General features: G+C 39.9%; 2 protein-coding genes and 1 long non-coding RNA gene across 3 annotated transcripts; all 3 read right to left on the minus strand.

The window, feature by feature from the left end:
* Positions 1 to 13,634: 13,634 nt before the first annotated feature.
* Positions 13,635 to 43,026, minus strand: LOC134300210 (uncharacterized). Its single transcript, XR_010007333.1, has 3 exons — positions 42,958 to 43,026; positions 17,139 to 17,229; positions 13,635 to 14,508 (listed from the first exon to the last, which is right to left on the minus strand). It is a non-coding gene; the product is annotated as an uncharacterized LOC134300210 (long non-coding RNA).
* An 11,315-nt stretch (positions 43,027 to 54,341) lies between these two features.
* On the minus strand, positions 54,342 to 58,512 carry tmem150b (transmembrane protein 150B). The gene is made up of 6 exons (XM_062985047.1): positions 58,448 to 58,512; positions 58,298 to 58,357; positions 56,550 to 56,617; positions 56,348 to 56,475; positions 56,093 to 56,270; positions 54,342 to 54,601 (listed from the first exon to the last, which is right to left on the minus strand). The coding sequence occupies exons 1-6, from the start codon at positions 58,510 to 58,512 to the stop codon at positions 54,342 to 54,344; spliced, it is 759 nt and encodes a 252-aa protein (XP_062841117.1).
* A 19,359-nt stretch (positions 58,513 to 77,871) lies between these two features.
* Positions 77,872 to 98,438, minus strand: adsl (adenylosuccinate lyase). Its single transcript, XM_063018560.1, has 13 exons — positions 98,222 to 98,438; positions 92,165 to 92,368; positions 91,571 to 91,615; positions 91,381 to 91,460; positions 91,124 to 91,295; positions 89,853 to 89,899; positions 89,626 to 89,716; positions 85,853 to 85,922; positions 83,535 to 83,682; positions 82,023 to 82,113; positions 80,530 to 80,619; positions 78,418 to 78,594; positions 77,872 to 78,191 (listed from the first exon to the last, which is right to left on the minus strand). The coding sequence occupies exons 1-13, from the start codon at positions 98,366 to 98,368 to the stop codon at positions 78,105 to 78,107; spliced, it is 1,449 nt and encodes a 482-aa protein (XP_062874630.1). The 5' UTR covers positions 98,369 to 98,438; the 3' UTR covers positions 77,872 to 78,104.
* Between the last annotated feature and the right edge of the window lie 22,157 nt (positions 98,439 to 120,595).

The raw sequence follows: 120,595 nt of genomic DNA on the forward strand, positions 1-120,595 counted from the left end.
ACGGAGTTACATGCACAAATGCCACGTAAAACTTTACTGTGCAAAAAAGAAGCCTTATGTTAACCATGTCCAGAAGCGGCGTCGACTTCTCTGGGCTCGTAGGCATCTAGGATGGACCATCACAAAGTGGAAACGTGTAATGTGGTCAGATGAATCAGCATTCCAGGTCTTTTTTGGAAAAAATGGATGCAGTGTGCTCCCGACCAAAGACGAAAAGAACCATCCATACTGTTATAAGCAACAAGCCCAAAAGCCAGGGGCTGTCATGGTATGGGGCTGTGTCAGTGCCCTTGGCAAAGGTCATTTACACTTCTGTGATGGCAGCCTGCAGTCCTGATCTGTCCCCAATAGATAATGTGTGGAGAATTTTGAAACAAAAATTGCGACAACGGTGACCCCGTACTGTTGCACATCTTAAGACATGTTTGCAGGAAGAATTGGACTAAATAAAACCTGAAACACTAAATCGCTTGGTATCCTCTGTGCCAAAACGTCTTTTAAGTGTGGTGAAAAGGAATGGCAACATTACAAAGTGGTAAATGCTTTACTGTCCCAACTTTTTGTGTTGCAGGGTGTTGCAGGCCTGAAATGCAGGAATGGATGTTTATTATTAAATGAAATGAAGTTGAGCAGATAAAACATGATATCTCAGGTTCATTCTGTCTGCAATCAAATAAAAATCAAAGTAAATGTAAGAAACTCTGTGTTTTTTATTATTTGCATTTTCCATGCTGTCCCAACTTTTTTGGATTTGGGATTTAGATTTTTTTATTTGTACTTACTAAATTGGCTTTACAATTGTCTTTACCTAAAAGGAACACTTTCATTCACTACACTTGGCACTAACTCAGTACAGAAAAGTTCTTTAAGACAGATTCCAAAGGACAAAACTGGGTGAAATCATAACTAGCCCAAATCGTGAGTTGAATTTTTATTACAATTATTATTATCATTATTGTACAAACTCCATTTCCAGAATAGTTGTGAAAATTTGTTATCTTTTTTTAACCAATAAAAGTAGAAATACAAGATTTTCAATGTTTTGACTGATCAGCTTTATTATATTTTGTAAATATAAACACACAAAAATTGAATGCCAGCAACACAGCATTTTTAGCACTGTGTTCCATCAGTCTCCCTATTAATGAGACTTTTTTTTATAGTTTGGGAACAGAGGACACTAATTGTTGCAGTTTTGCAAGAGGATTTCTCTTCTCTTGATTCTCTTTTTAACGCACCATACATTTTTAAAAGGGGACAGATCTGGACTTCAGACAGGCCTGTCAAGCACATGCACTTTGTGTCTGATAAGCCATGCTGTTGTAGCATGTACAAAATGAGGCCTGGCATTGTCTTGCTGAAATAACCATGGACTTCCTAGGAAAAGAAGCCGCTTGAAAGCAGCACGTCTGTCTAAAATCAAAAAACCTTCACACAAAATGTTACAATTAGGGTCCTTTTCATCTTTGTCACAAATTGCTTAATGTCAAGTGTAACTCAATATTTATAATGATAAAAATATTAGTGTAGTGAGTGCATTTGTTCTCTGAATAATACAGATCAATAATATTTTTATTTAAACCCGATGAAGAGCTAAGTCCACAACTACTGTAGTGTGTATCTTATATAGTCCCCATTTTTATGTTAGGTGGATATCAGTAGGTGTGGGTATAGGTAGCTGTGTGCATGTGTACAGAAGTAATGTTAACCTATAAGTGACCTCTTAACTAAATAAATAACTGTCCAAACAAATAATTCATTTATACATCCTTATGTTCAAACACTGAGGACAGTAATATCTCATGGCATCACGCATTCATTAACCCATTCACTTACTCACTTATACCTAGGGGCAATTCAGACCTGCATGATTTTGGAATTTGGGAAGAAAGCGGTTTCCTGCGGATTAACCGGAGGAAACCCACACACATGTGAATAAAACATGCAAGCCCCCACCCCCCACTTTCTGCTGTGTCACTCTGCTGACCTAAATAAATGAATGAATAATTAGGAGAAGTATGGTGGCACTGCTGGTAAAGTGGATGCCATGCAGTAGATAGTTCCTGTGATCTGTGAGGGCGCACGACCGACCATACCAGGATAACATGGCTATTGAAAATGAATAAAGGAGTTCATGAATAGGCTTTATTATTAGAATATGGTGGCAAATAGTGTCCCACATGTGTATTGGGTTAACAAAAATAAATATAGTTGTTGAATGGGATGTCCAACAAGCTTAAAGCTAGATGCCCACGTACTTTGGCTTTGCAGTGTATGTTTTTTTACACATTTGTGGGTTTTTTTTTTTTCCAGAAAAAACACTTATTAGCAATATTATAGTTTTTGAGACTGGTCATTAGCTTAGAAAGTCCACTGTGACCTGATCGTGGTATTGCTTTTAGAACATTTAATTCAGTATAACTATACAACAGTTCCTTTAATAATGTTGCTCTCAAAGAGAATTTGAATTCGGTAGTGAGTGCAGCAATAAAGGACATGTGATTTATATGCTATACGGTTATACTACATGAGCCTTCTTTGGTGTTTTTGTTAAAGCTTGTATAGGTTAATGATTTGCATCTAGGCTGTTTCGTTCCTGGAGGTTTCCTGTTCATAATAAAAGCCCCCTGGACAGCACTATAACTGGACAGCACTAGTTCTTGTTGTTTTTTCTTATTTTCTTAAAACAATTCCATTAAAAACATTAGATAAAATAAGCCTTGTTTTTTATAGTTTCATATTTCCAGAAAATAAAAAGCATAAGAAATTCTAACAATTTTAACAAACCTTGAAATGAAATAAATCCATGTTCAGTGGTCAGTTACCTGTTAAAGGTCAGTAAAACATTTTCAGGATGTAAGTAGTTTATCTGACAACCAAGCCTTTTTGGTGGTATTTGTGGTGGTATTTTCTTTAAGACTTAAAATAGCCTGACCTAAACAACTATGCCACTAGCCCTCTATCATCCAAAAATAACTACAAATGAGGGCAGGTTATTATTTTGCATTTTCATAGATGTATATTTAATATAAAAATTATCTGGCAAAAGTACAAATAAATGACTTTGAATGATTTTAATGTTGTTGGCCTTAGTAATCTCAGGACAGCAAAGAAAACCCACCATGTAACTGCAAATGACTTACAGGATGACCTGAATATGAAGACCGGGACAAATGTATCAGTGGCAACCATAAGCAGATCACTTAACAAGCAAAGACTTTATGGCTGAGCTTCATGAATCATGTCACTCTTAACCAAGAACCAAAGGAAAGGTAAGCTGGAATAAGTCACTGGAAAACTGAAAATGTTTGGCCACTTGAATCATCTGTTTGTCAGGCACAGGAAAGGTGAGGCTTATGAGTAGGGCCCTACTAAATTCATGGGAAAATGTGCTTCAATTCATGGACCTTGTTTTAAAAAAAAAACACAGTGCCAAATTTCACTACATTCATTAAATAACAGTTATAAATTGAATAGGCAATTGAATAGAATCAATGAAAGCTATAAAACAAAGCACAGCCTACCTTAACGGATACATAAATACTTGCCCATGTCCACAGAATTGTTTGGGAGTTTTTCAAACTCAGTTTTGTCTAACCGATTGCTATTGTAACCAAGCGTCTAACCGAGAGTTTGCTGAGTTTATAAAGAAAGAAATAAACTTTACCTTGTTCTTTTGAGCACAGACTACAGAAAGATGATCAGGTGTGCAGAGAAGCACACTTTTTCATTGACTATGGAATCCCCAAAGGGACAAAATGCACTTAATACATAAACACATACATCAAACCTTGTCAGCACACTACACCAAAGAAAACTCTGTTACACAATCCTAATTATGATGCTGTATGATTGCTAGAACCATCTTATATTGCATATTGTGCCTCATATTTCATATGCTACATGAATGAAAAATGTTAAAATGTTAAACACAAACCTTACATTTTGAATTTCACAGCAAATTGCATATTTCACGGGAAAAGGCTCATTTTACTGTCCGTGATGTGATTTTCGTTATTATTATATATATTTTTTTTTATTATTATAAGGGCTTACATATGAGGCTTATGAGCAGATGAATACTATTCCCATGGTCAAGCACAAGGTGGTTCGCTGATGATGTGAGAATTTTTTTTGATTGCAGAAACTGGGAATTCTTACCATGTGACTGGCATCATAGATTCATAGAGGAATGTTATTCCTTTTGTGGTGAAATTGAAGCTTGGTGATAATTTCACTGTCCATTGAGCAGTGGCGTAACTAGGAGCTCATGGGCCCCAGTGCAAAAAAAATGTTGGGCCCCCTCCACAAATTTCATTTCTTTTGCTGCGTGCGGTGGTGGAGGTGTGGAAATAAGGGCACACGACAAGCTAGAAGCTTTTGCACAAGAAGAATGGGTGAAGATTCCACAAGTGAACAATGAGATGTCAGAAGCTTGTTAGCATCTATTAAAATCCTTTAGGGGTTATCAAGACAAAAGGATGTTCAAGTACTGAGGTTGAGGTTTGAATAATTGTGCACATGGTAAATTGTGTAGCAAACAAGGTATTTCATTTAAATTATTTCAACATGCTTTAACAAAATAACTGAATTTATGAATAAATATTCTTTCTCTGTTTATGTTGCATATTTTCATTCAAATCTATACACATTACCATAATACCTTGCAAGGTACTATTTCCAATTACAAGACAAAGGTCCAATTAAAAATACTGTATATTAGGCCACTCAGGTGGCGCAGCGGTAAAGTACGCTGCGCCTCCTGTTTCGAATACATCATATCGAATCTGAGCTCTGCCTTTCGACTGGGTTGGGCAGCAGCATGAACAACGATTGGCTATTGTTCAGGGTTAAAGGTAAAAAGTCGGATCATAGGTTCTCATAACTGGTGCAACTGCAGCTCCTGCTGGCTGACTGATGGCGCCTGCACAGGGCTGAGGAATAATGCTGATGGGGGTGTGGCCACAGTTCCCATCGGTGTATGAACTCGACTTGTGCAGGTGAAAAATGCAGTCTCTACTGACTGTACATCCCGGAGGGGGCGTATGTCAGTTGAGAGGCGTCCTCAGTCAGCGGTGAAGGGTCGAATCAGTATGGGGGACGCATTCAGGGTAATTGGACACAACTAGATTAGGGGAGAAAATTGGGGGGAAAAAGTGGGGAAAAAAATACTGTATATTAATAAATTGCACAAAAAACCCTAGAGAGAGATTTACAGTTGCATTAACGTTAATGATTTTATAAAAAATATATTTTATATAAAAATATATTTATAAAGCACAGCAAGGGCTTAGTGGGTAGCACAGCAAGAAGGTCCTGGGTTCAATCCCCAGGTGGGGCCGTCCGGGTCCTTTCTGTGCGGAGTTTGCATGTTCTCCCCGTGTCTGCGTGGGTTTCCTCCGGGAGCTTCGGTTCCCTCCCATAGTCCAAAAACATGCAGTCAGGTTAATTGGAGACACTGAATTGCCCTATAGATAAATGGGTGTATGTGTGTCTGCCCTGCGATGGACTGGTGTCCCATCCAGGGTGTTACTGTGTGCCTTGCACCCATTGAAAAGCTGGGATAGGCTCCAGCACCTCCCGCGACCCTAATTGGATAAGCAGATAAGAAACTGAATTAATGAATAAAGCACAGCAGAAGCTGGATGGAGTGCAGGCACCCTTGTCCTTTTGTAGGATTATGTCGTTAGTCCATTAGAAATTGTGTGGGTTGCTACAATCATGGACAATAGCATACTGTGGTCAGATTGCATGATGACTGCTGTGTTTGACCACAACCGAAATAATGGAAATGAGTGTAAATGTGTGTGTGAAGAGATGATATGAGCTATTGAGGAAAAGGACAGGGGTCAAGTATGAATAAGATCATCAAGATCTTTCACAGCTTGAGCAATTTCTCATCTGCCTTTCTTACTTGGACACTTGCTTCCTCCATTATCTCTCTTGATCTTTCTCTCTATCTCTGCCTTTCTTTCTCTTCTGTACATCATCCATTCATATCTCATTTGCCCTTTCACGCCTCCTTACTTTATTTCCTATTTTTTTCCCCCTGCCTTTTTGACCCCATTTCCACTTATTAATCTTTGTGGCAATTCAAACGTCAGTACAGTCATGTATCAGATAGTATTGCTGTGAGTTTGCATAGTCTGCAAAAAGGCAAAGCAAAAAAAAAAGATGATGTCTTGAAGGCATATTTTGCTCTAAGATCTTAATGTACTTTTCTGCATTAATGCTGCCATCACAGAAGTATAAAGTACTTTTGCCAAGGGCACTGACACAGCCCCATACCATGACAGACCCTGGCTTTTTGACTTGGTCTGGTTGGTCATTTTCATCTTTGGTCCGGAGCACACGGCGTCCATTTTTTCCAAAAAAGAACTGGAATGCTAATTCAACTGACCACAATACACGTTTCCACTGTGTGATGGTCCATTCTAGATGTCTCTAAGCCCAGAGAAGTCAACGCCGCTTCTAGACATGGTTAACATAAGGCTTCTTTTTTGCACAGTAAAGTTTTAAGTGGCATTTGTGCATGTAACTCTGTATTCTAGTGCTTGACAAAGGTTTGCCAAAGTAATCCCTCACCCATGTGGTTATATCAGCTATTGTTGAGTGTCGGTTCTTGATGCAGTGCCGTCCGAGGGATCGAAGATCACAGGCTTTCAGCTTAAGATTGCGTCCTTGGCATGATATTATGCATGTCCATAATGATATTATGCACTGTAGAGGGAGAAATATGCAAATCCCTTCCAATCTTTTTTTTTTGAGGTACATTGTTTTTAAAAATTTTAATCATTTTCTCACGCATTTGTTGACAGACTGGAGATCCTATGTGCTCATCAAAGACTCAGCCTTTCCTCGATGCTGCTTTTGTACCAAACCATGATTACAATCACCTGTTGACATGTTTGGAATCACATCATTATTGACTTTTTTCACTTCATTACTGGCCCTAAATTGCCCTGGTCCCAACTTTTTTGGAATGTTTTGCAGGCCTGAAATATAGGATGAACTCCTATATTTCAGGCTTGAACGACTGTCTGAAATCAAATAAAAGTCAAAGTAAATGTAAGAAACACTGCATTTTTTTTTTATTTGCATTTTCCATACTGTCCCAACTTTTTCTGATGTGGGGTTGTATAATTAAAAATAGTTAAATAGTTTACTGATTGATATTGAAGGGTAACACCCATTCTTGTTTATTTTAACACTAATATGATTTTTTTGTTGTTATTTAGCTCTGCTCACAGTATTAAGTTTTAAGATCACCAGTCACCCGATCGAAAACCAGTTAAAAACCTCTGGGATGTGGTCAAACATTAGATTCACATCATGAATTTGCAAGCTGACACAATAATTAAATCCTATCTGGCAGGTCAGAGCCACATAACTATTTGTATTATTATTTAATCAGCTATTAAAGTATAATGTGAAAGAAAACAAAACAAGACATATGTTGCTTTTTAACAGCCTTTTGATTTAAACAGCAAAGAGTAAAAAGACACTTGATTGCAGGTACACCATAGTTTTAGGTGTAAATTACTCAAATGTGGGACTTAAAAAGAATAAAGCTAACAGGTTACTGTCAAAGGTCTTAAGTGAGTAACAGCCTTAATTTTATAGTCTAAGCCAAACAGTCTAAGTGGTGAAGGAAAAAATTACATTACTGGTAAACATTTGTCTTTTCCCACTTGCAAATTCAATTATACTATGAAGCTAATTATATTATAATAGACAATTTTATTTCCTATTTATTATAGTATCAGTAAAAGCAATAAACAGAATGCATGGTGGGACACAGAGTGCAGCATTGAAACATTCAGACTGTTCATGCCAAGTCATTAGCCTGAATAAGAGCTCAATAAATTCCTGAATTATGAACGCTGGTCATTCATTTGGTCATTCAGACACCAAATCTTTGTTGTTAAAGGTCTACTGGATTTTTCAGCAGTTAAAGCTTTCACGGCTCTAAAACATTCAGTCATCAGTTCCACAAAGTGATTAAGGGGCTCCTTTGTATTATCATTTCTAGGTTTTCTTGACTATTGCTTTGTTTGTGCATCTATTTGGATTGAGTGGGTTTAATTTGGGTTGAAAATCATTTATAAAATGAGCACTTTCCAGCATTGTCCTTTAGTAATTTATGTGTGTAAACCTTTCCACACTGAATCTCACTTGTAGTATAATATTCTATTAACCACCACCAAGCAAAAGTCATGATTTTGTGAAGCCCAAACTTAGTCCACAGACTAAAGGATAATTATTTATGGCCAGGTTAACCCTATAGTAGGGGTGTACAGAAGTATACTTCTAATATTGTAGTACAATACTTGTAAAAAAAAAAAAAAAAAGTGATTTAACACTAAAGTGTGTGCTACAATAAATTAACAGTAAATTCATTAATTACAATAATTTTGTTTATGCACATTTTTGTGAACAAATAAAACCAGCCACAGTCTAAATTTCATCAGATATGCACCACCATTTGTCGAAACTGCATCCATGCATCCTAATGTAAAATGACAGTACATATCTCTATCACTCTACATACAGTAGACCCTTGACTTACGAATTTAATTGGTTCCGAAGGGCTGTTCTTAAGTCAAAATGTTTGTTAGTTAAACCTATTTTTCCCATAAGAAATGTAAATAGAATTAATCCGTGCCAGACCTCCCAAACCACCCCCTTACCTAACCTCTCTAGTCTTAGATTGTCTTTTTTGTTTAAGTAAATTTTCCCTTAAATCTTAAATTATAGAAGACATTCTTGTAATAACCAGTAATAAACAACAATACACAGTAGTACTGTACATAAAAAAGACATCACATTTCAGTACAGTACGTGTGCTTTACTATACACCATAATACATTTCCTTCTTTTTTTTATAAAAATGTATCTACTAGAAACCACAATAACTCTCATATTTCTCTATTATTTCCTACTTTATTTCAATAATGTTGTATTTTGTAGGTGTAATTGCACAAAAGAAAGAATACTTTACTCAGCGATTTCCTTCTTCTCTCTTACTCACTGTCCTCTCTGTCTGATACACAGTGACAGCTACTGGCAGGAGTAATTATACAACAACGAATAGTAATAGATTTGTTCATTTTCTCAGCACTACGCTTCCTCTGCACCTTCTTTGAGGCCATTTTAATATTGAATTTTACATAATATAAAGAAAACACTGAAAAAACATTGTCCGCTGTTCACTCACTGTATATATATAGAAAGAGAGAGGGTCGGAGTTAACTTGTTCGTGACATCACGTGTTTCGCGAATTTCGGTTCGTAATCCGAAATTTGTTCGTACGTTAAGTTGAAAAAGGTCATTCATAACCCAAAATGTTCATATGGTAAACCGTTCATAACCACTGTCCACTGTATATGTATTTGCTCAAGCCGTGAAAAGATGCTAGGTCATTATGGAAGAAGTGAATGGACTGTAGTGAATTTTCATAGCTTGTCTTGCAGTTCTGCTCCATTCAAGCATTTTAAGATAAAGCAGAAAGGTTTATGGCTTTCATCTAGGTTTTATTTCATTATTGCAACAGTGATTTAATTGGAAAACATTAACATTTTACTAGGACATTGCTGTCTAGACTACATATAGAGCTATAAAAAATATTTGCCCTTTCTGCTGGTTCAAGTCACACCACCACCAAGTTGCCCCTACTGGGCCTGTTAACCCTCAATTGTTTACACTGTAAGTCACTTTGGATTAAGTTATCTGCTAAATGCCCTAAATGTATCTAATCATGATAACCTCCCTAGTTAGAAATGGTGTAACAAATATTCTACACATTTTTCACTTTAATTTTGCCCCATCCTAACTTTTTACTGAATTGTATAAAATGCCCCAAATTTTCCATAAATGGGGTTTGTATTATATTGTATTATTATATCATGTATTATACGTCAGCTCGTTGGCTCGATGGGTAGCACCGTCGCCTCACAGAAAAAAAGGATGCACTGTGATGGACTGGTGACCTGCCCAGGGTGTTTCTTATCTTTTGCTCAATTAATTATTTAATTATGTTATATTATAGTATGCTATACACCGATCAGCCATAACATTGTAACAACTACCAGCAGCAATAGATTAACGATCGTCTCTGACTTTACATCTACAAGATGGACCAACTAGGTAGGAGTGTCTAATAGAGTGGACAGTGAGTGGACATGGCATTTAAAAACTCCAGCAGCGCTGCTGTGTCTGATCCACTCATACCAGCACAACACACTAACACACCACCACCATGCCATTGTCACTGCAGTGCTGAGAGTGACCCACCAACTAAATAAAACCTGCTCTGTGGTGGTCCTTTGGGGGTCCTGACCATTGAAGAACAGGGTGAAAGCAGGTTAAAAAAGTATGTAGAGAAACAGAAGGACTGCAGTCAGTAATTGTAGAACTACAAAGTGCTTCTATATGGTAAGTGGAGCTGATAAAATGGACAGTGAGTGTAGAAACAAGAAAGTGGTTTTCATGTTATGGTTGATCTGTGTATGTTATATTATAGGCACTCTGTGGCACAGCTATGTGTTACACTAGCTAACCACTGGTGAGATCTGGATTAAAATCTTAGTGGTGTTATTAGCCAGCATATTGATTGGCTATGTTTGGGGGGGTGGCCAAAGCCCTGCAATAAACTGGCATCCTGTCCAGTGTATTCCTGCCTTTCGCCCAGTGAAACCCAAACCAGGATAAAGCGGTTGATGGAAAAGAAACAAATTAAATGAGTAGAAATATTGTATTATTATCGAAAACATTGCAAGGTGGAAAGTCACCCTGGAAAAGGCACCAGTTCATTTCAGGCCATCAAAAACTCAGTTATTTACTTACCCATAGTTACAGAGTGGTAATTTAGAGAACCGTAGGAAACCTGAGTGAAACGTTTAACAGTGGTCTCTGTACTGGACTGGACAACAAATTCCAGAGACTTCAGCCTCCAGTCCCGAAGGGCCACAGCATTGCAAAGTTTTGCATTTTACCTCCTATAACACCTTATTCATCCCATCTGCTAATTTCTAGGACAGTGTGCTAAATTCAGTCTGTTGGAAGAGGGAAAGACAAATATTTAAAGGGATGTGGCCCAGCAGTCCTGAAGTCTGACACCCCTGGTCTATGTAAATATACAAAAATAAGACATTCAGAGCAAATGAGAAAGCCAGAGATAGTTTGTGTCTGGGTGTTGCGCATAAGCAGTGTTCATGCTAAATATATGTGTGTGTGTGTGTGTGTGTTCTTAAACAGCTATTAAGCTTTCAGATTTATAGAGTTGTAAATAATGTTGGCAGGATTCGATGTAGCTGGAATAGCTGCAGATGTCTCAGTTTATTGACAGCTAGTGGGGCATCCACTGTTTCATCTCACAACTGTGTGTTTTGCTGGGAAAGTCCCCTAGCAACTATAAAAGCCTCCATCAAAGTTACTCCCACCCTGCTGGCCAAATACACACACACACACACACACACACACACACACACACACACACACACACAGTCATTTGTAGATGGCTGGATACATTTTTCTCTTCTTTCTTAAAGCTGCACCATTCAGCTCTACTTTCCAGTTTGTTATGGATCAGTTTCCTAGCATGCTAATTTTTAAACAGCTTAGATCTCTATGCTAGCTCTCTGTATGGGTAATACTAACACTATAACTCTGTATTTTAAGTAAATCTATCTGGCACATAAAATATTACAGTGGTACCTTGTAACTTGTCATCCCCTAAACTCAAAATCTTTGAAACTCAACACCGTCTGTACCCCTGAACTTGACGTTCCCCTTAAACTCAACGTGTGTGCGACTCCCGTTTTGTTCAGAGCTTGGCTTTAGCAGTGCGGTAAAACGTCATCAAAGTGTGAATATGAGACGCATCTGCATTTGTGGGGAATAACCGTCAGATTCACTCTAAAGTGTCCACAAGTATCTGTGTTTAGCTGGATTTTATTCCTGTTTCACTTTTAAACTTGTGTTATAAAGTAGCTAAGAGTTCTGAGAAATTGTGAGAATGAGAGTGTCTAAAGTATCTATCTATCTATCTATCTATCTATCTATCTATCTATCTATCTATCTATCTATCTAGCTATCTATCTACGTCACATTAAGCTTTGTGCTTTGCCACACTCCATAGTAAATAACAGCACAGTCATCGCAACAGTGCTCATGTGAATGCGCCCTTACTGAACTCGGTATTCCAAAATCAAGCATATCCACGATTAAGAATGAAACAATAAAAAAGTAAAGGTAAAGTGAGGGTTTTGTTGTATTTTTATATTGATGTTTAACAGTTTTGCACTTGTATTTCAGTGTTTTTTATGTTATATGTGTGTTATATGTGTTTCAGTGTATGGCAAAAGCAACCCCATTATTTTACATTACCCCAAAATATATGCAGTTCTATGGGACCATGAAACACATTACCAGGTTTCCCATACATCCTTATGGGAAAAAATATCTAGAAACTCAACATTTTTTAAACTCAACACCACTCCCAGAACCAACTGACGTCGAGTTTCAAGGTACCACCATGGCTTGGTGGGTAACACTGGCACCTCACAGCAAGAAAGTCCTGGTCATTTCTGTGTGAAGTTTGCATGTTCTTACCTTGTCTGCGTGGGTTTCCTCTGGGTGCTCTGGTTTCCTCCCAGTCCAAAGACTTGCAATTGGAGATACTAAAAGTCCTAGTTATGAGTGTGCTTGTGAGTGTGTTTGCCTTGTGTAGGGTGTTTCCTACCTTTCACCCAAGTGAATTGGACCCACTGTAACCCTGAATAGGAACATAAAGCAACTTTAAAACAGACAATGAATGAATGCTTCCTTGCAACAACATTCAAATTTGAACAATACCACATGACTTCCGTGTGGTATTATCTACAATGTAGAAAATAATTCCTTATATATAATAAAGTGACCTAAGGTGCCCATATTCATCCCTTTCTATCTGCCCTTCATTAGTTTTGGGTATTGGTTTCAAATAGCTCGTGCTCCATGCATTAGAGGAAGTATGTGAGTAGGCAGAGACACTGCCTCTCTCATCATGCTTATAACCACTAATCATTCCCAAGCAGCTCAGGTTGCTTCAACTGCAGGAATGTGGCTATACCTTAATGCTATTTAAGTTAAAGTGCTTCAAATACTATCTTTTAACACTCACCATAATGGGTGAACAATATTTAAAATGTTATGCACAGTAAATTTAAACAGCTGCCTGGCAACCACATCTGGCGATGATTAGTAATTTGTTAAAAAGTTGCAATGCATAATTTCACCTTGTCATTTCTGATGCATGAAATGAGGGGGTATGCTTTTGCCCAGGCTAAATGCCAAAATATTTGCCAATAATCAGAAACGCTTTATAGTCCTGGCATGTGCTTGTAGGCTCAGCAAAATTATTGTTGGCCGCTTTTCAGCAGCGTCTGCCACATGTTTTTATTGCAGATTAAGATATGGCATTCAAGTCAGGTATTAAATAAATAAATACGTCCATATGAAGCGTCTCAAAACAGGCAGATATTTGTGTAGTGTAGCCATGTAAAGTGGTGTGAAATGTACAAATCCAATTCAACAAAAATTGGGACAGTAAGAAAAATGTAAAAACATAGTATGTAATAACATACAGCCAGCAATGATTAGCAAATCGTTTTAGCTGTATTTAGTTAAGGACAAATTAAGTAAGCACTTAAATCACACATTGGATCTCGATGAAGGAAACATTCAAGTTAAAAATCTTCATAATAATGGATAGTGTGGATAGTGTCCTGGAGGATCTCCTCCCAGTCCTGGATCAGGACATCAGTGAGCTCCTGGACAGTCTGTGTTGATAGTTGGCAGCATCGGATGCACTGGTACATCCCAGACGTTCTTAATTGGATTGGGGTCTGGGGAGCATGAGGGCCACTCAGTGGCATTAATGCCTTTGTCATCCAGGAACTGCCTACACACTCTGGCAACATAAGGCCAAACATTGTCATGCACCAGGAGTAACCCAGGGCCCTTTTTGTGGATTTCATCCTGGTACTTAATAGAGTCAGGGTACCGTTGGCATTTTCATGGAGGTTTGTGTGACCCTCTAAGGATTTGCCTCCCCAGATCATAACTGACTTACCACCAAACCTGTCATGCAGGAAGCATAACGTTCACCATGGCATCTCCGAACTCTTTTGTGTCTGTCACATGTACTCAGTCTGAGAAGAGGGTGGCAATGGCAAACCTGCCAATTCTGTTGTTCTCTGGCGAACGCCAATCAAGATCAGTCAGTTTGGTCAGAAACATGCACACCATTAGCCTGCTGGAGGTCATTTTGTAGGGCTCTGGAAGTGCTCCTGCTGTTCCTCCTTGCACAAAGGAGCAGATGCCGGTTTTGCTGCTGGTTTGATGTCTTTCTATACCTTTGTTCAGCTTTTCTCAAATAGCATGTGTCCTGGTATCTTCTCCATGCTCTTGAGACTGTGTTGGGAGACACACCTTCTTGTGTGGCCCATATACATTTTTACATTTATCCTGGAGAAAGGAGGGAAGGAGGGATTAAAGCATGGATGGATGGAAGGATGGATGGCTGGATGGATGAATGGATGAATGGAATAGATAGATAGATAGATAGATAGATAGATAGATAGATAGATAGATAGATAGATAGATAGATAGATAGATAGATAGATAGATAGATAGATAGATAGATAGATAGATAGATAGATAGATAGATAGACAGACAGACAGACAGACAGACTGGGAATAGAGGGCATCAGTTGTTGCTTTGTAAAGGATGTTGTCTGCATGCCAGCATATTAGCTCCAAAATGTTTATGTAACCCTCAGCATAAATGGCGCATTCACAAAGATGCAAGTTTCCCATGACATGGCACCCCATGCTATGACAGACACTGGCTTTTGATCTTTTCATTGGTAATAATTAGGATGGTCATTTTCCCTTTTTCCCAGGGAACATTTTGTCCATGATTAAAAAAAAACAGTTTCAAAGATGGACTTTGTAGTTTGTATTTGATTTGTTTTCCAGTAGAAGTAGAGTCCATCTCAGATAAGGTTGAGGCCAGATAAATTGTAGTTGCAAAGAGTTTTGGGATGTTTTTAGTATAGAGCTTCGGATTTTTTTGTAGTAAGGTTTTACCCTGCATTTGTCAATGCAAAGACTATGTTTACTTGCAAGTTTTTGTTTATTCGTTATAAAAGCACATCATTAAGCTCAATACCATCTATGGCTTGACAGTTAAGGTATTTAATGTTGGTTCTTGGCCCTTACCCACTGAGGTTTCTACTACCCCAAATCAGAAAAGGTTGGGACAGCATGGAAAATGCAAATAATACAAAACACAGAGTTTCTTACTGTTATTTCATTGCAGACAGTATTAACCTGAGATATTTTATGTTTTTTCTGGCCACATTCTCTATTGAGGACAGGTCAGGACTGCAGGCAGGCCAGTCCAGTACTCGTACCCTCTTCTTCCGCAGCCATGCCTTTGTAATGTAAAGGGCAGTGATAGCTCAGTGGTTAAGGTACTGGACTAGCAAACAGAAGGTTGCCGGTTCAAGCCCCGCCACCACCAAGTTGCCACTGTTGGGTCCCTGAGCAAGGCCCTTAACCCTCAATTGCTCATCGTGTTCAGCTCATCATGTAAGTCGCTTCGGATAAAAGCGTCTGCTAAATGCTGAAAATGTAAATGTAATGTGTGCACCATGTGGTTTTGCATTGTCTTGTTGATGAATGCATGCACGTCCATGGAAAAGATGACGTCTTGAAGGCAGCACATTTTGCTCTAAGATCTCAATGTACTTTTCTGCATTAATGCTGCCATCACAGAAGTGTAAATGACCGTTGCCAAGGGCACTGACACAGCCCCATACCATGACAGACCCTGGCTTTTGGACTTGTTGCTGATAACAGTCTGGATGGTCATTTTCGTCTTTGGTCCACAGCACAGGGCGTCCATTTTTTCCAAAAAAGACGTGGAATGCTGATTCATCTGACCACAATACATGTTTCCACTGTGTGATGGTCCATCCTAGATGCCTCCGAGCCCAGAGAAGTCGATGCCGCATCTGGTTAACATAAGGCTTCTTTTTTGCACAGTAAAGTTTTAAGTGGCATTTGTGCATGTAACTCTGTATTGTAGTGCTTGACAAAGGTTTGCCAAAGTAATCCCTCACCCATGTGGTTATATCAGTTAATGTTGAGTGGCGGTTCTTGATGCAGTGCCGTCTGAGGAATCGAAGATCACGGGCGTTCAGCTTAAGCTTGCGTCCTTTGCCTTTACGCACTAAAATTCCTCCCGATTCCTTGAATCTTTTAATGATACTATGCACTGTAGAGGGAGAAATATGCAAATCCCTTCCAATCTTTCTTTGAGGCACATTGTTTTTAAACATTTCAATAATTTTCTCACACATTTGTTGACAAACTGGAGATCCTCTGGCCATCTTTGCTCATCAAGCCTTTCCTGGATGCTGCTTTTATACCAAACTACGATTACAATCACCTGTTGACATCACCTGTTTAAAATCGCATCATTATTTAGTATTTTCACCTCATTACTAGCCTTAAACTGCCCCCGTCCCAACTTTTTGTGTTGCAGGCCAGAAATGCAGTAATGGAGGTATATTAACAAATGAAATGAAGTTGAGCAGATAAAACATGAAATATCTCGGGTTCAAACTGTCTGTAATCAAATAAAAGTCAAAGTAAATGTAAGGAACACTGCATTTTTATTTTATTTGCATTTTCCATACTGTCCCAACTTTTTTCTGATTTGGGGTTGTCTTCTTCTAATCTTTTAATAGTGTTATAAACCAGGAGTGGTGAAATCCCTTAATTTCTTGCAATTGTGGGTTAAGGAAATTTGTTCTTAAGCTGTTAGAATACTGGTGAATCTCATCCCCACCATTATGGCATTTACCTGTTACCTATAACATATCTCACTTATTTACTTTCTAAGCCATCTATCCTAATCAGGGTCACAGGGGGTGCTGGAGCCTATACCAGCTCTCAATAGGTGCAAGGCATACAGAAACACCCTTGACAGGGCGCCTGTCTATCACAGTAACAATTTTTGTTACAATTGAAATCTGAGGTTTTGTATTTGGACTAAAATGCTATTATCTAGTTTTTGATCAAATTACCAAACAGCTTTCAGTTGGACAAAGAAGATGGCAGGATAAGTAGATCAGGCCAAGCCAGCTACCGCAAATACTCCTAGGATCCCCAGCTTCACTGTAACACAGAAATGCAAATGTGGAAAAGGAAATACACAATGGGTCTGTCTGAAAACCTAATGATCTTTTTACATAGGCGACATTTTAAATCCTACGTGGTTCTCAAGAACCCCCTATAATGCTGCCTGCTAAGGTGCCTTATTTTGAAACTATAAAATGGGTGAATAATGAGAGAGCATCCAATGCTTTCTTTGCAGTGTAGGCAATCCCAGAAACTTTTCTCACAAAAATACAAGTATGGCTGACGAATGCAGAGTTCTTTTCAAATGTAAATAAATTATCATTGATTTTTAATTTGTATAAACGTGTATTATTATTATTTTCAAATTCAGACTTGTTGGTGACAATTTAATCGTTTTTGATACACAGTGGGTTGTGCTGCCTCGGCCCATTGGTTTAAATGGTCTGAGGCTAATTGTGTTAGCATAGTAAGTGAAATCTGTGGCTGAGTAGTGCAGCTAAATAATCTGCCTCATAAGTAAGGCATCTCATCTCTTATTAGAATCCTAAGTATGCAGTAGGCAGCAAGACAGCTCACTAGGTTTTCAGACAGACCCAATAAATACAAACATAAGTAGACCCAATCATGAGCTTGGTGGACATTCTATTACAGAGCCATGGTCATTGATATAAAGCGCGATATAAAGGACATTGTGACCCTAGCCAGGTTAAAGCTGAATAGATAAAATCACAAAGCTATTCTAAAGTCAGCATAAGTATCACACATAAGCAGAAATTCAAATGTGTGTAGATGGTAAACTGGGTCATAAGGTTGCTTGTTAATGCCTAATGTCAGGTTTTAGCAAGGGCCTTGTAAACTAGTTCCCATAGATTAATTCTTAAAAATAGAAATATTGATAAATAGAATACTGCTGCTCCAGCATTTAAGGTTCGCCACAGCTGATCTGGCATACTTAATGGCTGCACCACCGAGGCATTATTTTCAAATTACTATATGGAAGGTCACAAAGAAAGGTCATTTACTCTCTCTTAGCTTGTAAAGACATAATTTGACAAGTTTGTGGGGGAACTTCAGTGGCCCTGAGCTAAACCTTAGGGATGAATTTTCATGACATTTTCACAGTATTTCTAAAAGAAAAAAAATATTTAAATAATGTTTGGCATGGGCCTGGGTTGTGATCCCTTGACAGCAACTTTATAGATTTGAATGTATTATTGATTTGAAATGTTAATTATTTATATAGGATGGGATATCCAGTAAAACCAGCATGATAAGATAGCTAAATATTATCTTACATTAGTGTAAAGCTAGCATATTTATTAGCTTTTGTTACAATTTGGGTTAGTAGGAATGGATCTAGGTTTATAAATCACTAAAAATATAACAGTTTGGATTAATATTTCAGTTATTTAAATGCCCCTCGTCTAACTGTAACATTTTTTTTTATTTATACAAGTGACCTCAATCCTGTTTTACACTAAAACTCAACAGTTGGTAAATAAACATATGGTTGGGTCTGAGATTTTTCCAGAAGTAAAAATTGTAAGCAAACATATTCCACTCACTACATTGCGTACAGTTAGGATCCCTGCGTGTTCCCATCAATTGTTGAAAACCCCCACCCGTAAATGTATGTAATTTTCTCACATTTCTTTGTTCAGTATGCAGTGATCAGTCATGCTTTACGAAGTTTGTTTTATTTGCCAAGATGTTTTCATTAATTAAGCTTAAGTGGTGTATTTCTGATGATCAGATTGAAATAAATGACTTGTAAATTACATAAGTTTGGAGGGTGTATGCTGACTGTAACTGTAATTACTTTAATAACAATCTGTCTTTATCTTTATCTTGTCTCCAGTCACCAACTTGACCCGTGGTGGACTGGCAACCTGTCCGGGGTGTTTCCTGCTTTTTACCAAATGAATCAAATGAAGACAATGAATGAATCAATGAATGAATCACCAACTCCAAATATGGCAACAGTTTACTCATTCAGCCAGAAATATTGAGATGTTCCTTCTTCCCACCATTGTTGGCCTTGGCTTGCTCATAGTGGGGTTTGGTCTTGGAATCTGTACAGTTGCTTCAGTGTAGCTGTAAAAAAGTCCTATACAAATACATTTGAATTTCAATTTAAATAATGTGTCAACCTAAATGAACAAAAACTACACATTTGGCCAATATGTTGAGTTCTTGCCTAAGCACACTGCAATGTGCTAAAGTTACATATATAATGTATATATACATTATATATAATGTTATCACATTGTCACATTTAAAAAAATAGTTACTTCACATTTGTGATTAATATTAAGCTAGCTAGTTAGCACAGGACAATGGTGCAGTGGGTTGTGCTGTCGCCTCACAGCAAGAAAGTCCTGGTTCCTTTCTGTGTGGATTTTGCATGTTCTTTCTGTGTCTGTGTGGGTTTCCTCCATGTGCGCTGGTTTCCTCCCACAAGGCCGAAGACTAAAGCTTGTAAAATTAAAGCTTCTAAAAATTGCATTAAATTTGTGTGTGTGTGTGTGTGTGTCTGCCCTGAAATGGACTGCTGATTTGTCCAGAGTGTTTCCTGCCATTCACCCAATTAATCAGACCCACAGCTACCCTGAGAATGATAATGCGGTGGTAAAACAGACAATGAGTTAATGAATAGTTAGCTAACTCACTGTGACATAATACACTTTTAATTTAAGTAATATAGGTATTAAAATAAAAATAATTATTTTAAACTCTGCTAGGTTTGTGCTTATTTTATGAATTTGTTGGTAAATAAGCTCGGATTTCTGCAGGGAAAGTATGGTCTTCAAAAACAACTTGAGGTGGGTGACCTAAAGTTGTAAAACATGCTGAAATAAAGGAAAGACCCGAATGTGTTGTGTTTTGAACACATTAATGCTGGCTGTTGCTGGTCACTGGCATGCATCAGCTCTTTAAAAGTACAAGATAAAACTGCATTACTTAATTGTAATGGCATTTATTAATTATTGCAAATTAGTCTTTGTTACAATGAATTAATCAAAGCAAGATCAAAGCAATTATTTTTCTCTTTTTTGCATTTTTTTTGCATCTTTCCAATTCTCCTCCCAATCTCCATTTCCATTCCTTTCTACTACTGCCAACAGGCCCCCTCAAATACATGTGCAGCCAACTGCTTCTTTTCACCTGCAAGAGTCGAATTTGTATGGGGCTCAGTCTCGCGCATGGAGAGTCACACACTGATCTCCATTATCCCCTGTCTCTGTGCAAGCGCCATCAATCGGCCAGCAGAGGTCGGTATTGCAGCAGTTATGAGGAATTCCCTCTGGCATCCACCCTACGAACGAGCCATTCATGTCCATGTAGGCGCCCAGCCTGCCGATAGCAGAGCTGAGATTTGAATTCATGAGTTATAGATGTCAACTCTGGTGTGCTGCACCTTACATTTAAGTGACTTATGACTAAATACAATTTAAGCATTTGAGGGTTAAAGGCCTCACTTAGAGGCCCAACAGTGGCAACTTGGTAGTGGTAGTAGTCCAGTGCCTTAACCACTGAGGTAAGATTACCATTTTCTCTCTGTCTTTCTTTATCTATGTGTTAAATAGCTTTTGTGCATATAGTACAATGTAAATAGGCAAATGTATTGAAGAAAACTTTCTAAATGACAGAAGAGTCTTAAAGAACTGTATGCATGATTTTACCAGAGAACTGCTTTCACTGACATTGAAGTGAACAGTTAAAAATATAGTGACTATATTTTAGTCAGCCACTAACTATGTTCTACATCCTCTCCGTGTATTGTGTTGTGAGATTGTGTGTGAAGGAAGGGGACTTCCACACTGCGAGGTATTAATATCTTCACGAGTCGATGCCTGCGTATGTAGCTTCTCTGCCAGTACATGAACAGAGGAAGTACATGACCTCAGTACACCTCCTAAAGTGTTCCCCACCTTTAACGATGATTACAGTAGACTCACACAAACACACTAACACATACACACAACTGCACATAACCAAACACGGAAATGGCAATATTAAAAAAACACAAACTTAACCAATATATTTAATACTAATTATACACAGATCTCATTATTATTTTATAGAAATCAACAGATCTCAAGAGAAAAGACAAGATACAGGTGTGTTCATAATTTGTCTTTCCTTTTCCTATTGAGCGTCACATCCCCGCCAGTGCAATGTTCTTCCTGTTTACATGGCAACTTCCTGTGACCTGTCATCCTCGACCGTTGGCTCAACCTAATTAGACACTTCAAGTCCTCTTAAAATGATTGTGGAAAAAAGGTAGCTAGACAGACATTTCCATATATGGATGGGCATACAAATGAATAATACAGGAATACATAATGCAATACACAGGGAATGCTACACACTAAAAAATCCACAATCAGTTGTAAAAGAAATATACTGGTAATTTAAACTACAGTAAGTAATTATAGCAGGTGGAATGGGCAATTTTATCCACATGTTTTATCCACATAACATGCAGGATACATTTAATTTTAAAATAAACACAGTCAATAGAATGGCATATAAATTTAAGAGATTTTTTACTCTCAACTTGTTAGTGTCATAGGACGATATTATTTCAGAACATAAGTTAGTTGAACTTGTGTGTATTTATTTTACTGTAAAGTTAAAATGTCCAGAAGCAATATAATTTCAGTTGAAGCCATTATGCCAAAATTAGAAAACAGCATAAAGAGCACATGGTTTAAAAAAAATCATGTTGCAGCGGGCACTACTGAGATCTAAACTGAAGGCAATATAAGCACTAAAACTATTTATAAAATGGGTTTTAATGGCCAAGCATCTGCATACAACCCTAAGATCACTATTCACAATGCCATGTCCTGACTGAAGTGACAGAAGCACACCACCATTAGACTCTGGAGAAGCTGAAATTCTGTGACTTAAATAATCTAGTTTTATTAATGCCAAGAGAATGCTACCTGTGCAAATACTTATTTATTGGTTGATAATCTTGACTCAATGGTCAAGATTAGGTCAGGAAATTTTAGGATTGTAAGACACCTAATTCAAAAGGGAAAAATCTTAATTTCACAGCCTAGGTCCTAGTTTACCTAGGACTGGCCAATGGTTCGAATCATGGGGGGAACTGGGAGGGTCTGAAAATCCCAGATAATACTAGGACCCATATTTGTCATATTTGTTAATATCTATCTATCTATCTATCTGTCTGTCTGTCTGTCTGTCTGTCTGTCTGTCTGTCTGTATGTATGTATGTATGTATTTGTTTGTTTATTAGGATTTTAACGTCATGTTTTACACTTTGGTTACATTCATGACAGGAACGGTAGTTACTCATTACACAAGGTTCATCATTTCCAAAGGTTATATTGAACATGGTCATGGATAATTTAGTGTCTCCAATTCACCTCACTTGCATGTCTATATGTGTGTATATATATATATATATATATATATATATATATATATATATATATACATATATACAGTATATATATATATATATATATATATATATATACAGTGTATCACAAAAGTGAGTACACCCCTCACATTTCTGCAAATATTTTATTATATATTTTCATGGGACAACACTATAGAAATAAAACTTGGATATAACTTAGAGTAGTCAGTGTACAACTTGTATAGCAGTGTAGATTTACTGTCTTCTGAAAATAATTCAACACACAGCCATTGATGTCTAAATGGCTGGCAACATAAGTGAGTACACCCCACAGTGAACATGTCCAAATTGTGCCCAAAGTGTCAATATTTTGTGTGACCACCATTATTATCCAGCACTGCCTTAACCCTCCTGGGCATGGAATTCACCAGAGCTGCACAGGTTGCTACTGGAATCCTCTTCCACTCCTCCATGATGACATCACGGAGCTGGTGGATGTTAGACACCTTGAACTCCTCCACCTTCCACTTGAGGATGCGCCACAGGTGCTCAATTGGGTTTAGTCCATCACCTTTACCTTCAGCTTCAGCAGTGTAGATTTACTGTCTTCTGAAAATAACTCAACACACAGCCATTAATGTCTTAATAGCTGGCAACATAAGTGAGTACACCCCACAGTGAACATGTCCAAATTGTGCCCAAATGTGTCGTTGTCCCTCCCTGGTGTCATGTGTCAAGGTCCCAGGTGTAAATGGGGAGCAGGGCTGTTAAATTTGGTGTTTTGGGTACAATTCTCTCATACTGGCCACTGGATATTCAACATGGCACCTCATGGCAAAGAACTCTCTGAGGATGTGAGAAATAGAATTGTTGCTCTCCACAAAGATGGCCTGGGCTATAAGAAGATTGCTAACACCCTGAAACTGAGCTACAGCATGGTGGCCAAGGTCATACAGCGGTTTTCCAGGACAGGTTCCACTCGGAACAGGCTTCGCCAGGGTCGACCAAAGAAGTTGAGTCCATGTGTTCGGCGACATATCTAGAGGTTGGCTTTAAAAAATAGACACATGAGTGCTGCCAGCATTGCTGCAGAGGTTGAAGACGTGGGAGGTCAGCCTGTCAGTGCTCAGACCATACACCGCACACTGCATCAACTCGGTCTGCATGGTCGTCATCCCAGAAGGAAGCTGACGCACAAGAAAGCCAGCAAACAGTTTGCTGAAAACAAGCAGTCCAAGAACATGGATTACTGGAATGCCCTGTGGTCTGACGAGACCAAGATAAACTTGTTTGGCTCAGATGGTGTCCAGCATGTGTGGCGGCGCCCTGGTGAGAAGTACCAAGACAACTGTATCTTGCCTACAGTCAAGCATGGTGGTGGTAGCATCATGGTCTTGGGCTGCATGAGTGTTGCTGGCACTGAGTGTTGCTGGCACCAACAGGATAACGACCCCAAACACAACCTCCAAGATGACAACTGCCTTGCTGAGGAAGCTGAAGGTAAAGGTGATGGACTAAACCCAATTGAGCACCTGTGGTGCATCCTCAAGTGGAAGGTGGAGGAGTTTAAGGTGTCTAACATCCACCAGCTCCGTGATGTCATCATGGAGGAGTGGAAGAGGATTCCAGTAGCAACCTGTGCAGCTCTGGTGAATTCCATGCCCAGGAGGGTTAAGGCAGTGATAATAATGGTGGTCACACAAAATATTGACACTTTAGGCACAATTTGGACATGTTAACTGTGGGGTGTACTCACTTATGTTGCCAGCCATTTAGACATTAATGGCTGTGTGTTGAGTTATTTTCAGAAGACAGTAAATCTACACTGCTATACAAGTTGTACACTGACTACTCTAAGTTATATCCAAGTTTCATGTCTATAGTGTCGTCCCATGAAAAGATATAATAAAATATTTGCAGAAATGTGAGGGGTGTACTCACTTTTGTGATACACTGTATATATACTGCCTGGCCAAAAAAAAGGTCACCACCTGGATTTAACTAAGCAAATAGGTAAGAGCCTCCCATTGGATAATTACTGCATGGGTGATTATGTTTCAGCTGGCAACAAGTTATTTAACTATAACTGATGCAGTGAGTAGTGTTTGTTAAACAACCATGTTGAAAGACATCCTGTGGTCGTGGAAAAGATGTTTATCTGTTTCAGAAGGGTCAAATTATTGGCATGCATCAAGCAGAGAAAACATCTAAGGAGAAGCTGAAACTACTAAAATCGGGTTAAGAACTGTCCAGCGCATTATTAAAAAGTGGAAGGACAGTGGGGAAACATCATCTTCGAGGAAGGAATGTGGTCGGAAAAAAATCTTGAATGATCGTGATCGGCGATCACTTAAACGTTTGGTGAAATCAAATGGTAGAAAAACTTCAGTAGAACTCAGGGATATGTTTAATAGTAAAAGTAAGAGCATTTCCACACTCACAATGTGACAGTGTCAGTGACAACTGGCAAAAACGGCTTCAGTTTGCTAGGGGGCATAAAGATTGGACTCTGGAGCAATGGAAGAAGGTCATGTGGTCTGATGTGATGGGTGCATCAGGGTAAGAAGAGAGGCGGCTGAAGTTATGCACCCATCGTGCCTAGTGCCTACCGTACAAGCCTGTGGGGGCAGTGCTATGATCTGGGGTTGCTGCAGTTGGTCAGGTCTAGGTTCAGCAACGTAATGTGCCCAAAGAATGAGGTCAGCTGACTACCTGAATATACTGAACGACCAGGTTATTCCATCAATGGATTTTTTTCTTCCCTGATGACACGGGCATATTCCAAGATGACAATGCCAGGATTCATCGGGCTCAAATTGTGAAAGAGTGGTTCAGGGAGCATGAGACATCATATTCACACATGGATTGGCCACCACAGAGTCCAGACCTGAACCTCATTGAGAATCTTTGGGATGTGCTGGAGAAGACTTTGCACAGTGGTCCAAATCTCCCATCATCAATACAAGATCTTGGGGAAAAATTAATGCAACTCTGGACAGAAATAAATGTTGTGACATTGCAGAAGCTTGTGGAAACGATGCCACAGCATGCCGTAATCAAAGCTAAAGGCGGTCCAACCAAATATTAGAGTGTGTGACCTTTTTTTTGGCCAGGCAGTGTATATACGTATAGATAGATAGATAGATAGATAGATAGATAGATAGATAGATAGATAGATAGATAGATAGATAGATAGATAGATAGATAGATAGATAGATAGATAGATAGATAGATAGATAGATAGATAGATAGATAGATAGATAGATAGATAGATAGATAGATAGATAGATAGATGTCTACCCCTTCCCCCACCTCCCCAACTGTCATTGTATTCACACTCTGGCATGGCCTACACACCTGGCACACGTTGGATTAACTACATTGCAACTGCAAAGCCAGGACTTAGCTACAGTCTTTTAAAAAACCTTTCAAGTGGAGTGAAGACAAAGTGCAAAGTGGAAACACTTCAAATTAGTAGCACAAGTTTTAACTTGGCTTGTATGTGGTCACATATGTAAAAATACTGAATCTAAAGCTACACTCGGGAAGAACTGTATTTGCATCTGTACAGCCTCTGGCATAATGAACCACACAGAAACTGGGGCTGAGCTTTTTTTTTTTTTACTTTACCCTGTTGTGTCTTCTCCTGCAGCACCACTGTTTTGTCAAATCACAAACAGAAAGTAGAGTGTGTGGGAACAATGTGTGCTGTCTGTTATTCTCATGGTGCTCAGAGGGGTCTTGACTGGCCTACTTTAACCCACTGGCCCCACTAGAAGACAAGACAAAAGGCCTGGACATTAAACAACACTTCAACTCCATGATGCAGGATTCTTCACTAAGCTTTAGGGTTTCCATGCATGCTTTGTGTAATGTTTAAAGCTTCCTGTGTCTAAACTCTCAGTGTATGTTAAACAGCAATTTAGAAACTACTTGATTCAGGTTGTAGTTATGTTCTGTATGTTGTCGTGTAGGTGAGAGTAAAACACTTATCAGTATAAGTGCTCTTTATCTATCTGTACATGCTTTACTCACACAGTTCTTACACTGCACTAGTGTGACAAAGCCTTAAATATACAGTACATTAAATATAATATATAAAAAGTTATCCAACACTTTTTTGTGTGACAAAAAATGAATTTACCCTCCACTTTTATGAGCAACAAATGCCAGCAAAAGCTTTTGATAATGATCTGAATATCAGGCCACTGTAAAGGTACCACTGTAAATGAATTTTTTTGCAGAATTGCTCCAATTTTGCCAGATTGGAGGGCTTTCGAATATGAACTGCCTGTTTAATGGGATTTAGTACTGTCAACAGGCCATGCCAAAACCTAAATCTTGTTACTTTTGAGCAATTAAATGGTTGCATTGATCTTGTATTTCAAATTAATGTCATTACATTACTAAATTGTGTATCAGATTACAGATTGATGACCAATTCTCCAAATTAATTAGTCTGGTAAAGAGCAGAGCGCAGAATTCATGGTTCAATACCAACTGTGGTGTGCAGAAAGCATAAATCAGCAAAGTATCCTCATATTATTAAAGCAAACTTTATTATATCAGATATATCAAAGAACAGCAAGGTTTGCAATTGCTTAAATGATTGTTTGGGATCTTTTAGGACTTTAAGAAGTTGCTCTTAAATTTTTGGCAGGCCAGACAAGAAATACTCATCACTGTTCCAAGTTTTCTTAATTTGGAGATAATGGTACTTGCTGTGGTTTAAGTCCCAGAGTTTAAGAAACTTGGTTTGTCATCTTTTCCAGGCATAATAGATTTTGTAACATTCATACTTCTTCTTCAGTTATACAGTGATACCTTAAAACTCATCGTCAATTGGTTCTGGGAGTGAAGTTTAAAAGGCGTTGAGTTTATAGGTATTTTTTCCCATAAGGATGTATGGGAAACCTGTTAATGCTTTCCATGGTCCCGTGGAACTGCATATATTTTAGGCTTATGTAAAATACTGGGGTTGTTTTTACACTTATACACTGAAAATAACACAAACATAATATAAAAAACAATAAAAATGAATAACAAATACAATAAAACCTGCACCTTACCTGTACTTATGAGCAGTAATAATTAAGAGAGGTTTAGTGTTTCTTTGTCGTTCTTTTAATACATTAAGTCACATTAAGCTTTTTTTTAAAGATAAGCATTTTACACTCTCTCGGAAAAGCTGATTCTCGCAATTTTTTAGAAATTCAAGCTGTAACAAGTTTAAAAGTGAAACAAGAGAAAAATCCAGCTAAACACAGATACATGTGGATGCTTTCAGAGTGAATTTGATGATTATTCCACACAAATGCAGATTCGTCTCATATTTGCACGTTTTACCGCACCGCTCAAGCCGAGCGCTAAACAAAGCAGCAGTCGCACACACGTTAAGTTTAAGGGAAACGTTGACTTTGAGTTTAGGGGACGTTGAGTTACAAGGTACCACTGTATTTATTTTGATTGCGGCATGGTGTGCTGCTTGTTAAAAAATTTGAATGTACTTCACATTGCTAGTTCTTTTTTAAATCATGTGTCTTGTCTTTTAAAGTGGCTAGTAATAAATGGCTTTTTTCCATTTGAGGGTGAGAGGAGGAGGATGCTTTTGTTGCCTAAGGCACTGGATTAGTAATCAAAAGGTTGCCAGGTTGCCACTATTAGGCCCTTGAGCAAGGCCCTTAACCCTCAATTACTTAGACAGTATACTGTCACAGTACTGTAAGTCGCTTTGGATAAAAGCATTCACCAAATGCCAAAAAATGTACAGTAACTGTAAATGCTCACTAGTGGGTGGCACCATAGAATGGTCAGGAGGTAGGGCAGCTGTCCAGGTTCAGGCCTAGGCCAGGATCTGCTCCTGACCCAGGATCGGTTAAAGCACTTGTTCATGCTGCCCTAGTATGGTCCCTAGTGTTTAATGGCCCTAGTCTTCAAGGATCATTGGTGACGACTGGCAAGCAGATGGCTTTATCACAAAGCTGATTCAGTTTAATAAGGTGCAATAGTGAAACAAATAATTGTTACACTTTAAAAGAGTGCATGCAAAAGTAATTAGGAAATTAAAGAGCTTGCTTTACAAAAGAAGCAGTAACTAAAGTGTTATAATGACATAATAAAAATGTATTGCTGCATCCAAGGGGGAATGCAAAAGTGACCATCACCCTGCATTGCTTTTTTTTTTATATTTGGCTGTTCTTATTTTCCATTGAGTTAGCTAATGAAAGCTAATAGTTAGCTTATGTAAACTAATGTAGGTTTTCCTCCTTATAGGGTCACATGCTTTGTCAGCAAACCTTTAGGGATTAAATCTTGTATTTTTATGCTAACAATATCTAGTGCTTCATGCCCCCTGTGCTACAAGTAATGACATTAATATGTTACTACAAAAACTTTTTGCATTTCATTACTTACTCATTTAAAAGGAAGAAATGTTTGGGACCCAATGTAACAACTTGGATTCATCCAACAACCTGCCATATTTAGCTTTTTTCCTGCCACCACATGCTGCTGGTTTTCCCATCTCCTCCTTATTTGCTATAGCTTCCTGCTTGCCAGCAGACCTCCAGGTGCCTTCCTGTGCCATGCTGCACAGGGCAGGATTCTCACAATTCTCTAATAAATAAAGTCCAATTATTATTCCTCATCATCATTAATGCAGAGTTATTTGTTACATTTGTTTCAGACACTGTTTATTCATTACTCTCACACCAAAGCACAGAAATCTTCTATTTTACTTCCTTATTCCTCTTAGCTTCATATTTAACCCTCCTGTTTCTCTTCACTCCTGTCCAGCATTCACTGCAAAATCTCTGTCCTCACTATCCAACAATAACACATCACGCTGATTTCCTCCACACAGGGGAACAATAGAAGGATAGCTTTGATGGTATGCGGGAGTTTGTAATAGGTGCACACCAGTCTTTTTTGAAATATTTCACTGTACACCATTAACTACACAATGCAAGCCGAGGTGGGAAGTAACTACATATGAGTTTTACTATTAGTATCATTAATACACTATTAGTATATTAGTGTACTAGTATATACTATTACAATATGTACAGTACTATTGGTAATGTTAATATTTACTTCTAGTACTTTTAATATACTATTATGATTAGTATCATCTGTCGTTCTTCTGGCTGATACTTTCATTTAAACTATGAACTCGTAATACAGAAAAAATTGGGACAGTATGGAAAATGCAAATAAAATACATAAAAAAATAAAAAACAGTCTGAACCCAAGATATTTCATGTTTTGTCTGCTCAACTTTATTTCATTTGTTAATATACCTCCATTCCTGCATTTTGGGCCTGCAACACATTCTAAAAAAGTTGGGACGAAGGCAATTTAGGGCTAGAAATGAGGTGAAAAAACTAAATAATGATGTGATTCCAATCAGGTGATGTCAACAGGTGATTGTAATCATGGTTTGGTACAAAAGCAGCATCCAGGAAAGGCTGAGTCTTTGATGAGCAAGGTTGACCAGACGATCTCCAGTTTGTCAACAAATTCATGAGAAAATGATTGAAATGTTTAAAAACAATGTACCTTAAAGAAGGATTGAAAGGGATTTGCATATTTCTCCCTCTACAGTGCATAATATCATTAACGATTTAAGGAATCAGGAGAAATTTCAGTGCGTAAAGGCCAAGGGCGCAAACCTAAGATGAACGCCTGTGATCTTTAATCCCTTAGACGACACTGCATCAAGAACCGCCACTCAACAATAGCTGATATAACCACATGAATGAGGGATTACTTTGGCAAACCTTTGTCAAGCACTACAACACAGAGTTACATGCACAAATGCCTCAAAACTTTATTGTGCAAAAAAGAAGCCTTATGTTAACCATGTCCAGAAGCGGCGTCGACTTCTCAGGGCTCGGCGGCATCAAGAATGGACCATCACACAGTGGAAACGTGTATTGTGGTCAGATGAATCAGCATTCCATGTCTTTTTTGTAAAAACATGGATGCCATGTGCTCCGAACCAAAGACGAAAAGGATCATCCAGACTTATCAGCAACCAAGTCCAAAAGCCAGGGTCTGTCATGGTATGAGGTTGTGTCAGTGCCCTTGGCAAAGGTAATTTACACTTCTGTGATGGCAGCATTAATGCAGAAAAATACACTGAGATCTTAGAGCAACATACACCGATCAGCCATAACATTAAAACCACCTCCTTGTTTCTACTCACACTGTCCATTTTATCAGCTCAACTTACCATATAAAAGCACTTTGTAGTTCTACAATTACTGACTGTAGTACATCTATTTTTCTACATGCTTTGTTTGCCACGTATTCTTCAATGGTGAGGACCCCCACAGGACCACCACAGAGCAGGTATTATTTAGATTTTGGATCATTCTCAGCACTGCAGTGACACTGACATGGTGGTGGTGTGTCAGTAAGTGTTGTGCTAGTATGGATATTTGTAAATATCACCTTATAATTTGATGACTGCAACAGACTCAAATATAAGCCAGGGGCAAAAAGAGCTAAATGTTTATAGAATATTCAAGTTACATAGTTCACAAATTCACATTTCACAATGAGTAAGAAAATTAATTATAGGAGGTGGTATCATGGGTATAAATGGAGGATTCATGAAGGGCTCAGTCTTTGCAAGTATAGATGCTTTTTTTTTAATGCATTTTCTCCCCATTTTCCTGCAGATTTAGTGCACTCAGTTTTGTCCTCCACTGCTGGGAGATACCAGATTGCATCCAAGGAGAGCACGTCGCTGCACACGCCTCTTCCGTCACATGCACAGCCCTCCTCTTCTCGCCCCTGCATTCTGCTCTGGCGTCTCTTCTGCCAATCAGGGTCCCTACACAGCACATGAAGACCCACCCACCCACACATAGTCTGGCCCCCACCCTGCAGATACAGTGGCCAATTAGTATCTGCTGCAGGTGCTGCCAATTATGCCCGCCAGATGGCGCCTAGCCGACCGGTGGCAACACCGAGTTTCTGAACTCCTCGGTTGCTGGTGTGCTAGCGGAATATCCCGCTACGGCACCTGGACACCTGTATAGATGAATTTTTAATGCTGATTGCAAATATTTCACCATCTAACATACATAACATTATGAAAACATTCTGTGAAGGGAATCTTAAGAAATCTCAGTCAATGTAGAGTAAGGCCAGTAATCACTGTTCAATGGGCATAACCTTCAAACCCTCAGACAATGTTGCATGAGAAACCTTCATGCCACTGTGATAAGTACGGTGACATGGGCTCTGGAGTCTTGTATACTAGATTTGAGCAGCTTAAATCTTGTGTACAGCAATAATAGGCAAAAATTCCACTTGCTAAACTGCAACAATTCATTTCTTCAATTCCAAATGATTAAAATGTAAAAAAAAAAAAAAAAAAAAACATGCCTCTTTTTTGAGTGTATTGCAGGCATCAAATTCTACATTTGTTTTCATTTAACAAATAGAATAAAGTATAGCACTGAAAACACAAAAAATCTTTTTTTGTCTTTTTGTCTGTTAGCAAACTGTGTGTCACTTATTAAAATGTTTTGCCACTTAGATACCAGACGCAAAGTGATAAAAGCAATAGGATGTCCAACAAGCTCATGGTCAGGGGTCCCCACAATTTTGGTCATTCAGTGTTGTATTTTTTTCTTTTGTTTAGCTGGTGTTGGTGGTTTGGGGTTTGTGGACTCAAGGATAGGAGCATTTGGACCAAAGGGCAGTTGAGTATAATTTTAGTGAAAGAGGACAAATAGAGCTTCTTACACAGGGGCCCTCAGTTTTTCCTGATGTGTTACTCATAACCATGACACTCTCACTTTCTCTCATTCTCTCAATGCTTTCATTTATTCTGGTAGACAGAAATGCCCTCTCCAGGTCATCACTGTGTTGGTATCCAGGTTGCCTATAGCAACAGCACCATTGCCCCTCTCGATCCCTTTTGTTCATACATCTGACAGAAAGGAAGAAAAGGGGGACAGATAGAGAGGAGTAGATTGGTGGTGGTAGAGTGCGTGGGCGGAGGATGGAAAGGAAAAATTAGTCACGCAAATGCCAACAAGAGCATGTGCACCCTCTATTGGTGGGGTGGACAGTGTAGCCAGAGTGGGTGTATTGTGTACCAGACAAGAGACATGAGCTCAGAGAGGCTCCCACTGCAGGGGAATTCTCAGGTGGGGACAGTGTCCCTCTGTGTCTCAGTCATTCCTCTGTTCCTCTGTCAGACTGTCTTTTCAGCTCTTTCTCAGCAGCTTTCATTCCAACACAAAACCGATGTATGTTTTGTTACATCCTCTGTTCAGCTTGCTAATAAAATAATGTATAGTTTTCTTAAAAAGACTTCTGCAGAAGTAAAGTGTTTCAATTAATATGATGAGATAGAAGATGTGGGTTGTAGAGATGCCTTGCCATTACTGTCTATAAATTAAAGAAAACATTTTTCTGTTGCTAGTCCCTCTAGAACTGAGTGCCTGTAAAAGCTATAAAAGAATCCAAGGTTAACAGCACATGACCTGAAGAAATCTTTAAAACTTGCTAAAGTCCCTCTGCAGAAAGCTCTGGACTGGAGGCAGGCCAGTCAAAAACTCGCACTCTGTTTCTACGAAGCCATGCTTTTGTATCTTGTGCAGAATGAGGCCTGGCCTGGTCTTGCTAAAATAAATATGGACTGCATCTGAAATCACATACTTAAACAGTATGTACCAAATTCGAGGCAGTGCGCACTGCTCGGCCGGTGAAGCAGTAAGCTCTTTCAGTACGCAAGTGTGTAACCTCGGACATACTACGTCTGGCATTTTACCAACATCCCGTTATGCATGACATCACATCGCCAGTTATAACAATTTAAAAATCATTCTACACAAAGCTACTCATAACATTATTTTATTAAATCTTTTTTCCTACTCCGACTCTGCTTTCCGGCATCTTTCCTCTTCGGCTTAGAACGCCTTTGCAGCTCCAAAAAATCTAAAATCTCAATATATGCCCTTGCATCAATGGAACCCTCACACATATGCGAGTCACTCATTGCATGTGCACTGATGCTCCCCTATACATGACAGATGTTGGCTTTGGCACCTTTCATTAATAACTGTCTGGATGATCCTTTAAATCTTTGGGAAATCAATTTGACATAGTTTTTTTCGAATAACAAGATAAAATGTGAGCTGATTTGACTAAATTACACATTCCCATTCATGAGTTCATGACTTTACCAGAAAAAAAACACTGAAGAACATCTTAACTTTGAAACATGGTGGTGACAGCATTCTAGCTTGTGACTGCTTTGATGCCTTGTGAAAGACATCTTGCAATCATAGAGTTAACAATGAATTTGTGGAAAGTAAGTTTACACTAGGTAAGGATTTATCATCTAAATCTTAATTTGTTAGTATAATGCAACAAGTCAGTGATCCAAAATGTGTAATTTAACACCAGATTTATTAAAACAGAAAAACGTATGTGTTTTGGAAAGTCCACAGCATGTTGTGGGATTACCTAAAGAAGGCTTTTCCTTCAGGAAATCTTAAAAAGGGATTCCTTCTCATTAATGGCCACGTTCAAGCAGGTACAGAAAATACTGTTGTCTCTAGGAAATGCTAAAGGACATCCTACCATTTTAAGATTCTTTATTGTCACTACACAGAGTACAGTTCCGCATTCCTACAGGTGCAATTACACACAACAATAGAAATATATTAGAATACAATAGAAAAATCCTGTTAAAATGACTTGGCTTTAGCTATTAAATCACAACACAGGGCAATACTAAAGACAGTAACGCAGTACAGTGCAGGCAACAATCAAGGCAGTAGGTTATTGCGCAGTAGGAAGTAGACTAGTGTGAATGTAGAGTGCATTTTACATTTATAAGTTAAAATAAGGTACAGTAAAATAAGAATATATGGTAGTTAATAACAAATATGGTATAAGGTGCACTAAAATGTTAACATACAGTGGTTGCTTAGTATAATTTGAGTGTAAACATAGATTGGCCTGAGTTGAGCACAGGTTGATCCTGACAAGTATCGTTGAGTCCAGATCAGTCTAGTATGAGTAAACTGGCCTTGTTCAGCTCCCAATGTGATGGACCTGAATCGTTTGCCATACAACAACAGTTCAAATAGCAGATGTCCAGGGTGGAAAGGATCTTTTAGGATGTTGGCTGCTCTGCTTATGCAGCGGGCAGTGTATAGTTCTTGAAGAGAGGACAGGGGACATCCAATGATTTTCTGAATAAACCGCTGCTTTTTTGTCTGCCGCTGACCTACTGGATTACCAAGTGAAGATGCAGAACGTCAGCACACCCTCAATGGAGCAGAAGTAGAAGGAGATCAGGGTACAATGAGACCAGGAGCTGCTCTTGCAGGTTGATTTCTTGAGAATCCTCAGAAAGTAGAGACACTGCTGTGCCTTTTTCACTGCTGCTGTGGTATTTGTAGTCCGAGAGAGATCCTCAATGTGTTTGGCGAGAAAATTAGAAGATGGGGACTTTGTCTACACAAACCTTATTGATAAACAGATATACCATTGATATGCAGACATACCATTGATATACCATTTATTAAACACAAGTTTTTACACTCCCTGGATTGTAAATGTATGCCAGGCCCTCTCATTCAATCAGTGTCTGACATAACAAATGCCTTATTCACTGAATGAGTACAAATTTCCACAAACTCACTACAAAATCTTGTGGAAAGTCTTTCCAGAAGAGTGAGAAGGTGTAACAGCAGCAAAGGCTTAACTCTATAATTAGGCCATGGTTTTGAAACAGGATGTCCAACAAGCTCATGGTAAGGTCTCCACATAACTTTGACCATTTATACAATGATTCATGTATTGGTTTGGGCAATGTGATTGTAAATGTATTATGCTTATGTGATGTCATTTCGTAATCTGTGATGGATACTCAGATCAAATAAAGCTAAAGTGAAGCCAAACCGAGCCACACAGCCAACTGTGTAAAATTGTATTCAGTATATACAGTAAATGCTCCCTGTCTGCAGAACACATACATTAGCAGAGGAAACTGCAATACAATGATAACCATTCTGAATACAATAGTGCCAACAACACAGTCAGCCCGACAGGCCCAGTTTAGCTCAAGGAGGTCACACTTACTTACACAAACTACTAACACACAACCTGCCGGAAATACCAGTTACACATGAGAATGAATTAGAACAAAGCGGAGAGCTGATGGACATCTGTTCTGTCTCACTCCAGAAGATATTAAATGTAGACCAGGAATGTTATCATTAATGGAAAAAAAATCACAGAACTTATACTAGCAGATAGAAGTGTAATTGTTAACTAATAAGAAAACTACAGTTAAAACACATGACCAGCAACACAGAAGAAAATAGAATAGAATATGTATTACATATGTATTACAGTCCTGTGTATGTGAATTGTTTTACATTTCTAATAATCATGTGCTTTGTACAATGTGTGTGAGTCTAGAATCTAAGCCAAACTGAGATTTTGTGGCATGACCTGAAGCGGACTGTTCATGTTATAAATCCCAGAAAAGTCTTCAATTCCTCATAACTGACCATGTTTGGAAGGCAGCTACTGAAAACAGTAATGCTAAAGGATGTTAGTTTATAGTTCAATTAAGTTTTCACATGGTGTTTTATTGTGGATGTACATGTTTAATAGAAGTGTACAAAATTGACTAGAAGTCAGTAAAAACAAGAATCTTACACTTACACTTCTGTGATGGCAGCATTAATGCAGAAAAGTACATTGAGATCTTAGAGCAACATATGCTGCTTTCAAGACGACAGGGACATTTTCAAGAAGACAATGCAAAACCACATGCTGCACACATTACAAAGGCATGGCTGCGGAAGAAGAGGGTACGGGTACTGGACTGGCCTGCCTGAAATGAAAAATGCGACAACGCCGACACCGTACCGCACATCTTAAGACGTGTTTGCAGGAAGAATGGGACAAAATAAAAGCTGAAGCACTAAATCACTTGGTATCCTCAGTGCCAAAACGTCTTTTAAGTGTGATGAAAAGGAATGGCAACATTACAAAGTGGTAAATGCTTTACTGTCCCAACTTTTTTTGAAATGTGTTGCAGACCTGAAATGCAGGAATGGATGTTTATTAATAAATGAAATGAAGTTGACCAGACAAAACATGAAATATCTCAGGTTCATCCTGTCTGCAATAAAATAAAAGTCAAAGTAAATGTAAGAAACTCTGTGTTTTTTTATTATTTGCATTTTCCATACTGTACCAACTTTTTCTGATTTTGAGTTGAACAACGTGTATATTCTTTAGCCTTTACAGATGTGCAATTTGTGTTTTGAAAACAACAAATTCAGAGTCTAGAATCTAAGCCAAATTGAGATTTTGTGGTATGACCTGAAGAGGACAGTTCATGTAATAAAGAAAAATCCTTAATCCTCATAACTGACCATGTTTGGAAAGCAGCTACTGAAAACAGTACCACTAAGGGGTGGTATGTTTATAGTTAAATTAAAGTTTTTTACATTATATTTCATTGTGGATGTATATGTTTAATAGAACAATCAAATGTACAAAATGTATTCAGTAGAAGTCTGTAAAAACAAGAATCTTTGTAACTTGTATCTTAGAAATATAAACTACATTTTGATACCTGCAAAAAATTTAAAAACTTTCCTATAACTAATACTTTTTAATCTGTTGGGAACTGAGAATATTAATTGTTACTTGATACAAGACTTCAGCAGCTCAATAAGTTGTCTACACTGGCCGCTCAGGTGGCGCAGCAGTAAAAACACACGCTGGAACCAGAGCTGGGATCTCGAATACATCGTATTGATTCTTAGCTCTGCCTGCCGGCTAGGCTGAGGGGCCACATGAACAACGATTGGCCTGTTGTTCAGATGAGCGGGACTAAGCGGGATGGGGTCTCTCTCCCATGACTGGTGCAATTACGACCTCTGCTGGCTGATAGCTTTGTAACCATTGCTGGCTGAGTGCTCTCAGGGTGTGTCTCTCCGTACACAATGCTGAGCTGCACTGCACTCGTCAAAGTGTGGGTGATAAGATGCATACGGTTGCTGCCCATGTGTCGGAGGGGGCGTGGGTTAGCTTCGTTCTCCTCAATCAGAGCAGGGATCGGCATTGGTGGAAAGGAAGCATGATGCAATTGGGCAATTGGACGTGCTAAAAAAAGGGAGAAAAAGGGGAGAAAATGCATAAAGAAAAAATATATATAAAAAATAAGTTGTCTCCTCCTCATGAGGAGTTTACAAGTTTACAAGACAGGTCTGGACTGGAGGCAGGCCAGTCAACAACCCACATTTTATGTCTACGAAGCCATGCTAAGGCTGCATGTGTCTCTCTAAAATCTCAATATACACCTCTGCATCAATGGTACCTTTACACATTTGCAGGTCACACATTGCATGGGCACTGATGCACCACCATACATGACAGATGTTGGCTTTTGCACCTTTCACTGATAACAGTCTTTGATAAATGGAAACAGTGATCACAAACCAAACCTTATCCAACAAAAATGTAAATCTCACATCACATCACAACTGACCAAATAGGTTGTTTTATATGCAAATTGATCATAACTCTCATTAATTCCAGTGCTTTTACAAACCCAAATCAGAAAAGTTTGGGACAGTATGGAAATTGCAAATAAAATAAAAATGCAGTGTTCCTTACATTTACTTTGACTTTTATTTGATTGCAGACAGTTTAAACCCAAGATATTTCATGTTTTGTCTGCTCAACTTTATTTCATAAGTGTGGTGAAAAGGAATGGCAACATTGCAAAGTGCTAAATGCTTTACTGTCCCAACTTTTTTTTTAAATGTGTTGCAGGCCTGAAATGCAGGAATGGATGTTTATTAATAAATAAAATAAAGTTCACCAGACAAAACATTCATTCTTTTTGTCGTTTTTGATGATGTGTAATGTAAGATAAAAACAAAAACTTTACTAGATTTTTCTTTTATTACCAAGTATTTCATGTTTAAGATTTTAAATATAAAAATCGTAGTCTTAAAATTCCCCCTATTTTTAAATATATAAAATACAATAATTTCATAACTAGCTTTAATTTACAAAAATTAAATGTTCATTAGGTAAAAATGTTTATTATGTAGTATGCCTTTGTATTGTTTTTGTTGGACTGCAGGTCTAAGTGGATGTACAAATGATTGCTTTCTGTTTTTTATTTGCATTGTACATGCAGTGCTATGAAGTATCCCCCCATCACCTTTTATAACCAAAATTCAGAATAACAAAGGTGGGGCAGTAGGCAAAATGCAAATAATGATAAACACAAAGCAGCCATTTGCAAATTGTCTTTAAAAAGGGAAAAACATATGTTTAGATATTCAATCAATTAACCAAATTTAATTTAGTCTTAACATGCAACATAATATGCCATATAAAAAAAAGAAAGAATTCAGTGAAAAAGCAAAAGAAAATGATGAATTTGGTGGGCACTTGTGAGATGGAGTAGTCTGATATGCTTGCCCACCACCGCAGAGAGCCAGTTTTGAGTCACAGCTGTTTTACCTCCCTCATCAGAGGCTTTAGAGACACAGTTGGCTTTGTCTGGAGAGGAAAGACCTGGTGGGATGTCACCTTTCTGCTGCCCTACTGTCTGGTCAAAGTGCCAGAATATATCATTCTAAAAATGGTTACAAAGCTATGGTACTTCTAAAAGTCTGGGACCAGCAAACAAAGAGCAATCATCTCCACATATAGAAAACATTTAGAATGATTCGTAGAGTTGGCTGGTCTTCAAAAAAAAAAACCTTAAGTTCAGCATTTACCTTTAGAAAAGGACTTTTTGAAACTAGCGTTATTTGGAGGGTACAAGGCAAAAACCATTACTAACCATTAGAAACACAATGTCTTGTCTCACAATTTCTAAAAACACCTTGATGACCCCCAAACCATTCAAGATAAGGTTCTGTGGACTGATGCAACTGTTACATCTGCTCTCTTTCAGAAAATTCTAAATAAGAATGTTCTGTCATCAGTCACTGATCTAAAGTTTAAGTGCAAATGGGTTATGCAGTGCATACCTGTCAGCACATCAGTTTAGGGTATTGTTTTATAAGCAAATTGTATTTGTGCATACTTCTTGCTACTATGACATTCACTCACACTACAATATAACTGTTTCTAGAAACAAGCACAATTCTAAAATGTCACCATGCTGACATAAAAGCATTTTTATGTAAGTCTTTTCTTCATCAGGTTTCCTTAAGGCGTCTGGACAGAGGAAAGGTCAGAGCATTCAAAGAAAAAGGTCTGCATGTCAACCCTGCCATCGGACAAAGGTTAGCACAAAAATAGCATACCTATTAAAAATTTCCATAGACATAATGCTAAATTTTTTTGCTTCCATCTACAACCCAAAATAAGAACAAGTTGGGACAGTATTTAAAATGCCAACAAAAAAATGCAGTGTTTCTTACATTTACTTTGACTTTTATTCCATTGCAGACAGTATGAACCCAAGCCTTTTCATGTTTTGTCTGATCAACTTTATTTCATTTGTAAATATACATCAACACATTCCAAAAAAAGTTGGGGCGGCATTTACCACTTTGTAATGTTGCCATTCCTTCTCACAACACTGCGACAGTAGGGAGTTGTCATTGTGCCATTTTTCATTATAAAATTCTCCACACATTCTCTATTGGAGACAGGTCAAGACTGCAGACAGGCCAGTCAAGTACCTGCACCATCTTCTTCTGCAGCCATGCCTTTGTATTCTTATTGAAAAATGAATGGACGTCCCTATAAAAAAATCTTAAAGGCAGCATATGTTGCTCTAAAATATAAATGTACTTTTCTGCATTAATGCTGCCATCACAGAAGTGTAATCTACCACAATATAATTGCCAAGGGCACTGACACAGCCCCATACCATGACAGACCCTGAATTTTGGACTGATAACAGTCTGGATGGTCCTTTTTGTCTTTGTTCTGAAGCACACAGCGTCAATTTTTTCCAAAAAAGACCTGGAATGCTGATTCATCTGACAACAATACACGTTTCCACTGTGTGATGGTCCATCCTAGATGCCTCCGAACCCAGAGAAGTCGACGCCGCTTCTGGACATGGTTAACATAAGGCTTCTTTTTTGCACAGTAAAGTTTTAAGTGGTATTTGTGCATGTAACTCTGTATTGTAGTGCTTGACAAAGGTTTGCCAAAGCAATCCCTTGCCCATGTGGTTATATCAGCTATTGTTGAGTGGCGGTTCTTGATGCAGTGCCGTCTGAGGGATCGAAGATCACGGGCATTCAGCTTAAGCTTGCGCCCTTGGCTTTTATGCACTGAAATTCCTCCCGATTCCTTGAATAGTTTAATGATATTATGCACTGTAGAGGGAGAAATATGCAAATCCCTTCCATTCTTTCTTTGAGGTACATTGTTTTTTAACATTTTAATACTTTTCTCACACATTTGTTGACAAACTGGAGATCCTCTGATCATTTTTGCTCATCAAAGACCTTTCCTGGATGCTGCTTTTGTACCAAACCATGATTGCAATCACCTGTTGACATCACCTGTTTGGAATCACATCATTATTTAGTTTTTAGGGTTTTTTTTCACTTTATTACTAGCCCTAAATTGCCCCGGTCCCAACTTTTTTTTAAATGTGTTGCAGGCCTGAAATGCGGGAACGGAGGTATATTAACAAATGAAATGAAGTTGAGCAGACAAAACATGAAATATCTCAGGTTCATCCTGTCTGCAATGAAATAAAAGTCAAAGTAAATGTAAGGAAAACTGCATTTTATTTTATTTGCATTTCCCATACTGTCCCAACTTTTTTTCTGTTTGGGGGTTGTACAGGTTTTAGAGATACAAAAAGTAAAAACATAAATAACATTTTAAATTATATCAGAAAAAAAGAGAAAAAAAACATGTGCTAGAAATGGTATACTACGGTGACCAAGGGTTATTTTTAAGACTTAACTGCGAGTCTAAATGTTGCAGAGAGTATATGTAAAGATAAGTTTTTAACATGAAAAGAAAGTGTCTGTGTGTGTGTGAGGTCAATCTGTGCCTGATTCAGTCTATCTGTGCCTGAGGGCTTTTTCCTTCAGTCTTCTGTCTTCTTCCCTACCTACACACTCTTTCATTGTTCATCTGCCCTCCGTGCTCCTGCTGCTGTCTGGGCATTTGACCCAAAAAAGTCCCCACCTCCTCTCATTTCCATCTTATAGAATGCCATAGTGCCTTTATCCTCCCTCTGTTACTTCTTTCACTCTGCTATGTCAGAACTCCACTGCTGTCAATAACATTCCCAACAGTACATCTGTGTGTGTGTGTGTGCAGCACAATTATTTAATTACAACTTGCATTAAAAAGAACCATTTGTATGTCTGTGTCCTAGCATGTGGATTTGTCAGTCTGTGTGGGGGTGTGTGTGCTTAGGAATGTGACAAACTTGGCATTTTTCATCTAAAGGGCAACTTTCTTCAGATGTGCCAGCACTGGAGGATGAGATCATGACTGGAGATGCCTACTCACTGCGCCCAGCAATACCAATTACATGCCCTCACTGTGTCTTTTTCCATCTTACTTGGGGTTTATGCTTTAATACTTTCAAATGCACAGTCAGCTTCATAATTAATAACACCCTTGGTTTTGATGCGTACCTTTGGTAAAATTAAAAGAGGTTAGAATGATGTCTTAAAATGCAATTTGTTCATTCAAACCTTTACTTGGAATACATTTATTTTGCTAAAAATATGTAAAAACTTGTTTCACATTATCTGGCAACCCTAGAGTATTTTATTGAGAAAATATAACTACGTGTCAATTTATATTTCACCTTTTTGCATTTATGAGTGTTAAAAAGCAGCTTAAATCCACTACAACATCATTCATTCCTGCATTCCTTCATTCATTCATTCATTGTCGGTTTTACAACTGCTTTATCTTATTCAATGTCACAGTGGGTCCAATTTACTGGGCGAATGGCTGGAAGCACCCCGGACAGGTTGCCAGTTCCTCACAGGGCAACACCTTCACACATACGCTCATACCTATGGCAATTTTGTAGCTTTAATTAACCATGTCTTTGGACTGCAGGAGGAGATCAGAGAGAACATGCAAACCCCACACAAAAAGGACTAGGACTGCCCCACCTGGTAATCAAACCCAAGACTATCTTGCTGTGAGGCGACAATGCTACGCATCCAGCCACCGTGCCACCCTACAGCAAAATTTCATTTATCAAAATCATGGTTGGAGATTTGCTGAAAATTACACCAGCTTTTTAAATTTATAATAGTTTTATAGGTCTCAAAAACCTTAGTGAAAATTGCTCAAGAGCATGATAGACCAGGTTTCAGGTGTTAGGATCCGCCAGCACTTACCTTTCATTTTCAGGGTTTCCCAGCGTTTTGTTTTCATTCCGGTTTGTATTTTGTTTTTCTCCGTTTTCTTTAGTTTCCCCGATCGCTTTTGTTCTTGGTGGTGGTTTGCGTTTGCTTTCCCGTTTTGCTCCCTTCTCCCCCTAGCGGCCTGGAGCGGTACTGTTTTCGGAGGTTGCTGCGGTACCAGCCAATAGATCGCTGGAGGGCGGACCCCTCACACACCTGCGCCTCATTCCTCATCTCATCAACTCCTGCATTTAAACGCCGGCTTTTCTCTCACTCGTCGCCAGATTGTCTGCTTGCCATACGGTACACAGACGGCCGTTCGTTGTGTCCTTAAACCGTGAGTCCTCTTCTTGTACCTTCTCCTCTTTAACGTATTTTGTTTTTCATCGCCTCCTAGACCTTCCCCCCGTTCCTGCGTTCCTGCCGTTCCTGGTTTCCTGTGTTCCTGCCGTTCCTGGTTCTCCTATGTTCCTGCCGTTCCTGGTTCTCCTGTGTTCCTGCTGTTCCTGGTTTTCCTGCCGTTCCGCCGTTCCTGGTCATCCTGCATTCCTGCCGTTCTTGGTTCTCCTGCGTTCCTGCCATTCCTGGTTCTCCTGCCATTCCTGGTCATCCTGCATTCCGGTTCATCACTCCTGGTCATCAGTCCGCCCTGCAGTTCCCCGGCGCTTCCAGTACCGCTCCTGCCGCTCCCCTCTCGTTTTCTGTTATCTTTTTGGTTGTTTGTTTTTGTCGTTTATTTATTATTTGTTTAAATAAAATATCGTATTATCACTTCTGGGTTTTGTTGTTTGTGCACTCGCCTTTGGGTTCCCCCCTAGTCTTTGGTGGGTTATTAACTAACCCTAACAGTACAATCTGGCCACCATGGAACCCACGGGTGCACAAACGGTTGAGGGGATCCTTATCCGCCATAACCAGATGCTGGGGACACTCAGCCAGCAGCTCGCTGACTTGACCCAGCAGGTAGTACGTCTAATACCTCCTAATCCTGTACCTCTTGCTCCTTCCCAGGTTCCGGTCGTACCTCCGACGGGTCCCGTGGTTCCAGGGTCCTCCGTGGAAACACCTGTCCCCAACCCCGAGCCCTTCTGTGGAGACCTGGAGAGGTGCAGAGGGTTTTTGTTCCAATGCGAATCCATTTTCCGTCAGCGTCCCACTACCTTTGCCACCGAGGCCAGTAAGGTGGCCTTTATTATTGGTCACCTGAGAGGCAGGGCCCTGACCTGGGCCGAAGCGGTACAGTCACAGACGGACCCTCGAGAGGGCTCGTTTGTTGACTTCCTCGCCCGGTTCAGGACAGTGTTTGACCACCCGGATTATTCGGGGAGTGCCTCTTCCCGACTATTTTCCCTGCACCAAGGTTCCCGGTCCGTGGCTGATTATTCTATTGAGTTCTGGACCTTGGCCGCCGACTCGGGGTGGAACGACGAGGCCCTCCGGGAGGCTTTCCGGCAAGGTCTCATCGACTCCCTGAGGGATGAGTTGGCGGCAAGGGACGAGAGCCCCGACCTCCACTCCCTGGTAGCTCTGGCCATCCGCTTGGATAACCGCCTCCGCAGCCGCCGCCATGAAAGGGCGGCCAGAACCGGTTCCAGGCTACCTTCCCCTTTGACCTGTTCGAGCCCCTCAGAGCCCTCAGGTGCCTCCAGTGTTGCCCCTATACCCTTAGTACCAATGCCTGAACCCATGCAGTTGGGGCGTGCCCGGTTAACCCCCCAGGAGCGGGCTAACCGCTTCAGGGCCGGGCAATGCCTTTATTGTGGTCAGGCAGGCCATATTCTCCGGGCATGCCCTGTCCGGCCAAAAGAGGGCGCCCGTCAGTAGCCGTGGGGGTACTGGCGGGCGACTCTCAGCTATCCCCCCTCCCACAACTATCCCAATCCTCCCAGCAACGCCACCTCCGCATGCAGGCAACCCTTTGTTGCCATGGCTGCTCGGTCCCTCTCCAGGCCTTGGTGGACTCGGGTGCGGAGGACAACCTGTTAGACGAAGGGCTGGCAAGTCAGCTGGGGGGGACCCTGGAGCCCCTGGACCCTCCTATCACTGCGCGAGCCCTGGATGGACGGATCATTGCCCGGGTGACCCACCGTACCGCGCCTTTGTCCCTGATCCTCTCAGGAAACCACCGGGAGACCCTCTCCTTCGTAGTTATCAAAGCTCCTCAGACCCCCCTGGTCCTAGGCTACCCCTGGTTGGCACGTCACAACCCCCACATCGACTGGGCTCGTGGACGAGTTGTGGCTTGGAGCGACTTTTGCCACGCCAATTGTCTGGTCTCCGCCATCCCTCAGCCGGGGAACGGGACAAGCACCACCCCCTCTGCAGCATCCCCTGACCTGTCCAAGGTGCCCCGGGAGTACCACTTCCTCCGCGAGGTGTTCAGCAAGTACCGGGCCCAGTCTCTACCCCCTCACCGACCCTACGATTGTGCCATCGACTTGCTGCCTGGTGCCCCACTGCCTACCAGTCGGCTCTATAACCTCTCTCGTGCTGAGAGGAGCACGATGGAGAGCTACATCTCGGAGTCTCTGGCCGCCGGAATCATCCGCCCCTCATCATCTCCCGTAGGAGCTGGTTTCTTTTTTGTCGAAAAGAAGGATAAGACCCTGCGGCCATGCATCGACTACCGGGGCCTCAACCAGATCACGGTCAAGAACCGGTATCCCCTGCCGTTGATGTCGTCGGCCTTTGAACCCCTGCACAGTGCTACCATCTTCACAAAGTTGGACCTGCGTAACGCGTATCACCTGGTGCGGATCCGAGAAGGCGACGAGTGGAAGACGGCGTTCAACACCCCGCTCGGCCACTTCGAGTACCTCGTAATGCCCTTCGGGCTTTGTAACGCCCCAGCAGTCTTCCAAGCCTTGGTCAACGATGTGCTCAGAGACTTCCTCAACCGGTTCGTGTTCGTCTACCTTGACGACATCTTGATTTTTTCCAAGTCCCGGGAAGAACACGGAGCGCATGTCCGGAGGGTCCTCTCTCGGTTATTAGAGAACAGATTGTTCGTCAAGGTCGAGAAGTGTGAGTTCCACGTCGACTCTGTGGAATTCCTCGGGGTCGTTCTGGAGAGCGGCCAGGTTAGAGCCGACCCCCACAAGATCCGAGCGGTCACAGAGTGGCCTACCCCTACCACTCGGAAGGAGCTCCAACGCTTCCTGGGTTTCGCTAACTTCTACCGACGATTCATCCGAAACTACAGCCACGTGGCAGCACCCCTCACTCGCCTCACCTCGACTAAGATTTCCTTCACCTGGCCCCGGGAGGCAGAGGAAGCTTTCCTCCGGCTCAAGACTTTGTTCACTTCCGCCCCCATCCTCATCCAGCCCGACCCCGACAAGCAGTTCGTGGTGGAGGTGGATGCATCCGATACTGGGGTAGGGGCTGTGCTCTCCCAGCGGGTGAGTCCCGAGAACCCTCTGCACCCTTGTGCTTTTTTTTCACGTCGCCTTTCTTCAGCTGAGGCCAATTACGATGTCGGGGACCGTGAGCTACTGGCGGTGAAACTGGCCTTGGAGGAGTGGAGGCACTGGCTGGAGGGGGCCGCTCAGCCCTTTGTCGTCTGGACGGACCACAAGAATTTGTCTTACGTCCAGACGGCAAAGAGGCTGAACGCCAGGCAAGCCAGATGGGCACTGTTCTTCGCCCGTTTTGATTTTACTTTGACCTACCGGCCTGGATCCCGGAACATCAAACCGGACGCCCTCTCTCGCCAGTTTGCCCCGAAGGAAGCCCTCACCTCTTCCGAGACTATCCTCCCGCCGAGTCGACTTGTTGGGCTCCTCACTTGGGACGTTCGTCGTCTAGTCACCGAAGCCCAGGCCCAGGAACCAGACCCCAGGACAGGAACCCAAACCCGTCTCTTCGTCCCGGCCACAGCTCGCTCGCCGGTCCTTCAATGGGCCCATGAGTCCCGCGTCGCCTGCCATCCCGGGACTAGTCGTACCTTATCCTTCCTAAAGAGGCATTTCTGGTGGCCATCCTTGGAGAAGGATGTTGGGGAATTTGTGGCGGCCTGTACCACCTGTGCACGCAGCAAAGCATCCCATCAATCTCCTGCGGGGCTACTTCAGCCTCTCCCTATCCCGAGTCGCCCATGGTCCCATATTGCCTTGGACTTCGTCACGGGCCTTCCGGATTCCAACGGGAACACAGTCATCCTCACCATCGTTGACCGGTTTTCCAAGGCCGTACATTTTGCTGCTCTGCCGAAGCTCCCCACAGCCTTCCAAACAGCAGAACTTTTAGTTAATCTAGTTTTTCGCGTTCATGGAATACCATTGGACATTGTGTCAGACCGAGGACCCCAATTCACCTCCCAGGTTTGGAAGGCCTTCTGCAGGGCACTGGGCGCCACAGTCAGCTTGTCCTCCGGCTTCCACCCACAGTCCAACGGTCAGGCGGAGAGGACCAACCAGGGCCTGGAGTCGGCCTTACGGTGCATGGCTGCTCGCAACCCCAAGGCCTGGAGCTCCCACCTGGCCTGGGTCGAGTATGCCCACAACTCTCTGGTGTCATCTGCCACAGGATTGTCCCCCTTCGAGGCCTCCTTAGGCTACCAGCCACCACTGTTCCCCGAACAAGAAGCCGATGTGGCAGTCCCCTCTGTTGGGCACCACCTTCGCAGGTGCCGAAGACTCTGGCGCTCCACCAGGACCACCCTCCTGCGCACTCGGGACGCCAACCAGCAGTCGGCCGATCGTCGTAGAAGACCGGCCCCCCCCTATGCTCCTGGTCAAGCTGTCTGGTTGTCCACCCTTCACATCCCCTTGCGTGTCGAGTCTCGGAAACTCTCCCCCCGCTTCATCGGCCCCTACACCGTCGAGAAGATCATCAACCCCACGTCGGTACGACTGAAACTTCCCCGCCACATGCGGATCCACCCCACATTCCACGTCTCCCAGCTCAAGCCCGTGGTTTCCTCACCCTTGAACCCTCCGACCGAACCCCCACCACCCCCCCGGCTCATCGATGGGCATCCGGCATACACGGTTCGCCGGTTGCTGGATGTCCGTAGACGTGGTCGGGGCCTCCAATACCTGGTAGATTGGGAGGGTTATGGGCCTGAGGAGCGGTCGTGGGTTCCCCGGGTTGCCATCCTTGACTCCAACCTGGTCCGTGAGTTCCACCGTCTACATCCCGATAGACCCGGTAGGCCACCTAGAGGTGGCCGTTGAGGGGGGGGGTACTGTTAGGATCCGCCAGCACTTACCTTTCATTTTCAGGGTTTCCCAGCGTTTTGTTTTCATTCCGGTTTGTATTTTGTTTTTCTCCGTTTTCTTTAGTTTCCCCGATCGCTTTTGTTCTTGGTGGTGGTTTGCGTTTGCTTTCCCGTTTTGCTCCCTTCTCCCCCTAGCGGCCTGGAGCGGTACTGTTTTCGGAGGTTGCTGCGGTACCAGCCAATAGATCGCTGGAGGGCGGACCCCTCACACACCTGCGCCTCATTCCTCATCTCATCAACTCCTGCATTTAAACGCCGGCTTTTCTCTCACTCGTCGCCAGATTGTCTGCTTGCCATACGGTACACAGACGGCCGTTCGTTGTGTCCTTAAACCGTGAGTCCTCTTCTTGTACCTTCTCCTCTTTAACGTATTTTGTTTTTCATCGCCTCCTAGACCTTCCCCCCGTTCCTGCGTTCCTGCCGTTCCTGGTTTCCTGTGTTCCTGCCGTTCCTGGTTCTCCTATGTTCCTGCCGTTCCTGGTTCTCCTGTGTTCCTGCCGTTCCTGGTTTTCCTGCCGTTCCGCCGTTCCTGGTCATCCTGCATTCCTGCCGTTCTTGGTTCTCCTGCGTTCCTGCCATTCCTGGTTCTCCTGCCATTCCTGGTCATCCTGCATTCCGGTTCATCACTCCTGGTCATCAGTCCGCCCTGCAGTTCCCCGGCGCTTCCAGTACCGCTCCTGCCGCTCCCCTCTCGTTTTCTGTTATCTTTTTGGTTGTTTGTTTTTGTCGTTTATTTATTATTTGTTTAAATAAAATATCGTATTATCACTTCTGGGTTTTGTTGTTTGTGCACTCGCCTTTGGGTTCCCCCCTAGTCTTTGGTGGGTTATTAACTAACCCTAACATCAGGCCTGTGGCAGAGTGATCCAAGGTATGCCCACATTCTCCACCATTTGTTTTTACTCAAAGTCACTCATTCGTTGAATATTGTGCACAAGGAAGGCATTCATACTTTGACCTGGTGTCTTGTCTGGGTTCTTTCTATTAGCTAAAGAGGGACTGTGCCTTTTCTGTCCAGGCTCCTAAATTATGGAATAGTCTCCCACTCGATATCAGACTCTCTGAGTCTACATTGACCTTCAAGAAATGTCTTAAGACACATTTTTATTTTTATTTAGAGTAGTGATCCTAAGCAATGGGGCTGAAGTTCTTTGTAAAAGTGTATGTGTATATTTGTGTATGTATATGTGTGTATGTATATGTATGTATGTGTAGTTAAAGTGCATTTATAATTATTTGTGCTATTGTATTAATGTTTTTATGTCACTGTGTAGCTTTTATGAGTATTAATTTTTGTGGGGTTTTTTTTATTTATTATTTTTTTAAATTTAATTTTATTATATTTTACCGCATTGTTAAGCACTTTGTCCTAGCTTGGTCCTAGAAAAGCGCTATATAAATAAATTTTACTTACTTACTTACTAAAGAGACAGGACTTTAAGTGACTGAGTAAACACATTTTCAGTGTGAGATTCAGCTAATTATCCACGATTTTTAAAATTACATTTTAAACCAACTTTTTCAAGGGTGCCAGTTATTTTAGAGCTGACTGTTGTTGACCAAGCTGATAGATAGATAGATAGATAGATAGATAGATAGATAGATAGATAGACAGTGGTTTGTAGATAATAAAAAGTTGGGACAGTATGGAAAATGCAAATAAAATAAAAATGCAGTGTTCCTTATATATATTTTGACTTTTATTTTATAACAGACAGTTTGAACCAAAGACATTTCATGTTTTGTCTGGTCAACTTTATTTCATGTGTTAATAAACATTCATTCCTGCATTTCAGGCCTGTAACACATTCCAAAAAAAGTTGGGACGGGGGCAATTTAGGGCTAGTAATGAGGTGAAAAAACTAAATAATGATGTGATTCCAAACAGGTGATGTCAACAAGTAATTGTAATCATGGTTTGGTACAAAAGCAGCATTCAGATGATCTCCAGTTTATCAACAAATGTGTGAGAAAATTATTGAAAAGTTTAAAAACAATGTACCTCAAAGAAAGATTGGAATAGATTTGCATATTTCTCCCTCTACAGTGCATAATATCATTAAATCATTCAAGGAATCAGGAGGAATTTCAGTGCGTAAAGGCCAAGGGTGCAAGCTTAAGCTGAACGCCTGTGATCTTCTATCCCTCAGACGGCACTGCATCAAGAACCGCCACTCAACAATAGCCGATATAACCACATGGGTGAGGGATTACTTTGGCAAACCTTTGTCAAGGTCACACAGTGGGAATGTGTATTTTTTTTCAAACTCTTCCATCTGGCAGAAGACTCAGGACAATAAAAACAAACACATCCAGACACGCTAACAGCTTTTTCCCCAGAGCTGTAACACTTTTTAACCAAAGTTGTTCTCTTGGGCAAATGTTGGTAAATACTGGTTAACAGTCCGTGTGCTGTCGGGTCTGTTAAATATGTTCTATGTTACATGTCATACATGTGTAATTGTCTGTACTATTATGTGTATTGTTTGTACTATGTGGACTGTTGTGTGTATCATTGAGTGTATCACCAAAGCAAATTCCTCGTATGTGTAACATACCTGGCGAAATAAAGTGATTCTGATTCTGATTATTATCAGATAAATCAGTATTCCAAATCTTAAGAAATGGACGCCATGTGCACATCCAGATTGTTATCAGTCCAGGAGCAATGTAATTCAGAATCATAACCTCCTGTACTAGGTCCAGTAACATGCATCAAAAACCTTAAGATTTACTTTCCGTTCAAAACAGCCCTCTTTTTGAATTTGTACTTATTCTGGAACCCTTAGTGAAATGTTCACTCAGCATTAGCAACTGTCTAAAAATAAATAAATAGAGCAAGAAACAAGAAAGTTCAGCATGCACAGATCAGCAGCAGATCATAAAAGGACATTTAAATAGCAGTGGATAATTCCCAAGGTATTGCATTCCATTATTCTCTCTCACTGCCTTCCTCTGCTTTTTTCTTTTTACCACACAACTTTACCACCCTTTCTCATGTGAGCTTGTTACTCTTTTTATTATATCGTTATATAATGTTTACTAATTATTGTTTATTAAATAAGTTTTAATAAGCAAGCATCACATAAGAAAAGCCCCATTCTACAGCTAAAGTACTCCTGAACTGAACGGCAGGATTTTTACTTGATGGATGCTTCTACATTGGTTAACTTTAATTATATTAAATTACATTTAACTCCATTGTTTTCATTTAAAACCAAAACATTTTAACTATTTACAAAAATGGAAAAATAGAATATGTCACATTTGAAGGCCAACAGCCCAAAGGCAATTACATCCTACAATCTACAATTAAAATTTTAGATGTTCCTGGAAAGCTTACAAATACTCATGTTTGAAATTGTCTGAGCATGTGTTTTAATGAAAGACATGAGACTCAAGGAAGTCTGACTTTTTGTACAAGGGAATAGATATGATCAATTTTACAAATGTGCTTACTTGCTTTTCAGTAGTGCCATTACTAAGAGTTTCTGAAAAATCAGAAATTGCTAAGCTAATTATATAACTGAAAAAATGTTCAGTAGTGGTCTCAGAGTTTTGGTCCAAACCCGACCCTGATCCCTAAGCAAACCCTCCCTGTCCCATATTTTTTTCACTAGAAAGAAATATATGTTCCATTCCTTCAGCCACAGAAAACAAATAGTTGCAATAATCTGATTGCCATGACATATAAATGTTCCTTACAGGTCTATGTAAACTTACACTATCTGTAAATATCTGTCCTAATAGTTTGTTCTTTATGAAAGTTTAAACTAAAGCGGTTCGGTGGGTAGCACTGTAGCCCCACAGTAAGAAGGTCCTGGGTTCAATTTCCAGGTGGAGCGGTCTGGGTCCTCCTGTGTGGAGTTTGCATGTTCTCCCCTGTCTGCGTGGGTTTCCTCTGGGAGCTCCGGTTTCCTCCCACAGTCCAAAAATATGCAGTCAAGTTAATTGGAGACACTGAATTGCCCTATAGATAAATGGGTGTGTGTATGAGTGTGTGTGTGTGTATGTGTGTCTGCCCTGCGATGGACTGGCGCCCCGTACAGGGTGTTACTGTGTGCCTTGCGCCCAGTGAAAAGCTGGGATAGGCTCCCGCAACCAACGCGACCCTAATTGGATAAGCGGTTAAGAAAGTGAGTGAGTGATTGCCATGACATGTAAATGTTCCTTTCAGGTTTATGTAAACTTATGCTATCTGTATGTATCTGTCCTAATAGTTTGTTCTTTATGAACACTTAAACTGAATTTAGATAAATTATTTATACTTCGGGCGGCACGGTCGCCCCACAGCAAGAAGGTGGAGCGGTGTTGGTCCTTTCTGTGTAAATTTTGCATGTTCTTCCCTGTCTGTGTGGGTTTCCTCTGCTCCAAAGACATGCAGTCAAGTTAATTGGAGATACAGTACTAAATTGCCCAAGGTGTGTGTGTGTGTGTGTGTGGTGAAACAGACAATGAAGGAATTCATCGTTTCTATTTCAACAGTATGTTAATTAAAAAGTGGTCTGTTTTCTTAGCAGAAACTGAACTAATATTTTTAATTGACTGCATAATATTTTACTTTGTTTTTCTAGGAAACCTGGTTTTCCATTATATTAATTACCTGGTTCAGTGTTTCCATGAATCAGAAGTTTGATTTTTAGTTTAGTAGCGCCATCTCGCGTCTATTTTGAGTAAGTGCAAATGTATTGTAGCCCTGAATCGTTCTGATGCGATAAAAACAGTTTGATGCTGTAGATATTTTTCACATTCAAATTTTTGACACTAATATTGAGCTGCTGTGTTCATAGATAAACTCTGCCATTAATTTTAATCTCTAAAGATAAAAGGGATTAATATCAAGTGACCCTCTAAAATTTTACCTGCAAAAATACCTTTATTTACTCTCGTAAGTACATGTATATACGTACATGCAAATACTGTATTTTACGTCAGTGATAATTAAACCAATAATTCATAAAAGATACAAACAGCATTTTTGTATCTGCCAAAATGAAGTCTATGTAAAGTATTGTTTTTTTAATAGATTTAAAATGTTTAATGACCATGTGAATGGCATCATAAAGTAACAAAAATAACAAGGCATTTTGGGAGGTTTCCAGTTTACCATATCTGTCAGGCCTGAATCCAAGAATTGTAAAGATGATGCCCTTTCCCGATCCAGGTCCCTAGGCAAACTTCTAGTTTTTTTTAGCATATAATATAGTGTTTAATATTCAAACCGATCTATATAAAGCTGGACATGAAGCAGAGGAGAGATGCTTAGTGGTTTGATGAGCATCTCTCATCTAGGGGTAGTGATAGCTCAGTGGTTAAAAGTTCTCGACTACAATTATGTCCTCTGCTGATTGATAGTGCCTGCCCCCAGAGACAGGGGATAATGGGGATTGGTGCGTAACTCTCCATGCATAAAACAGATCCCTATATGAACCTGTCTCATACAAGTAAAAAAAAAAGCAATAGTCTAGTGCACACAAGTGCTGGAGCTTATCCGAGCTTTTAATGGGCTCTAGGCAGACAGTAACACCCTGGACGGGGCACCGCTCCATTGCAGGGCAGACACGCATACACACACCCATTCACCTATAGGGCAATTTAGTGTCTCCAATTAACCTGACTGCGTGTTTTTTGGACTGTGGGATGAAATCGGAGCTCCCGGAGGAAACCCACGCAGACACGGGGATAACATGCTAACTCCACACAGAAAGGACCCGGACCACCCCGCCTGGGGATCAAACCCAGGACCTTCTTGCTGTGAGGCGACAGTGCTACCCACCAAGAAATCGTGCCGCCCTAAGCTTAGGACAGTTCATCAAAAATATGAAAACTGCGTATGCCAAAACGCTTAAGTGAGACCACAAGTAAATCGATGAAACAGAACAGAAATTGCAACACCAGCTTCAAGAATAAAAATTCAGTTACTGCTATTAAAGATGCTAATTTATTATTCATATTTGGGTTACTTTTACTGAGTTATTATGGAGTGAAGAATTTTCACTTGGAAGGTAGTGTATGCAGCATCATTCTAATAAAACACAATTAACACCATCCAATTAACAACAAAACTACAAACATTTATTAAAATCCTCACACACACACAGTTTAAAACTTTTGACTACTGTTAGTATACATTTTAAATCCAGGGTTGTCATTTTTGTTAGGCTATATTGTAGGCTGCAATCTCGATGGATGTCCTTCTGCTAGTTGAGTGTCCTGTCTTTGCCGCCACGTTGCTCTGCTGTGTTGCCCATTCACTGCTGCTTTTGGTTAGACCAGCTTTTTGAACATATAGTTTTTGAAAATCGATGTGGCGAAACTCAGCTGCAAAAAGGCCAAAAAGCATGAAGAAGATCATGACCAAAGCCCACTCGCACATAGCAGCTGCAGAACGGTAGCCTGTGTTATGAAGCACAGCCACTGAGAGACAGTGTTAAGGTTAAACAGAGGAATATTTATAATGGAATTGCTTAACACATGTTAATACACACAGACTGGTAACAAAAGTGTTGGTCTAGAACAAGTCACCAGAAACTTTTCAATGCACCTTGTCTAAAATATAATGTGATACTGTATAATGTGATATAATAAGAATATAATTCTCTAGAATTCACTAACTGCATTGAATACTTAGTTGACCAACGTTCTTCTAAAAAATATATTACCTTAACTGGTGATCTGTCACTCAAAATGGTAAAGACCATAGCATATGCTTTACATCATTATCATACTCACTAAGCCATTATTTCTGTGGATGAGGGTGTTATGCTCATTAAAGAAACTTATTATGAGGGATCTTCAAAAAGTTTCCACACTTTTATGTCTGAGAGACTGAGAGAGAGCTTATAGTCCGGATTTAGCGCTATCTGATTTCCATCTTTTTGGACTGCTCAAATAAGCTCTAAGGGGAGGAACATTTTCATGTGATGATAATGATGTGAAAGCAGAGGTGCATCAGTGGCAAAATTTTTTGCTGATGGCATTCAAAAATTGGTATGACGCCGGGAAAAATGCATCGGAAGGTGATTATGTAGAAAAGTGATGTAACTTGTATTTGAAATTTGAACCAGAATGAACAGGTTTTATTAGTGTACACCATGCCACAATTATGGATGAATTTCCTAATATTTCCTCTATTTTTCTGTTTAACATCCTACTCCTCAGCACCTAGGACTATAAATATCATTATTAATATCATTACAAAAATCTGTGAGTCAAGTCCATCCAGGACCTCTAATCAAGTTCAGTCATGTTTTAAATACATTTCTAAATGATCCTGTGTTAAGTCTCCATCATCAGAGCCGCTCAGGTGGCGCAGCAGTACACTAGCGCACCAGAGTTGGGGTTTCGAATACATCGCATCGAATCTCAGCTCTGCCTTTCCGACTGGGCTGGGCGGCGGTTGGCTGTTGTTCAGGGCTAGAGGGTAAGATAACAGCCACTTTTGAGAGAAGATTCTTACAAGAATGCCTGTAGGAATTTGTGCCCATTTAGTCCAAAAAGCATTTCTATGGCTGGGCACTGCTATTGGTCAAGAAAGAAGCTTTTCTTTATAGGTCTTTATAGACCTTGCTTTGTGCACATTGGCACAGTCATGATGTAATAAAGGCCAGGAGATTGCCTTTTTTGCCAGTTGCTTCAAAATTAAAAGCATATAATTTTATTTATATAATATAGGATTTATTATACCTGTCAGTAATTGTTGTGGCTAAAAAAAATAACTTCAATAATTACAAAGGGTGTCTCAGTATTTTTCAGTATTGACCCTGTCCATATAGTGTTGGTATATAAACTGGTACCAGGTACACAGTGCATACATTGTAATTTGTATACAGTACTTTTATATATTTCACATGAAGTTTATAAGCAAAGTGCAGGGTGTTGTTTATAAAACAGCAGTATAAAGGATACTGGCAATAACTAGGCTGGTACAAAGACTGCAAAAGATAATCCGGAGAGGCCCCATCCACTTCCGGTCCTGTGAAGGCTCTGCATGGTAGGTGAGCCACACCTGGAGCCAAAAGTATGCTGCACCCAGAAAAAATGCCAGGAATGCCCCAAACAAGTGAACCCCCATTATTACGGATTGCTAGGAATAAGAGAATAAAGAGTTTTAGATATACATTGACCACTGACATCTGATACTACTGAAAAGTGTTTATTTACCTGAAAGTTTCCCAGCATGGAGATTCCAGTTGATGAAACGAACCCCAGTAACAAACTGATGCTGTTCACACGTGATGAACAGCCCAGATCCTTCACCTGCTGGTACCTCATAGTAACAACCCACATTGCTGGAAGAAAAAGGGACTTGACTACTTAACTGAGTTAAATACACAAAGAGAAGGCAAAAAAAGAAAGCACTTACCTAGCACACAACAGATGTTGCATATCTGGGAGAAGATGCAACTCTGAGGTGGATAGGAACCACACGTACTGATAAAACAATTTATTAACAGTTAGAAATGTTAAGTGCAGCAATTACTGTAATTTATGAAAAAAAGATCCTTGCAAGATATGCAATATTTTTACAAACCCCATTTCAACAAAAGTTGGGACACTTTTAAAAATGCAATAAAAAATCTGAAAAAGTTGGGATGGACAGTGTTTCTTACATTTACTTTAATTTGTATTTAATTGCAGACAGTATAAACCCAATAAATTTCATGTTTTGTCTAGTCAATTTCATTTTTTTATTTCTTTGTTAATATACATCCATTTCTTTATTTCAGGCATTCTAAAAAAGTTGGGAGAGTTAAGCATTTACCACTTTGTAATGTTGCCATTTCATTTCACAACACCTAAAAGTAATTTTCACACCAAGTATACCAAGCAATAGTGTTTCGTGTGTTCCATGGTGTCCCATTTTTTCTACAAACATGCCTTAAGGCACAACAGTCTAAGTACAGTATACAGTGGTACCTTGTAACTCCCCTAAACATCCCCTAAACTCAAAATCTTTGAAACTCAAGAAATTAGTACCCTTAAACTCAGCGTGTTCAGTTTGTTTTTTAAAAATGTATGTATTAGCTGCTCAGGTGGTGCAGCGGTAAATACACACGCTGTTCACCAGAGCTGAGATCTCGAATACATCGTATCGAATCTCGGATTTGTCTGCCGGCTGAGCGGTTACATGAACAACAATTGGCCTGTTGTTCAGATGGGCGGGGGAATTAAGCCGAATGGGGACTCTCTGTTAGACTAGTGCGATTACGACCTCTGCTGGCTGGTTGGTGGCGCCTGCACGGAGATGGGAGAGGAGTGCGGGAGAGGGTGTGGCTCTCGGTGCACAGTGCTGTACTGCACTGCACTCGTCAAGCGTAGGTGATAAAAGATGTTCAATTGCTGTGCACGTGTCAGAGGGGGCATGGGGCGGCCTCGTTCTCCCCAATCAGGAGCAGGGACCAGCATCAGTGAGAGGATGATTGACAGGCAGTAATTGGATGCGCTAAAGTGGTAGAAAAAGGGGGGGGTATGTATTTAATTTCAAATTAACAATGATTAACTGCTTTGTGCAGCAGTGTGGTAAAACATCATCAAAGTGTGAATATGAGACGAAACTGCATTTGTGTGGAATAACTGTCTGAAATCCAGTCTGAAAGCTTCACATGTATCTGTGTTTATCTGTATTTTTTCTCCTGTTTCACTTTTAAACTTGTGTTAAAGCTCAGGGGGCTGTGAAATTGTAGGAATCAGCTTTTTATTTTAGTGTTTTTATATTATATTTGTGTATAACCCAAGTGTCAAAAACATCCCCATTATTTTACATAACATACATACATCCTTATGGGAAAAAATACCTTGAAACTCAATGCCTTTTAAATTCAACGCCACTCCCAGAACCAAGTGACTTGAGTGTCAAGGTACCACTGTATTATCTATCAACTTTATCATCAGACAGTACTGGATGCCAGATCAAAATAATGTAATAACCTCAAATACACAAACTTAACAGGTTAATTGCAACAACCTACACCCAAACCAAGACTTTGGGTAGTGCTGAAAAGTTCAAGAAAATCTGTTGCGAATTTAATTCCACAATAACGACACACAAAGTTGTCAGAACTTGGAAGGACTTTACAAGTAATATTATTATATTAATGTTAATTTACACACCTGATGTATGGAAACTCAACAGTTAGATTCACTGTCTTATTAGCCACAGCTATTCCATACCTACATACACAAACACAAGTCAGTGAGTGGCAAACAATGTGTCAAAATAATGTAATAAAAAAGTAAAAAAAGTAAAAGATGTAAACATACACTGCCCAAATGCCTAAAGTGCCAAATACTGCCAGGACAACAGGAAGTAGTGCAAATGCCCACATCACGGACCAATCGAATAGACTGTCAAAACATCATGTTGTTTACTTTAGTTCATGTCATAGTAACAGTTATACATCATCTCAGTTCTGTTATGAATCATCAGCAAGTTAAAGAAGGGTGTCTGTGACCAAAAGGCTAATGAGACAATAACAAGGAAAACATAGATATCTATCAGAAGTCTGAAAATAATATTGGCATATAACCCGATCAGCCATAACATTAAAACCACCTCCTTGTTTCTGTCACTCACTGTCCATGTTATCACCTCCACTTACCATATAGGAGCACTTTGTAGTTCTACAATTACTGACTGTAGTCCATCTGTTTCTCTGCATGCTCTGTTAGCACCCTTCCATGCTGTTCTTTAATGGTCAGGACTCTCCCAGGACCACCACAGAGCAGGTATTATTTGGGTGGTGGATCATTCTCAGCACTGCAGTGACACTGACATGGTGGTGGTGTGTTAGTGTGTGTTGTGCTGGTATGAGTGGATAAGACACAGCAGCGCTGATGGAGTTTAAACACCTCACAGTTCCTGCTGGACTGAGAATAGTCCATCAACCAAAAATATTCAGTTAACAGTGCCCTGTGGGCAGCGTCCTGTGACCACTAATGAAGATCGAGAAGATGACCAACTGAAACAGCAGCAATAGATGAGCGATCGTCTCTGACTTTACATCTACAAGGTGGACCAACTAGGTAGGAGTGTCTAATAGAGTGGACAGTGAGTGGACACGGTATTTAAAAACTCCAGCAGCGCTGCTGTCTCTGATCCACTCATACCAGCAACACACACTAACACACCACCACCATGTCATTGTCACTGCAGTGCTGAGAATGATCCACCACCTAAATAATACCTGCTCTGTGGTGGCCCTGTGAGGAGTCCTGACCATTAAAAAACAGGGTGAAAGCAGGCTAAAAAGGTGTGTAGAGAAATAGATGGGCTACAGTCAGTAATTGTAGAACTACAAAGTGCTTCTATATGGTAAGTGGAGCTGATAAAATGGACAGTGAGTATAGAAACAAAGAGGTGGTTTTAATGTTATGGCTGATCAGTGTATTTTTCAGTGCTTCAGAACTTTGTAGATATACAGTTACTGACTGTAGCCCATCTGTTACTGTATTTACTTTGTCACCCCACTGTTTGCTTATTATCACTCAAAAGAAACCTGGTAATATCATGCCAGTGTAAACTGTTGTGGTATAAGTGTATCAGGAGCAGCCATGGTGTTGGTATTTTAAATGTTTAAATTTGCTGGCTTCACTATATGTGAACAGTTACTGGCTAGAGCTGTTTTCTTAATCCTCCTAATAGAGGACAGTAATCTATAGACTAATAATAGACTAAATAATATAAACAGGGTTGCTAAACGGGGTTTTTTGGTCTGTCAGTCCTGGATTCTGTAAAGTTTGATGTAGTGGTGCTCAAACCATTTATGTGGATTCGGGTGTCTGTTTTGGATCATGGTTCTGCTGGAAGATCCAAATATGACCCATTTCTAGCTTCTTGGCAAGAAGTACCAGAAGTCTAAAATCTCATGGTACTTCATATAGCTCTTAATGCCATATACCCTAACAAAGTGCATAGGGAGGTCTTGAGTATCAAGATTGAAGCAACCATTGACTGACAGCCACTTGGAGTTTGCTAAATGGCAAGGAGTCTTTGGTCTGATTTACAACAAAATTCTCAAAAATTGTCAGGCACTATGCCTGGCAAAAACAGGCACTGCACATCACTTGGCTAATACATCCCTGTGGTAAACAAGATATTGGCAGCTTTATGTTATAAGGGTGCTTCCAAGCAGCAGGGACAATGGCACTGCTATGAACTGTGTAATTGATAAATTAAGCAAAATACAGGACCACCCTTGTTAAAAGCACCTCCAAAGGTGGTTTCCAGACACATACTGTGAAATTCTGTGGAGGATTTGTGATTATGGGGTACTTAAGCAAGGAAGGAATAGGGACGATTTGTCTTAAAATATGCATCAATGAAGCCACATTTAAGATTGTCCTGGTCAAAAAACTGGCTTCAATCTTGTCTGACAATGTTCCCTAACTCTGGGCACTATGACACACAGCCAGGTCAATGAAGGGGTGGATGGAGGTCTATTCAATAGACCTGAGCTCTATTGAAAACCTCTACAATGTGATGACAAAAAAGATAGATGGTCACAAGCCATCAAACAAGTCGTGCTGCTTGTTTTTTTTTTTTTACTCCAGAAGTGGTAAAAGGTCAGAAAATAAAACAGGTGGAGGACATTTCCAGCTGTGTGAAAGCTGTGATTGAAAATAGGGATTATTCTGGCAAATTCTCGAAACTTTTTCCAAGTTAAAACAGTAGTGTTGTTTTCTTTATAGAGGAATATGAACTTGTTTAAAAAAACTGCATTGATGCTTTAAATGACAAAATTATATTTGGAATTTGGGAGAAATGTTGTCAGTAGTTTATAATAAAAACTGTTAATTCATCTCAAAACACATATAAACAGTAAACCCATAGAAACTTATAATTTTGCATTAATCTTTTATTTTTGTGTTGTATATATGCACACACAAGCTACTCTCTGTAACACTGATTACTCATTACCTGTAATACTCTTAAGTTCACATTGTAACTACATCTTCTGTTGTTTTATCCAGAGGTGGTTCTGATGGAAACCTGTTTACCCTCTTGAGGTTAAAGATTGCAAGTCGAGACTGCAGTGCCAACAATGCTGCTCCTGCTAGATGGGATGGAACCCTGGCGTGTTTGCACCAAAAATGTCCAGAACTTACAACGCATTTTATCACAGACTGGACTAAACAATGAAGAACTCCAATTATTATTTTTTTTTTTTCTAGTTATAACTTTCAGTTCAATTTAATTTTGTGTTTGTATGATTTGTGTAAATGCTATTTATTTAAAGTATCCTCCAGGCCACCCAAAGAGGATGGAGGTCCCTGCTTTGAGACAATGTTCATTGTAAAAAGTGCTATATAAATAAATTTGATATTGACACACATTTTTCTTTTATCTCAACTATTTTTAATTTTGGGTGGTAAAATGCAAGAGGTTTGGAAAGAAAAGATTCTGTACTATTTTTTCGGTTGTGTCTGTTTTCAATGCTTATTCATTGTATTATTTTACTATGTATTGTTTTGTATTTGATGTATCAGTAGTGTGATCTAAAGAAATGTATTAACCATGTTTTATTTTAGAAGTAATTATTATAGAAATCCAGGTAATTCTAGAGGGTTTACATGTTTGTAGGGTTTGCAACTGTGTGGATGAATTGGACTCTGGCAAAAGTGTCTGCCAAATAAAATGTAAATTACGTATAATTCTTTTTGTTGATGTTGGCAGGACTAAAGTATCTGTCTATATACAACTATATTGTTCTATTTGAACTCTACCAAACTAAGCTCTGAGTAGTTTTACCTTTCCCAGCACTTTATTACATGAACAACGCTCAGAATATACAGGTTACAGATAATGCTGGATTTCCTGACACTCAATAATAAAATTTTACACTATGACATTTTTGTTAACACACATAAACTCTTGACAGAACTGGAGACATGATAAGATTCCAATAAAATATTCAAATTCACAAATAATAATCAAAACTTAAAAATGAACTGTATGAAAGAAAGGATAAATGTATCTCAGCACTCACGTAGCTCCGCGTCCTCTTTTGTTCGAGTTGTCTTCCGGTTCATCAGTGTGGTGTATGGTTATACATTGACGTTTTATCAGAGTTGGCTGCACTTTGTCCTTACTAATGGTTATCACTCGAGTGTTATAAATGATACGATTATTACAGCAGAGGCCAATTACAGTCTGTTTGCCAACATCAACGTGATAATGAATGCATGGGTTCAAAATTAGAGACATTGTCATTTTGGGTGTGTCTCTAATAACAAAGACTTTGGTGTTTGGTTATGTGGGTGCATAAAAATAAGGATGATTCAGAAATGCATAAAGATATTTAGTAGATGGGGGAATCATTCCTTGTTCCATTTTAAATTTAAAAGGCACTGTAAATTGGGAAAAGGTTCAAAAATCCTGGAGACCTAAGTAAAGTCTAATCTTAACCATAAGGGAATCCCAACTGGAAATTAAAACTGTCAGACCTGTTCCCGATCACTAATTAAGAAGAAAAACAATAAATAAATAATTTGTTTAATTATCTTTGGTAACCATTTTATCTTGGTGACGGTCAGAGTGTGTCCAAAGCATACACCAGAAACACTATGCACAAGGGGAAAGAGCCAGTCTTCTTTAAAATATTAACATTACTGTTTACTTACTGCCAATTAAATCTCAAGCACAATCAACAGCACAAGCAGTATCCTCAACTGATCAGTTCAATTTGATCCAGTGTTTGGAAGTTATATACAGTACATACAGTACTGAGCTTTGTATATCTGTAAACACACTGAAAACTTGTGAAAAATGGATAGACTGCTTTGTATGTTACTTACTTCAAACCTTTGTTCACTTTTTAGTTTATGTTTGCTTTGTGATTAATTCTTTTCTGCAGGGGTTTTCAACTGGTGGAGTACCTGTCCGGGGGACATTACAAGATTTTTTTTTTTACTTCTAAAACTACAGCAATTCATTTTTTGCCCACAGGAGACATATTTCATTAGTCTCGCTGACACACGCATGTTTAATTTGATCCAGCTCAGTCTGAAAACAGGACAGTTGGCTAGCAAAACTTAAAGATAGGGTGACAAAGATAAAGATAAATGGGTGACAAAAACAATGGCTGCTGTTATACAACATGTGTGTGTGTGTGTGTCTTTAAGAGAGGTGTGTAGTGGGAGATGCTCTGTTCACAATATCGCTTTAAGTGATTCAGGAGTTGATTTGTATAAAGCGAAGCGTGTGCACATCATGAGTTTCTCTCCTCAGTTTCTCTCCATTTTTACTGTTATTAATGAATGCTGCAGTTACAAATAAACACCAGCTACTGGAACATTATGTGTGACTCGCTTTTCTTAGAGTGGGAGGTTTAATGTAACTGCCTATTACCACAGAGCGGTAGAGCTGCCCGTGGAGCTAAAAGTTTTCTGTCAGTCAAAGCAGAGTATCCTAAACTAGCAAACTTAGCAGTTGATGTACTTTTGCCTATGTACTTGGCTCTGTGAAGTAACGTTTTCTGCTCTCATCTACATCAAAAGCAAGTTACACTTACTATTTACGACAAATGCCAAGTTCACTCTACACGACTTTCCAAGTCGTCAGCTCGCTGTACAATTCACACTACAAAACTAGATCTCTTGTAATTGGGAGCCTTTCAAGTCAGTGTAGCATTCACACTACACGACTGATCGGCGATAGGGGGGGTTCACACTACACGATCTATCACCAACTGGAATCGCAGGCGAGCTTCTCTGGTCTCCCAAACTACATTTTGTCACAAAAACAAATGTGAGAAGTGACAAGGGGTTTAATGATACCATGTCCAAGAATGCACGTCAACAAGTAGCGAGCGATCAAAGTTTGTGTGCTGATGTGCAGCGTAAAATCAAGGAAAAAAGATAAATAAATCTGAGTGGATTTGGCTACGCGACCAGCATGGATTGTTCTATAGTGAGTTGGAGGTTTTGCAATGCAACGTTGGTGTTAGGTAGAGAACGATGAGGTGAGAATTACTGTAAAACTTGTGTGTGTGTGTGTGTGCTGATGTATTCTGATCTAAATTATATTATGCCCCTGTCCCACCTTTTTACAACTTCTCCCCTGCAGTTCCCCTCACACCGTATCTTGCGTTCTCATTTGCTATTTGACATAGAACTCATTGCCAGTCTGGCAACTCAGATCCAGATATTTGACAAGCTAGATATATTTTTTCAGTCCGGCGAGTCGCTCGGGTCGAGTTGTTGAGTAGTTCATACAGGGGCGGCTCGTTCCTTAGGGCGATCGGGCGACGCACCACCAAAGGGCGAAAGGGAAGACATTTTTCTATCACATTCAACCAGTGTTAAACTATATGTGACTGTTCTGGAGTCAGTCTTGTCTCTAAATATCATAGTCCAATCAGCGTTGAGTTGTGTTCCGTACAGTACCGCCCCTTTTGGGGCGACTCGACTCGAAAATTGCCCCTGATCGCTCTCATAGACTCTCATGTTAAAGCTCTTTTTTTCGTACTGCAGGCACTGTAATGCAATTTGAATGACTTCCGGAGGGGCACGCACTTACAGTGGGGCCAAAAAGTATTTAGTCAGCCACTGATTGTGCAAGTTCTCCTACTTAGAAAGATGAGAGAGGTCTGTAATTTTCATCATAGGTACACTTCAACTATGAGAGACAAAATGAGAAACAAAAATCCAGGAAATCACATTGTAGGATTTTTAACGAATTTATTTGTAAATTATGGTGGAAAATAAGTATTTGGTCAATGACAAAAGTTCAACTCAATACTTTGTAACATAACCTTTGTTAGCAATGACAGAGGTCAAACGTTTCCTGTAAGTCTTCACCAGGTTTGCACACACTGTAGCTGGTATTTTGGCCCATTCCTCCATGCAGATCTCCTCTAGAGCAGTGATGTTTTGGGGCTGTCGCTGATCAACAAGGACTTTCAACTCCCTCCACAAATTTTCTATGGGGTTGAGGTCTGGAGACTGGCTAAGCCACTCCAGGACTTTGAAATGCTTTTTACGGAGCCACTCCTTCATTGCCCGAGCGGTGTGTTTGGGATCATTGTCATGCTGGAAGACCCAGCCACGTTCCATCTTCAATGCTCTCACTGATGGAAGGAGGTTTTGGCTTAAAATCTCACGATACATGGCCCCGTTCATTCTTCCCTTAACACGGATCAGTCGTCCTGTCCCCTTTGCAGAAAAACAGCCCCAAAGCATGATGTTTCTACCCCCATGCTTCACAGTAGGTATGGTGTTCTTGGGATGCAACTCAGCATTCTTCTTCCTCCAAACACGACGAGTTGAGTTTTTACCAAAAAGTTCCATTTTGGTTTCATCTGACCACATGATATTCTCCCAATCCTCTTCTGGATCATCCATATGCTCTCTGGCAAACTTTAGACGGGCCTGGACATGTACTGGCTTAAGCAGGGGGACACGCCTGGCACTGCAGGATTTGAGTCCCTCTTGGCGTAGTGTGTTACTGATGGTAGCCTTTGTACTTTGGTCCCAGCTCTCTGCAGGTCATTCATCAGGTCCCTCCGTGTAGTTCTGGGATTTTTGCTCACCGTTCTCATGATCATTTTAACCCCAGGGGATGAGATCTTGCGTGGGGCCCCAGATCGAGGGAGATTATCAATGGTCTTGTATGGTTTCCATTTTCTTACAATTGCTCCCACAGTTGATTTATTCACACCAACCTGCTTGCCTATTGTAGATTCACTCTTCCCAGCCTGGTGCAGGTCTACAATTTTCTTCCTGGTGTCCTTCGACAGCTCTTTGGTCTTGGCCATGGTTGAGTTTGGAGTCTGACTGTTTGAGGCTGTGGACAGGTGTCTTTTATACAGATAACGAGGTCAAACAGGTGCCATTAATACAGGTAACGAGTGGAGGACAGAAGAGCTTCTTAAAGAAGTTGTTACAGGTCTGTGAGAGCCAGAAATCTTGCTTGTTTGTGGGTGACCAAATACTTATTTTCCACCATAATTTACAAATAAATTCGTTAAAAATCCTACAATGTGATTTCCTGGATTTTTGTTTCTCATTTTGTCTCTCATAGTTGAAGTGTACCTATGATGAAAATTACAGACCTCTCTCATCTTTCTAAGTAGGAGAACTTGCACAATCAGTGGCTGACTAAATACTTTTTGGCCCCACTGTACGTGCCTGCGTCACACGTAATCGTTCCTTATTTGGAAACTAAAGGTGATGTACCGTATTTTAATCAAATGCTGCAGATAAGACTGAGACAGGGTGATGTGTATGAAACAGAAGGAAACTGCTGCTACCGTGGGGATTAGAAAGCGTTATTATTGTAAGTAGTGTTTACTTTTAGTCTTAGTAACGCCATGTGTAGGGCAAAGTAAAGTAACACAAGCAGGGCCGGCACTTTTCTCACTGACCCCTAAGCAACGCAGTCCAGAACCGGGGCTGCATTGTCAGTGTGAAGACGGATTATGTAAAATGTTGTTTGCACTATTGAAAAAAAATGTTACATGATGTTCTTTATGTTGTTTTGCCTAAAATATGGGGCCTGATTTATTATTATAAAGAATAAAAATAATAAATGTTAAACAGCCTAAATCAAACATTTTGATAATGTTCCTATGACGATGTAAGACCCGTTATATTTTTTATAGGTGCAACCCTAACCACCTACCCCCCTCTCCCGCTCAGGTAAACACCTGCCATACCACCCCCGCCCTATGCCTTCCACCAGCCTGCCAGGGTGTTCCTTATTTCCAGTTCTGAAAGTTGGCAACCCTAGTTGGAGCAGCTAGCACCTAAAATAAAATGCTGATGATGACTGAATTAAATTGTTAGTGTGAAGGTTTTACTTAATTTTATGATTAATGGTAAAGCTGGTCTCTCTCCATGTTCATAAGTTATTTGTGAGGGCAAACTGACAGATGACTTAAGATGTTAATTATTTCAGCTTTAATTTACCCATTGAACGGGTCACCTTGGCCATCATCGCAACAATTGCCCCCCCCTGAGAGATTTGGCAGGACCCGCCACTGAGTTCATACATAGCGACTGAGAGCCGAGTTTCAATTGCCGAGCGAACACCGAGTTGCTCCTAAATCTAGCGCTGACCAGTCAGCCAGCGAAAATCAGGGCAAGAATCGTGTAGTTTGAACTCGGAATAACTGTAACTGAAATTGAACCACAAATTTATATAATGTGCTTGCAGAATATGTTCAGCCGTCACATTAAATAAGATAGGGCTTTCAATATTTCAGTTAGTAAAATTGCATCATATGTATGATGCACACAACGTTAATTATATTACTTTATATTATTTTATATTATGGTTTCTGCGCGAGGGTTTATGGGTGGGGGCAAGTTCAAGGTCAGCACACAAAAGGGGGTACATGTCCAAAAAGTTAAAAAACCCCTGGCCTGGTGGGTAGAGCTGTGGGTTACCAACTAGTACATAGTAGATTTGAATACTCGTTCTGCCATGAAGCCCAGACTCTTTTATCTCCAGAGGCAATGTACAATGGCTGCTGGTGCGCTCTGAACCCAGCTTCCGAAGAAGCTAGGACATGCAAATAAAGAATTTCATTTTACTGTACATGTGTATATGTACTGTATATATGACAAATAAAGGCATTCAATCTGCCCTAGATTATCATTATCTGTATCACTGATCATTTTAAAATACATTTATCACAAGTCACATTGAGGAGATCAAACACTTTCACTTTATATGGTTTAAACCAAGGTGCATTATTTCTGGTCAGGCAGGTAGAGGTTTTATGCATCAAGAATCACTGATTACACAAACTCTGAAATATGTTAAAATAATTGATGGATAACATGTTCTTAAAGCTTGTGAATGCTGCTATTTAATCTGTTCTCTTTACTGATATTGTGTATGCTGAGAGGCTCTTACATCAGTTTTGGCCATAAAATTTAGTTTTGGCCACACACCTAAAACTACTTGTAATGTCATAGTCTTCAAAACCTCAGCAGGAGGTCTCCTAAAGGCTGGAAATACTTTCACTGAATCTGATATTTTGGACACATTATGAGAATAACCAGTGTATTGGAAAAGACAATAATGCATGAAAGAGGACAACCAGCAACAAGATAGATGGATACAATTAGAGGAATAACTAATGAGCCATTAAGGAGCCAGAGGACCCAAATATAAGACAGAATGTTCTGGAAAAACACCATACATATGATTGCCATGAGTTTGAATCAAATTGAAAACACATTTTATGGTTCAAAAAGATAAAATGCTTGCTAAGGGGGTAATATTTGTTACCTTGGCTGATGTAGGTTAGGGTTTTGCATAGACACTTTAATGAAAAGGATTCATTTTTAATGAATATTTAGTCAGGTCTATAAATATTATAAAGAGTGCTTCTACTTGATTGTTGGTGTGTGGTGTTGAGTGTGGGAAAAACTAGAAACATTAAAAGAAAAAGAAAAGGTGCCATTACCTTAATATGTGCTTTTAACAGAATGTGATAAAATGTTAATCTTTTTTAATCAGATAATTATTTTGAATGGTCAAAATCAGGAGTCAGCAACATGCAGCTCTTTTTAAGTAAAATAAAATGATCCTCTTTTACAGTAAAATAATGCTTTGCTGAACATTCTAATACAGCAAAGTTTTTTATAAAAAAAAATGAATAGCCGCTAAGGTGGCGCAGTGGTAAAAACACGCTAGCACACCATTGAAACACATCGTTTCGAATCTCAGCTCTGCCATCTGGCTGGGCTGGGCAGCTACATGAACAGCTATTGGCCGTTGTTGTTAATAGGGGTGGGAAAGCCGGACCAGGGTTCCTTATAACTGATGCAGCTACGACCTCTGCTGGCATGGGGGCACGTGACAGTTCTGATGCTCCTCAGTCAGTAGTAGAGGGTAGAATCGGTACAAAGGAAGCATAATGCAATCAGGTTAATTGGATATGACTAGATTAGGGAGACAACTGGGGGGGAAATTTTTAATTTTTCAAAAAAATAAGTTTTAATAATAAATGGACTTAAACGCTGGAATATATAGTTGCTAATTCACAGCGACCACAAGAAGTCTTCCTAGAAGCGCCGTGCCTGGTTGACCAGAACACTCCTTTCATGACTTTTCTCATAACTGTCCTTTTCATAACTTAGGATCCTTACATTTTTAAACATCATTCTTGTGCAACCTAGTTTTTTTATTTTATTTTATTTTTTTATATTTTTCCCCTTTTTTTCTCTCCCTTTAGCGCATCCAATTGTCCAATTTGCATCGTGCTTCCTCTCTGTCTATGCCAAACCCTGCCCTGACAGAGGAGATCGAAGCTAACCAACATCCCCTCCGAAACACTGGCAGCAGCCGGATGCATCTTTGCCACCCACACATTGATGAGTTTGGCGCCAACTAGCGCTGCATGCGGAGAGACACACCCTAAGGGCACCCTCCCTCATCTCCTGTGTAGGCGCCACTTAATCAGCCGGCAGAGATCGTAATCGCATTCTGACAGAGAGAGACCCACCCCCTCCGGTCCCCAATCCCGCCCCCCCACCTGAACAACAGGCCAATCGTTGTTCATATAGCCGCCCAGTCTTCGACCGGCTGAACTCAGAGCTGGATTCAAAACGACGCACTTTCGAAATCCAGCACAGCGCGTGTTTTTACCGCTGCGCCACCTGAGCGGCGTGCAAGCTAGTTTAAATAAATTTTAGTCAGCCTCTCTGTCAGCAGTAGTATCTCCTACATTTGAATAGTGTGATGCACAAATGTACTTTCCAGCTCTGCCATGCAGTCAACGTTTGGCCCTTAGGCAAGGCCCTCAACCCTTTCGGCTCTATGGGCGTCGTACAGTGGCTGACCCTGCTCTCTGTTCCCAGCTTTCAAACGAGCTGGGATATGTGAAAAAATGCATGGAAGAAAAAATGCTTGAATGGAACTTTTAGATTTTCATAGATTTTCCTACTGGGTGGAAGGAACAGAACATTGCATCTGTTGTTTTAGCTGTTTTCAGGTTCTCCTGCAACATTTTTTAAATGACTGATCTCTTACCGTCCTAATCATTAGTCTGGATGCATTTTGTAAAATCTTATGTGGCCCACCAGACCAGTGGACAACTTGTGGTTCCATGAACTTTTCACTTGCAGATTATGGAAGCAAATCTGCAGCCATTCAAATGTTGTTTAATAATTTGGTTTTTATGAACTTTAGAAAGCTTCTTCATCTTCAGCCTGATTGCAAAAAAAAAAAACTGGAGGTGAAGTCGTAATTAAATATGCACTAAATAGATACATGGTGATTTTAAAGCCACTTTTCCTAAGAAAGGCAGAACAATTTTCATTTTCATGGTTCCCTTGAAAAGTTGGTGAAGAAACCTCTTGGTGAAGATCCTGTACTATAATAAACAGTAATGATTACTTTGGGGCTTCTGTTTGTTGCTACATAAAAAGGCTTGTAATGGAAAGCCTTCTTAAATACTGGTTGGTGGTATCTAAGAGCAGTGGTAGCTCTACAAGATTAGTACTTGGCGCTCACAGGTTCAAACCCCATTGATGCCAGGCGCTACTGTTGTGCTCCTGAGCAAGGCTATTAACCCTCAATTGCTTGGATTGTATTTGCTCATAACTGTAAGTCACTTTGGATGAAAGCTTCAGCTGAATGCCATGATTTGGCGAGCCCAAAATGCTGAGATTCATACAAAAAATGTCACAAACCATCTCCCCTGCTGTATGAGCAAAAACACTTGTTTTTAAAAATTATAAGACAGCCAATAGAATCCTACTCCAGTTTAAGGGTCACATGGGTCAAACGAAGTTGTGAAGATAAACACACAGACCATGACTAAAGAAAACATCTGAATTTAACATAAATGTGCCAAATGCCATCTCAGAATGCACCACTTAATTCCAAATGGGTTACTAATGCACAGATGACTCATTGTACAGAATCAGACCTGCAATTTTCCAAAGATAGAACGAATGTTTTTTTCTGTTGACACTCAGAAGCTTCTAAAAATAGAGCAAACCAAACAACAAGTGGAATCTGCTGTGTTGTAATTCAAGTAAAAATAGCAGATTACTACAACATTTTGAAAAGGAACTTGTCTTACGCATTTGTTTTTGAATAAATAGTTTTTTTAATAAATTAGATTTTAAAAATGATTGTAATTACAACAATAATAATTATTATATATATATATATATATATATACAGTGTATCACAAAAGTGAGTACACCCCTCACATTTCTGCAAATATTTCATTATATCTTTTCATGGGACAACACTATAGACATTAAACTTGGATATAACTTAGAGTAGTCAGTGTACAGCTTGTATAGCAGTGTAGATTTACTGTCTTCTGAAAATAACTCAACACACAGCCATTAATGTTTAAATAGCTGGCAACATAAGTGAGTACACCCCACAGTGAACATGTCCAAATTGTGCCCAAATGTGTCGTTGTCCCTCCCTGGTGTCATGTGTCAAGGTCCCAGGTGTAAATGGGGAGCAGGGCTGTTAAATTTGGTGTTTTGGGTACAATTCTCTCATACTGGCCACTGGATATTCAACATGGCACCTCATGGCAAAGAACTCTCTGAGGATGTGAGAAATAGAATTGTTGCTCTCCACAAAGATGGCCTGGGCTATAAGAAGATTGCTAACACCCTGAAACTGAGCTACAGCATGGTGGCCAAGGTCATACAGCGGTTTTCCAGGACAGGTTCCACTCGGAACAGGCCTCGCCAGGGTCGACCAAAGAAGTCGGTGGAGTCCACGTGTTCGGCGTCATATCCAGAGGTTGGCTTTAAAAAATAGACACATGAGTGCTGCCAGCATTGCTGCAGAGGTTGAAGACGTGGGAGGTCAGCCTGTCAGTGCTCAGACCATACGCCGCACACTGCATCAACTCGGTTTGCATGGTCGTCATCCCAGAAGGAAGCTGACGCACAAGAAAGCCCGCAAACAGTTTGCTGAAGACAAGCAGTCCAAGAACATGGATTACTGGAATGCCCTGTGGTCTGACGAGACCAAGATAAACTTGTTTGGCTCAGATGGTGTCCAGCATGTGTGGCGGCGCCCTGGTGAGAAGTACCAAGACAACTGTATCTTGCCTACAGTCAAGCATGGTGGTGGTAGCATCATGGTCTTGGGCTGCATGAGTGTTGCTGGCACTGGGGAGCTGCAGTTCATTGAGGGAAACATGAATTCCAACATGTACTGTGACATTCTGAAACAGAGCATGATCCCCTCCCTTCGAAAACTGGGACCCCCTCCCACCCCAAACACAACCTCCAAGATGACAACTGCCTTGCTGAGGAAGCTGAAGGTAAAGGTGATGGACTAAACCCAATTGAGCACCTGTGGCGCATCCTCAAGTGGAAGGTGGAGGAGTTCAAGGTGTCTAACATCCACCAGCTCCGTGACGTCATCATGGAGGAGTGGAAGAGGATTCCAGTAGCAACCTGTGCAGCTCTGGTGAATTCCATGCCCAGGAGGGTTAAGGCAGTGCTGGATAATAATGGTGGTCACACAAAATATTGACACTTTGGGCACAATTTGGACATGTTCACTGTGGGGTGTACTCACTTATGTTGCCAGCCATTTAGACATTAATGGCTGTGTGTTGAGTTATTTTCAGAAGACAGTAAATCTACACTGCTATACAAGTTGTACACTGACTACTGTAAGTTATATCCAAGTTTTAGTTCTATAGTGTTGTCCCATGAAAAGATATAATAAAATATTTGCAGAAATGTGAGGGGTGTACTCACTTTTGTGATACACTGTAAATATACGTACAGTGGGGGAAATAAGTATTTGATCCCCTGCTGATTTTGTAAGTTTACCTCCTTACAAAGACTTGAACAGTCTATAATTTTTATGGAAGGTTTATTTTAACAGAGAGAGACAGAATATCAACAAAAAATCCAGAAAAAAAAACATTAAATAAAAGTTATAAATTAATTTGTATTTAATTAAGGGAAATAAGTATTTGATCCCCTACCAACCAGCAAGAATTCTGACCCCCACAGACCGGTTATGTGCCCATGAGGCACACAAATTAGTCCTGTCCCTGTATAAAAGACACCTGTCACAGAATCAGTTTCTTCCGTTCAAATCTCTCGACCACCATGGGCAAGACCAAAGAGCTATCAAAGGACGTCAGGGACAAGATTGTAGACCTGCACAAGGTTGGAATGGGCTACAAGACCATCAGCAAGTAGCTTGGTGAGAAAGAGACCACTGTTGGTGCGATAATTCGAAAATGGAAGAAATACAAGATCACAGTCAATCACCCTCACTCTGGAGCTCCATGCAAGATCTCACCTTGTGGGGTAAGAATGATTCTGAGAAAGGTGAGGTCAGCCCAGAATTACACGGGAGGAGCTTGTCAATGATCTCAAGGGAGCTGGGAGCACAGTCACCAAGAAAACCATTAGTAACACACTTCGCCGTAATGGATTGAGATCCTGCAGTGCCCGCAAAGTCCCTCTGCTCAAGAAGGCTCATGTACAGGCCCGTCTGAAGTTTGCCAATGAACACCTGAATGATTCAGAGAAAGCTTGGGAGAATGTGATATGGTCAGATGAGACCAAAATTGAGCTCTTTGGCATCAACACCACTCGCCGTGTTTGGAGGCAGAGAAATGCCCAGTGGGGATGGTGTTCTTGGGGTCATATCCAGCATTTCTCTGCTCCCAGCTCCTTTGAGATCATTGACAAGCTCCTCCCGTGTAATTCTGGACTGACCTCACCTTACCACATAGAAGCACTTTATAGTTCTACAGTTACTGACTGTAGTCCATCTGTTTCTCTACATACTTTTTTAGCCTGCTTTCACCCTGTTTTTTAATGGTCAGGACCACCACAGAGCAGGCAGGTATTATTTGGGTGGTGGATCATTCTCAGCACTGCAGTGACACTGACATGGTGGTGGTGTGTTAGTGTGTGTTGTGCTGGTATGAGTGGATCAGACACAGCAGCGCTGCTGGAGTTTTTAAATACCGTGTCCACTCACTGTCCACTCTACCAGACACTCCTACCTAGTTGGTCCAACTTGTAGATGTAAAGTCAGAGACGATCGCTCATCTATTGCTGCTGTCTGAGTTGGTCATCTTCTAGACCTTCATCAGTGGTCACAGGACGCTGCCTATGGGGTGCTGTTGGCTGGATATATTTTTGGTTGGTGGACTATTCTCAGTCCAGCAGTGACAATGAGGTGTTTAAAAACTCCATCAGCATTGCTGTGTCTCATCCACTCATACCAGCACAACACACACTAACACACCACCACCATGTCAGTGTCACTGCAGTGCTGAGAATGATCCACCACCCAAACAATACCTGCTCTGTAGTGGTCCTGGGAGAGTCCTGACCATTGAAGAACAGCATGAAAGGGGGCTAACAAAGCATGCAGAGAAACAGATGGACTACAGTCAGTAATTGTAGAACTACAAAGTTGATGAAATGGACAATGTGTGCAGAAACAAGGAGGTGGTTTTAATGTTATGGGTGAGCGGTGTAAGGCTCTTGTAATTCTAAAGTGTGAGAGAAAAATTTTAATTTAGAAAATGTAGATATGCTAAGGGCATGATTGCCAGTAGTCATAATCTGATATTCTAGGAATACTGCTACAATAAAATGTTACTGGATGGGTACATGGTGTACGTGATAAGTAGTAAGTCAATTGCATCGTATGATGTCCAAAACCCAGTTCTAGCTGGTTTAGACCAGTTCCTTTGTTCTAGCTAAGAAATCTTTGTTAAAGATCCACCTACAAGATCCTACAAGGTCACTGAAGAAAGTACATATACTTATACGTACTGACAGCTGGTCATAAAATTAGAATATCATGAAAAAGTTGATTTATTTCAGTAATTCCATTCAAAAAGTGAAACTTGTATATTATATTCATTCATTACACACAGACTGATATATTTCAAATGTTTATTTCTTTTAATGTTGATGATTATAACTGACAACTAATGAAAACCCCAAATTCAGTATCTCAGAAAATTAGAACATTGTGACAAGGTACAATATTAAAGACACCTGGTGCCACACTCTAATCAGCTAATTAACTCAAAACACCTGCAAAGGCCTTTAAATGGTCTCTCAGTCTAGTTCTGTAGGCTACACAATCATGGGGAAGACTGCTGACTTGACAGTTGTCCAAAAGACGACCATTGACACCTTGCACAAGGAGGGCAAGACACAAAAGGTCATTGCTAAAGAGACTGGCTGTTCACAGAGCTCTGTGTCCAAGCACATTAATAGAGAGGCAAAAGGAAGGAAAAGATGTGGTAGAAAAAAGTGTACAAGCAATAGGGATAACCGCACCCTGGAGAGGATTGTGAAACAAAACCCATTCAAAAATGTGGGGGAGATTCACAAAGAGTGGACTGCAGCTGGAGTCAGTGCTTCAAGAACCACCACGCACAGACGTATGCAAGACATGGGTTTCAACTGTCGCATTCCTTGTGTCAAGCCACTCTTGAACAAGAGACAGCGTCAGAAGTGTCTCGCCTGGGCTAAAGACAAAAAGGACTGCTGAGTGGTCCAAAGTTATGTTCTCTGATGAAAGTAAATTTTGAATTACCTTTGGAAATCAAGGTCCCAGAGTCTGGAGGAAGAGAGGAGAGGCACAGAATCCACGTTGCTTGAGGTCCAGTGTAAAGTTTCCACAGTCAGTGATGGTTTGGAGTACCATGTCATCTGCTGGTGTTGGTCCACTGTGTTTTCTGAGGTCCAAGGTCAACGCAGCCGTCTACCAGGAAGTTTTAGAGCACTTCATGCTTCCAATGCTTTTTTTGTATTGGTCTTAAGTAATATTCTAATTTTCTGAGATACTGAATTTGGGGTTTTCATTAGTTGTCAGTTATAATCATCAACATTAAAAGAAATAAACATTTGAAATATATCAGTCTGTGTGTAATGAATGAATATAATATACAAGTTTCACTTTTTGAATGGAATTACTGAAATAAATCAACTTTTTCATGATATTCTAATTTTATGACCAGCACCTGTATATACAGTATATATAGGGTTTTTCCAACACAAAAGCTAACATGCTTACATTTTGTGTGCCTTAAAAAGCTAAAGCAATATCAAATGATATACAGGACAGACAGGACCAGAATGTCCAAACTGCATTCCTTTGTAATGTCATAAGACATGTCACGTTAGTGCAACACCAATGGCGTCAATACAATTTTGTCATTCTATTTAATCTTTACTTTGCAGTTCAGGATGTAGTGCATATGTTTATTTAGGAATGCACATTTATACCTATATGTGAATTCTGTAACACCATTTTTGTCTGTATAAGTTAAAATCAGAAGCCTTTTTACTGTGAAGTGATGCGACAAAGCGAACGGCTCTTGCAATCACTTGCATGTCTTTGGACTGTGGGAGGAGACCGGAGCACCCGGAGGAAACCCATGCAGACATGGGGAGAACATGCAAACTCCACCCAGAAAGGACCCAGACCGCCCCACCTGGGGATCGAACCCAGGACCTTCTTGCTGTGAGGCGACAGTGCTACCCACTTAGCCACTGTGCCTCCAGAGCGCTGTGGAGCAGGTTTTCTTCAAGGATCTCGGTGTACTTAGCTGCATTCATCTTTCCCTCTATCAGGACTAGTCGCCCCAGTCCCGCTGCTGAAAACCATCCCCACACCATGATGCTGCCACTGCCATGCTTCACTGCAGAGATAGCATTAGCCAGGTAATGAGCGGTGCCTGGTTTCCTCCAGACGTGACGCTTGGTATTCAGGTCATAAAGTTAAATTTTTTTGGTTTCATCAGACCAGAGAATCTTGTTTCTCATGGTTTGAGAGTCCTGTAGGTGCCTATTGGCAAACTCCAAGCGGCCTGCACGTGCCTTTTACTAAGGAGTGGCTTCCGTCTGGCCACTCAACCATAAAGGCGTGATTTGTGGAGTGCTGCCTGGATGGTTGATCTTCTGATAGGTTCTCCCATCTCCACAAGGATACGCTGGAGCCCTGTCAGCGTGACCCTCGGGTTCCTGCTCACCTCCCTGACCAAGGCCAGTCTTCCCCGATCGCTCAGTTTGGCCGGGCGGCCAGGTCTAAGAAGATTTTTGGTGGTTCCAAACTTCTTCCATTTACGAATGATGGTGGCCACTGTGCTCTTTGGGGCCTGTAAAGCTGCAGCAATTTTTCTGTACCCTTCTCCAGATCTATGCCTCGACACAATCCTGTTTCTGAGGTCTGCAGATAATTCCTGTGACCCCATGGCTTGGAGTTTGCTCTGATATGCACTGTCAACTGTGGGACCTTATATAGGCAGGTGTTGGCAATCCCCAATCATGTCCAATCAATTGAATTTATCACAGGTGGACTCCAGTTAAATTGTAGAAACATCTCAAGCAGTATCAGTGAAAACAAAATGCACCTCAGCTCACTTCTGGGTGTCATATCAAAGGGTGTGCACACTTGTGTACATATGATATTTTACATTTTGATTTTTAATAAATTAGCACAAATGTCTAAAAACCTGCTTTCACTTTGTCATTGTGAGCTATTTTGTGTAGAATTTTGTGACAAAAATGAACTCAATCTATTATAGAATGAGTCTGTAATGTAATAAAACATGGAGAAGGTGAAAGGGGTGTGCAGACTTTCCGGCCGGACTGTAAGAAAAGAAACTGAATAAAATAAGAATGATATCTTGTGGAAAAAAAAACTGAAAGAAAATGGTTTAAAAATAACTTGAGAAATCAACAGCTGATCACCATCACTGATTTATTATCATCTTGTAATACAATGAATTAATTCATATTACAGAAAAAAGACAATTTGACATTTTGATGACATGATTACATGACAACAACAAACAGAAGGTGAACATGTTAATAACAGATGATTCTAGAAAGGTGTTTTGCACAGCCTATGACAAAGTGCTGACCTTTCAAACTGTTATCATTGTCTTTGCAGTTTTGGTGTGAGTTTTACAGAGACGTATCAGAGCTCGAGTTCAATCTTAACATCCATCTTGCTCTTAAATGGCTCAAGTACAGGCTTGACTTCCTCAGACAGGAACCTAGTCACCTAAGGAAGAGAACATTTAGACAGCAGCAAATAACAAAGCAACTAAACCTGAAAGCATTTTCATGAATTACTGTTACACTAGCATTCTTAGGGTATTATGGGTGGCACAAGAACACTGTGACCATGATCAGGGTAAAGCAGTTAGTAAAGGCAAAAATGGGAGATGTATAGAAGAATAAAGGCAAAACGGGAGATGAAGAAATAAGCTAAATATGCATGTGTGTACCTGTTGTGGGGCGCGTCCGATGAAGGTTTTGGGATCTAGGAGGGCGTCCAGTTGGTCGAGTATAGGACTGAAGTACGGGTCACTCCGAACGCGTGCCAGAAAGTCATTATCTCCTCCCTCCTGCTTCACCACAGCTGCCGCCTGCTGAGACAGCACCCGGATCTTCTCGTGGCAATCCTGTTTTTGACAGGTTAAAGATACAGTTTCTGTAAATGCTGCGGCCACTATTACACAACACTTTTATTCAGTCTAAAATGTACAAGGAAAAAACATTTTTAACCATTTTTGTTTTATTTCATATACTTTTAATGCATATTTACTTCAAATCGACTTACAATGTGTTTGTGCAATGTGTAACAAGATTTAAATACCACAAATGAATAACATTAGTACTTTGTTGCAAATCAGCTGACTTGTTTAAATGTACAGATTTGGCTTCTTGGCCAGTCATGTACCCAACTGACCCACTGGGGAGGTCCAAAATACTCACAGGGCCAACATAATACCTGAACGGTGGACTGTGTTCAATGTTCAATGTTGCCAGATATCTTTGTACAGCAGCCCATTAATCCAGCTTGTAAGGGCCTTTAGTGATGCAGTGATGCAGCTGGCTTATCATGAGCTAAGCAAAATGATGGAACATTTTGTTCTCTTCGTGTTTTATAACTGTATTTTACAAGTGTTTGTTTAAGTAACATTAACAGTCAGAGAGACTATTTTTTTTCCCAACTTTTAAAAGCACACGTTATAAAGAAAAGAGGGGGGAAGAAAAACAATTATATATGCACTATCAGCCATAACATTAAAACCACTTCATTTCTACACTCACTGTCTATTTTATCAGCTCCACTTACCATATAGAAGCACTTTGTAGTTCTACAATTACTGACTGTAGTCCATATGTTTCTCTGCATGCTTTGTTAGCCCCCTTGCATGCTGTTCTTCAATGGTCAGGACCCCCACAGGACCACAGAGCAGGTATTATTTATGTGGTGGATCATTCTCAGCACTGCAGTGACACTGACATGGTGGTGGTGTGTTAGTGTGTGCTGTGCTGGTATTAGAGGATCAGACACAGCAGCGTTGCTGGAGTTTTTAAAAACCGTGTCCACTCACTGTCCACTCTATTAGACACTCCTACCTAGTTGGTCCACCTTGTCTATTGCTGCTGTTTGAGTTGGTCATCTTCTAGATCTTTATCAGTGGTCACAGGGCGCTGCCCATGGGGCGCTGTTGGCTGGATGTTTTTGGTTGGTGAGACTATTCTCAGTCCAGCAGTGACAGTGAGGTGTTTAAAAAACTACATCAGCATTGCTGTGTCTTATCCACTCATACCAGCACAACACACACTAACACACCACCACCATGTTACTGCAGTGCTGAGAATGACCCACCACCCAAATAATACCTACTCTGTAGTGGACCTGGGAGAGTTAGTTTAGTGTTTAGTTTTTAATGTCATGTCTGCCCTTTGGGCCATGTTCATGGCAGGAAAGGTTGTGATCTGTCTTTTATTTACTTATTTCATTTGACTTAGAGAAGTTATGTCTGTTGTCTATGTATGTTCATTTATATGTGTTGCTTCAGTTTTATTAATGACAGGAATTTTAGGAGTGTTTTTGCTTTTGTCTTGGTAAAGAGTTCTTTTATGGTTTTTGCTGATAAGATCTGTTGTCTTTCATGGTTATAGACGACACATTCCAGCATTAAATGTTTTATTGTAATCTGTACCTGGAAGAGTCCTGACCATTGAAGAACAGCATGAGAGGGGGCTAACAATGCATGCAGAGAAACAGATGGACTACAGTAATTGTAGAACTACTGAACTGGTAAGTTGAGCTGATAAAATGGACAGTTCACTGTTTATATATATTATCATATTATATTATATATATATAAACAGTAAACCACATGGTATTTGCAGATTTGGTCATTTGAATAAAGCACCATTAACCAAATATTACAACGTCTATGGCAAATACTTCATTGAAAATAACCCACTAGTAAGCAAATACAAATAAAATGTTAATGAGTCCATGCTTTAGCTGGTCATGTGTTACTATCTAGTCATGCTGGTCAAACAATGTAATTAAAAAATGTCCTTCTTCCCACCTGTCTGTTTCCTCCTGCCTTCACCATGGCCATTATAATGTTCTCAGTGGCCATGAAGGGAAGCTCATGTCGTATGTGCCTCTCGATAACCTGCAGAGGGAGACAAAAGAAATTGAACTATAAATATAGATTGAAACAGCGCCACACGCTGTCTAACAATAGATATGAATTTTTTTGTAATCTAATACAAATAACAGCAATAAAAAGCAAAAAAGTAAAAAAAAAATGAAAATGACAAATTGAAAATATGAAATAATAATTAAACTAAAAAAAAAAAAAATCAAAAACACAACAGGAATAATTCTATAATAAGAAGCAGGCTGCAAAGTCTCAACAAGAAGCACATTATGCTCTCTTGCTCACCTTGGATGTTTGTTTGGATTTTAACGCCATGTTTAACACATATTAGTGTCAATTTATGGCATGTTCGGTATAATGTTTGAGTCTGCTTATTGTAGGTCCATTTTATATTTTCATTTTTATGGCTGTGAGGTAGGTTAAAACTGTTCTTGTGTTGTCTGTGAATTTCTTTTATGGTTTCAGGCATGTGTACTTGTTGTCTTTCCTTTGTGTATTTAGAGCATTCTATCAGAATGTGATTTATCGTAATAGGTGTTTGGCAGATTTCACATGTTGGTGGGGGTTCTCCTGTATTCAGGTGTTGGTGCATCTTGTGTGGGTGACAGACAAACAGACAGACACTGACTTTATTGATCACGATTAAAATGATAAACACTCCAATGTGGTTATATTAAAGCAATCCTGCAAGTAAGTGTGTGCCAGAATTAATCCAAATCAATGTGAAAGACTGATCTCCAATTATCTGATCATCTTCTGCTGCAGAAGATGACACAACTAGTTTAAGAGGGGCGATGTTTGTTTGTTCATTAAGATTGAACATCAAGCTTTTTTAATTCATGCATTTTCTCCCTTTTTATTTTTTTATTTTATTTTAATTTGTATATATTTTAATGTGCACAGACCACTATACTTCAGTGGATTTACACGTGAGGCCAGTCTCGCGCACAGAGAGTTACGCACTGAACTCCTCCACTTCTTTACAGGTGCCTGGGCTACTAACAGCATCGAAGGCCCCCACCCAGCAGACTAGTGGCCAATTTTGTCTGCTGCAGGCACTACCAATTGTGCCTGCTAGAGGGCGCCCAGCCCACCAGTATCAGAGATTAAATTCAAACTCGGCAAGTTCAGAATCCCAGCACGGGAAGAACATGCAAACTTCACACAAAAAGGGTCAGAACCACCCCACCCAGTGCTACCCACCAAATAAGAAGAATAACTAATTTAAACTGGTAATATAGGTGTTTTATAACCTTTTTGCTTATTAAAAAAAATATTGTTTAATAAAAGTGTTACATTTTCTCTTGTCTAACATTACGTTTTCTATCAGAATCATTTTAATGTGACACTAAAAAAACAAGAGAGATTACTAAGGGGCCAAAAGGCCATACACAGTAACACAGACACACACAGACCTTAGGGTAGACGACCAGACCCTCAGTGATGTTCTGCAGGGTGCTGAGGATGATGTCAGCTGTAAGAAAAGACTCCGGCAGAGAGATTCTCCTGCACACAGATACACACATGCGTAATTTATATAATTGTGCATACAAACTAAACAAAAACTACTAAAAGAACAGAAATTCCTTTATCTGTGTTGAGGTTCCTTATCTGCTTTTACTTATACTGGGCCGGTATGGAAAATGCAAATAAAACAAATGCAGTGTTTCCTATATTTACAAACAGTTTGAACTTAAGATATTTCATGTTTTTTCTGGTCAACTTCATTTTATTTGTTAATAACCTCCATTCCAGGATTTCAGTCCTGAGACAGACCATCATTTATATTTACATTTTCAGCATTTAGAAGACGTTCTAAAAGAAGATTTCAGTACTTCTTTTTGAATGAAATAAACACTGTGTCCTCCAGACCAATGGAAAAAAACAGCTCCAAAACCAGAGTCTGTCATGGTATGGGGTTGTGTCAGTGCCCTTGGAAAAGGTAATTTATGCATGAATACTCTGAGATCTAAAAGCAACATATGCTGCCTTCAAGACATCATCTTTTCCAGGGACGTCCATCAATTTGCAAGACAATGCAAAACCACATGCTGCACACATGGCTGCAGAAGAAGAGGGTACGGGTACTGGACAGGCCTGCCGGAGAAAATGTGTGGAGAAACACTTTATCACTTTGCTATCCTTGGTGCCAAAAGGTCTTTTAAGTGCAACCTCCTCCTGACAGGTGCTCCTATGTCCACCATTACACCCTTGCAGCTTATTCAAAATGCAGCTTCCGTGTGGTTTTTAACCAACCTAAACACTGCCACATCACCCCACTGCTGCGTTCTCTTCACTGGCTTCCTGTAGTTGCACACATTAGTTTAAAACACTGATGCTCACCTACAAAGTCAAAACTGTACCAGCCCCAAGCTACCTTTGAGGGCTAATCAAACCCCACTCTGTACCATGCAACCTCCGAGCCACTAGTCTCGCTCGACTTGATCCTCCACCCAGGACTCAAGGAAGACCAGCATCAAGTCTCTTCTCTGTACTTGCACCCAAGTGGTGGAACGAACTTTCCATTAAAAAATGATTAAACTTACCTCCTAACATTTTTATTCATTTCTTATTCATTCAAAAACCCACTTTGGTTCTAACAGGGTTTCAGCACATTTGTGTTCTTGGACTGTTGTTTACTTGAATGTAAATGTAAGTGTTGTGAGAAGGAATGGCAACAAATTAGTAAATGCTTTCCCAACTTTTTATAATTGTGTTAAAGACCTGAAATGCAGGAATGGATGTATATTAACAAATGAAATGAAGCTGACCAGACAAAACATGAAACATCTTGGGTTCAAACTGTCTGTAATAAAATAAAAGAAGCATCCTGACTTTTTCTGATTTAGGGTTATAAATAACAAAACATAAAGTTCTTGAAGGTAGATAAATGTGCGCCCATTTTGTGTGATGTCATTTTGTATTACCGGTTTGCACTGTCATCCAGAGTTCTTTCCAGCCACTGCACTGAGGCAGTCTGCAGAGGATCAGACACCAGCGCCACCAGGTGACGAGCCAGACTGCAGCAGCGCTCGGCGCGCATCGGGTTTCTCTTATACGGCATAGCACTTGAACCTGCACACATATTACATACAATTATCAGATAATTGTAAAGCACTGTACAAGTGCATCAAATACACATCAGGTTTAGTTTGTTACTAGGCAAAAATATGATAAAATATATAAAATATACCCCATAAAGTAGTCGAGGTTTTCATCCTTTCTGTAATATTGTACCCATCAGTGCTACGATTTTATACCGAAGCTTCTCAGCAACTGGCACTTGTATTTAAATTGCTCATTTGATTAGTTCAAAAACTGAGAAGAAAAATTTTACACAGCCTGCATATTCATTCATTCATTCATTCATTCATTCACTGTCTGTTTTACCACCCCTTAATCCTACTCAGGTTTCAAGTGCATACAATTCACAAGGTTAAAGGCAAGAAACACCACAGACAGGTTGCCAGTCCATCAAAAGGCAAGTAAACACACATTCAAACTCACATTCACACACTGAGGGCAATTTTAGTAGCTTATGTCTTTGGAAACCAGATCTTCTTAGGGAAACCCAAGTAGACATGAGGAGAACATGCAAACTTCACACAGAAAGGACCCCACCCGATCCACCTGGGAATCAATCACAGGACCTGGACAGTGCTACCTACAGAGCCACCCGCAAGCATATTCTACCATCTAAAATCCTGCTCAATACAAAAATGTGCATACATATGCAAATAAACAGAATACATTGTGCAACAGTTCTATGTGTAGAAACAATGGGAAGCAGAAAAGAATCTCAGAATGCACAACACATCATATCTCAAAAAAAAGATGTGCAATAATAGCAGAAGACCATAAAGGTTCCACTCCGGTCAGCCAAGAACAGGAATCTGGTGCTATAGTGGGCACCGGTTCACTAAAACTAAACACTTGACAATTGAAAACATGTTGCCTGTTGTTGACAAATCTAGATTTCTGCTGTGGCATGCAGATGATAGAGAATTAGGTATAAACAGCATGTTTGAAGAACCTAATGTGGTCTTCTGTTTAAGCCCATAAATCTTGAGGTTTAATTTATTATTAATTTTATGATGATTTATTTCTCCCCATGTGTAACGTGGTGGATACTAAATAGAGATTTGTTAGTCCTCCCAGGTTAAGAGTCATGCCCTGCTGTGTGGCCTAATTTGGCCAGGAGAGGAAGCACTGAGTCACACCTTCTCTTAATGAGGGTCACCTGTGACCTTTAAGCACTGATGCACAAATAAAATTGTTTCCTTTTAATAACACATCTTCTTCCTGTTTTCTTTTTTAGTGCATTAGCTGGCACACCTATTTTCTCTTGAAGCAGTCATGCCGGGTTGCTCAGTCCGCAGTCTTTGCAGATTTGCTTGTTTCAAGGAACTCGCCCCAGTTCTGTGGGTCTAGGGCTCGAGTGACGCTCGTCCTAAGAGTGCGGAATGCCCAAGCAGGGATGCAATGTCCCATTTTCCTGAGGTGAGGCATGAGGAGGAAGCGTGAGTAGACACAGTCATGGACAATTTTGTTTCTCCAATTTACCTCACTTGTAGGTCTTTGGACTGTGGGAGGAAACCCACACAGACTCGGAGAGAACATGCAAACTCCACAGAGAAAGGACTCGGACCACCCCTCCTGGGAATCTTCTTGCTGTGAGGTGACAGTGCCACTTACCGAGCCCCCATGTCCCCCTTGTTCCTTTGTTACATTGTATTTATCAATTGGTCACTATCCTTTTGATTAAGCATTTGTAGTGGTTTTAATGTTCTACCTTGGATTTAATATTTGTATAGATTTTATTTTCTTCTCTAAGAGGTGTTAGGGGAAGAGCGTCCTTGCACGCTCTCTTGCTGACCACTCTTATCAAAAAAGTGTTTTTGCCTGCAGAATTGCTGCACCATAGTTTTTTTTTGGTTTGTTTTTGCAAAATGTAAAAACTCTATAGGTACTGCTGTGTATTACAATTTTGATATTAGCAGTTAAAACCTATTTACCCATTCTGATATTTTATGTAAACAATAACTGAAGCACTTGATCAGTGTCTGAAGAAAAAATCTTTTGAATAAATATGATTTTAAAGAAGTCTGGTAATTAAGGTTTGACTTTTATAAGGGTCCTTACTAACTGATTTGCAGTGTGTTATTGTATTGCGACCTCTGTTTTAAAGGATCAAATATTAATACAAATATTTACGTGTCTACGACATACACAAAACTCTACTTACCAATCTGCTCTTTTTCAAATGGTTCTTCAATCTCTTTCAGATTAGCCAGAAGACGAATATCAGTGCAAATCTACAGCAGACACAACAGATGAGGTTAATAAACGGTAGTGGCATTACTGCATATACAGTGTATCACAAAAGTGAGTACACCCCTCACATTTCTGCAGATATTTAAGTATATCTTTTCATGGGACAACACTGACAAAATGACACTTTGACACAATGAAAAGTAGTCTGTGTGCAGCTTATATAAGTGTAAATTTATTCTTCCCTCAAAATAACTCAATATACAGCCATTAATGTCTAAACCACCGGCAACAAAAGTGAGTACACCCCTAAGAGACTACACCCCTAAATGTCCAAATTGAGCACTGCTTGTCATTTTCCCTCCAAAATGTCATGTGACTCGTTAGTGTTACTAGGTCTCAGGTGTGCATAGGGAGCAGGTGTGTTCAATTTAGTAGTACAGCTCTCACACTCTCTCATACTGGTCACTGAAAGTTCCAACATGGCACCTCATGACAAAGAACTCTCTGAGGATCTTAAAAGACGAATTGTTGCGCTACATGAAGATGGCCAAGGCTACAAGAAGATTGCCAACACCCTGAAACTGAGCTGCAGCACAGTGGCCAAGATCATCCAGCGTTTTAAAAGAGCAGGGTCCACTCAGAACAGACCTCGCGTTGGTCGTCCAAAGAAGCTGAGTGCACGTGCTCAGCGTCACATCCAACTGCTGTCTTTGAAAGATAGGCGCAGGAGTGCTGTCAGCATTGCTGCAGAGATTGAAAAGGTGGGGGGTCAGCCTGTCAGTGCTCAGACCATACGCCGCACACTACATCAAATTGGTCTGCATGGCTGTCACCCCAGAAGGAAGCCTCTTCTGAAGTCTCTACACAAGAAAGCCCGCAAACAGTTTGCTGAAGACATGTCAACAAAGGACATGGATTACTGGAACCATGTCCTATGGTCTGATGAGACCAAGATTAATTTGTTTGGTTCAGATGGTCTGAAGCATGTGTGGCGGCAATCAGGTGAGGAGTACAAAGATAAGTGTGTCATGCCTACAGTCAAGCATGGTGGTGGGAATGCCATGGTCTGGGGCTGCATGAGTGCAGCAGGTGTTGGGGAGTTACATTTCATTGAGGGACACATGAACTCCAATATGTACTGTGAAATACTGAAGCAGAGCATGATCCCCTCCCTCCGGAAACTGGGTCGCAGGGCAGTGTTCCAGCATGATAATGACCCCAAACACACCTCTAAGACGACCACTGCTTTATTGAAGAGGCTGAGGGTAAAGGTGATGGACTGGCCAAGCATGTCTCCAGACCTAAACCCAATAGAACATCTTTGGGGCATCCTCAAGCGGAAGGTGGAGGAGCGCAAAGTCTCGAATATCCGCCAGCTCCGTGATGTCGTCATGGAGGAGTGGAAAAGCATTCCAGTGGCAACCTGTGAAGCTCTGGTAAACTCCATGCCCAGGAGAGTTAAGGCAGTTCTGGGAAATAATGGTGGCCACACAAAATATTGACACTTCAGGAACTTTCACTAAGGGGTGTACTCACTTTTGTTGCCGGTGGTTTAGACATTAATGGCTGTATATTGAGTTATTTTGAGGGAAGAATAAATTTACACTGTTATATAAGCTGCACACAGACTACTTTTCATTGTGTCAAAGTGTCATTTTGTCAGTGTTGTCCCATGAAAAGATATACTTAAATATCTGCAGAAATGTGAGGGGTGTACTCACTTTTGTGATACACTGTATACATACGGCTCTATTACTAGTTTTGTTCAAAAAGAAAACTAGTAGTAGAGCCGCCGGTACACTTCATGCACAGAGAGAAGTCTATAATATGTCAGTGGTTTCTAAACTTTGTAGATTGGAGCATTCCTGAAAACAGTTCCCACACAAATTCATGTATTCAAAAAACTCCATAATAATCTTCATATACTGTATACAATAATAATGAGAACAAATAAATTATACTCATAATAAACAGTGTTTATGTGAAGATGCATTGGTTACTAATTATTTAATGTTATGATTTTTTTTCTTTAATTAGATATTATTCTGCTGCACTAAACTGTGAATTTACATGATTACACTACACATGTCTGCCATACAAGTCCTTTTAAATGTGATGAACTACGTATATACCATGTATACAATATACAAGTTTTTATGGATTTACTTTGAGACCCCGCAGTTAGCTACATTTAATGCTTATTTGTGTCCAGTACGTGGTCACAATACATTTATTCACTCAATTATTAATTGTCTGTTTTACTATTGCTTTATCTTATTCAGGGTTACGGTGGGTACAATTCACAGTGCATGACAGAGCAAAAACACACACACATTCACCAATACATTCACACCAGTTTCAGTTAACCTGCCTGCATGTCATGCATATATATTTATATATATTTAACTGAGAACTGAAGGTCATTTTGGCGATTGGTGGACTATTCTCAGTCCAGCAGTGACAGTGAGGTGTTTAAAAACTCCATCAGCACTGCTATTTCTGATCCACTCATACCAGCACAACACACACTAACACACCACCACCACGTCAGTGTCACAGTAATAATTGTAGAACTACAAAGTGCTTCTACATGGTAAGTGGAGCTGATAAAATGGACAGTGAGTGTAGAAACAAAGAGGTGGTTTAATGTTATGGCTAATCAGTGTATATGTTATATATAAATGTATATATGTGGACAGCCAAGGGTATAATGGAGACAGGGTTACCATTACATAGAGAACTTGTCCTCCTACTTATCTCCTCCTACTTATTACCTCCTACTTATTACCTCCTGCTTAATATCCTGCCCATTTCCTTCCACTTTTTAGTGCTGTCCAATTACAAGACTGACATCATTCTAGAAGGTTAAGTACAAGCGTGTGCCTCCTTTTAGAAATATGTAGCCTCTTAGAAATGTCGACCACATCTTTATGAGTGGTGGCTCATGCTTTGTCACTGGGTGCACTTAAAGGACACCACTTCTAATTGCACAAGCTGAAAGATGTCCAGGACTGGCTAGTGACATCTGATTGCCTGGGGAGACAGAATGCCAGTTCTCTTAACCAGACAGCACAACCATATGAGCCCCAGCCACACAAAGCTTGTGGCATAGTTGTGTAGGGCTGTGTAACATTTTGTGAATTAAAGAATAAAACGGTGGTGAGCATTCATCAAGACTATACAGGGGAACCTCGATTTAATGGACCTCCATTCCTGCGAGAAGCGTACAAAGACCAGTAGTTCAGTGATAGGCTTTATTTTGTCAGGAGGCTTCCTTTGTTCTTGCTTTTTCCTGTGTTTTATGCTTAATTTTTACAAATTCTAGTGCTTACTTATGCACCAGCACTGCTCCAGTAGCCACCAGCAGTTTTTCAGACTTACAATAATAAATACTTTAAGTCCCCACTATACGAGCACGGCAAAAGAAAACCTCCACCACACAAGGTAAATGAAATTTACACCAATTTTAATATTTATTTGCAGGTTTTACTTTGTATATTCACATATCTATTTCACCGTTTATCTATGTGCATGTTAAGGACTTTTGTGGACCTTTGTGCTGTGTTTTCATATATTTTCAAAACCAATGGAATAAAACCCTTGCTGTTTCGGACATTCGCATATTACAGACCAGTGCACCCCTCTTTTAGTCTGTTAAATTGAGGTTCCTCTGTATATACAAACAGTTGTTGTAAGTGGAGTAACTATGTTAAAATTTATGTTTATTGTATTGAACTCACTAACCTTGTGTATGGTGGCTCCAAGACTGGCCAGCACAGTCAAACAGTCAACATCCACTTTGCGGCTGTATGTCTGTCCTGTAACCAGGTAAGATCTAAAACAGGACAACACAAGCAAGAAACACACTGTATCGGGTCCATCGTATGAAATATGCCAATTATGCTGCTGGTACTACAAAAAATCTGCAATTACTTGGACAGCCAGGCCAACATTCAAACCCTTACACTTACTTTTTGAAACCAGCCATCTCAGTCACCTTCCTGTCCAATTCCTCCACCTGGGGAAAAAAGAGAGAATCATGTCATATAAAAAGATTTCAATTTCATTAGCAGTTTGTAGGCAGGTGACAAGTTAACGGACAACCAAACGTTCTAACAAATACCAGATTAAAAGAAGTTGGAACATTTTGTAAAATACAATTAAGACAATAATCTAATAGTTTGGAATTTTTAGTTAAATTTTAACCAAGTTTTAACCATTGCACATTAATCAGGTGAAGGGGTTAACAGAGGTGACGGTGTAATTACTTGGTGTGAAAGTAAAACACACCAAAGGCTCACCTTTGTAAGAATTGTCAATCATTTAAAAAGAACATTTCTAAACACAAGATTGTAAAGAATTAAGGTCTTTCACCATCTACTGTATATGATACAGTGAAAAGCTTTTAAACATCTAGAGAAAGTGCTGCTGAATGTGTGTGATGGCACAGTCATGCTGCTGTAATAAATATAGCCACACAGGCCTGGTAGTATAAAAAAAACCTTGTCACGTACCACAGTCTGTCGCTGTGTCAAGAAATGCAACCTGAATCTCTATTGTGCAAAAACTAAACCATATATCAATTCTACACAGAAATGCCTTGGAGTTCTCTGGGTCCGAGCTCATCTCAGACAGACCAAAAGACAGTGAAACAAATGATGTGTCCAGGTTTCAGCTTGTTTTGTAGGAAAAACAGACCATGCAAACATCTGTCATGGTATGGAAATGCATCAGCATCAGATCTGCAGTCCAGATCTGTCTCCTATTAAAAATGCAAGGCGTATCACAAAGAGAAGAATCAGACAGTGCTGACCACAGACTGCACTATTTATCCTATTTATCACTAATTATCCTTATTTTTAAATTCAGAAATAGTGAAAAACTAAAGGCATCAGATTCCATTTTTACATATTACAAATTATTTTACAAATTACATCACTTCTCTACATAGTCACATTCCGATGCAGCTTCTTTGAGCGGGCCAAAAAGGTGGAAATCAGATGGCGCTAAATCCGGACTATAAGTTCTCTCTCAGTCTCTCAGACACGACCAATTACTCCTCCTCCCGCTCTCACCGTTTCAAACCAAGATATAAAAGTGCGGAGACTTCACTAAAGTCACTAAAAACATTAGAAATGTTTTAGAAACATTAGAAATATTTTGTTAAATAAAGGTTAAAGAAAATGAACAAATCTGATTCTTTTTTTATTGGTGCATTTCACGACATTTATTTTACATTTACCTTATCATGTTGCCCCGGGAAGAGCTGTAGGAAGCTGGCCTGAGTGCCCGTGGTACCTTTGACCCCTCGGAACCGCAAATCGTCTCGAGCTCTATGCAGGTTCCGCATGTCCATGACCAAATCCTGCAGCCACAGAGATGCACGCTTCCCAACAGTAGTCAACTGAGCTGGTCTAAGATATAGAGATAATGTTTAAAACATGATCAACACCACAGAAATGTATGTCAGCTTACCTCAACACTCCACTATACACTCACTGGTAGTGGGTGAAGCCCAGGGTCGGTAGGTCAGCATATTTTTCGGCAAAGTTCGCCAACCTATCGATTACACGTGCCAACTACAGGGAGAGAGGAAAGGACATATTAAAGATCTGTTACTAGAAAAAAATATATATTTATATCAGCTTTTAATCTTTATAAAGGATCTAAGGAGAACTATAAAGGTTACCTTGGGCAACAGGATGTCAAAGCCATCACGCAGCATAATCAGATCCTAGAAAAAGATCAGTTATTAATTATTATGTACCACCATAAGTGAAGTCATTTTTTTTTACATTCTGCTATCATAACAGAAAAGGCTATTTGCCGGCAGGCTGGGCCACTCTATTGGTTGCCAGTTTTGTTGCCTGCACAGAGATAGGGCATAATGGATATCCCCTATCTCATGTTCAGAAAAAAAATGATGGAATGGATCATCTTTACATAAAGGCAGCATTTGGACTGTAATATTTGTACTTCCAATAAAATTAAAAAAAATTTAAAAATTAGTCTAGAAATAGGCTTAATAATGTAAAAATAATTGTATAACATTGTTCTAACAGAAAATCTTGGTCAAATTTGCTTACATTTGAATCATTTTAAATAGTAGTTCGCCCATCACTGTTTTACCAGGATCTTTCATAAATGTTTGGACAGCAGCATTAAACAGGCTTTCCATGTGTTATAGTTTAGCTAAAAATATTGTGATTCAAAACACAGATTTTTTTCAGTATTTCAATCTCAGAGCACTGCAAACATTCAAGTAGGCCAAAGCTCTTCTTACCGTGTTGTCTCCTACATAACAGGACGTGGCACCGAGATGAATAATAGGAGCAGCAGTGGGGCAGCAATGAGCAAAGGTGTGAACGTGGGCCATGACGTCGTGACGAAGCTTGCGTTCCTCTTCGGCCGCCATCGCGAAGTCGATGTCTTCCATGTGAGCCTCCATCTCACTTATCTGAGCATCGGTGATGTGCAGCCCCAGATCCTGAGCAGAGAGAGAATGAGAGAGGAACCGGAATCAGAATCGAAATCAGAATCAGCTTTATCAAGGAATTTGTTTCCGGCTGTTGGTATCTCAGACAATCTCCGTACGTAATGAGTAAGATATTTGAGTTTGTTTGGTTGTTTGGTTTTTATAATCCCTTGTTTACTCTGGTGAGTTTTTTTCAAGGCAGGACTGGTTTTTCTTGTGAGAACTTTGTATTAGTTCAGGGACTTACAAACAAGTCCTTAAGTTTGTATTTGTAAGAAAGTTTATCATCATGTTTACACTGTTTCGGATAAAGGTATTGCTTATTAAGTCAGTCATTCTTAGTCTCTCTCTTTCTCTGTTGTATTTAACACATTCTGTCAAAATGCGTTTTACAGTAATTGTAGTTTGACAAATGTTGCATACGAAGGCCTCCTCTCCTCTTATCAAATACGAATGCGAAAACTGAGTGTGTCTGATACGGCATCTGTATATAACGTTTGTTCTGTATGTTTTTCCAGAAAGTAATTTTGCTGAATTTATATTAGGACGAATTTCATGCAGTTTATTGTTGGTTAGTGAGTTCCATTCCGATTGCCACTGGTTTTGTATGTATGCTGTTATTAAAATAAAGATATCAGAGGGTGGGAGCTTGAGGTCTTTTATCTGTTCACTTGTTTTTCTTCTTGCTAGCTGATCTACCTTTCCGCAGTGATAGGGGATCCAGCAGTGTTTTATGTCAAAGTTTTGCTCTGTAAGTAGATATTTGAGTAGGTGACATAACTCCAGATTTTACTGTAATTAATAGGGCTGGCTCGATACCACTTTTTTATGTCCGATACCGATGCTGCAAATTGAGTATCTGCCGATACCGATATCAATCCGATACCGTCATTTCTCCTCTCAAACAACTAAGCAGTAATAATACATGTCTCAATGCACCATGGTTAAACTAGCTTTCTAAATAACAACACTCAGACTGTGAAACAAATATTCTAAATGAATAAATACAGAACCAACAACATCACACTTCTGCAAAACTGCTGTTTTTATTTTAACTTTTACACACAGAACATTAAGCAGCATTTTTGACTTGTTTAACAGCACCATACAAACATTTAAAATAAGTGACATCTCGCTTTATGGCGTGTCGTCCAGAGTGTCCACAACTGGAAGATGTGGATGTCAATCAAAGGTAATGGACCAATTAGAATTGACACAGAGTTTGGTTGAGATTTTCCGTTAAAGTTCTGTCACGTTTTTAGATTATTAAACCCTGCTGGATTTTGAAGAGGACGTCGGTGGCTAAACGGGAAACGGTGTAGTTTGTTTTATTTCATAACACTAATGGATTAATCCTTGAGGATGTGACAGATCTCCAAGCTGGGACAAGATAGGTTCTTTATCTCAGGTGAGCGATTTATCATTAAACACAATAAAATCGCTTTATTAAACAGTGTTTTTAGATGTGGCAGTAGTAGATTATTTTTTTTAAATGCTAAAAGTTTAAGTAGATCAGTGTGTTTTAATTTCTGAATGGCTGTTGCGGATGAGTTGTAGATCAGTGGCACATGTTAATGATGTCATCAAGATGCACCTTGTTATGGCAGTTGCCAAGGAAGCTGGCAATAAATGGAGCTCTGTTGGAACATATCTTCATGTGTTATTTGCTTTACACACAAACAATGGCCTAATTACTGTAATTAAGAAAAGAATGGGGTCAGCAGTTTAAAAATCAATGCAGACAGGCACGTCATTCATTGGTTAATCAAAGTGCCATTTTTGCTGATGATTACGCCACTGAAAAGATTTTTGTAAATGAATCTGCTTTCTGTGCTAGAATTGTAGGTCTAAAATCCAACACAATCCAGGGTGCAGGTCTCGTTAAAATCTAAGCTTTTTGCAATGTATTAATTCTAAATTCCTATGTAGTAAACAGAGGTGGAAAGAGTACTAAAACATTGTACTCAAGTAAAAGTGCTATTACTTTAATGAATTTTTACTTAACCTCTTGAGACCCTGCAGTCACATATGAGGACATTACATTTTGGCTTTGTTATGCCTTATTCCTTGACCTGCTAAACTTAGACCGATTGTCCCCATTAGTGGACACTTTTGTCTGCCATCTAGTGGCAAATAAAGTTTGTTTGTTTCTTTATTAAAATTTTAACATTATGTTTTACACTTTGGTTACATTCATGACAGAAACGGTAGTTACTCATTACACAAGATTCAGGTTATATCAAACACAGTCATGGACAATTCAGTGTCTCCAATTCACCTCACTTGCATGTCTTTGGACTGTGGGAGGAAACCAGAGCACCCGGGGGAAACCCACACGACAACATGCAAACTCCACAGAGAAAGGACCCGGACCGCCCCATCTGGGGATCGAACTCAGGACCTTCTTGCTGTGACAGCGTGCGACAGTGCTACCCACTGAGCCACCGTGCCGCCCAACTAATAAGGTTAAAAACAAAAGGAATAGAAAAAATGCATTGAAAAAATCAAAGCTTGGGTCTCAGGAGGTTAAGTACGAGTGAAATTACTAGTCTAAAAATCTACTCAAGTAAAAAGTAACTCATTTAAAATGTACTTAGTTACTTTTTCTCACTATAGTTATTTTTAATTAAAATATAATAGAAAAAAACATGTTGATACAACATTTAAAACATTTGGGGATGTGTAATGTGCCATTTCAGTACAGACCATCCCATAAAACCTTTTCAAACTGTATAACCACTGAAGTTGGCATTAATTGTGGATTCTATAGACCAGCCTTCTATTCATCACCAACAAATACCAAACAACAGTCATACTGCAAATCTCATAACTCAAAACAAGTCAAGGTTACAAGTGTTGTGACTTTCACTAAATGACCCAAAGAAAATCTTCAAGATGTAAGACAAAACTTTGCCATTCTTTGACATCAGACTATGTTGTCAAATAACGAAACATTAAACACCAAACATGTTAAACTTTTAAAATCCCCCTTTCCTCCCTACTCTATACCTAGATTACAGCTCCGTTATTTTAGCACCAGTTTATTTTTCATCGCAGAATTCACTGCAGCAGTTTCCTAGATGCATTTTTTTTAGCGTTTGTTTTACTCAGTAACGGATGTTATTTAAAATGTAGCGAATGACAATTCTTAATACAAAACATACTTAAGTAAAAGTAACATTACTGGTTGTAAAATCTACTTTAAAAAGTACAAGTACACAAAAAAACTATTCAATTACAGTAACGCGAGTAAATGTAATTCATTACTTTCCACCTCTGGTAGTAAATATTTAAAACTGTATGGCTTAATTTATTTCAAATTTAACGCCATGTCTTGTCATTTAAGGCAGGAACGGTGTTAAAACTCAGTATGTTTATTGTATTCTAGATTTAATATTTTTATGGCTGTAAGGTATGTCAGAACTGTTTTTTTCTGCTGTCTTGGGTTTGTTTGTTTGATTGATTCTTTGTCAGGTCAGCTGCTATGGCCGTTATCATTGCTGAATAACAGCTTCGGTCTTTAAGTCAAAGTTCTTTTACTTGTGTAAATAAGGATTAGGGTGTTTGTGTGACTGTGAGAGTGTAAAGTTTAACTGATTTTCTATATCTTACAAGTCCTAGTGCTTCTAAGATTTTAAGCATTTTTATGAGGTGAAAATTCACTTGTAGTTGTACTGTAGAACACATTTTGCTGGTGTTCATCTTTTGGCACGCACAGAGGATGTGTTCAATAAAGGTTCTTGATCCACAGAGGGGGCAAGTGGGGGCCTGGTCTCCCTTTAGCAGATAGGTATGAGTCAGTTTGTTAAGTCCCTGTCTAGATGAACTGATTCAACTTTGTGGATTTTTTCCTGGATTAATGAGCATGCATCAAGAGTCTCAATAGTCCTTTTAGTCTTTGAACTCTCTGTCCATTTTTACTACAGCACACATTTTCACTGTCCTTTGGTCCATCGGAGATCAGCTTAAACCCAGAGAACTTGTTTCAGCATAGAACTAATTCATAATACAGAGTTTTATGTTACACTTCTTGATGTCTTAGTAAAATGTGTTAAGTAACAACGGCTTTCCAAAGTAACCCCAAGCTTATGTTACTATATTTATCACAGTCTAGGGGCTTGAAGATCATGCACTCAACAGCGGTTGCCAGTCTTTCCTTTAACATACTGAGATTTCTCTGGATCCCCTACATCTTTTTACAGTATTTTGTATGTTTGTCAGTTAAATACAAGTTTAAGAGAAATAGTAAGTAACAGACACTTGTCTATATTGCATTATACTTCTGAAAATACACCACACTGTAGTAGGTCATGTAAATACATTTGTTGATTCTTTTATGAGCTACACCGGAAACCTGATTACCCACCCAAGGTTGAGGACTGCAAGTCGAGACTGCCGTGCCAACAATGATGCTCACGCTCGATATGACGGGAACGTGGTGTGTTCGCACCAAAATTTTCAGAACTCACTACAAACTTTATCACAGAGTGGACTGAATAATGAAGAACTCCAATTGCTTACATTTTGTTGCTAGTTATAAGTTTTAGTTCAATTTAATTTTGTGTATGTATGATTTGTGTTAATCCTACTTATTCAAATTATTCTCTAGGCCACCCAAGGAGCATGGGGGCCTGGTTGTGCTGAATCTTTTTTTTTTTTTTTTTTTTTTTTTGCCACTGTTGCCCTCAGCTTTCTCAATGGGGGTTTTTGGTCTGTTGGTCCTGGATTCTGTAAAGTTGCTTTGAGACAAAGTCCATTGTAGAAAGCGCTATATAAATAAATTTGACATGACATTAACTAGTTTGTTAACTCGTTGTTCATTTCATTAGCTCCACTTACCATAGAGAAGCACTTTGTAGTTTTACAATTACTGACTGTAGTCGATCTGTTTCTCTAGATACTTTTTTAGCCTGCTTTCACCCTGTTCTTCAATGATCAGGACCACCACAGAGCAGGTATTATTTAGGTGGTGGATGTTTCTCAGCATGGGCACTGACACTGACATGGTGGTGGTGTGTTGGTGTGTGTTGTGCTGGTATGAGTGTATCAGACACTGCAGCACTGCTGGAGTTTTTAAATACTGTGTCCACTCACTGTCCACTCTATTAGACACTCCTACCTAGTTGGTCCACCTTGTAGATGTAAAGTCAGAGACGAGCTCTCATCTATTGCTGCTGTTTGAGTTGGTCATCTTGTAGACTTTCATCAGTGGTCACAGGACGCTGCCTACGGGGCACTGTTGGCTGGATATTTTTGGTTGGTGGACTATTCTCAGTCCAGCAGTGACAGTGAGGTGTTTAAAACCTCCAGCAGCGCTGCTGTGTCTTATCCACTCATACCAGCACAACACACACTAACACACCACCACCATGTCAGTGTCACTGCAGTGCTGAGAATGATCCACCACCCAAATAATACCTACTTCTGTGGTAGTCCTGGGAGAGTCATGACCATTGAAAAACAGCATGAAAGGCGGCTAACAAAGCATGCAGAGAAATAGATGGACTACAGTCAGTAATTGTAGCACTACAAAGTGCTTCTACATGGTGTATCTGTCACAGTTAATACTACAGTGAATGCACTGTTTTAGTCTCATCTGATATAGGTTAAATATAACAATATAATATGAATTCAAAAAATAATAATAATTTAATAATAATGTTCTTATTGACCAGCCTTCGTGTCTTGAAGGTTGAAGAGTTAAAGACCAGTTTAAACTATTAATAGTAGTTGGAAACTTGATATGAACTCCCTCAAGGTCAAGATTCCTAAATGTCGAGAGTATTTAGATATAGAGTATGTTAATTTACTGAATTATAACATGCTGTATTAGAACAGTAGAAATGCATGTATTTAAATTCTCACCTTCTCCGCCTTGGCCAGGTAGATCCACAGTTTTCTCCAGGTTGTGAACTTTTTCCTGTCACTGAAATTAAACGCCATTTCTTTACTGGCGTACCTGGACACCAACGGTGAGCGATATTTCATAAACTCATCCCCGGATCCTTCCATTGCTGTAGAGGACAGGCTGGCAGAAAGACTGGCACGTTTAATAGAAAATGACAGAAGGTTTCTAATCTATCAACACCTGAAGCACCATGCAGCACTCTGCACAGCAGCAGTGTAGGAAACTAAAGTACTTCAGCTGTGTTCCAAATCACACCCTATCCCCTATTCCCTACAATCTGCAAACCGTACTTAATGTGTTAAACATACCCTAAACTACGTTTTTAGGACATTAAAATATTTAATGACCTATTTTAATTCATTAAGAGTTACAAGTGTGCACAAAATGGTATAAATTAGGCTTTCGGTATGAAAGCTAGTGCACTATGTAGTAAACAGTGTGTGGTTCTGGACACGTCTTTCTTCTTCTGCGCCTTTTTCTCGCCCTCTTTTTCTAGTAGCTCTATATGGCGGCTGGTGAATGAGCTACATGGTGCATTGCCGCCATCAATTTGTGGCAGGACCTTATTTTTTGTTTTCATTTTTAATAACCTTTTAGATAGGGTTGCCAACTTTTCAGAACTGGAAATAAAGAACACCCTGGGCTGGCGGGTTGGCGGAAGGCATAGGGTGGGTGGTGGGATGGCAGGTGTTTACCTGAGCGAGAGCTGGGGGGTAGGCGGTTAAGGTTGCACCTATAAAAAATATTGTCTTATACCGTTATAGGAACAGTATCAAAATGTTTTATTTAGGCTGTTTAACATGTATTATTTTCATTCTTTATAATAATACATCAGAACCACATTTTAGGCAAAACAACATGCATGAAGAACATCATGTAATTTTTTCTCAATAGTGCAAACAACATTATTACATAATTCATCTTCACACTGACATGCAGCCCCGGTTCTGGACTGTGTTGCTTAGGGGGGGGCAGTGAGAAAATCTGGGGGGGCAATAACCACCCCAGTGCCCCCATAGCGCCAGCCCTGCTTGTGTGACTTTAGTTTCGCCCTAAGCCAGATTCGAACGTAGGGCGGAAAAGTGCACGCGATGCGCTCTGCCCACTGCACTACTCAAACACCGGAGTAATAAACAGGTTGTTACGCTGATATGCCTGCACACACACGGCGTTACTAAGACTAAAAGTTTCATACATATCGCCCCGTCTCATTCTAATCTGCAGCATTTCTCTCCCATTGATAAAAATACGGAACAAAGAGCATCCCGTATCAGTTCAATAAGGAACGCGAGATTTAGTTTCCAAATAAGGAACGATTCTGTATTTTACGGGACGGTTGGCAACCCTACTTTTAGTTCCTAATTATAACTCTGTGAGGAAGGCAAGCGATGCAACCTAAACAAGGCCACAATCCATCAAAGTGGATTAAAACATAACCCAATTAGTCACACTCTCACGACGGCGTATTAGGGCCACTTTAAAGAAAAATATTTTTTTAAGTTTCGATTTTGAGAATAAAGTCGTTTAAGTTTCGATTTCGAGATTAAAGTCAAAATATTATGAGAATTAAGTCGAAATTATTACAAGATTAAAGTCTAAATAATTACGAGATTAAAGTCAAAATAATTACGAGATTAAAGTCGAAATGATTATGAGAATAAAGTCGAAATGATTTTGAGAATAAAGTCAAAACAATTTCGAGAATAAAGTCGAAATATTATGGCCATAGCAACCTCCTTGAGTTAAAATAAGGGATGTTCATGATTTGTTATACTTTCATATTGATTTCACAAATAAAGAAATCCCCAATCTCCTGCACATCAGCACCAGTTTGTTATTAGTGTAAGGACGCTGAAACTGCTTTGCAATAAACTGGGTTTATATAGAAGAACGTGCGCCAACGGTGCGCTCGGCATCTGCGTCGTCAGCAGTACTTCAACCGAGCCTTATGGATTATGGACTCGTACAATAAACTAAAGCCGTATGGCATCGAAATCCCCAATCTCCTGCACATCAGCACCAGTTTGTTATTAATATAAGGACAGTTAATGGCTTTGCAATAAACTGGGTTTATATAGAAGAACATGTGCCAACGGTGCGCTTGGCGTCTGCGTTGTCAGCAGTACTTCAACCGAGCCTTATGAAATAAACTAAAGCCGTATGGCATCGCTATAAATGATTGCATTGTCATGTGGATGGAAGTGTACAATACAAACAGCCACCCAAAAATAATCGCGGGTTATTGGATAACCACAGTGAAACCCGTGCTTCTCTGAACTGACAAGCCTACGACGGCTGCTCACTCTTTGGCCATAATATTTCAACCTTATTCTCATAATCATTTCAACTTTAATCTCGAAATAATTTCGACTTTATTCTCATAATATTTCGACTTTATTCTCATAATCATTTTGACTTTAATCTCGAAATAATTTCGACTTTATTCTCATAATATTTCGACTTTATTCTCATAATATTTTGACTTTAATCTCGAAATTGACACTTATACGACTTCATTCTCAAAATCATTTCGACTTCATTCTCAAAATCATTTCGACTTTATTCTCATAATATTTCGACTTTATTCTCATAATATTTCGACTTTATTCTCATAATATTTTGACTTTATTCTTAAAATCGAAACTTATATGACTTTTTTCTCAAAATCAAAACTTAAAAATATTTTTTACAGTGGCCCTAATACGCCATTGTACACTCTTACACCTAAGAAAGATTTAGGAGTAGCAAATTCACCTTCTGGCATGTTTTTTTTACAACATTCAATTACCACAGAAACTAATTTCTACAAATCAGCATGGATATATACGACGGTGTATTAGGGCCACTGTAAAAAATATTTTTACGTTTCGATTTCGAGAATAAAGTTGAAATGATTTTGAGAATAAAGTCGTATAAGTTTCAATTTCGAGATTAAAGTCGAAATGATTATGAGAATAAAGTTGAAATGATTTTGAGAATAAAGTCAAAACAATTTCGAGAATAAAGTTGAAATATTATGGCTAAAGAGTGTGCAGCCATTGTAGGCTTGTCAGTTTAGAGAAGCACCGGTCTCAGTACCTGGATCGGCACGCAAGCACTGAGGGAAGTCTATAATGAGTGTTATTGTGGTTATCCAATAACCCGTGATTAATTTTGGGTCGTTGTTTGTATTGTACGCTTCCATCCACATGACATAACAACTAAACCCGTCAATGCAACCATTTATAGCGATGTCATACGGCTTTAGTTTATCGTACGAGTCCATAATCCATAAGGCTCCGTTGAAGTACTGGTGATGACGCAGACGCCGAGCACACCGTTGGCGCACGTTCTTCTATATAAACCCAGTTTATTGCAAAGCAGTTTCAGCGTCCTTGTGCTAATAACAAACTGGTGCTGATGTACCAGGAGATTTCTTTATTTGTAAAACCGATACGAAAGTATAACTTTACTAAATCATGAACATCCCTCATTTTAACATGAGGAGGTTGCTATGGCCATAATATTTCAGCTTTAATATCAAAATCATTTCGACTTTATTCTCAAAATCATTTCAACTTTAATCACAAAATCATTTCAACTTTATTCTCGAAATCGAAACTTTTTTCTTTAATGTTTTTCTTTAAAGTGGCCCTAATACGCTGTCATAGATATAAGTGTCTGGCAAACAAAGGATGTATATTTTGGTACATTTTAAAATGTCTTTGTAACTTTTGATTTAGTAGGCTATTTAATACAATTGAAACTATACATAAGCAAAACCTAACAAAAACCACACTTGACAGTATCTGCCATAAATAATGGGATAAACTGTCTAAAGCTTGTGGAGACCCAAGAACATGTGTAGCTTAATTTTTGCTAAAAAGGCTTTTACAGTACTGAAAATGGGTTTTAAATAGATTTCAAACATTAAAATGATTTACATATTTACAAATATTTTACTAATTATTTTATCTGACTTTTTTGTCTTTTTTTTGCGGGCAGCTACAGGAAGGCAGTGAAGAGAACGCAGTGGACATGGGAGCACCTGCCAGGACGGAGCTGCAGTAGTCCAACTGTGAGATTACAAGTGACTGCACAAGAATCTGAGTGGCTTCCATGGGGAGAAATGGACGAATCTTTTTGATGTTGTAGAGGAGGAACCGGCACGATCTTGTCATGTTGGCTACATGAGGAGAGAAGGTCAGCTGGTTATCCAGGACAACACCAAGGCTTCTTACATTATCAGATGGTTTTATGTGGGAGTCATCAAGAGAGATGACTAGGTCCTGGGTTGGAGATTGATCTTCAGGAATAAGTAACAGCTCTGTCTTGCTGGGATTGAGTTTTAGATGATGAGCTGACATCCATAGTAAGATATCTCGCAGACATGCCGAGATGCGAGCTGAGATTGGTGTGTCTGAAGGAGGAAATGACTGATGAACTGAGTATCATCTGCATAGGAGTGGTAGGATAAGCCATCGGAAGCTATGACTTACCAAGAGAGCGGGTGTAGATAGAGAATAGAAGCGGGCCAAGTACAGAGCCCTGGGGAACACCAGTTGAGAGGGTGCATGAAGGTGATATAAATCCCCTCCTTGACACCTTGTAGGTGCGCCCTTCCAGATAGGAGGCCATCCACTGCCATATCGAACCATACCAAACCAGTTGCTCCAAGGTTGGAGAGAGGTTGGTTTAAATACTACAGCTAAATTTGTTAGATACGTCTCAGGTCTCATCCCACTACTGCTGGGATCCAGGATTCCAATCCCCAGCAGTGCTATCATCCAGTCACGCCTTTACACACAGACATGATTGGCTATGTCTGAGGGGGATGTTGGCTGAGGCTTCGCAATAGATTGGCGTCCTGTTCGTGGTGTGTTACTGCACTGTACCCAGTGATTTCTGGGAAATTGGACCCATTCCAACCCTGTCCAAGATCAAGTGGTGCATCAATGAGCTTTGGCCGCCCATGACCCTGTCGCCGGTTTACCACTGATCCTTCCTTGGACCACTTTTGATAGTTTCTGACCACTGCAGACCGGGAACACCCCACAAGAGCTGCAGTTTTGGAGATGCTCTGACCCAGTCATCTAGCCATTACAATTTGGTCCTTGACAAACTCACTCAAATCCTTACGCTTTTCCATTTTTCCTGCTTCTAACATCAACTTTGAGAATAAAATGTTCACTTGCTGCTTAATATATCCCCCCACTAACAGGTGCCGTGAATAGAAGTGGACCAAGTACAGAGCCCTGGGGAACACCAGTTGAGAGAGTGCATGGAGGGGATATGGATCAACACTATAGATCAACACTAGTTGAGAGAGTGCATGGAGGGAATATAGATCACCTGGTAGGCGTGCCCTTCCAGGTAGTAGGCCATCCATTGCCATACCAAACCAGTTACTCCAAGGTTGGAGAGAGGTTGGTTTAAATACTAAGGCTAAATTTGTTAAAGTGATACATCTCAGGTCTCAGCCCACTACTGCTGGGATCCAGGATTCCAATCCCCAGCAGTGCTATCATCCAGTCACGCCTTTACAAACAGACTATGTCAGCTATGTCAGGAGGTTGGCTGAGGCTTCGCAATAGATTGGCGTCCTGTCTGTGGTGTGTTACTGCATTGTACCCAGTGATTTCTGATCAGTGAATTGGACCCATTCCAACCCTGACCAGGATCAAGTGGTGGTAAAACATGAACTGAAAAAACATTGATACATTTAAAAAATGTAGGAATTTAAGCCATTTTTACTAAACTGCCTAAATGTATCTGACCTCGGTTGTTCCTGGAAGATTCAGTATGTAAGTTTCTGCTCTGAGTAAATTCTAGAGAAATGTGGGAGGGAAGTGCAGAAGAAGAAAGAAGAAAAACCAAAAGCTCAAGCACGAGTGTGAGAAAGAATAAGGGTTAGGAGGGGGAGACAGAGGGACACTCCAGCAACTCAGTACAAGATGGCTACGCGGTTCTCAAGCTCTAATACTGGTAAGTGGCTACATAAATAGTATCTTTGCTTTATTGCATACTGCGTGTGTGTGTGTGTGTGTGTGTGTGTGTGTGTGTCTGTGTGTTTGGTGTTTCTGCTTCATTTCTAATCTACCTGCTTTGCCACTGTGATCTAGCACACTGTCTTTAGTAGGGTTGCCAGATTCCAATCTGTGTGCTGTTTTAGCACATTAGTGACGCAGATCCATACAGATGACTTGTAACTATCCTGGATTCAGAAAGTACTCAGACCCCTTGACTTTTGTTATTTTATTGTGAATTTTAATTTTAAATGGGTAGAATCTGCAATTGGGCGGCACGGTGGCTTGGTGGGAAGCACTGTCGCCTCACAGCAAGAAGGTCCTGGGTTCGATCCCGAGTCAGGGCGGTCCGGGTCCTTTCTGTGCAGAGTTTGTTCTCCCTGTGTCTGTGTGGGTTTCCTCGTGGAGCATGCAGTCAGGTTAATTGGAGACACTGAATTGCCATATAGGTAAATGGGTGTGTATGTGTGTGTGTGTCTTCCCTGCGATGGACTGGTGCCCTGTCCAGGGTGTTACTGTGTGTGCCTTGCACCCATTGAAAAGCTGGGATAGGATCCAGCACCCCGCGACCCTAATTGGATAAGCGGTTAAGAAAGTGAGCGAGTGAGAATCTGCGATTTTACCCATCAATTTACAATTATCCATGACAACTGAGTAAAAACATGTTCATTAAAAAAGCGTTCAGACCCTACATACTTCATGGACATCTCTTCGAGCACTGCACACTAGAATTTAAGCAATTTATCCCATTCTTCATGGTAAATCCTTTTACTTCTCTTTTACATTAGTTAACTACGTTACACGGAGTTCATCTATGAAAAGTCATCCTTCGGTTTCTCCACATTTGTTTGTTTAGGTTTATGTCTGGGCTTGTTGGGCCACTCAAGGACATTCAAAAACTTGCCCAGAATCCACTAGAGTATTTTTGGCAGTATGCTTTGGGTCATTAAAGTGTTAAAAGGTGAACTGTAGCATAATGGCGTAACTAGGAGCTCATGGGCCCCAGTGCAAAAAAAAAACTTAACAGAACCAGCATTAACTTCTTCAGCAATTTGAGCCACAGTAGCTTGTTTGTTGGAATGAACCACACAGGCCAGCCTTCGCTCCCCACGTGCATCAATGAGCCTTGTCCGCCCATGAGCCTGTCGTCGGTTTACCACTGTTCCTTCCTTGGACCACTTTTGATAAATGGTGCCGGCAAAATTACAGCAGACCCCTCTCATCCTGGACATCACCTTTTTCAAACTCTTCCATCTGGCAGAAAAATCAGGACAATAAAAACAAACACATCCAGACACGCTAACAGCTTTTTCCCCAGAGCTGTAACACTTTTTAACCAAAGTTGTTCTCTTGGGCAAATGTTGGTAAATACTGGTTAACAGTTTGTGTGCTGTCGGGTCTATTAAATATGTTCTATGTTACATGTCATACATGTGTAATTATCTGTACTATTATGTGTATTGTTTGTACTATGTGGACTATTGTGTGTATTATTGTGTGTATCACCAAAGCAAATTTCTCATATGTGTAACATACCTGGTGAAATAAAGTGATTCTGATTCTGATAAATACTGACCACTGCAGACCGGGAACACCCCACAAGTTTTGGAGATACTCTGACCCAGTTGTCTAGCCATCACTATTCGGCCCTTGACAAACTCAGCTTTGAGGATAAAATGTTCACTTGCTGCCTAATACAGTGTATCACAAAAGTGAGTACACCCCTCACATTTCTGCAGATATTTAAGTATATCTTTTCATGGGACAACACTGACAAAATGACACTTTGACACAATGAAAAGTAGTCTGTGTGCAGCTTATATAACAGTGTAAATTTATTCTTTCCTCAAAATAACTCAATATACAGCCATTAATGTCTAAACCACCGGCAACAAAAGTGAGTACACCCCTTAGTGAAAGTTCCTGAAGTGTCAATATTTTGTGTGGCCACCATTATTTCCCAGAACTGCCTTAACTCTCCTGGGCATGGAGTTTACCAGAGCTTCACAGGTTGCCACTGGAATGCTTTTCCACTCCTCCATGACGACATCACAGAGCCGGCGGATATTCGAGACTTTGCGTTCCTCCACCTTCCGCTTGAGGATGCCCCAAAGATGTTCTATTGGGTTTAGGTCTGGAGACATGCTTGGCCAGTCCATCACCTTTACCCTCAGACTCTTCAATAAAGCAGTGGTCGTCTTAGAGGTGTGTTTGGGGTCATTATCATGCTGGAACACTGCCCTGCGACCCAGTTTCCGGAGGGAGGGGATCATGCTCTGCTTCAGTATTTCACAGTACATATTGGAGTTCATGTGTCCCTCAGTGAAATGTAACTCCCCAACACCTGCTGCACTCATGCAGCCCCAGACCATGGCATTCCCACCACCATGCTTGACTGTAGGCATGACACACTTATCTTTGTACTCCTCACCTGATTGCCGCCACACATGCTTGAGACCATCTGAACCAAACAAATTAATCTTGGTCTCATCAGACCATAGGACATGGTTCCAGTAATCCATGTCCTTTGTTGACATGTCTTCAGCAAACTGTTTGCGGGCTTTCTTGTGTAGAGACTTCAGAAGAGGCTTCCTTCTGGGGTGACAGCCATGCAGACCAATTTGATGTAGTGTGCGGCGTATGGTCTGAGCACTGACAGGCTGACCCCCCACCTTTTCAATCTCTGCAGCAATGCTGACAGCACTCCTGCGCCTATCTTTCAAAGACAGCAGCTGGATGTGACGCTGAGCACGTGCACTCAGCTTCTTTGGACGACCAACGCGAGGTCTGTTCTGAGTGGACCCTGCTCTTTTAAAACGCTGGATGATCTTGGCCACTGTGCTGCAGCTCAGTTTCAGGGTGTTGGCAATCTTCTTGTAGCCTTGGCCATCTTCATGTAGCGCAACAATTCATCTTTTAAGATCCTCAGAGAGTTCTTTGCCATGAGGTGCCATGTTGGAACTTTCAGTGACCAGTATGAGAGAGTGTGAGAGCTGTACTACTAAATTGAACACACCTGCTCCCTATGCACACCTGAGACCTAGTAACACTAACAAATCACATGACATTTTGGAGGGAAAATGACAAGCAGTGCTCAATTTGGACATTTAGGGGTGTAGTCTCTTAGGGGTGTACTCACTTTTGTTGCCGATGGTTTAGACATTAATGGCTGTATTTTGAGTTATTTTGAGGGAAGAATAAATTTACACTGTTATATAAGCTGCACACAGACTACTTTTCATTGTGTCAAAGTGTCATTTTGTCAGTGTTGTCCCATGAAAAGATATACTTAAATATCTGCAGAAATGTGAGGGGTGTACTCACTTTTGTGATACACTGTATATCTTACCCACTAACAGGTGCTGTGAAGAAGAGATAGTCAGTGTTATTCACTTCACCTGTCAGTGTCATAATGTTGTGCCTGGTCAATATATATACAGTGAGTACACCCCTCACATTTCTGCAAATATTTCATTATATCTTTTCATGGGACAACACTATAGACATGAAACTTGGATGTAACTTAGAGTAGTCAGTGTACAGCTTGTATAGCAGTGTAGATTTACTGTCTTCTGAAAATAACTCCACACACAGCCATTAATGTCTAAATAGCTGGCAACATAAGTGAGTACACCCCACAGTGAACATGTCCAAATTGTGCCCAAATGTGTCGTTGTCCCTTCCTGGTGTCATGTGTACAATTCTCTCATACTGGCCACTGGATATTCAACATGGCACCTCATGGCAAAGAACTCTCTGAGGATGTGAGAAATAGAATTGTTGCTCTCCACAAAGATGGCCTGGGCTATAAGAAGATTGCTAACACCCTGAAACTGAGCTACAGCATGGTGGCCAAGGTCATACAGCGGTTTTCCAGGACAGGTTTCACTCGGAACAGGCTTCGCCAGGGTCGACCAAAGAAGTTGAGTCCACGTGTTCGGCGTCATATCCAGAGGTTGGCTTTAAAAAATAGACACATGAGTGCTGCCAGCATTGCTGCAGAGGTTGAAGACGTGGGAGGTCAGCCTGTCAGTGCTCAGACCATACGCCGCACACTGCATCAACTCGGTCTGCATGGTCGTCATCCCAGAAGGAAGCTGACGCACAAGAAAGTCCGCAAACAGTTTGCTGAAGACAAGCAGTCCAAGAACATGGATTACTGGAATGCCCTGTGGTCTGACGAGACCAAGATAAACTTGTTTGGCTCAGATGGTGTCCAGCATGTGTGGCGGCGCCCTGGTGAGAAGTACCAAGACAACTGTATCTTGCCTACAGTCAAGCATGGTGGTGGTAGCATCATGGTCTTGGGCTGCATGAGTGTTGCTGGCACTGGGGAGCTGCAGTTCATTGAGGGAAACATGAATTCCAACATGTACTGTGACATTCTGAAACAGAGCATGATCCCCTGCCTTCGAAAACTGGGCCTCATGGCAGTTTTCCAACAGGATAACGACCCCAAGCACAACCTCCAAGATGACAACTGCCTTGCTGAGGAAGCTGAAGGTAAAGGTGATGGACTAAACCCAATTGAGCACCTGTGGCGCATCCTCAAGTGGAAGGTGGAGGAGTTCAAGGTGTCTAACATCCACCAGCTCCGTGATGTCATCATGGAGGAGTGGAAGAGGATTCCAGTAGCAACCTGTGCAGCTCTGGTGAATTCCATGCCCAGGAGGGTTAAGGCAGTCCTGGATAATAAAGGTGGTCACACAAAATATTGACACTTTGGGCACAATTTGGACATGTTCACTGTGGGGTGTACTCACTTATGTTGCCAGCCATTTAGACATTAATGGCTGTGTGTTGAGTTATTTTCAGAAGACAGTAAATCTACACTGCTATACAAGCTGTACACTGACTACTCTAAGTTATATCCAAGTTTTATTTCTATAGTGTTGTCCCATGAAAAGATATAATAAAATATTTGCAGAAATGTGAGGGGTGTACTCACTTTTGTGATACACTGTATATATACAGTATATATATATATATATATATATACAGTATATATATATATATATATATATATACAGTGGGGCCAAAAAGTATTTAGTCAGCCACTGATTGTGCAGGTTCTCCTACTTAGAAAGATGAGAGCGGTCTGTAATTTTCATCATAGGTGCACTTCAACTATGAGAGACAAAATGAGAAAAAAAAATCCAGGAAATCACATTGTAGGATTTTTAAATAATTTATTTGTAAATTATGGTGGACAATAAGTATTTGGTCAATAACAAAAGTTCAACTCAATACTTTGTAAAGAACCTTTGTTGGCAATGACAGAGGTCAAACGTTTCCTGTAAGTCTTCACCAGGTTTGCACACACTGTAGCTGGTATTTTGGCCCATTCCTCCATGCAGATCTCCTCTAGAGCAGTGATGTTTTGGGGCTGTCGCTGGACAACACGGACTCCACAAATTTTCTATGGGGTTGAGGTCTGGAGACTGGCTAGGCCACTCCAGGACCTTGAAATGCTTTTTACGGAGCCCCTCCTTCGTTGCCCGAGCGGTGTGTTTGGGAAAATTGTCATGCTGGAAGACCCAGCCACGTTCCATCTTCAATGCTCTCACTGATGGAAGGAGGTTTTGGCTTAAAATCTCACGATACATGGCCCCGTTCATTCTTCCCTTAACACGGATCAGTCGTCCTGTCCCCTTTGCAGAAAAACAGCCCCAAAGCATGATGTTTCCACCCCCATGCTTCACAGTAGGTATGGTGTTTACTCAGCATTCTTCTTCCTCCAAACACGACGAGTTGAGTTTTTACCAAAAAGTTCCATTTTGGTTTCATCTGACCACATGATATTCTCCCAATCCTCTTCTGGATCATCCATAAGCTCTCTGGCAAACTTCAGACGGGCCTGGACATGTACTGGCTTAAGCAGGGGAAACGCCTGGCACTGCAGGATTTGAGTCCCTCTCGGCGTAGTGTGTTACTGATGGTAACCTTGGTACTTTGGTCCCAGCTCTCTGCGGGTCATTCATCAGGTCCCTCCGTGTAGTCCTGGGATTTTTGCTCACCGTTCTCATGATCATTTTGACCCCACGGGATGAGATCTTGACCCCAAGGGAGATTATCAATGGTCTTGTATGTCTTCCATTTTCTTACAATTGCTCCCACAGTTGATTTATTCACACCAACCTGCTTGCCTATTGTACTGTAGATTCACTCTTCCCAGCCTGGTGCAGGTCTACAGTTTTCTTCCTGGTGTCCTTCGACAGCTCTTTGGTCTTGGCCATGGTTGACTGTTTGAGGCTGTGGACAGGTGTCTTTTATACAGTTAACAAGGTCAAACAGGTGCCATTAATACAGGTAACGAGTGGAGGACAGAAGAGCTTCTTAATGAAGAAGTTACAGGTCTGTGAGAGCAGAAATCTTGCTTGTTTGTTATTGACCAAATACTTATTTTCCACCATAATTTACAAATAAATTATTTAAAAATCCTACAATGTGATTTCCTGGATTTTTTTTTCTCATTTTGTCTCTCATAGTTGAAGTGTACCTATGATGAAAATTACAGACCTCTCATCTTTCTAAGTAGGAGAACTTGCACAATCAGTGGCTGACTAAATACTTTTTGACCCCACCGTATATATATATATATATATATATACAGTATATATGTATATATATATATATATATATATATATATATATATATATATATATATATATATATATATATTAGGGCTGTCGAAGTTAACGCGATAATAACGCATTAACGCAATCTCAATTTAACGCGATTAAAAAAAATAGTGCCGTTAACGCAAATTCTATTTGGCCCTGCGAGTCATCCGTAGTTCATGTTGAGACTTGCCAGCGTTTTTCATTTGCGGTTTGTTAACATAATGTAACCGAGCATGTAGTGATGCACTCGCTTAATAAAGAAATAAATATACGGTATATTCACAAGTTGTCGGGAGCAGAACACTTTTATTAACTTATTCTGTTACCGTACCGGACAGCTGGAGTTATCGCGTTAGCCAAGCATGCTAGTCCATGAACTATGGAAGCTCCAAAGGGTCAAAACACACTCACTTCATGTAGAAACGTCCATCAAATGTCACGATACAACCACAGAAAAGTCTGTTACAATAACTACACCTTATCCCACCTAAAGCACCGCTGATCTACAGTGTTTGGAGAAATTCTAACCTACAATCTGACATTTATACGAAGTCAAGGGTCTCTGCTGGATAGAATTACTGCCATACTTAGTATGTTAGTGAATTACAGTTTTCTCTTGTCCCAGCAGTTTTTAACATAAGTACATTTAGCATAAAATGTGTTCACCATTTTAATTGTAACATTTCACTTAAAAATCCTTGTTTTCTTCTTTTTTTTAAAAATGCGATTAATCGCGATTAACTATATGAAATTCTGAGATTAATCGCGATTAAAAAAATTTAATCGTTTGACAGCCCTAATATATATATATATATATATATATATATATATATATATATATACAGGTCCTTCTCAAAAAATTAGCATATTGTGATAAAGTTCATTATTTTCCATAATGTAATGATAAAAATTTAACTTTCATATATTTTAGACTCATTGCACACCAACTGAAATATTTCAGGTCTTTTATTGTTTTAATACTGATGATTTTGGCATACAGCTCATGAAAACCCAAAATTCCTATCTCAAAAAATTAGCATATTTCATCCGACCAATAAAAGAAAAGTTTTTAATACAAAAAAAGTCAACCTTCAAATAATTATGTTCAGTTATGCACTCAATACTTGGTCGGGAATCCTTTTGCAGAAATGACTGCTTCAATGCGGCGTGGCATGGAGGCAATCAGCCTGTGGCACTGCTGAGGTGTTATGGAGGCCCAGGATGCTTCGATAGCGGCCTTAAGCTCATCCAGAGTGTTGGGTCTTGTGTCTCTCAACTTTCTCTTCACAATATCCCACAGATTCTCTATGGGGTTCAGGTCAGGAGAGTTGGCAGGCCAATTGAGCACAGTAATACCATGGTCAGTAAACCATTCACCAGTGGTTTTGGCACTGTGAGCAGGTGCCAGGTCGTGCTGAAAAATGAAATCTTCATCTCCATAAAGCTTTTCAGCAGATGGAAGCATGAAGTGCTCCAAAATCTCCTGATAGCTAGCTGCATTGACCCTGCCCTTGATAAAACACAGTGGACCAACACCAGCAGCTGACATGGCACCCCAGACCATCACTGACTGTGGGTACTTGACACTGGACTTCAGGCATTTTGGCATTTCCTTCTCCCCAGTCTTCCTCCAGACTCTGGCACCTTGATTTCCGAATGACATGCAGAATTTGCTTTCATCCGAAAACAGTACTTTGGACCACTGAGCAACAGTCCAGTGCTGCTTCTCTGTAGCCCAGGTCAGGCGCTTCTGCCGCTGTTTCTGGTTCAAAAGTGGCTTGACCTGGGGAATGCGGCACCTGTATCCCATTTCCTGCACACGCCTGTGCACGGTGGCTCTGGATGTTTCTACTCCAGACTCAGTCCACTGCTTCCGCAGGTCCCCCAAGGTCTGGAATCGGCCCTTCTCCACAATCTTCCTCAGGGTCCGGTCACCTCTTCTCGTTGTGCAGCGTTTTCTGCCACACTTTTTCCTTCCCACAGACTTCCCACTGAGGTGCCTTGATACAGCACTCTGGGAACAGCCTATTCGTTCAGAAATTTCTTTCTGTGTCTTACCCTCTTGCTTGAGGGTGTCAATGATGGCCTTCTGGACAGCAGTCAGGTCGGCAGTCTTACCCATGATTGCAGTTTTGAGTAATGAACCAGGCTGGGAATTTTTAAAAGCCTCAGGAATCTTTTGCAGGTGTTTAGAGTTAATTCGTTGATTCAGATGATTAGGTTAATAGCTCGTTTAGAGAACCTTTTCATGATATGCTAATTTTTTGAGATAGGAATTTTGGGTTTTCATGAGCTGTATGCCAAAATCATCAGTATTAAAACAATAAAAGACCTGAAATATTTCAGTTGGTGTGCAATGAATCTAAAATATATGAAAGTTTAATTTTTATCATTACATTATGGAAAATAATGAACTTTATCACAATATGCTAATTTTTTGAGAAGGACCTGTATATATATTAGGGCTGTCGAAGTTAACGCGATAATAACGCATTAACGCGATTTCAATTTAACGCGATTAAAAATAATAGTGCCGTTAACGCAAATTCTAGTTAATGTTGAGACTTGACTGGTAGAACTACAACGCTCGGTTACATTATGTTAACATTATGTTAAAACAAACGTTTTAATGTCGGACTTGCCACCGTTTTTCATTTGCGGTTTGTTAACATAATGTAACCGAGCGTTGTAGTGATGCACTTATAAAGAAATAAATACACGCTATATTCACAAGTTGTCGGCAGCAGAACACTTTTTTTAACTTATTCTGTTAAGGTACCAAATACCGGAAAGCTGAGTCAAGCACGTTAGTCCATGCACTATGGAAGCCCCAAAGGGTCAAAACACACTCACTTCGTGTAGAAACGGCCATCAAACCATTGTCACAATACAACCACAGAAAAGTCTGTTACAATAACTACACCTTATCCCACCTAAAGCACCGCAAATGAAAAACGGTGGCAAGTCCGACATTAAAACGTTTGTTTTAACATAATGTTAACATAATGTAACCGAGCGTTGTAGTTCTACCAGTCAAGTCTCAACATTAACTAGAATTTGCGTTAACGGCACTATTATTTTTAATCGCGTTAAATTGAAATCGCGTTAATGCGTTATTATCGCGTTAACTTCGACAGCCCTAATATATATACAGGTCCTTCTCAAAAAATTAGCATATTGTGATAAAGTTCATTATTTTCCATAATGTAATGATAAAAATTAAACTTTCATATATTTTAGATTCATTGCACACCAACTGAAATATTTCAGGTCTTTTATTGTTTTAATACTGATGATTTTGGCATACAGCTCATGAAAACCCAAAATTCCTATCTCAAAAAATTAGCATATCATGAAAAGGTTCTCTAAACGAGCTATTAACCTAATCATCTGAATCAACGAATTAACTCTAAACACCTGCAAAAGATTCCTGAGGCTTTTAAAAACTCCCAGCCTGGTTCATTACTCAAAACTGCAATCATGGGTAAGACTGCCGACCTGACTGCTGTCCAGAAGGCCATCATTGACACCCTCAAGCAAGAGGGTAAGACACAGAAAGAAATTTCTGAACGAATAGGCTGTTCCCAGAGTGCTGTATCAAGGCACCTCAGTGGGAAGTCTGTGGGAAGGAAAAAGTGTGGCAGAAAACGCTGCACAACGAGAAGAGGTGACCGGACCCTGAGGAAGATTGTGGAGAAGGGCCGATTCCAGACCTTGGGGGACCTGCGGAAGCAGTGGACTGAGTCTGGAGTAGAAACATCCAGAGCCACCGTGCACAGGCGTGTGCAGGAAATGGGATACAGGTGCCGCATTCCCCAGGTCAAGCCACTTTTGAACCAAAAACAGCAGCACTGGACTGTTGCTCAGTGGTCCAAAGTACTGTTTTCGGATTAAAGCAAATTTTGCATGTCATTCGGAAATCAAGGTGCCAGAGTCTGGAGGAAGACTGGGGAGAAGGAAATGCCAAAATGCCTGAAGTCCAGTGTCAAGTACCCACAGTCAGTGATGGTCTGGGGTGCCATGTCAGCTGCTGGTGTTGGTCCACTGTGTTTTATCAAGGGCAGGGTCAATGCAGCTAGCTATCAGGAGATTTTGGAGCACTTCATGCTTCCATCTGCTGAAAAGCTTTATGGAGATGAAGATTTCATTTTTCAGCACGACCTGGCACCTGCTCACAGTGCCAAAACCACTGGTGAATGGTTTACTGACCATGGTATTACTGTGCTCAATTGGCCTGCCAACTCTCCTGACCTGAACCCCATAGAGAATCTGTGGGATATTGTGAAGAGAAAGTTGAGAGACACAAGACCCAACACTCTGGATGAGCTTAAGGCCGCTATCGAAGCATCCTGGGCCTCCATAACACCTCAGCAGTGCCACAGGCTGATTGCCTCCATGCCACGCCGCATTGAAGCAGTCATTTCTGCAAAAGGATTCCCGACCAAGTATTGAGTGCATAACTGAACATAATTATTTGAAGGTTGACTTTTTTTGTATTAAAAACACTTTTCTTTTATTGGTCGGATGAAATATGCTAATTTTTTGAGATAGGAATTTTGGGTTTTCATGAGCTGTATGCCAAAATCATCAGTATTAAAACAATAAAAGACCTGAAATATTTCAGTTGGTGTGCAATGAGTCTAAAATATATGAAAGTTTAATTTTTATCATTACATTATGGAAAATAATGAACTTTATCACAATATGCTAATTTTTTGAGAAGGACCTGTATATATATATATATATAGAGAGAGAGAGAGAGAGAGAGAGAGAGAGAGAGAGACTTCCAAATTAAAATTCCAAATTGTGTGGTAGGGGGTTGGGCCCCAGGGCACCTGCCTCCCCAGCCCTCTCCCCCCGGTAGATATGCCCCTGCTGTAGCCACAGTCTGGAGGCCCAGAGTCATGGGCCCCAGGGCACCTGCCCCACCGATAGTCACGCCCCTGCTGTAGCCACAGTCTGGGTTACCAAAGTCCAGCCGACGGACCAATCACGACCCGAGGTCCGATTTTATACGGCCCGCGTCTTCTGTCTTAAATGACATTATTTGTGGTCTACCAGCACAGTCAAACAAAAATAAAAAAATCATACAAATTCTACATGCAATTCCTCTTTTTACCAGATGGTGGCTGCAACACTGTGTAAGCACGCATTCATATGAGAAGCATCAAAACCGCGAATGAGACGTACTTGATATGATATGACAAGATAAAAACCAAACAGGATGTATAAACAACGATTAACGGGAACAACATTTAGCGTGATGTATTTTACTAAAACAACAACTTAAGAATTTCAGTGGTAGAGAAAACTTATGACCAGTAATAATTTGGAGAAACTCAGTGTTCCAGTGTCGTTCTTTTTTTTTTTTTCGTATGCGCCCTCTGGAGTTGCATAGTCTAAGTAGACTTATAGACTGTGTGGGTGCTATTAGGGACTGGACAGCAAATAATGTTTCACAGTTCAATACAGACTGAGGTCATGATTACTGCCCCTGATAAGGTGACTCCCTTGATTAAAAATAGTCTTGGGTCTCTCTCAGACATTGTAGACAAAAATGACATGTTAAGTAAAGTAAAAAAAGTATATACACATTAAGTTTTATATATATATTAGGGCTGTCAAACGATTAAAACTTTTAATCGCGATTAATCTCAGAATTTCATATAGTTAATCGCGATGAATCGCATGTTTTTTTTTTTTTTTTAAAGGTGGTTTTAATGTTATGGCTGATCGGTGTACATACACTAATCAACACAGTCTTGTTCCCTGGGTTCTGACAACTCATACTAGTGACTATATTACTTGCATCTTTACACAATATTGCATTGTTTTTGCACCTTATTCTCACCTGATTCTACCAGCTGCTATATAAACCCTACGATGCTAACTGGATATCAGAATACGTTTTTTTAAGTTAACGCGATAATAATAACGCGTTCCAGTGTTGCCAGATTGGGCGGTTATCTGCCAAATTGGGCGGATTTTGTTGGAAAACAATTTAATAGCATTTAAATAACACTTCTGTTTAAAAGAAAATACTCAGTTTTAAGAAGCACCAGCATTGTAGAAGGGTATTAAAAGTAAATTTTCGATGCTGATTTGGCTTAATAGTGTTGGTCAGTCTGTATCATATTCTTGAAATGATAAAGTATTGCAAAGGAATATCTTTGAAATTCTTCCTCATAATGTTAAGGTTGCTATATTTTGGTTTTTCACTTGTCATCATGCGTGTGATATATATCATTTACGTGATCTGCGTATCACGTTACCACTGTGTGTTGTACGTCACTGAGCTGATATGTGTATCAGGTGACCAGCAGGTAACGGCGTGTTATGTTTACGTGTGATGCTCCAAGTTGTGGATTAAGCAATAAAGTATGGCAAGCCGTTTTAGCTTTTAACCCTGCTTTTCTTGATATCAGGAATTAAATTCTTGATATCAACAATTAAATTCTTACTAGTAAAAATCGAATTCTCACTTGTAAAAATTTAATTTTTGATATCAAGAATTAAATTCTTACTAGTAAAAAATGAATTCTTACTAGTAAAATTGAATTTTTGATATCAAGAATTGAATTATTACATGTTCTAATGATAATGAGTTGATTTGCATGTGGATTTAAAGGCGGGGCTAACTTGGGTTGTGCTTTTCTTAAAGAGACAACATCATGAACCACATGTACAAGCCATTGTAAACAAATTATAAAGGTTGTACATTACAGATTTTGCAGCATACTCAAGCATTTACATTAAAAAAATAAACATTTTCAAAAACGGTTTAAAAACTGCACACTGAAAACACATCTAACCCCTAAATCTATGCTCTATCGCGTAATCTACATATCAGTATTTGTTTCACTCTGTTCCCTTTCTTGATTATCGTGTCAATAAACAGAATGGACGGTTAAAGCTTTGTACTACCTTATTTTATATTTATTAAATGTACAACAGTAACGAACTTTAACTATCACATGTATAAACACACAAAACCCTCCATACATATATGTGTGCGTCGCTCTAACTGTTCCGTACTAAAACATAAAACCGTCATACGTTCCATACATAAACACATACTGTTACAGTATTAAACCACATTTCTTTTGTAACGCAGACGTCTTAATAATGTATGGAATGACGTGTATGAAAGCTGTAAAATGTAACAACACTTCATTACTGCATCCCAACTCTCTCACATCTACACTTTACAAAGTCAACTACACTGATGAACAACTTTCTTATGGGGTTTCTCTGGTCCAACTTAAAATGTGCAACAGTCCAGTAGATGGCACTTGGAAATTAGAGATTGAACGGTCTACTAAAATACACATTTATTTGATTTCTCTATTAATTATGATTATTTTAGGGGGGGGGGGAACAGATCTTAGATTTTTTTAATTAAAGTCAATTATTGATAATTACATTTGATTTCCAATCACTTGCAATGTCTCTTTAAGTCAAAGCTTCTGATTCTCAGTGTTTCACATGACAGTGATTTATATACAGTACAGTGTAAGAGACGAAAATCACTGTCAGATGTGTGTATTGCCAGGTCTATGGTCAGTGTAATGGGAGTATGGTTGCCAGACACCTATGTATGTCATCTTACAGATGGCAACAACAAAGCGCTACAATAACCAAAACTAAAAAATATGAACTACTTTGGTATTAGGTAAACACTTTAAGCAAACATTAAGAAAATGTATTCAATTTAATATAATCCATTGTCATTTTATTTATCACTGTCATTTATCAATATCACATTTTATTGCAGACTTGGCAACCCTGAATATTTGGAGACACTCCCACATGCAGTGACAATGAGCTACTATTGGATATATTTAAACAGACTCATTTGAATACAATTTTAACTAGTAAAAATGTAATTCTTACTATTAAGAATTTATTTTCTGATATCAAAAATTGAAGTCTTACTAGTTACAATTAAATTTTTGATATCAAGAATTGAATTCTTACTAGTTACAATTAAATTTTTGATATCAAGAATTGAATTCTTGATATCAAAAATACAATTGTTGATATCAAAAAATACAATTCTTGATATCAAGAATTCAGTTCTTGATATCAAGAATTTAATTTTAACTAGTAAGAATTCAATTCTTGATATCAATAATTTAATTTTTGATAGAAAATAAATTCTTACTAGTAAGAATTACATTTTTACTAGTTAAAATTGTATTCAAATGAGTCTGTTTAAATATATCCAATAGTAGCTCATTGTCACTGCATGTGGGAGTGTCTCCAAATATTCAGGGTTGCCAAGTCTGCAATAAAATGTGAGTTTGATAAATGACAGTGATAAATAAAATGACAATGGATTATATTAAATTGAATACATTTTCTTAGTTAATTTTTTAGTTTTGGTTATTGTAGCGCTTTGTTGTTGCCATCTGTGAGATGACTTACACAGGTGTCTGGCAACCATACTCCCATTACACTGACCATAGACCTGGCATTACACACATCTGACAGTGATTTATCATAAAATAAATACAGTAAAATGTCATGTTATTGGGGATATAGAATGCCAGTTATACTGTCTGTAATCTGTATTTTGTCAAATTCATGAGATGACTTGAGACATTTACCATAAAGCACCATTATATTTACTGTGGCAGCTATATCGCATGGACACAATTAAAAATCTGTACACAATTTTTTTTTTTAACGATTTTCGTCTCTTACACTGTATATAAATCACGGTCATGTGAAACACTGAGAATCAGGAGCTTTGTCTTAAACAGGCATTGCAAGTGATCGGAAATCAAATGTAATTATCAATAATTGACTTTAATGAAAAAAAAATCTCCCATATGTTTATTTCACAGTATTGACATCTAAGATCCGGGTTTTTTTTCTTCTAAAATAATTATAATTAAAAGAGGAATCAAATAAATGTGTATTTATTTAGTAGACCGTTCAGTCTCTGGTTTCAAAAGATTTATTTTTAAATCTGTTTCTAAGCGCCATCTACTAAACCTGGACTTTACAAAAGAAATGTGGTTTAATACTGATATGTAGATTACGTGGTAGAGCATAGATTTAAGGGTTTCAGTCTGCAGTTTTTAAACATGTTTATTTTTTAATGTAAATGCTTGAGTATGCTGCAAAATCTGTAATGTACAACCTTTACTATTTTGTGTACAATGGCTTGCAGTACATGTGGTATGTTGTCTCTTTAAGAAAAGCACAACCCAAGTTAGCCCCGCCTTTGAATCCACATGCAAATCAACTAATTATCATTAGAACATGTAATAATTCAATTCTTACTAGTAAGAATTTAATTCTTGATATCGGAAAATACATTTTTACTAGTAAGAATTTAATTCTGGATATCAAAAATTGAATTCCTGATATCAAGTAAAAAAAGGAAAAAGAGCTAAAACGGCTTGCCATAATAAAGACAACACGTTCTCCACATAACTAGTGTCATTTGTATTTAAGTACAAAACATAACAATGCGGGTCTTCGTGATGTAATTCTACATGGCACTCACTGCCTGTATAGGTACATTTTTCCTGTATAGAATTTGCGTTAATGGCACTATTTTGTTTTGTTAGCACCCTTTCCTGCTGTTCTAGACCCCCACAGAGCAGGTATTATTTAGGTGGTGGATGATTCTCAGCACTGCAGTGACACTGACATGGTGGTGGTGTGTTAGTGTTTGTTGTGCTGGTATAA

This window comes from Trichomycterus rosablanca, chromosome 22 (assembly GCF_030014385.1).
Source record: "Trichomycterus rosablanca isolate fTriRos1 chromosome 22, fTriRos1.hap1, whole genome shotgun sequence".
In the NCBI taxonomy this organism is placed as follows: domain Eukaryota; kingdom Metazoa; phylum Chordata; class Actinopteri; order Siluriformes; family Trichomycteridae; genus Trichomycterus; species Trichomycterus rosablanca.

Coding starts and splice junctions, on each gene's coding strand:
- tmem150b (XM_062985047.1), bottom strand. CDS start 58,512: ATGTGGGCATTTGCACTACTTCCTGTTGTCCTGGCAGTATTTGGCACT. Junction 58,358..58,447: donor ACTTTAGGCATTTGGGCAGT/GTATGTTTACAT, acceptor TTGTGTATGTAG/GTATGGAATAGCTGTGGCTA. Junction 54,602..56,092: donor TACCAGCCTAGTTATTGCCA/GTATCCTTTATA, acceptor ACTGTCTCTCAG/TGGCTGTGCTTCATAACACA.
- adsl (XM_063018560.1), bottom strand. CDS start 98,368: ATGGAAGGATCCGGGGATGAGTTTATGAAATATCGCTCACCGTTGGTG. Junction 91,616..92,164: donor GTTATGTAGGAGACAACACG/GTAAGAAGAGCT, acceptor ATCTTTTTCTAG/GATCTGATTATGCTGCGTGA. Junction 78,595..80,529: donor AGGCAGGAGGAAACAGACAG/GTGGGAAGAAGG, acceptor TGTCAAAAACAG/GATTGCCACGAGAAGATCCG.